General features: G+C 44.9%; 2 protein-coding genes and 1 pseudogene across 4 annotated transcripts; 1 reads left to right on the top strand and 2 right to left on the bottom strand.

Annotated features, from left to right (window-relative positions):
- Positions 1–30,400: 30,400 nt before the first annotated feature.
- On the top strand, positions 30,401–81,571 carry LOC148138502 (endogenous retrovirus group 3 member 1 Env polyprotein-like). 3 transcript variants are annotated; one of them, XM_087981774.1, is made up of 6 exons: positions 30,401–30,451; positions 35,218–35,324; positions 49,531–49,648; positions 53,438–53,631; positions 73,787–74,038; positions 79,107–81,571. In XM_087981774.1, exon 6 carries the CDS (start codon positions 79,399–79,401, stop codon positions 81,247–81,249), a length of 1,851 nt encoding a protein of 616 aa, XP_087837900.1. In that variant the 5' UTR covers positions 30,401–30,451; positions 35,218–35,324; positions 49,531–49,648; positions 53,438–53,631; positions 73,787–74,038; positions 79,107–79,398; the 3' UTR covers positions 81,250–81,571. The 3 variants fall into 3 exon arrangements, with proteins under 3 accessions (XP_087837900.1, XP_087837902.1, XP_087837901.1); XM_087981775.1 differs by lacking the exon at positions 30,401–30,451 and adding an exon at positions 32,066–32,171; XM_087981776.1 differs by lacking the exon at positions 73,787–74,038.
- A 16-nt stretch (positions 81,572–81,587) lies between these two features.
- LOC148138501 (uncharacterized) lies at positions 81,588–124,930 on the bottom strand. Its single transcript, XM_087981778.1, has 5 exons — positions 124,856–124,930; positions 121,337–121,419; positions 119,522–119,613; positions 114,681–114,785; positions 81,588–85,520 (listed from the first exon to the last, which is right to left on the bottom strand). Exons 1-5 carry the CDS (start codon positions 124,889–124,891, stop codon positions 85,513–85,515), a joined length of 324 nt encoding a protein of 107 aa, XP_087837904.1. The 5' UTR covers positions 124,892–124,930; the 3' UTR covers positions 81,588–85,512.
- Positions 124,931–136,284: 11,354 nt separating this feature from the next.
- LOC148138500 (cyclic AMP-responsive element-binding protein 1 pseudogene) lies at positions 136,285–137,179 on the bottom strand (annotated as a pseudogene).
- Between the last annotated feature and the right edge of the window lie 7,000 nt (positions 137,180–144,179).

Genomic DNA, 144,179 nt, shown 5'->3' with positions numbered 1-144,179 from the left:
GAGGCAAAGAGGGTTATTGAGAGGAGTTACAGGGAAGTAGTTACTCCTCAGGTTCTAGAAAAAGTAAATGGGTTACAGTCAGGGGACAGAAAGAGAACCAGTAGGCTGTGCAGGGATCCCCTGTGGCCATTCACCTCAACAATAAATATACCGTTTTGGATACTATGGGGGAGGACTTACCAGGGGAAAGCAGTGGGGTAGAGGGATCTGGCACAGCGTCTGTCCCTGCTGCTCAGAAGGGAAAGGAGAAGAGGATCAGAGCAGTTGTCATTGGGGACTCCGTAGTTAGGGGGACAGATAGGACGGTCTGCGGGGACGAGAGAGACTCACGGCTGGTGTGTTGCCTCCCAGGTGCCAGAGCTCGTGATGTCTCTGATCGTGTTTTTGGGATCCTTAAGGGGGAGGGGGAGCAGCCCCAAGTCGTGGCCCACATAGGCACCAACGACTTAGGTAGGAAGAGAGATGGGGATTAAAGGCAGAAATTCAGGGAGCAAGGATGGAACCTTAGAGCTAGGACGAACAGAGTTGTTGGCTCTGGTTTCTTGCCCATGCCACTTGCTAGTGAGGCAAGGAATAGGGAGAGAGAGTAGGTGAACGTGTGGCTACAGGGATGGTGCAGGAGGGAGGGTTTTGGGTTTTTGGATAATTGGGGCTCTTTCTGGGGTAGGTGGGACCTCTACAAGCAGGATGGGCTTCAACTGAACCAGAGGGGTACCAATATCCTGGAGGGGGGTGGAATTCGCTAAGGCTATTGGGGTGGGTGTAAACTAATCCAGCAGGGGGATGGGAACCAAAATTGTAGTTAGAGTATAGAAAGGGTTGAGAGTAGGGAGGTCCAAAATCAAGTTTTAGGGACGAAAGATGGCACCGGCAAGCAAGAGGTTGGTTTGAAGTGTGTCTACTTGAACGCCAGGAGCATCCGGAATAAGGTGGGTGAACTTGCAGCATGGATTGATACCTGGGACTTCAATGTTGTGGCCATTTTGGAGACATGGTTAGAGCAGGGAAATGAATAGTTGTTGCAGGTTCCAGGATTTAGATGTTTCAATAAGAACAGAGATGATGGTAAAAGAGGGGGAGGTATTACATTGTTGGTCAAGGACAGTATTGCAGTTGCAGAAAGGATTTTTCAGGACTCGTCAACTGCGGTAGTATGGGCTGAAGTTAGAAACAGAAAGGAGAGGTCATCCCGTTGGGAGTTTTCTGTAGGCCTCCGAATAGTTCTCGAGATGTAGAGGAAAGGATAGCAAAGATGATTCTCGATAGGAGTGACAGAGACAGGGTAGATGTAATGGGGAACTTCAACTTTTGAAATATTGAACGGGAACACTATAGTACGAGTACTATAGAGGGGTCAGATTTTGTCTAGTGTGTGCAGGAGGGCTTCCTGACTCAGTATATAGACAGGCCAACAAGGGAAGAAGCCACATTAGTTTTGATATTGGGTAATGAGCCTGGTCAGGTGTTAGACTTGGAAGTAGGTGAGCACTTTGGTGATAGCAATTCCAATTCTGTTATGTTTACTTTAGTGATAGATAGGGATAGGTGTATACCACTGGGCAAGAGTTACAGCTGGGGGAAAGGCAATTACGATACCGTTAGGCAAGATTTAAGAAGCATATGATGGGGAAGGAAATTGCAGGAAATGGTCACATTAGAAATGTGGAGCTTATTCAAGGAAAATTTAATGTGTGTCCTAGATATGTATGTCAGGCAGGGAGGAAGCTATAGAGTGCGGGAGCCGTGGTTTACGAATGAAGTGGAATCTCTGGTCAAGAGTAAGACGGCGACTTATGTTAGGATGGGATGTGAAGGCTCAGTTGGGGCGATTGAGGGTTACAAGGTAGCCAGGAAAGACCTAAAGCGAGAGCTTTGGAATGCTTTGCCTGCAACAGTAGTAGATTCGCCAACTTTAAGTCGTCATTGGACAAGCATATGGACGTACATGGAATAGTGTAAGTTAGATAGGCTTCAGATTGGTATGACAGGTCGGCGCAACATCGAGGACTGAAGGGCCTGTACTGCGCTGTAGTGTTCTATATTCTATGTTCCCCTACCTCCTCCGACTCCTGGCGCACGTTCCCTCCACTATCCTCATGAGCCCTACCCTCACTAAAGCCATCATCTTTTTCCTCGCAATAGTATAGAACATCTTAAGTTTTACCTTAATCCTACTCACCAAGTCTTTTTCATGCCCGCTTCTCGCTCTCCTGAGTTTATTCTTCACTTCGTTCCTGACTACCTTGTAACCTTCTAGAGCCTTGTCTGATCCTTGCCTACTTAATCCTAAGTCATTTTCCTCTATCCTCTTGAGATATTCTACATCCTTTGATACAATGGAGATATGGAGTTGCAAATGGATTGGAGCTGCACATCCTGTCACTTCCAGCATGGGCTGCAGATTTCCCCACGCTGTGCAGTGATCTAACACAGTGTTACTGAACAATGCACTGTGGCAGTTGTCACAGCTCTACATGCTGGGAGGATAACTGCTCCTGGTTTCCCGTTCAATGCACTGTGATGGTGTACACAGCTCTACATGGTGGTAGGGTAACAGCTCCTGGTTTACAGATCCATGCCCAGGGGTGGCGTACACTGCTCTACATGCTGGGATGGTAACAGCTCCTGGTTTACAGATCCATGCCCAGGGGTGGCGTACACTGCTCTACATGCTGGGATGGTAACTGCTCCTGGTTTTCAGATCCATGCCCTGCGGTGGCGTACACTGCTCTACATGCTGGGAGGGTAACTGCTCCTGGTTTACAGATCCATGCCCTGGTGTGGCGTACACTGCTGTACATGCTGGGGAAAAAATGCTCCTCCCTTATATAACAATTCACTGCTGTTCACTGCATAGCTCCCAGTGCTTGAGTGGTAGTTCATGGACTGGTGTGATCTGCACAGATTGCTGGGTTGTATTGAGCAGTACACTAGCCTGGTCTGAACACTACTACATTCTGCACAGATATATCATCTGGATTATGGTGCCTGATTCTGTGTCGTGGATTTCAGCTGATTTGTCAGCACATTTACTTTATATTCTTATTTTTGTTATTGGACCTAAGAAAATACTACTCATGAAGTTAATCCCATTTGTCTGAGAAGAGCCACGTTTACTGAACTTGTCAATCAAGTAATCATCCAATTATAACATGAATATCCGTCCTTCTGTCCCGTAACCTGGCCGGCGGTGCTCATATCCCTGGAATCCCGGGGAAATCATTATGAAGATCAGAAACTATGTGCAAAACATATGGCTCGTGGTCTCCTGTACGTCCCGGCTGTGGGTCCCATTTGGATCCCTAGTGTATCGAGAGCTGCCATTGTGAGGCTCAGAAACAATGAAATGGTGTGTGTCAGACTGCTGTTTACTGCCTGGTGTGTTCCATGTGGTGCTCCATAGACAGGGGTGCGTGTGCTGGGCTGTTGTTCACTTCCTGGTGTGTCTCATGTGGTACTCCGTGGACAGGGGTGAATGTGTTTGACTGTTGCTCACTTCCCAGTGTGTTCCATGTGGTAGTCCATAGACAGGGAGGTGTGTGCTGGGCTGTTGTTCACTTCCTGGTGTGTCTCATGTGTTATTCCGTGGACAGGGGTGAATGTGTTTGACTGTTGCTCACTTCCCAGTGTGTTCCATGTGGTAGTCCATAGACAGGGAGGTGTGTGCTGGGCTGTTGTTCACTTCCTGGTGTGTCTCATGTGGTACTCCGTGGACAGGGGTGAATGTGTTTGACTGTTGCTCACTGCCCAGTGTGTCCCATGCACTGCTCCATGGGCAGAGGGGGGGGGGGGGGGGGCGGGGTGTTTGGCTGCTGTTCACTTCCTGGTGTGCCCCATGTGGTGATCCATGGACAGGGGTGTGTGCGTGCTGGGCTGCTGTTCACTTACCGGTCTGCCCCATGTGGTGCTCCACGTTGGACAGAGGTTCAAACAGCTGTAGACACGCCTTTGAACCTTGGTCTGTGCGCGTCCACTGAATCCCTGTGCTTGTCCCGCTCAGAAGATTGTGTAGTCAGTAACACGAGGAAACCTCTCGAGTATAATTGTAAAAGCGCAGGCATCTAACTTGTAGCTGAGGGGCTTCTGACTGACTCCTGTTATTGAAAAGTTAGTGGAGGTGCTGGGGATGGTTTGTGAGATGTTGTGCGCTGACCCGCCTCAGACATTCAGGGAGACCTGAGGATTTGGTGACCCAACTCTGGATGGAGAATAGGGACTGTAGTTACAACACCTGCGTCTGTAAGATGAACAACAAATGGAGAGGAAGATCTGAAACCACGAAGTGAGTGTGCTTGGGGAAAGGGATCTGCTGTATCCACTCTCTCCCACCAGGGGGAGGACGTTGCTGCCAGGGTCACAGTTTCACTCAGCTTCTGTGATCCCGAACTTTCCAGGCAGGAGTGGGTGACAGATCCATCATCTCCCAGTATGCCGACGTCAGCATCACCATTTGGAGACCGAGGATATATATGGTGGTTGAGAGCAATGGGGTCCCTGGGAACATCAGGAAGATGGAGAACACTTCCCGTGTCTGATCGGGTCAGAATGAAACCTCTAGTACACACTGCATTACTAAGTCCTGTAGTATTTTTCCGTTTCAGTAACATACTACCTACCATTCTTCCTTAAGAAAATGACAGAATATATATTATCTTTAATCCCATTTGCTAAACTTTTATCCATTGACTTCACCTGTCCATATCCAATTACAGACTCTCCACCTTCCCTTGATAATTTAGTTTCCTGTTTATCTTAGTTTAATCGGCATACATAATTACAGTACATTTGTTCCACTTCTCCTGATCATTTATACAGATTGTAAGGAGCTGTGGACCCTGCATTGGTCAATGTGTGACTCCACCGGTGACATTCTGTCAAACTGACTAAGGCTGATTTATCCAGAGTGTCTGCTTCCTGTCTGATAACCAGCCCCCCCCCCCCCCCCCCCGCCCCCCCCCCCCCCCCCATTAATGTGTAACACATTCAAAGCGCTGAATAAGAACGAGGAGCATCAGTTCGGCAATCCAGCCGCTCAGGCCTGTTCTGCCATTGAATACAATCATAGCTGATGTCATTGCGGCCTCAGTTCCACGTGCCTGTCCGCTCTCCTGTCCGTGAGGTAAACATCTTCCTCCTTCCCGTAAGAAATCTTATAGTTTGCATCCTTCTCCAATTCCCGTGCAACAGGCTCGATGGGACTGAATGTCCTCCTGGTATCCCAGGGCACCAATCTCCAATCCCTGTGTGACTTCTTCCAGTTCCGATGTTACAGACTTGAGGAGGCTGAATAGACTGATACTATTGCTGCATAACAGGGTACTGTGCTGCATGGCCTACTCTGGGCCCAGTGTTATCGATTCGAGGAGCTGACTGGCCTCCCCCCATAACTGTATATCAGGCTCCAGGGGCTGAATAGTCTCTTCCTGCACTGGTGTAACACGGTCAATGTCCTTCGAGGCACTACCTCCTAATAAACGACAGAAGATGCTGAACGAGAGAGTGCCCGTACTCTGAAGCACTCTCGTCTCCATATCTGACTTGCAGAGACGAACCATTAATATAGTATTTTTTTCTGGATAAAGTCCTGAAGCTGAAAGTAACAAAAGAGGTCCCTCCCAGATACCTCATATTCCTGGCTCAGTTGCTCAAAATTCATCATGACCTCCCTGTCAAAAAATTCTCTCAAACAGGAAACTCATCTGGACTCCATGAGCCTAAAGCCAGAATCCATCAATCCCGGCTAGAATCCTATCAATCCTACAATGAGAGTGAAAGCCGAAGTTTTTTTTTGTAAAGTGCCCTCAACTTGTCCCATCATTCTCCATGCTTTCACTGTGTTAAGGACAATCGGTTTCTGCAACTCTCCATAACAGTCCTTAGCTTGTCCATGAACAAGAGATTAATGAGGGGACAATTTGCCGAGAAGGCCTCGATGTCCAGCCAAATTGACCCGGGTCCTGACAAGCCCAATCAGCCATACTGATAGAAAAGAACTTGGTTGGTATTTCTTAAAAGTATGAAAAATCGACACGCCCCCATTCACTGTGGAAGCTGCAGTTTGTCCAGGTTAATACGAGGCCATCTGTGACGCAAGATGAAAGATCAAAGCCAACTGTTAAGCCACCGTAGTGCCTTCCAGGGCAGCGTCAAAGGGAGAATTAGCATGGGGTATCATAAACAAGGAAGGACATTCATTTTAACCAGAGCTAACCCAAAGAGGATATTGGAAGATTTTGTCTTATCTTCTCTCGTAACTGCACGAAGTTAGCTTTATATAATTGATTGAAGGTTTGGATGATAAAAATACCTATAACTCCTTGTGGTCATCTGGAAGGGAATCAGATTCCACCCCAAGGTCGGGTACTCTAATAATCCCCCAACAGGGATGGACTCCAATTTCATAAAATTGATTTTAATACCCTGAGAAAGATCCAAATAAATTAATCATTCGTACTAAGCAAGACACAGATATCATTGGGTTAGTTACAAAGAGAGGAACGCCATCTGCTTAAAGGGTGGTCTTATGCCTTCCTGATCTTACCTCTTTAGCAGTGATTTTGGCGTCACTCCGGGTTGCTTCAGCCAACGGCTCAAACATTAATGTAAATGGTAACGGAGAAAGGGGGCAACTTTGTTGGCTGCCACTGTCAATAATAAAATTGTCAGACCTTATACCATTGGTGAAATCCGCTGCTTTTGGGTCACTATATAACACTGCCACCCACCTGGCGAAGACCCCTCCAAGACTAAACCATTCAAGGACATAAAAGGTGCACATCCACTCCATTTGGTCAAGTGCTTTCTCTGCATCCAGGGAGACTACCGAGCCTGGAATCGAACCTTGCTGGCACACTGGAACCATATTTCGCACTCTTCCAATATTATCAGAGGACCGACTGCCCCTAATAAAAATGGTGCTCTTTCACAATGGACATTCAAATCCAGCATTTTCGACAAAATTTTAAAGTCCACGTTTAATAATGAAATAGCACGTACAAATTACAATCCTCTGGGACTTTCCCTCTCAGAATAAGATAAATATTTCCTTCTCTCAGAGAGGATGGGAGGCAGTCCTGACTGTACAATAATTGTACATATCCAACACTGGCCCAGCAAGCATGTCTATGAACTGCTTCTAAATCTCACTCCGAAAATCCAACTGGGCCGGCGGCTTTACCACTCTGGGGCTGCCTCACTGTCTCCTGTATCTCTCGGATTATCAGAGTGCATTCTAAAGAGACGCCTCCTCTGAAAATACACCTGGGAGGTCCAAGGTCTTAATAAAGGACTCCATCGTCGCCAAGCAGTCCTCACAGCCCGCTGACTGGAACAACCCAGAGTAAAACTTCCTGAATGCTGCATTAATCTTTTTGGGATCTCGGGTGATAATAGCAGCAATCTTCTTTCTGGCCAAGTATGCCTAATATCTACCTGGTTATCACCATGTTTGAATACTTTTTGTCTCGCAAAGGAAATCTCTCTCTTTGCTCTCTGGGCGAATGCAGCATTCAGAGCCGTCCGGAGGGCTGTAATCTGCTGCAATTAAGTTATAGACAGTCTGATAAAATATGGTGTCTCAGCTCTCTTCAGCTGAGCCTCAAGCATACGCTGCTGTTCTCCCTTCTGCAACTTCTGAGTCACCGAGTAAGAAATAATCAAATCCCTTGTATAGGCTTTGACAATCTCCCAGAGCACCGTCGGATTACTGGTCGTGCACAAGTTCATGTTCCAAAAAAAATTAAATTCCCCCCAAAAATACTCAATGAATTTGCTATCCTTCGGGAGGAAAGAATCCTCATGCCAGTGCCGTGATCCTGTCCCATTGCCACCATCCTTGACCTCCATGCACAGTGCCACATGATCAGAAATGGTTCCCAATTCTAACGGACAGCATCGAATTTAAAAAGACTAATGGGCAAACAACACGTCAATCCTAGTATAGCATTTATGTGGGTTACAAAAAAAGGTGAAGTCCCTATCTTTAGCGTGAAGACATCTCACACATCTACCAACCCAGCCCCTGTTCAGGTCCACCAGCTGCTTGGGTGGCGGGGAAATACGTCCGATACCCCTCGACATCCTATCCACCTCCGGGTCCATACGTCAGTTAAAGTCTCCTGTACGATATGCCCCAAGGCTCAAGAAGCTTCCAGCACCTGTTTTTTTCTATCGTGCTGGAGTTGCACAAGGTCCGGACAGAGATGCTATTCCGATCCGGGCCTTGCACACTGCGACCCGGTGGGCCCGCTCGACCCACACCCAGTCTGCCCTGACTTCCAGTTTCAAACATTGTGTGAGCCATTGTTCCAAGAAGCTGACGAGCTGGCTTTCTTGTTCCCGTTCCGGCAGCCTGACCAAGCTGATGTTCTTCTGACGGCTCCAATTTTCGAGGTCCTCCACCTGCTCTACTAAGGTCTGTACCTACCATTCTAAGGCTTGGACCCGACCCGCCGAGGATACTGCCATGGTTTCCAAAGCCGCGGTCCACTCTTCCACCTCCACGACATGTGGCCCGAGACGCTGGATTTCGTAGTCATGCTTCTGCAGCTTGGCTGAGATCAGTTCCAGCTTGGTTCAGGTCTCCTCCATTGCTGAATAAACAGGGAAAAATTAGGATCCATTTCGAAACCAAGGGGGTAATCAGTATGTGAAACTGGGGAGCATTGATAGACTGTAACACGAGAGCTTCACATCTGTTTAGTTGGGAGAAGGAAGATGTAGGTACAGAATTCAAGAAGATGGACTGGGAAGCTCTCAAACAAATTAAAGAAGATGCAAGTTGGGATTGATGTTTTGGATAATGTAAAGTCCAGATGAGTTGTATCGCAGGATTCTGTTGGAGACAGGAGAGGAAATGTCCTGACCTAAATGTTTTAGTCGAATCTGACCACACAAGGGAGGTGGTAGAGGACTGGAGAACAGCTATGGCATGCCAAGATACTGGAAAGATGGTAGAGATAGACCAGTGTCAGGTGGTGGACCACATCGAGCAATGCAGTGTATCTAGTTATTGTGGTATTCATAAATGATATAAATGTGAATGTGGAAGGGGTGGTGGTGGGGGCTGGGGACTGAGTGTAATACGCAATTTGTGTTAGACACAAAGATTGGCCAGGTAGTTGGCAGCGAGGAGGAAGGCCTTATGTTGCAGGAAGATACAGGTGAAATAGTCAGATGGTCAGATCAATGGCAGATGGAATGGAACCCTAATAAATATGAGGTGATGCACTTTGTAAGAAGTAACCAGACAAGGGAGAATTCAATGAGCAGCAGAACACGATGGACGTTAGAGGGTGTTTCTCCACACATCCCTGAATGTGACTGGACAGTGTAATAGTCAGTTAAGAAATCACACGGTACTGTAAGCATAGTGCTTATTCATTGAGGAGACATAATATGAGGTAAACATGACATTGGTTAGGCCATAGATAGAATACTGTGTGCAGTTCTGGCAGCCACGATACAGGGAGGGTTTTGGTTTCTCAGGAAAATCAGAAACTATTGGGGTCTCCACAGAGTTGGAAGCTTCAGTGGAAGTCTCCTGGCTGCAACTCTCTCTAAATTTTCTCTAGATTTGTTTTCCCTCCTCGATTGGAGAACTGCATTTGAGAATCTGTGCCTGATCTTTCCTTTTTGCCAAGTACATGTTTATGGGATCTAACTGTACCAGAGCACTTAATTATTAATAGCGTCTAGGCCAACACCTTCAAATATTTTTAAGGAGCTCTGCTGTCGTCCATAACACGTGATTCCTTCTCTTCCTGTGTAATTGGGTGGAGGCACTAAATGGGCTATCTCTGCATTTCTCCAAAAAAATAATTAAGCTTAATGACTTCCTCATATTCCTGTGAAGCTAACGTGAGGAGCTGTATAATCTCCTCCTTTTAACTGTGGAAATGTGCGGTGTCCAGCGGCACTGTTACATGAATGTTACAGATACTTCCAACAGCACAAGCCCGAATGTTGTCTAGGTCTTGCTGCACATGGACACAGACTAGTTCAGGAGCTGAAGGGGGGCATTTTTCCTGAATAACGTGTGATCTTCAGTGAACACCCCCACTTCTAATCTTACGGTGTGGGTAAGACAGTTATGAAGCAGCTGGAGATGTTTGTGCTGAGGAAGCTACCTTGAGGATCTTTTGCGGACATGTCCAGAACTGCATGGATTTTGTACACAAACCACAATTATTGTGCTTTATGCTTTAAATCACTCTAACCAGGGAAGTTTACAACTCATTCCCATTAAGTGCAATCCTGCTCATGCTCCTTGAGACCAACATCAGTTAAATGATGCCTTGATGTCAGGGTCGGTCACTCTTCACTGAGCCCTTGTGTTCACGTCTTTTGCTCATATCAATAGGTCACAGTGTGGGGGCAGGGAGTGCTTTTTGACCAGGGCTGTGAAGAATTGGATATAAAAGAGGATATTAGACCTTATTGTGGGTGAAGCCATGCTTGCGGGGTGAGGGGTGGGCGGTGTGGATGAATGACATATACCAGTTTCTGGGGTTTTTAGATTAGAATACTTACAGTGTGGAAACAGGCCCTTCGGCCCAACAAGTCCACACCTCCCCGCAATCCACCCATGCCCCTACATTTATCCCTTACCTAACACTACGGGCAATTAAGCGTGGCCAATTCACCTGGCCTGCGGGAGGAAACCGGAACACGCGGAGGAAACCCACGGGGAGAATGTGCAAACTCCACACAGTCAGTCGCCTGAGACGGGAATTGAACCCTGGTCTCTGGCACTGTGAGGCAGCAGTGCTAACCACTGTGCCACCGTGCCGCCCACACGGGTTCTCACATTCTATTATTGGAAAGTAGAGGGTGTTATTTTCCTGGAAGGTCTGTTATTGAATGTTGCCAGATTGTTTTGACCATCTCTGGTTGAGGTATAGGGACTGTATTCACAGTGAAACTGGGTCTACAACATGACCAACAAATGAAGCGCAAGTTGCAGAGAGGGGAAGCTCTGTAAAGAGAGATGAGCGACCTCTTTCATACCCAGCCTGGGCTTTTCAATTACATTTTCCAAACCAGGTCAAATTGTGTGGGACAGTTTTGAGGGGCTGAATGTTCTCCTGTGTTTCTATGCACCAGGGTATCGCAGTAGGTAGCCTCTAACTGCTCCTGTCTAGCAGGTTTGAGGGACTGAATGGAACATAGAAACATGGGACTGAGTAGCAGGAGTGGGCCATTAGACACTTTGAGCCTTCTCCACCAGGCACTAAGATTGTGGCTGATCAGGTTATGATCACAGCCCCACTTCCCTGACTGTATCCCCTTATCCATGACTCACTTCTCTGTCAAATATTTAACTAACTCAGCTTTGAATCAATGTAAACAAAGAGGCATCTCAAACTTGCGGGGAAGAGAATTCCCACTTGAAATGCCTGTTTAGAATGTCTCCTCATCCCTCTTATAAAGTCATATAGCATGCAAACTTGTCTGTGCTGACCAGACATCCCAATATGATCGAGTCTGATTTGGCTCATATTCCTCTAAACCTCCTTATTCAGATACCCATCAAGATGCCAGACTCCACCACTTCCTCTGGCAGATAATCCCATATGCACACCTCCCTCTGTGTGAAAACATTGCCTCTAAGTTCCATTTAAAATATTTCCCCTTGCATTTTTATCCTATACCCTCTATTTTTGGAATCCCCTATTCTGGGAAATACACCTTATCTATTTACAAAGTCCATGCCCCTTATGATTTTATAAACCTCTATAAGGTCGGCCCTAAGCCCGTAATTCTGCAGGGAAAACCGCTTTAACCCATTCAGCCTCTGCTTATAGCTCAAACTCTCCACACCTGGGAACGTCGTGATAAATCTTTTCTGACCTCTTTCAAGTTTCACAGCAACCTTCGTACAGCAGGGAGACCAGAACTGCACACAGTATTCCAAAATGTGGCCTTACTGACATCCTGTACAGCTGTAACATGACATCCCAACTCCGAAACTCATCCCAACTCCGAAACTCAATGCTCTGACAAATGAAGGCAAACATGCCAAACACCTTGTTCGCTATCCTGTTCACTTTGAAGGAGCGTTGCATCTACATCTCTCTCTCGTTGCTCAGCAACATCCTTCAGTGAATTTCAATTCATTACCCCGATTTGCTTCCCAAAATGCAGCACTTCATATTTATCTGAATTAAATTCCATCTGCCACTCATCAGCCTATTGGTCCACCTGATCCAGGTCTCATTGCACTCTGAGATAATTTTCTTCATTACCCACAACACCAAAAAAATTGGTGCAATCTGCAAACTTGCTACCCTTACCACCTATGGTCACATCCACATCATTTATATAATTGACGAAAAGCAATGGGCTCAGCACTGATCCTTGTGGCACACTATCGTTCACAGGCCTTCAATTTCAAAAGCAATCCTCTACCAACCTCTGTCGCCTCGCTTCAACCTAATTTTCTTATTCAATTGGCTTGGGTGCGCTGGTTCCCATGTGTCCTAACCTTATTAACTTGCCTAATATGCAGAATCTTGCCGAAGAACTTGCTCCAGTCCAAATGGAAAGCATCTGCAACACTGCCTTCATCAATCTGCTTTGTCACCTCTTTAACATACTCAGTCTAATTAGTGTGACATGATTTCTCATGCAAAAAGTCATGGCGACTATCCCCAATCAAACCTTGCCTTTGAACATGCATGCAATTGGCTATCCATCAGAATCCCCTCCAACAACTTACCCACCACTGATGTCAGGCTCACCGGTCCAGAGTTTTCTGGGTTGTTGAGTAACTGTTTTCATTTCGACTGCCATTAGTCACAGTAAAGTATCGGTGTATCCAGTTTGGTGATATGGCCTTTGATATAGGTCTCACAATGGGTCAGGGTCGTCCTAAGAAGAAGTCATGTAGATTTCCTTCATCTGTTAAAATAACAAATTCATGACGGAAACAAAGTTCCTCAAGCTATGATGGAAAGATGATTGACAAACAGTATAGAAATTACAAAAATGTACATTGATATTTCCATTTCTAAAAGTGATGAAGAGGACAAACACGTGCAGACACACACAGAGATACATACACAGACAGGTACACATAGACACACTCAAAGACACACACAGACATACACACACAGACACACTCAAACACACACACACAGACACACTCAACCTCACAAAAACAAAGACATACAAAAACTCGTACACACAGACACACATGCACATGCAAATACACACTAACACAGACGAATGCACATACCATAGAGCGTACAAAATTAGAGCAGTAAAAAGGCCATTTAGCCCATCCAGTCTACTGAACTATTGTTCATGGCTGACATGTCTTTTAAGCCAGTTCTACTACCCTCTCACAACAAGCCTTGAGCCCATCTTTAATCATAACTTATCGAGTTATATCCTAAAGACACTATGATGTGTGAATGTGCGGCACGCGCATGCACGTGTGTGTCTGTGTGTGTGTGTCTGACAGTGTGTGTGTATTTTGGTGTGTTTGCGTTTCTTTGTGGGTCCGTGTGTGTTTGTGTGCATGTGTTGTCTGTGTGTGTGTGTGTCTGTGTATGTGTCTGTGTGTCTCTGTGTGTGTGTCTGGGTGCATGTGTATGTGTGAGTGTGTGTGTGTGTCGTGTAAGTGTCTGTGTATGCGTGCGTGTGTTTAACTAATCGCAGGAGACAGCATTATTGAGGAGGGGTGTTTTTCAAACTGGAGGCCTGTTGTTATGGACTAGACAAGGCCGCTCAAAATATTATTGAGCAGGCAGCGCAGACCATAACTTTGTAATTTGTTTCAGAAAGTGCACAGTGAAAATTATCAGGTTTTAAAATAGACAAAAAGAAAATTCACAAAACTACATAATGAAACACAAACAACACAATAAAGAAACCCTTAAGAACTCAATCTATTCAAGCTAGACTTAATTAGCTGTTCTGGAAGTACACAGCCATCCCAATAAGCAAACCCCCCTTAAAAACAGTACAAATGGAACAAATGCTTATAGGTTAAAGTTAGAAGGGCAGAAGGAGAGAGAGAGAGAGACAGAGAGAGAGGGGAGAGAGAGAAAGAGAGAGAGAGAGAGAGAGAGAGAGCCTGTCCACACAGCTAAACTACAAACTGGTTCAGGACTGAACTGCTCACCTCGAGAGCTGACCACTCCCCTTTCATTATACCTTTAATCACAAAACCGTTTAATTTCTGTACCAAACCAATCACCTTGGAGCCGGGAACTATTTATGACCCCTCTGGAAATAAAACATCAAGGAAACAGTATCTTTGAGAAAAGGAAGCTTTTAGAGAAAAGGGACCAGCTTTGTGACACTGTGCACGTGGTGTTCTACAGGACAATCCATTTTTGTTTGACATTTAGGCAAATGATTCAGATGATAATTGTAGAAGGCGTGGTTAGAAAGATTGTGGATAAAACCAAGTGTGGCTATATAGTGGACAATGAAGATTACACAGGGAACTAGATCAAATGACTTGATGAATCTTAAGAGTTGTACAGCACGGCAGCAAACACTTTTGACCAACTCGTCCATGCCAACCTGATTTCTGAAATTAATCGTGCCTTACTTGGGTTGGTGCAGTGGCTCAGTGATTAGCAACTACTGCCTCACAGTACCAACAAACCTGGGTTTGATTGCTGACTCAGGTGACAGACTTTGTGGAATTTGCATATTCTCGCTGTGTATGCGTGGGTTTCCTCCCACAGTCCAAAGTTGTGCTGGTTATGTGAATTGGCCATGCCAAATAACACATAATGTCAGGTGCATTAGTCAGGGGTAAATATAGTGAGATGCTTCTGGGTGGGTAACTCTTCAGAGGATTGGTGTGGACTTGTGCTATACTGTAGGGAATCTAATCTATTTGCCAGCTCTCTAAATCCTTCATATTAATATATCAATCTGGGTGCCTTTTAACTGTTGTAATTATACCAACCTCCAACACTTCTTCTGGCAGTTCATTATGTACACGCTCCACTTTCTGAGTGTAAAAGTTGTCCCGAGGTCACTTTAAAATCATTCCCCTCTCACATTAAATCTATGCCTTCTAATGTTGGACTTCCAATCATGGGGAAACGATCTTCACTACTCACTCCTATACATGCACTTCCTGAATTTATAAACCTCTAGAATGTGCAAATGTGCCTCCCACTCAGGGTCTGTGCTTTCAGTCATCTGGGGCTTAAGTTGTGAAATTCGATAATGACACCTCTTTCACCTAGATCAAACCACAATTTTAAAATCATTTTAGTCAACGCGTTCAGGCATATTATAAAGCACCCCGAGTAGGATTGGAATTTAGAGGGCCAGAGTTAAGGACAGTACCACATCTCCACAATAGCCCCATAAGTTGCAACATTATTCTCCTGTGTGTTTGTTCATCAGCCTTTCTTGTCATGCTGCACCTGAATCCAGACAATCTGGTCTCGAGCTAGGGACACTACCAGACAAGTTCAGGAATTGGAATAGAATACAGAGTTCTGCCTCAGAGGCAGGGATACTACCGACTACACAATATCTAAACCATGCCCAATTTTTTTAAACTTTAAATGCCAGCTTTCAGATCGGCATGGATCCATTGAAATCTGATTCACTTTACTGAATTACCCAGTTAAAATAACAACGTTGTTAAAAAATGCAAGATACTTGCCTCAACAGTAGGATGTCGAGTTTATGTGCTCTGCCTTCGAGGTAAACTATGAACATCTTTAAATACTTGGCTATTATTTCCAGATAAAATGGCTATTATCTGTAGTTTGCAAAATGAGGGAATGAAATCCTGCAGACCCACACTGCACTGTGAAGTAACTCGAATAGATATCAATACTGAACATCAGAGACAAAAACAGGGCATAATTTCTGGCCTGAAACGCCGATCACTGTTTCCCAGCTCTCACGTGTGACTGCCCTCTTCCTAAAACCATTAAATGGTACAAGGTAACTGATTACTTTCCAGCCTTCCTTCCCCAGTATTATCACTCACTGGGCTAAAGAATTGCAAATGGAGTTTAATGTTGATAAACGCAAGGTATTGTACTTTGGTAAAACAAACTAAAAGAAACACGTATACAATTAAATAGATTAGATTACATTACAGTGTGGAAACAGGCCCTTCGGCCCAACAAGTCCACACCGCCCCACCGAAGCGCAACCCACCCATAACATTACATTTACCCCTTACCTAACACTACGGGCAATTTAGCATGGCCAATTCACCTGGCCTGCACATCTTTGGACTGTGGGAGGAAACTGGAGCACCCGGAGGAAACCCACGCAGACACAGGGAGAATGTGCAAACTCCACACAGTCAGTCGCCTGAGGCGGGAATTGAGCCCGGGTCTCTGGCGCTGTGAGGCAGCAGTGCTAACCACCGCGCCACCGTGCCGCCCACGAATGCTGAGTCATTGGTAGTGTTGTAGAACTTGGCAACCTAGGGGTTCGGGCATAATTCATTGAAGTTTGCTTCATTCATAGACAGGGTGGTTATGAAGGTGTTTGACTTGATGCCCTTCATTATATAGACATAGAATCATAGAGATGTACCGCACGGAAACGTACTCTCTGGTACAACTTGTCCATGTCGACCAGATAGCCTAACCTAATCTTGTCAATTTTGCCAAAAATGGCCCATATCCCTCTGAATCCTTCCTATTTATATACTCATCAAGATGTCTTTTAAATACTTTAATTTGACCAGCCTCTGGCAACTCATTCCATACACATACCACCGTCTATGTATAAAAATTGCCACTGAGGTCCCTTTGAAATCTTTCCACTCTCATCTTAAACCTATGCCCTCTAGTTGTTGTCTCGCCAACCCCGGGGAAAAGACATTGTCTATTTACCCTATGCATGCCTCTCATGATTTTATAAACCTCTGTAATTCACCTTTCAGCCTCTAATGATTCAGGGAAAACAGCCCCAGCTTATTCCGGCTCTCCCTACAGCTCAAATCCTCCAGCTCTGGCAACATCTTTGTAAATCTTTTCTGAACCCTTCCAAGTTTCACAACATCTTTCCGATAGGAATGAGACCAGAATTGTACGCAATATTGCAAAAGTGGCCTAACCAATATCATGTCCAGCCGCAATGTAACCTCTCAACTCTCGTACTCAGTGGTTTGAACAATAATGGAAAGCATATTAAACACCTGCTTCACTATCCTATCTACCTGCAACTCTACTTTCGAGGAAATATGACCCTGTACTCCAAGATCTCTTTGTTCAGCAACACTCTCCAGGACTTTATAATTAAGTGTATAAGTCCTGCTCTGATTTCCTTTTCCAAAATGTAGCACCTCGCATTTATCTAAATATATGTTCTACTGCCACTCCTCAGTCCACTGGCCCATCTGAACAAGATTCCATTTGACTCTGTGGTAGCGTTCTTATCTGTTCACTGCACCTCTAATTTTCGTGTCTATCTGCAAATTTAAAAGCTATATCTCCTATGATCACATCCAAATCATTTACATAAATGACAAATAACAGTGGACAGTCCTTTGAGTACAGGAGTTGGGACGGTATGTTGACGTTGCACAGGATATTCGTAAGGCGTGTCCTGGAGGACTGTGTGCAGTTCTGGTCACCCTGTTATATCGAGACTATTATCAAGTTCGGGAGAGTTCAGAAGAGGTTTATCAGGATGTTGCTGGGAATGAAGTGTTTGAATTATAAGGACAGGCTCAACAGACTCGTACATTTTCTACTGGAGTGTAGGAGGCTGAGAGGTAGCCTTGCAGAGGTTTTTCCTCGAGTGAGGAATTGTTTTAAGATAAGTGGAGGAAGTTTCTTAAAGGACATAGCATCATAGAGCTTTATAGCATGGAAACAGACCCTTTGGTCCAACGTGTCCATGCTAAGCAGATAGCAAAAATTATTCTCCTCCCATTTTCTCGCATTTGGTCAATTTCCATCTAAACCTTTCCCATTCATCTGTCCATCCAGATGTATGTTAAATGTTGTAATTGTGCCACCCTCAATACCTTCCTGTGGCAGCTCATTACACATGGACCATCCTCTACATGAAGATGTTGCCGATTAGACCCCGTTTTTGTCTTTCCTATCCCACCTTAAATCTTTGCCATTTAGTTTTTGACTCCACTACCCTAGGGAAAAGAACTTGGCTATTCACGCTATCCGTTGCACCCATGATTTTACTAACATCTAATATCAACCCTCATCCTCTGATGCTCCAGCGAAAACAGGCTCAGCGTATTCAGTCTCTCCCTGTAACTCAAACCCTCCAACCATGGCAACCTCAGTGTAAGCCCTTCTTGAACCTTTTCAAGTTTGACAACATCCTTCCTACAGAGCAGGGAGATCAGAATTGCATTCAGTATTCCAAAAGTGGCCGAACCAATGTCCTGTACAGTCGCAATCCAGTCTCCTAACGCATATACACAATGCACTTAACCATTAACATATCAAGTACATTCTTCAGTGTCCTATCTACCTGCAAATCCATTTCAAGGAACTATAAACTTGTTCTGAGGTCATTCTGTTCAGCAACACTCCCCAGTATTTTACCAGTAAGTGTACAAGTCTTGCTCTGATTGCCTTTCCAATATGCAGCATCTCATATTTATCTAAATTAAACTCTTTCTGCCACTCCTCGGTCCATTGGCCCATCTGATTAAGATCCCGTCGTAATCTGAAGTAACCTTCTTTGCTGGCCACTATACCTCCAATTTTGATGTCATATGCAAACTTACTAACTCTCCTATGTTCATATCGAAATCATTTATATAAATGACGAAAAGGCGCGGACCCAGCAAAGATCCTTGTGATCCTCCACTGGTCACAGGCCTCCAGTCTGCAAAGCAAACCTCGAACACCACCCTCTGTCCTCTACCTTTGAGACAGTTCTATATCCAACTGGGTAATTCTCCCTGTATTCCATGTGATCTGATCTTGCTAACCAGTCTCCATGTGAAGCAAAATCGAATGCGGAACTGAAGTCCTTATCAGTCACATCCAGTGTTCTGCTATCATCAATCCTGTCCGTTACTTCTCAACAAAAACAAAATCAAATTAGTGAGACATGATTATCCACACAACTCTATTTCACTATCCAGATAAAGAGCTTTTGTCCATATCGTCGATTTTCCTGTTCGTCAGCTGCTGTCTGACCTGCTGTGCTTTTCCAGTACCACTTTCATCACGACTCTGATCTCCCGCATCTGCAATCCTCACTTGTGCCTATCCCTAAGCAGTCCTTGCCTTTCCAAATGCATGTAAATCAGGTAACTCATGATTCCCTCCAACACCATGCCCACCGCTGATGTCAGGCTCCCCAATCTATAGTTCTTGGATTTTTCTTTCCATTTTCTTTAATAGCAAAACTTTAGTCAAACTCATGACTTCCAGCATCTCACCTGTGTCTATTGATGAAAACAACATTTCAGCAAGGGACCCAACAATCACTTCCTTAGCTTCCTACAAGTTTATTGGTCCAACTGATCATTACCTGTGAGGAGATTCATTTTTTACACAGCATGTGGTTCTTGAAGGGAATGAAATTCCTGAGGAAGTGATAGATTGTGGGTAAAGTTATAGCATTTAAAACGCATTTGGTTAAGTACAAGAATTAAGCATTAAGTTCAAGAATAAGAAAACATTTGGACAAATCTGGGCCAAGCGCAGGCAGGTGGGACTGGTTTAGTTTGGGATTTGGTCAGCAGGGACTTTATGGGCCGATAGGCCTGTTTGCAAATACCCTGTATAACTCGATGACTCTATGTGTGTTTGCATGTCCAAGTCTATGTCTGCATATTTCTGTTCGTGTTGGTCTATTCCTGTGTTTCTATATATGTCTCTGTTAACCTCTGTGTGCATGTCTATCGCTCTGTGCTATTTACACGTGTTTCTGCATTACTGTGTGGATCATTGTCTGTGCATCTCTGGTCAATGGAAACTCTTCTTGTTTTTGGTGTGAATCACTGAAACTGGGTCAAAACCACTCTCCCTTCTTTTCCCTTTCCCACTTTTCTTTAAAGTGATACAATCCCACACTCTGTTGGTCTGGTTTAGGTCTTTCCCATCCTTTCTCACATGTAAGAGTAAAACATTAAAAATTCCAAGTTACTGGAAGTGCATTAAAATTAATCTCATTGCCTTGGAAAGTGGCTCACTCGGAATTGCTTGGATATAATTGCACTGGAAATATACTTTAATGTTTACACTGTGTGTTGTAAATACTACCCAGTGACAAACCATTTCCACATTGCAGAAGGAGCGCAGGCATTTGTGCACATGAACATGTTCCACTCTGAGGGCCTAAGTACAATGACAATCATCTCCAAACCAACCTAGTGTGTGCATGTGCATGTGCGTGTGTGTATGTTCACCCGCGTGTGTATGCGTGTGTGTCTGGGCTTGGCGCAATCAAAATTCAGGTTGGATTGTGCTGTGAGCTGCTGCCCTCCCTCTCTCCCTCCCAGACTGAATCCCTGATCGTGTACACATTTCAGCATCACGATTACAGTGGGATGGGGGATCGGGATGGGGGTACAACAGAGATTGACAACAACTGAAATCTCCGCAGCTCTAGAAGCAGCTTTGGACAAAAATGAAAGTTGACGTTTTGAATCGAGTGATCCTTACTCAGAACCCATATCGTGAGATATTACATCACTTTAAACATCACAGAGACTTCCAGACCTGCCCCACACAGATACACACACGAATACAGACACATAGAGGCACTCACTATACATTGACAGTAATACAGACATGGAGAGTGTGTCAATATTTCACTCGCTCTGCCTGGTGTGTGTCAGTATTTTTGGGTGGAGTGTGACTGTATGACAGTTTCAATATTTGCAGATACCAAACCTGAAAGAATTGTGAAGTTTGTTAAGGACGGTGTGGAACTCCAACAGTAAAGTTATATGTTGGTGTAGTGTTCAGGTGTATGGCAGATGAGGATCAATGTAGCGCAGTGTGAGGTGATGCTCTTTGGGAGGAAGGACATTGAAAGACAATATAAAACAGGTTGTACTGTTATAAAGGAGGTGCAGGAACAGAAGGCCCAGAGTGTATATCAGAACAGATTATTGAAGATGACAGGACAAGTGGGTATTGCAGTAAATCTCACAGGTTAGTTTCAGCATCTGAGCTGGTTACAGGCGGAGGTAAAGGAGGGAGCCTCGGTGCCCCTTGCCTGGGATGTGATGGAGACGATGTGATGTGAGCCCACCATCATGCCCAACAATACCGTGGGGATTCCATTTGTACCAGCTCGACACAAAAGGGAGTTGGCATCAGGGCCACGGCTTCTAAGTTGTGTTAGGGGGAAACGAATCTGCCAGTAGGTTTAAAGTGAGAATTGCCCGTCACTGCGGAGTGGCAGATAGGGTTTAATTAAGATAAATATGAGGTGCTGCATTTTAGAAAACCAAATCAGAGCAGGACTCACACTGAATTGTAAGGTCTTGGAGAGTCTTTCTGAACAAAGAGACCTTGGAGTGCATGTTCATAGTTCCTTGAAAGTAGAGTCACAGGTAGATAGGATAGTGAAGAAATTGTTTGGGATTCTTCCCTTCGTTGGTCAGAGCATTGAATAAAGGAGTTGTACAGGACATTGGTTGGGCCACTTTTGGAATTCTGGTCTCCCTCTTATCAGAAAGAGGCACTGAAACATGAAAGGTTTGAGAATTAATTTTTTAAGGATGTTGCCAGGTTTGGAGGATTTGAGTTGCAGGGAGAGGCATAATAGGATGGGGCCATTTTCCCTGCAGTGTCATAGGCTGAGGTGTGATGTTGAAGAGGTTTATAAAATCGTGAGGGGCATGGATAGCGTAAATAGACAAGGTGCTTACCCTGTGGTGGTGGAGCCCAGAACTAGAGGATATATATGTTTAGGGTGAGAGGGGAAAATTCAAAAGGAGCCTAAAGGGCAACCAAAATTGTAACATTTAAAAGTCATTTCAATAGGAAGGGTTCAGAGGGATGTCGGTCAAGTGCTGGCAAATGGGAATAGTTTAGGTTAGAATATCTGGTTTGCATTGATGGGTTGGACTGAAGAGTCTGTTTTTGTGCTAGACATCTCTGACTGTGGGATCATAAAAGTGAACACTGCTCTGATTCACCTCTGGGCTCCTTGATGTCCACTTGTTCATTATCTAGCTTCCTCAGTCTGACATGTGTATTTTTGCCATGTTTAGTATTTTACTCCTACGTTCACAGACCATTTTATAAATGGATTGTCCACTGTTGACCGACTCCTGACCGAATGCTGCTCCATTATCAGGTTATTTTTTTCCACAATATCTTTGACAGTCAAGAATTCTTTTTACCAATAGTGAGTGGATTTTTCTTCCATTTCTGAGAGTCAAATTCTGCACCGTTTTCACTCCCTATAATTCATATTGCACTCCCTGAAACATGATGTGTATTTCTCCTTCCACAGATACCAGTGATCAAGGCCAAAGTCGTGTTGCTTGTGGAGAGGGCGATGTTTGACTTCCTTGTACAGCTGCAGTTTGAATGGTGAAGGTGCTCCCACAACGTGGTTGGGTAGGAGACATTACAGATTATTCACTCAGCGATAGTGAAAAGTAGAAGATATCTGTACAAATAAATATGTTTTTAATATCACAAAAATATTGAGAACTTTTGACATAAGGCCACAGCAGGAGAATATTATGTCCAATGACCAAAACCATTGCCAAATAAGCATTTTTCCAGGAATGCCTTAAAGGAAGAAAGCAGATCTTCGAGGGTGGGAATTCCAGACCGTTTTGCCTTGGAATCTATAGAAGCAGTCACACAGCTGAACTCAAAAATAAACACATCATTGGGAGTCTAAACTAAAATGAGTTATGGAGATATGAAAGGGTGTGTGTTGCAGGAAGATAGGAATGATTACAGCCAGGAATTAAGTCAAGGATGTGAAAGTAAATTATTGTTGCTTATAAATGGGAGCCTTTTTGATGGATCAGCAAGTTCTGGTAAAAGTGAGCACTTGGGCGGTAGAGTTTTCAATATTCTGGAGATTATAGGGAGGGTAATTGTGGGATGCTGGCCAGGAGTGGGTTTAGATAATGAAATCTAGAGTTTACAAAATGAATGAATGAGAGTTTCAGTAAATGAGCTGAGACTGTGGTGAGGTCAGGTGATATCACTGAAGTCGAAATAGTGGTCACGGAGTGGGACTGGGCTATCACCCTCTCCTCACCTCTGGAATTCAGCTGTTTGTCAGCTTGTGAATTGATTCTGTAACAAGATCAGGAGCTGAATGGCCCTGGCAGAACCCAAACTTGGTGTCACAGAAGGTTATTGCTGAGCACCTGCGTGACAGTAGTGTTGATGACACCTTCCATCACTTCACTGCTGAGCGAGTGTCGACTGATGGAGGGAAATTGGCTGGATTGGCGCTGTCCTGCGTTTTTGTGTTCAACATCCCTGGGAAATGTTCCACAATGGCAGTAGGTGCCAGTGCTGGAGCAGTACTTGTCTGGTGGGCAGCAATTTCTGGAGCACAGCCATCAGTATTATTGCCATAATGTTGGCAGGGCCGACAGCCTTCACACTACTTCTCCATTTCTTGATCTGATTTGAAATAAGTTTTAAACCAATTCGATTCACATCTGTGATGTGAGGGACCAATGGAGAAGGCTCATCCAGTTGGCACTGCCAGCAGAAGATTGCTGCAAATGCTGTTGTCTTGTCTATTGCATGGGTTGTGAGACCCCTCCATCAGTAAGGTTGGGGATATCTGCGATGCTTCCTGCAGTGAGTTGTTTAATTTCCCATCACCATTCCTGACTAGGTGTGGCATAACTACAGAGCTCAGATCCGATCCATTGATTGTTGGATCATACAGTTCTAGTTGGTGTTGCTTGTGCTGTTTGGCATGCGGGTTGGGTAGCTTCACCAGGTTGGCACCACATTTTTAGGTATGCCTGGTATTGCTCCTGGCATGCGCTGTGGACCTCTCCATTGAACTAGGGTTGATCCCCTGGCTTGATGTTAATGGTTGAATGGGGGATATACCAAGCCATGAGATTTCAGATTGGGCTGGAGTACAGTTAGAACATAGAAAATAGAACAGTACAGCACAGAACAGGCCATTCAGCCCACGATGTGTGCCGACCACTGATCCTCATGTATGCACCCTTAAATTTCTGTGACCATATGCATGTCCAAGAGTCTCTTAAATGTCACCAATGACCCTGGCTCCACAACTGCTGCTGGCAACGCATTCCATGCTCTCACAACTCTCTGCGTAAAAAACCCACCTCTGACATCCCTCTATACTTTCCTCCAACTAGCTTAAAACTATGACCCCTCACATTAGTCATTACTGCCCTGGGAAATAGGCTTTGGCTGTCGACTCTATCTATGCCTCTCATTATCTTGTATACCTCAATTAGGTCCCCTCTTCTCCTCCTTTTCTCTAATGAAAAAAGTCCGAGCTCAGTCAACCTCTCCTCATAAGGTAAGCCCTCCAGTCCAGGCAGCATCCTGGTAAACCTCCTCTGAACCCTCTCCAAAGCATCCACATCTTTCTTATAATAGGGTGACCAGAAGTGGACGCAGTATTCCAAGTGAGGTCTAATCAAAGTTTTATAGAGCTGCAACAAGGTCTCACGTCTCTTAAACTCAATCCCCCTGTTAATGAAAGCCAAAACACCATATGCTTTCTTAACAACCCTGACCACTTGGGTGGCCATTTTAAGGGATCTATGTACCTGCAAACCATTATCCCTTTGTTCCTCCACGCTGCCAAGAATCCTATCCTTAATCCTGTACTCAGCTTTCAAATTCAACCTTTCAAAATGCATCACCTCGCATTTATCCATGTTGAACTCCATAAACAGCAGTTCTGCTGCTGTTGTTGGCCCACAGTGAGGCAGAAGTTGCAGGGTCAAGAGGGCTGATTGTGTTGTTGTATTTTCTGGTGCATTGGTAGATGTAATGTGGTTCATCCAGTTTCATTCCTTTGTTGAGACTGTGCGATGATTAATACAGTGAGTGATTGGGTGTGCCACTGTCAGGAATGCAAGTTTTTAAAAAGGATTTTGTGATTTACACATGAAAGAAGTGAAACTATCATGGTATTTGAACAGGTGAAAGACTCAGCAGACAATCAAGGTATTTTTTAATAGATAATTTCAGTTACATCACACTGTAAATTATTGCTATAAATTCCGTGCCTAAGAATTATGCCCTCCACAATCACCTGATGAAGGAACGGTGCTCCGAAAGCTCGTGTTCTTCCAATTAAACCTGTTGGACTATAATCTGGTGCTGTGTGATTCTTAATTTATAATATTACAGCACTACTAACAGGGCTGCATGTAAACAGGCTCAGTGCAGTTAATCAATACATTCGGAAGGATTTCCTCCAAGTTTGATGACGCAATATTAGTCAAAACCGTCAACTTCAACCTGCAATGTTGCTCTTAACAAAAACTTCAGGCTGACACAAAGCTCCCCACCCCATTGCAATGTGGTAACCGGGCCTGGCCCAGGAATTGGAACTGGGACATTTGTGGACTGTGATCTCAAAGGAAGAGAGCAAACACAATTCTGACAGGTCAGTCCTCAAAGATGAGTAGCAGGTTTGAGACAAGGCCCGTGATATGCCATCTTGCACTTAGCTTAATTTCATTTCTTATTTACAGTCGTGTTTTGCAAAGTATAAAGAACAGTGTGTTTGTTTTCCATGGTTGGGGAGTTTTATCCCAGTTGATCACAGTTGCTGCGGCTCGCTCCCCAAATCAAATCATATGATCGATAACAAAACAATAAACTGCAGGTGCTGGAGATCTGAACCCCAGAAACAAAGTGCTGGAGAATCTCAGCAGTTCTGAGGGCATCGGTGAAGAGAAAAACATGTTACATTTCAAGTTTACTGACTCTTCGTCTGAACGGACAAAAGGTCATGAGACTTTGAATTACAATGTTTTATTCCCCTCAGAGATGCTGCTGGAACTGCGGTTTTCCAGCACTGTGCTTTCGATATTGAGCTTTATTTACAAAGCACATCGGAAAAATATTGATCTTCAAATGTGAAAGGTTCAATGCAAACACGAGCATAGTTTCCACACTCGAGTTACACAAGCACGCCTCGGTTTAAAAACAAGATTTAACTCAAATTGACATTCCATCTCAAAATTAGCCGAGTTACACCAGTAATAAAGCTCATCCACCCAATGAGGCACTTCAGTACAACATCCTGCAGTGTTGCACACAGCCACCTTTACCAAAGAATGATCATATGTCACAAAATTGAAGGCCGAGAACATGTCTCTTTAAAGGAGCTGAAATCAAACTCTCAATTTTTGGAAGGATTTTTATTAAACCTGATTGAACATTTAAACCTCAGAGCATAATCTTTGCTTTTTTAAACAAAGTATGTGGGAAACATCCCACATCTTGCTAAAGGTTCAGTTCGGTCTGATACATAGAGCCAAAGGTCAAGCAAACATCACACTTTCCATTCACTTCTACAAAGGGCTGACATCACATTTCTTCAGGATTTAAAGTATTATATAAATTGTTTGTAAAATCATTGTCACGTTAAAGAACTGGACAATAAATATCATTGTATGCAATAGCAGTGAAGCCTGTGACAGCAGATTTAGCTTTGGAGGGCAGTGTGTGTGCTTTCTAAATTCTGGGAGCATTTTGGGACATTGCTCCCAGATGGTGATAGTGAGCATATCTGGGATGCACTGTTTAGATTTTGGAATCCTTGGGAGACTATCTGTGGTTTGAATAGTACTTGGGTTACGTTGTTGGTGTACAGTAAGCAATTCAAAACATTATTTATGTATTGTTTTTGACGACCTGAATGGTATTCAAATCTGCCAGGTTGCCTCAATAGTGTAAATGCATCTATTGTAAATATTTGGAATATTCCAGAACTGCCCAGTGCTTGGAAAATTCAGGGGGGACAAAAAATCACATTGAGTAATTCGAAAATTAAGAATGCAAGATGACTTAAATACTTCAATGATGAATTCAAATAGTTAAATGGAGTGCTCACATTTAAAATATCTCTTATCCATAGAAATGTATGGACCGACAAACAGGAACCAGATTCCTAGCTGGGGAGTGTGAAATGTATTTTGATAGTTTCACCTGCATTTAGCAACAATAATTTGGCAAGTTTGGAAATTTGACAAACAATACTAACTTCGGTGATGCTCCAGACAGGTCCCAAGCTCTATGAAAAAAAAACAATGTTCAGGTTTATTGCATACTCTCTGAATCACGTGTTTCTTCTAGAGATCCTGCAAGTTTCCCCAGTGAGCACAGTCCATCCGAATGATGTTTCCAACTTTGGCCAACTCATTTCTTTCTTAGCCTCGAAAGCCTGAAGATTGACCAGAAGCAATTAGTCCACAAATGTGGGAACATTACTGACTAGGATTTTTTCCTTCAGAATTGACTTCCATATATTCAGTGCTCAGAAAAGATAGAGCAATGATTCAATGGGAGTAAATCGCTAACCTTTTCTTGCTTAATAATCAAACTGCTTAAATTTTAAAGATGAACACTTCTTAATAGTTCACTAGATCTTAACGAAATATTTTGTACGAAATAAATCACATGATAGATAGTTATTCAGATAACAAAACAAGTTTGGTCATTGAAGAATCCAGAGGAAAAAGTAATGAAACAATGTGAGTTTGATATACCTCAATAACCATTTCAGGTGCATTTTATGCATAAATCCTTTTCCTCCTCGAAGTATTCAACTTCTTGAATAATTGAGAGAATGAAGTCACAATTGTACAACACACAATCAGACCCTTCAGTCCAACTTGCCAATGTAGACCAGTTATCCTAAATTAATCTAGTCCCATTTGCCAGCATTTGTTCCATATCCATCTTAACCCCTTTCTACTGAGTATCAGTTTATTTTACTTTATTAGCACTTAAAACACTGACGTTTTTTCTCCCAACATTGGTTAAAGAAATCGTAAGTTCATTCATCCAAGTTAATTTTGTAATCTTTCACAAAGAAACAAGTGAGAACAACAAATAGCTGAGTGCAAAACAAAATACTGCAGCTGTGCTATATCTGGAAACACTCTAAAGGTCAGGCAGTATTAATCTTTCTGGTCAATGATCTTGTACTCGCGAATTACAACATACAGGCAAAGCAGAAGGAAAGTAGAATTTGGAAAGGTGTGTAATGACCCAATTGGTACTGCCCCATGGCACAGCTTTGTGTAACCTAACAATAGTTGAATGGCATTACATGAAGTTTGAAAAGAACAACAAATCAACAGGAGGAGATGGGTAAGGTGGGTGCAAAAATGACTATTTCAGCGATCTGCATAATACAAGGTTACTGAATCACTGATACTGCACGAGTTTGTCAGTATGGTTTCAATTACTGACAATAATTTGCTAATGTCTTAGCCTTCACAGAATTAGGGTAAATGTGCGATATCTGAATTTCATGATTTGGTTCCTATTGCACTTTGATCAATAAAAATTATTCTTGGTTTAATCGACTCAAAGGAGAAAGTGACGACGCAGAAACTGGATTTCAGTGACGAAAAGTGTCATACTGCAAAAGCACTGCAAGCAAAGGCAGCATCTGAGAAGCAGGAGAGTCGATGTTTTGGGCATAAGCCCTTCATCAGGAATCATAGGCTTCAGAAAAATAACTGGCATAGACTTATGCCAATACATACGTAAAAGGGTCAGAGCATGTTACTATCAGATTAGAGACTAATCTCAGATTTGGTACCATTCAGTGCAACATTTCAGTATGGTAATTACATATGTACCTAAAAGAGAAGTTGTCAAAAATTACAAGCACGAGAATGACTGTAGCATTAAACCTGGATATAAAGTTGGTGAACAAGAATGGCAAAGTGACGTCCCAACAGTATCGCCTTGGGCAGTGTCAAGGTAAACATTTGAGAGCAGAGTTGCAACTTTGGTGTAATCTTCAATCTGGCCAAATTGCAGCAAACATCTGTTCAATTTTATCTGCAAACTACTGAATGCGAAATCCTCCTTGCACAATAATGAGGTAGCATTTTGGGATGTCATTTTTAAAATATATTGTTTTCAAAGTGACTCACAATTAAGAGTGCTCGCTTAGTGCTGTCTGCATAACACAGTATGAAAACGAATTAACAAAAAAAAATTATAACCCAAATTCAGAGTCACTAATTCATTGATATTGCATGGGTCCAGCATTTACAAGTGATCGATTTTTGAAAATATATACAGATACATTTACTAACTACATTGGAGTACAGTCAAGTTTCTTACAGAACAATGACAGGATTGGACAGAGTCCGCATGGACTTAAGAGAGGGGAATCATACTTAGCATAGACTGAGAATTGGTTAACCACACTGGTTGTTGCTGAGACCTCACTTGGAGTGCTGTATATACGATGCTAGCTCCCATATTTAATAAAGGATAAACCAACATTTGTGACCATTTAAAAAAGGATTCACTTAGCTGCTTCGAGGATGAAATGGTTGACCTACCAAGAATAGATAAGCAGGTTAGGACATTATTCAAGAGAATCTTGATAAATAAGGGGTGATCTTATGTAAAAAAAATAACATTGAGGCGCTTGACAGGGTAGATGTTGACTCGATCGTCTCGAACCAGTGAAATCTCAAACCAGGGGACATTACATAAAGGAACCTTTATTTTAAAAAAATGTAAAGAATTTTTTCCCTGTGAATGGCTATAATTTTCTAGCCCAAACAATTGTGAAAGTTAAATGTGGAAGGGGAATGGTTGAGTTACTCTTTGGAGCGTCAGTGTGGCTTGTTGGTCTGAAGGGCCTGTTTCCACACAGTAGGGAATCTATGATTCTATCTCAAATTATTTTAAAAGAGGGCAGATAGATTTTTGAAATATTGAGCAGTTGAGGGCTATGCGGATCAAGCATAAAAGAGGTGTTGAGGTCTGGGTTGGCCCAGCCATGATCTGATAGAATGGGGGAACAAGCTGAAGGGGATGAATGCTCTACTCCTGCTCCGATTCCTTGAGGCTTCATTTCATACTTTGTTGTCTCCAAAGAAGAGCGTGATATAATGTGTAAAGATCTCAGATGTTGTGAACGAGTAAAAATGGGGTGTTTATGTATCGATTCAGATGGCATTGATTCAACAATCACAACTATGCAGTCATGAGAAGGCAGACAATTCCCTCCATGAATAAAGGAAATCTACTGCAGAACTCACACAAAGGGAGTCCTTCCCCTCAGTAAACTCTCACATTACCCAACATATCAGCAAACGCAGGACGCACTGCGTATGCTCGAGCCAACAAAGGGACCCCGGGTGACTGATGTCACTGGACTAATGAAAGGACGGTGGGCGGAGCTGGAGGACCTGGCGGGAGGTTGGTCCAACCATTCAAAGTGAATGTAGGGCGGAACTAGACCGCGTGATCACCTTCGGGTGCGGCGCAGAGTCACTGTCATGAATGCTCAGGAAGTTATGGAGCGAAAGGATACGGTAAGGAAAGAAATAAACAGAGGAAAACGGGAGAAAAACCGTGTTGCTAAGAGCGGAGAGGTTTTACAAACAAAATGTGCACGTCGGAAAACACAAATTTGAACGTCCCAGGTTCGTGTTTGCAGTAAATGGGGAATTGCCTCAGCGCGGCTGCAAGCCTGCGTGCACGCCGCCATCTTTATTCGGGGCAACGACTCATTGGACACGTGCGTGGCCGCCACCTTTGTAGAGGGCAAGATGCAGCAAGCGCATGTGCAGCCTTTCCCTGGTACTGAGACATTGGGCAGGATTGGCTCAGAGCACATTGAAACTCAGAAAAATAGATGTTTATTTCTGGATTTGTGTCGTCATTCATTTAAATGATTTGGTATCGTAAATGAGTTTGCATATCATACAAAATTGGAGATATTGTGGATAGGGAAGTAGGTTACCTCAGATTACAATGAGATATTGATCAGATGGGGTTTAATTTAGATAAATGTGAGGTGCTGCATTTTGGAAAAGCAAATCAGGGCAGCACGTATACACTGAATGGCAAGGCCCTGGAGATGCTTGCCGATCAAAGAGACCTTGGACTGCAGGTTCATAGTCCTTGCAAGTCAAGTTGCAGGTACATAGGATGATGAAGAAGGTGTTTGGCAAGTTTTCCTTCATTGGTTAGAGCATTGAGCATGGGATGTGGGAGGTCATGTCGCTGTACAGGACATTCGTTAGGCCACTTTTGGAATATTGTGTGCAATTGTGGCCTGCCTCCTATCGGAAGGGTGCTGTGAAGTTTGAAAGGTTCAAAAAAGACTTAGAAGGATGTTGTTAGGGCTGGAGGATTTGAGCTGTAGGGTGAGGCATAAAAGGCTGAGACTGTTTTCCCTGGAGTACCACTGGCTGAGCAGTGATGTTATGGAGGTTTATGCAATCATGAGGGGCATGAGTAGAGTAAATGAACAAGGTGTTTTCCCTGATGTAGGAGTGTCCAGAAGTAGAGGGCATTGCTTTAGGGTGTTCGGCGAAAAATTTCAAAGTGGCCAAAAGGGCAACTCTTTCATCCAGTGGGTGGAATGAGCTGCCAGAGGAAGTGGTGGAGGCTAGTACAATTAAAATTTGTTAAAGGCATCTAAATAGACACATGATATGATTAGGAATCTTTTACAGGGACTTGGGCCAAGTGCTGGCAAATGGGAATAGATTAGGTTTGGATACCTGGTTGGCTTGGATGAGTTAGACTGTAGGGTCTGTGTCGGTGCTATACATCTCTATTACTGTGGGATCATAACAGCTTATACTGCTCTGCTTCATCTCTGGGCGCCCTCATGACCACTTTGTCAATATCTAGCTTCCTCAATCTTGAACAATGGGTGTATATTTAGACTGTTTAGTATTTTACGATTACTTTTACAGACATTTTTGTAAGTTATTTTTTTCTCTGCCGTTCAGCCCCTGACCATGTGCTGCTTTTTAATTTTTTTCTGGAAAATCTTTGACAGCCAAGAATTATTTTTTTCCAATAAGCAAGTGTATTTTCCTTCCATTTTAGACTTTCAAATTCTGCACCATTTTCATTTCCTGTAATTCGTTTTGCACTCCCTGAAACATCAACTGTGTTTCTCCTTCCACAGATACCAGTGATTAATGTCAAATCCCTGTTGCCTGGGGAGAGGGTGATGTTGGACTTTCTTGTACAGCTGCAGTTTGTGTGGCGAAGGTGCTCCCACAATGTGGTTGGGTAAGAGACATTACAGGGTATTCACTCAGCGACAGTGATGATTTGAAGATAATGTCCAAATCAAGAACAGTTTGTAATTTTATTATCCTGCTTGTAATTTCAGAAAAGTATTAGTGGGAACTTCAAACATGAGGCCAGAGAAGGATGATATTAGGTCAGGTGACCAAAAGCATTGCCAAATAAGCAGATTTTGAGGAATGTCTTAAAGAAGGAAATCAGACCTGAGAGGTTTTGCCTGAGATTTTCAGACCTTGTTGCTTTGGCAACTGTAAAAGCAGCCACACAGGTGAAGTAATGAATTAACAGGTCATTGGGAGTCTCGAACAGAATGGGTTATCGAGATCTGAAATGGTGTGTGTTGCAGCGAGCGCGGGATGATCACAACCAGGAATTTGAATCCAGGGTGAGAATTTTAAATTGAGGGATGTGGGACTGATGCTGGCAGGTGAGACTAGATTGGGTTGGGATATCTGGTCGGCATGGACGGGTTGGATTGAAGGGTCTGTTTCCATGCTGTACATCTCTGTGGCTCTATGTTGTTGATTATGAGTAGGAGCCTTTTGATGGATCAACAGGTTTTGGTACGAGGGAGTACTTCGGTAGCAGAGATTTAGATTTTCTTGAGATTACAGGGAGGTTGAATGTGGGAAGCTGGCCAGCAGTGTGTTTAGATAATGAAGTCTGGAGAAAACACAAGGTTGATTAGAGTATATGAGCTGAGACAAGGGTGGACACAGCTAGAAATATAGGTTTGGAGTGGGACTGGGCTATCACCCTCAACTTACTTCTGGGATTCAGCTGGTTGTCAGGTTGTGAATCAGGGCGGTAACACAATCGGAAGCTGAGTGATCCTGGTGGAGCCTAAAATGAGTGTCGCTGAGCTGGCTGTTGCTGAGCAGCTGCTGCTTGATAGCTCTGTTGATGATATCTTTTATCACTTTACTACTGATCAGTGTGGACTGATAGATGGAAATTGGCTGGGTTGGATTGCCCTGTGTTTTTGTGTTGAACATCCCTGGGCAATGTTCCACATTATCGGTAGGTGCCAGTGCTGGAGTGGTACTTGGTTTGTTGGGTGGCAAGTTCTGGAGCACAAGCCATCAGTATTATTGCCAGAATATTGGTAGGGCCCGTAGCCTTTGCACTAATTAACAATTTCTTGATGTTATTCAAACTGAATCAAACTGGCTTAAAACTCACATCTGTGATGTTGGAAACCACTGGAGAAGGCTGAGATGGATCATCCCACTTTGCACTTCCGGCTGCAGATTGCTGCAAATGCTGTTGTCTTATCTGGTGCATGGGTATGTGAGGCCCCTTCATCAGTAAGGATGGGGCTATCTGTGATGCTTCCTCCAGTGAGTTGTTTAATTGTCCATCACCGTTCACAACTGGGTGTGGCAGAACTGCAGAGGACACAGCTGCAGAATGGAGGCACGGTGGCACAATGGTTAGCACTGCTGCCTCACAGTTCCAGAATCCCGGGTTCTATTCCCGCATCAGGCAACTGGCTGTGAGGAGTTTGCACATTCTCCCCATGTCTGCGTGCGTTTCCTCCGGGTGCTCCGGTTTCCTCCCACAGTTCAAAAATGTGCGGGTTAGGTGAATTGGCCATACTAAATTGCCGTAGTGTTAGATGTAGCAGAATGGGTCTGGGTGGGTTGCTCTTTAGCCGGTTTGTCTAAGTAATCTAATCTAAAAAATATCCTCTTAAATATCATTCCTAACCGCCTCTGTAATCCTCAAAGATGTATCATAAAGTTGTTCTCTTTAGCCAACGTTTCCAGCATTCATAAAGGCACTTTAGGAGAATTGTCAGTGTGAAAGGCTCCATACAATACAGGAAGTTGTTGTTAATGTCTGACATTAGAAGAAACAGGAATTAACCCTCTCTCTTATACCTGATAAACAGCAGCAAAAGCAGGAAACACTGAGCATGCTCCAGCCCACAAAGGGCCTCTGGTGATTGATCTCAGTGCAGGACCAATAAGATGATGGGGATGGGTCTGGAAGACCAGGCAGTACCAGTTGGCTCTCCAACCAATCTGAGTGAATGAGGGGTGTGACTATACTCAACCACGTGATAAGCTTCACTGGCAGCACAGTGCTGATGTGACCAAGGCATTGGAAATGTGTGAAGGTGCAGGGCACGGTTAATGAAAGATCTATTGACCAGGAAGGGAAGCAAATTTTAATGTAATGGGCTGAGACATACAACAGAACTTAGTGTATATCGGAAAAGACAAATTTGAAAATCCCAGGCCCGTATTTGTGGCAAACTGGTAAATGCTTCAAATGGTGAATTACGTGAGTTAGTGCCGCCATGTTCATTGGGGGCAGGATCCGCGGGACATGTGTGTGGCCACCAACTTTGTGAGGGGCAAGCTGCTTGTGGGCGCATGCGCAGCCTTCCCTGACAGGGAGTGATAAGGCAGGATTTACACAGAGTGTCAGAGTCAGGATGTTTCCAATGTCAAAGAGTGTGATGCTGGAAAAGCACACCCGGTCAGTCAGCACCCGATCGGTGGGAAGAAAGATGGACATGTAGGACAGGTCAAGAGGGCAGTGCCAAGTTGAAAGGCTGGATCTGGGATAAGGTGGAGAGAGTGGAAATGAGGAAACTGGTGAAATCCACATTGATCCCATGTGGTTGGAGGATCCGAACACAGAAGATGAGGCGTTCTTCCTCCAGGCATCAGATGCCAGGGATTTGGCGGTGGAGGCGGCCCAGGACCTGTATGTCCTTGGTGTAGCGGGAAGGGGAGTTAAAGTCTTGGGATACAGGGTGGTTGGGTTGTTCAGTGTTTTACTGTTTCTTTCACAGACCTTTTGTAAGTTAATTTTCCTCTGCTGCCCAACCCCTGACAATGTGCTGCTCTCTAAAAGGACTGAATTTTCCACAATCACTTTGCCAGTGAATAATTCCTTTTTACAACAAAAAAGTGCATTTTCCTTCCATTTCTGACCATCAAATTCTGCAACATTTTCATTCCCTGTAATGCATTTTGCACTCCCTGAAATATCAACTGTGTTTCTCCCTCCACAGGTACCAGCGATCAATGCCAAAGCCCTGTTGCCTGTGGAGAAGGTGATATTTGACTTCCTTGTACAGCTGCAGTTTGTGTGGTGAAGGTGCTCCCACAATGTGGTTGGGTAAGAGATGTTACAGATTATTCACTCAGCGACAGTGAAACGTTGACAATGTGTGTGCAAATCAACAACCGTTTGTATTTTTATCATTTTATAATTTCACAGAAATACGTTGAATAATTTTTGTCATTAGGCAACAGATTGGGATATTAGGTCAGGTAATCAAACGATTTGCCAAATAAGCAGGCTTTTGGGAATACCTTAAAGGAGGAAAACAGATATGAAAGTGTTAGGATAGGAATTCCAGACGTTGTTGCCCTGGCAACAGTAGAAACAGCCAGTCCGGTGAAGCACTGAGTAAATGCATCGCTGGGATGTCTGAAAGCAAATGAGTTGTCCAGATCTCACAGGTTGTGTGGTGCAGGGAGACACGGATGTTCATGCCAGGAATTACATCAAGAGTGAGAATTTTAAGTTGCTTGTAAATGGGAGCCTTTTGATGGATCAACAAGTTTTCGAACAAGTGAGCAATTGGGCAGTAGAGTTTTAGATATTCTTGAGATTACATGTAATTTGAATATGGGAGGCTGGCCAGGATTGTGTTTGGATAATGAAGTCTGGAGATAATACAGGGATAGACAAGTATTTCAGTAAAGTAGCTGAGAATAGGGTGGGGTTGGGTGATCTCACTAATGTAGAAATAGCAATTTTGGAGTCAGGCTCCTCCTCCTCCTCCTCCTCCTCCTCCTCATCATCATCATCATCACTGCCCCTCACCAATTCACAGGTATTTTTCCTTGTTCTCTCTGTCTTTTCTGGTTATGTTCAGCTCAGCCATTCTGCTACTAACTAATATTTGACTTCAAGATTGTTGGGAAATCCTGCTCCATCTCCAGTCTCCCTTTCCTTTCTAAATTCCTTGTATTTGGTGTCCCTCAAGGATCAATCCTTGGCCCCTCCTGTATCTCACCTTGTTGTCCACTTCTCCAACGAATCCCTCTGTGTAAACTGTTTATATTCCTTTTGGAACTCTACTGTTCTGCCTTTTCGAGGAGATCTCCCCCATCATTCTTCTAAACCTTCCCTGGGAACACTGGGGAGTGGGAAGCATGCAGAGTTGCTGTCTTTTACGGGATACTCTATGGGATGACTGGGATGAGCTTGCTGCCCATTGGTCATAATGGAGACAACTTGTTCATCGAGCTGCATGAGCCTTTCACACCCCATGTCTTATTGATGAGGCACAGCGGCAACACGGAAGGAAAGAAGAAGAAGCAACTCCTGCTCTCCACATCTCACTAACACTGTCCCATGTGTCAAAATTCTGTCCCATGTGTCAAAGATCTGCCCTGTTTAGTCACATGAAGTCCCAAGGTGGAAACTCATAGAAACCCAGATAGATTTCCCCCTGAATTGACTGCTGGTCTCCACAAGGGGTAATGTGTACAGTCATCCTGGGACAAGAGGAGGGGATGGTGTGAGTTTCTAACCTGATCTGACAGTGGCGGACATTATAAACCTATATTACAGGTGGACATTCAGATGGTAACCTCAGTATTTGTAACACCAAACTCTGACAGAATTACTCAATTCATCGGGACCTGGATATTTGCATTTAGTTGTGAGTATTTTGTTCCAGCTCATTCCTATTTGATGCATAAAAGTTCTCCTTTGAATCAAACCAACCTGTCAATAGATCTCCCCCAAGTCTGCCATATATGTCTTGTCAACAGTTTCTGATGAGCTAATGAGTGAAAGGTTGATTATTATAATGTATAACTTCTGTAAACCCCTCTGTCACAGTGCAGCCACAATTTCCTCTGTTACAAGGTGAACAATCTGTTTCCCCAAACCCCTGATTCTGATTGCTCTCTATAAGGTACACATCAGGATTGTTTTGGAACGGTGTCCACTTGCCTGCATCGGTGCAGCCCCCAACAATATTAAAGAAAGTCAACATCCTCCAGGACAAAGCACTGTGCCTGAGTGGTGTTCCATCCACCACCTTCAGCATTCCCTCTCTCCACCCCCGAGGCACAGTGGCATCACAGTGTAAAAGTTAAAGTCAGCGTTGTCCTACCAGACCGTAGGGCTGCTCTCTCATTAGGGAGAAATGACTGGTGGTGGGTTTTACCTGAAGGTTACCCAGCCCACGCAAGTGGAGAGGTTGGAAAGGAGAGTCCATCTATTGTAGATGTATATTCTTGATATGTGCCATTATCACCCATGTCCCTGCAACTAAAATCCCCCATTCCTTGTACCATCCTAGTAAATCTCTTGTGCCTCCTCTCAGAGAACCTGACATCCGTCCCATTGTATGTGCGACCTCTGGTTTGCACAGACCCAGCAGCTCTGTGTTCCTGTGGGTGATGTCGTCATAGAGCAACAGTTGCAATAAACCTCACTGTCTGTAATGGTGGGAGACACATAAATCCCAGTGGCATTTAAGATGTATTTAGTGTGCACTTGCGATGTCGTGATAGATGGCACGTTTCCACAAGTACTGGAAAATAGATCAGGATAGTTCGGTGGTAGTTTTCTTTCTCACAGATGGATCACCAGAGTCTTTTTCTGTTCTGTAGACCGCTGAGATGTTTATTATAGGAATATGACAGGCTCTATTGGACATCAGGTCAGAAAAGGTGATACTAGAATAGATGACACTTGGTTGGTCGATGTTTTTGGGAGGAAAATGAGACGGAGAGTTTTAAGAGGAAATTCAGAAGCTCAGCTCAGGAATCAGAAAGGGCCATCATCAAGTGAGAAATAAATTTTGGGTGTCCTGAAGGCAGGAAATAAAGAAAGGCACATATAGCAAAGTTTTGAGAGAGGGGAGGGGAATAGAGATAGAGAGGATAATGAAGCTGGAGGACATGAAAGATGGAAAGGATTGTGAGGATGGAGGATATTACAGAGATAGATATTTGTAATAGAGGTTTTTGAGTTTTGAGGCTGGAGAGGAGTTATTGAGATATGGAAGAGTTGTAAGGCTGGATGAGGTGGCATTGACAGGGATAGTTCCGAGCATAGAGGAATTTTCAGAGGTAGCGAGCGTGAGAGTCAAAAGTTATACAGCATTGACACAGACCCTGTGGTCCAAACAGTCCATGTTGAACATAATTTTGAACTGAACTAATCAGTTTGAACTGACCAAGTGGAGGCCTCCAGAAGAGGCCTCCACTTGGTCCAAATCCATCCTAGCATTCCCTATTGATATATGGGTCCAAATGTTTTTTCCTCATGAGAATCCCATGCCCCTACCCTTTTACTCTACATTTACCCCTGACTATTTCACTAAACCTAATCATCCCTGAACACTATGGGCAATTTAGCACGGCCAGTTCACCTACCCTGTATATCTGTGGTTTGTGGGAAGAAGCGGGAGCACCTGGAGGAACACACGTTGACATGGGGAGGAATATCCAAACTCCACACGGACAGCCATCCAATGCAGGAATTGAACCTGTGTCCATGGTGCTGTGAGGCAGCCCTGCTAGCCAATGAGCCACTGTGCCATCCTGAAATTGTAATTGCATTCACAGCTAGAACTTCCTCTGCAAGTTTATTCCACACGTGAACCACTCTCTATGAAAAACAAAAAATAAAATCCCAAACTTCGTTTTAAAGCCTTCCGTCTCTCAGTTTAAAATATGTACCCACTCATGAATAGCGACCGCTCCTGGAAAGGGCACCGCTGTTCACATTACTGATAGTCTTCAGGACTTTGTAAATCTCTAATAAGGTCACCCCTCAGCCTCTTACGCTCCAGTGAAAGAAGAGCCAGCCTATCCAGACTGCTTAAAATTCAAACCATCCATTCCCATCAACCTCCTGGTAAAACTCTTCTGAACCCGCTCCTGTTTAATAATATCCTTCCCTTGATAGCACAACCAGAACTGGGCACAGTATTCCAGAAGAGGCCTCCCCAACATTCTGTACAACCTCAACATAACGCCCCAACTCCTATTCTCTGAGGTCTGAGCAATGAAGATAAATGTGCTAAACACCTTTTTAACCACCCTGTCTCCATGTGACACATACTTCAAAAATCTGAATACCGAGGTCTCTTTGTTCTATATCACTTCTCATGGCCTGACTTTTAATGAGTGTAAATCCTGCCTTTTTTATCAAAATGTAATATTTTGCATTTATTCCAATCCAAAACATCCTTCGAGTATAAAAGCAGTAGGAGAATACTGAAGAGGGAAATCAGGAGGGCAAAAAGGGGACAGGACACAGCTTTGGCCAATAGGGTTAAGGATAATCCAAAGGGTTTTTATAAATACATTAAGAACAAAAGGGTTACTAGAAAGAGAACAGGGCTCCTCAAAGATCAGCAAGGCGGCCTTTGTGTGGAGTTGCAGGCGATGCGGTTGGGAGTGTTGGAGGGCGAGAGACTAAACGAGTATTTGGCATCAGTGTTAACTGTGGAGAAGGACATGGGAGTTATAGAATGTCGGGAAATAGATGGTGACATCTTGAAAAATGTCCATATTACACAGAAGGTGGAACTGGATGTCTTGAAACGCATAAAGGTGGATGAATCCCCAGGATCTGTTAGGTGTACCCTAAAATTCTGTAAGAAGCTAGGGAAGTGATTGCTGGGCCCCTTTCTGAGATTTTTGTTTTATTGATAGTCAAAGCTGAGGTGCCAGAAGACTGGGGGTTGGTTAATATGGTGCTACTGTTTAAGGAAGGCGGTTTGGACAAGCCCGGGAACTACAGATGCCTGACCCTGACGTCGGTGCTAGACAAGTTGTTGGAATGAACCCTGAGGGATAGGATTTACATGAATTTCTAAAGCAAGGAAAGATCAAGATTTATGAAGTTGATGTGCTGGAAATTTTGGAAAACATTAAGATTGATAAGTTCCCATGGCCAGACCAGATTTATCCTAGGCTGCTCCAGGAAGAGAGAAAAGAGGTTGCTCAGCCGCTGCTAAGGATATTTGCCTCTTCACTCTCTACAGGAGTCATACCGGAGAATTAGAAGGAGGCAAATGTTCCTCTTTTCAAGAAGGGAAATAGGTGGCAATTACAGACCAGTCAGTCTGACATCTGTTGTCTGCAAAGTTGTGGAAATAATTCTGAGGGAAAGGATTAATGATAATTTGTCAAAGCATAGTGTGATTACTGAGTTCTTTGAGGAGGTGTCAAGATAGGTCGACGACCGTAGAGCAGTGGGTGTGGTATAAATGAATTTCATCAAGGCATTTGTTAGGGTTCCTGAAGAAGGACTTATGCCCGAAACGTCGATTCTCCTGTTCACTGGATGCTGCCTGACCTGCTTTGCTTCTCCAGCAACACATTTTCAGCTCTGATCTCCAGCATCTGCAGACCTCACTTTCTCCTCAAAGATTTGTTAGGGTTCCCCATGGTAGGCTCATCCATAAAGTCAGGAAGTATGGGATACAGGGAGATTTGTCTATCTGGATTCAGAATTGGCTGGCTGACAGAAGTGGTTGTAGATGAAAGCCTGAAGGACAGTTTGGAGTGTGGTCCCACAGAGCTCTGTTCTTGGGCCTCTGTAGTTTTTATAAATGACTTGGATGAGGAGGGTTATGGCTGGGTTAGTAAATTTGCCGATGACACAAAGATTGGAAGTGTTGTCGATAATATAAAGGGCTACTCCAGGCTGCAGAGCTGGGCTGAGAAATGGCAGAGGGGGGTAAACCTGAATAAATGCGAACTTGAATGCTGAATATAGGATTAAAGACAGGATTCTTGGCAGTGTGGAGGAACAGAGGGATCTGGGTGTGCAAGTACATAAATCCCTCAAAGTTGCCAACCAAGTGGATAGGGTTGTTAACAAAGCAAATGGTTTTTTTGGCTTTCATTAACATGGGAATAGAGTTTAAGGGCGCTCCAAGTCCCAGTGAGACCACACTTGGAATTTTGTGTCCAGTCCTCGTCTCAATACTATAGGAAATGTACAGAGGTTTATGAGAGGGTGCAAACAAGGTTTACTAGCATACTTCCTGGACTGGAGGACTTCCTGTATGAAGAAAGGTTTAATAAGCTCGGACATTTCTCTCTGGAGAGAAAGAGGAACAGACGAGACCTGATTGAGATGTACAAAATACTGACAGGAATAGATATAGTCAATAGCCAGAGACTTTTCCCCAGGGCAGGATTGACTTGCATGAGAAGTCATACGGTGAAGATATTAGGAGGAAGGTATAAAGGACGTGTCCGAGGTAGGTTTTTTTTACACAGAGTTGTCAATGCATGGAATCACAACTCTGTGTAAAACTCTGTGTAAAAAAACCTACCTCGGACACGTCCTTTATACCTTCGGTGGTGGTGGAAACGAAGTCATTGGGGACATTTATGCAACTGCAGGACATGCACATGGATAGCAGTGAGTTGAGTTGTGCGTAGGTTAAGTTTTACATTTGGATTAAATTTCGGTGCAACATCGTGGACGTAAGGGCCTGATCTGTGCTGTACTTGTCTATGTTGTATGATTAGGGATAGTCGACATGGTTTTGTGCGTGGGAAAGCATGTGTCACGTACTTGATTGAGCTGTTTTTGAATAAGTAACAAAGAGGATTGATGAGGGCAGAGCGGTAAATGTGATCTGTGTGGACTTCAGTAAGGTGTTCGACAAGGTTCCCCATGGGAGACTGATTAGCAAGGTTATGTCTCTCAAAATACAGGGAGAACTAGCCATTTGGATACAGAACTGGCTCAAAGTTAGAAGACAGAGGGTGGTGGTGGAAGCTTATTTTTTTAGACTGGAGGCCTGTGATCAGCGGAGTGCCACAAGAATCGGTGCTGTGACCTCTGTTTTTTGTCATTTCTATAAATGATTTGGATGTGAGCATAGGAGGTATAGTTAGTAAGTTGGCAGATGAAACCAAAATTGAAGGTGTAGCGGACAATGGAGAATGTTACCTCGGATTACAATGGGATCTTGATCAGATGGGCAAATGGGCTGAGGTGTGGCAGATGGAGTTTAATTTAGATAAATGTAAGGTGCTGCATTTTCGAAAAGCAAAGCTTAGCAGGACTGATACACATATTGGTCAGGTCCTGGGGAGTGTTGCTGAACAAAGAGACCTTGCAGTGCAGATTCACAATTCCTCGAAAGTAGAGGCGCTGGTAGATAGTGCACTTGAAGAAGTGTTTAGATGGTCACACCAAGCACTACTGATGCTGCCTGACCTGAACACAATGACCATTATGGATAAGATGAGGCATTGCTGGAAGTCAGAGTCTATACAATGTGGACCTGGGGAGGTGCAGGGGGTCAGGCAGTATCAGAGGAGCAGGACCCTTTGTCAGTCCTGATGAATAGTCCTGACCCAGAAAGTCAGCTTTCCAGCCCCATCGTATTCATGCTGGTCATCAAGCACCTATTTATTCACGTCCCACGTTCTGGCACTCAGCGTGTAAACGATATTGTAGTGCTTGGGGTGGTCATCTTAACACTTCTTCGAGGCTGCAATGTTTCCTGCATCTGTCACCATTTCAGGTGCTGCCAGACCTGCTGAGGATCTCCAGCGCTTTTTGTTTTTATTGTGGATTTCCACCATTTTTCTGAGGCACTTAGAGTCAGAGAGTCATCAAGCACGGAAATAGACCCTTCAGTCCAACTCGTCCATGTCGACCAGATATCCTAAACTGATCCAGCTCCATTTGGGAGAGTTGGCCTATATCACTCTGAACACTTTCTATTCATGTACCCATCCAGACGCCTTTTAAATTTAATTTGACCTGCATTCATCATTCCTATAGCATCTCATTCCATACGCTCACCAACCTCTGAGTGAACCGTTTGGCCCTCAGGTCCATTTGAAACGTTTCCCCTCTCACTTAAAACCCAATGCCCTGTAGTTTTGAACTCTCCGACACTGGGTGGAAACAAAGACCTTGGCTATTCACCCTGTCTGTGCTTCTGCGTAAGGTAACCCCTCAGTCTCTGACGCTCTAGGGAAAAACCACAGCTTATTCAGCCTTTCCCTCTAACTCCACAGTCCTAACAATAGCCTTGCAGATATTTTCTAAAACCCTCCTCAGGTTTTGTAAAACAGAGTCATAGAGATGTACAGAATGGAAACAGACCCTCTGTCCTAATCGTCCATGCCAACCAGCTCATTTATACATGTACCAAACAAGTTGTTCCTAGGATCCCCTTGAAGTCTTTCCCTTCTCACGTTAAACCTATGCCCTCTGCTTTTGGACTCCCCTATCCTGGGAATAAAGAAACTGACTAGTCACCTTATTGTTGCTCCTCACAACTTTATAAAGTTGTATAATTCCATCCCACAGCATCTCCTGCTCCAGGGAAAATAGCCTCAGCCCCTCCCTATTGTTCAAATGTTCCAATACTGGCAACACCCTTGTAAATTTTTGCTGAACTTGTTCAGGTTTTCCAACATCTTTCCTGTAGCAGGAAGATTAGAATTGAAAGCAGTCTGGGGATTCTAAAAGTGGCCAAGCTAATATTCTGTACAACCGAACCATGATCTCCCAATTCCTATACTCAATGCACTGCCCAATAACAGCTAGCATACCAAACACAACCTTCACCGACATGTCTACCTTCAACCCCACTTTCAAGGAACTATCAACCCACACTGCACAGTGTATTTGTTCGTGCACACTGCCCAGGAACTTGTCATTATGAGGTTGAGTCCTATTATGGTAACATTTTTCCGAAATCAGGGAGAATATAATTGAATGTAGTATTCTAAAACTGGCCTCACCAATGCCCAGTACAGCCACAACTGTAGCTAACTCCTATACTCAGTGACCAAATCCCCACAATCATGGCCCATGAGACTATGTCAACCATCTGAACTTGTATATTTCCGCTATGCATGCCCCTCATGATTTTATAAACCTCTACAAGGTCACCCATCAGCCTCTGACGCTCCAGGGAACACAGCCTATTCAACTTCTCCCGGTAGCTCAAATCTTCCTGTCCTGGCAATATCCTTGAAATTGTTTTCTGACCTCTTTCAATTTTCACAATATTGTTTTGATGGGAAGGAAACCAGAATTGTACAGATTATTCCAACAGTGGCCTAAGCAATGTCCCGTGCAGCCGCAATAGGATCTCCTAACGCTTGTACTCAATGCTGTGACCAATAAGGGAAATCATACCAAATGCTGCCTTCGCTATTCTATCTATCTGCGACTCCACCTTCAAGAAGCTATGAATCTGCACTCCGAGGTGTCTTGGTTCAGCAATGCTCCCGAGGACCTTATCATTAAGTGTATAAGTCCCAACTGCAGCACCTCACATTTTTCTAAATTAAACTCCATCTGCCACTCCTCAGCCCATTCACCCATCTGATCAAGTTCCCATTGTACTCTGAGGTAATCTTTTTCACTGTCCACTACACCTCCAATGTTAGTGTGATCTGCAAACTTACTAACCATTTCTCCTATGTTTGCATCCCAGTTATTTATATAAATGATGAAAAGTAGTGGATCAAGCAGCGATCGTTGTGACACTCCACTGGTCACAGGCCTCAAGTCTGCAAAGCAGCCCTCCACCACTCTGTCTTCTACCTTTGAATCAGTTCTGTATCCAAATGGCTGGTTTCCTCTGTATTCCATGAGATCTAACCTTGCTAACCAGTCGCCCATGAGGAGCCTTGCGGAACACCTTACTGAAGTCCACGTAGATCATGAACACCGCTCTGCCCTCATCAATCCTTTGTTACTTCTTCAAAAGACATTCTTCCCTTTGGAAAACCTAACAGTTACAGCACCAGAATAATCGGCCATGTCTGTGCGGATCATGATGCCATTCCAAATTAATTCCATCTGCCTGTACATGATCCATATTCCTGCCAACCTATACCTGCTTATGTGTCTGCCCAAATGCCTCAAAAACGTTGTGATTGTTTCTGCTTTTACCATCTCCCAGGAGAGTACATTCTAGTCACTTACCACCTTCTGCTTAAGAAACCTGCCTGACATATCTCCCTTTAAACTTGCACAGATATTGTTGGAAATGCCCAGCAGGTCATGCAGCATCTGTGAAGAAAAATCAGTTAATGTTTCAGTCCCGGTCACCCTTCCTCAGAAACATTAACTCTAATTTCTCTTCACAGATGCTGCTGGACCTGCTGAGGTGTTTCAGAAATTTCTGTTTCTCTTTCTGGTTTACAGCATCTGCGGTTGGTTTGGTTTTCATTTCCTTTAAACTGCCCCCTCACTTCTTAAATGTGTGGCTCTAGAATTTGTCACTTCCACCTTGGAAAAAAGATTCACATTATTCACTCTGTGCCTCTCAGGTTACCCCACAGCTACTGACAAAAAGCCAAGTTTTTCCAACCTCTCCCAATCCAGACAACATCCTGATAAACCTGTTTTCACCCTCTCCAAAGCCTCCAAATCTCCTTGATGTCTTTCCCCTCTCATGTTAAACCTATGCTCTCTACTCTTAGACTCCCCTACCCTGGGGAAGAAAAGAAACCATGACTCGTCTCCTATCGTTGCTCCTCATAATTTAAAAAAGTTCTACAATGCCACCTCAAGTATCCGGTGCTCCAGAGAAAATAGCCTCAGCCTATTAAGTCTCTCCCTATGGTTCAAATGTTCCAATACTGGCAACTCCCTTGTAAATCTTTTTCTGAACTCTTTCAAGTTTCCCAACATCCATCCTATAGCAGGGAGACTGGAATTGAAAGCAGTATGGAAATTCCAAAAGTGGCCGAGCCAATAAACTGTACAACCGAAACATGATCTCTCAACTTCTATCCTCAATGCACTGCCCAATAACAGCTAGCATACCGCACACCACCTTCACTGACCTGTCTACCTTCAACCCCACTTTCAAGGAACTATCAACCCACACTGCATGGTCTGTTTGTTCGTGCACACTTCCCAGGAACTTGTCATTGAGGTTGAGTCCTATTGTGGTAACATCTTTCTGAAATCAGGTAGACTAGAATCGAATGTAGTATTCTAAAATTGTCCTCACCAATGCTCTATACAGCCACAACGTGACCTCCTAACTCCTATACTCAGTGATAGAATCCCTACAGTGTGAAAACAGGCCATTCGGCCCATGAGACCATACCAATTAACGGAATAGCATCCCACCCTACCCATGTAACCTCTCATTTCCCACAGCAAATCCACCTTACCTGCAAATCTTTGGATTAAGGGAGGAAACCAGAGCGCCCAGAGGAAGCCCACGCAGGCACACACTGGGAGAATGTGCAAACACCACACAGACAGTGGTATTGAACCGAGTCCATTTATTAATCAGTGCCCTGACCAATAATGGTCACTATCCCAAATGATCTCCCTGAAACTCTACTTTGCAGCAACTATGCAGTTGTTCTGAGCCCTTCAGAGGGATTGAAGGGGATGGAGAGAAAACAGCAACAGGGTTGAATTTTGATATGTAAAAATTCTCTCCAACTTCCCCCTCTGTCTGTCTCCCTGTCTGTTTGCTCTCCCCTGTCTCCCCCTCTCTGTCTATCCCCATGTGTCTGTCTGCACCCCCACGCCTTTCGCCATCGCTTCCTCTATCCCCACTGTCTGTTCCCCATCTCTCTCTTCCCCCTTCTCTGTCCCCACCCGTCTCTGTGCCACCCCTCTCTATCCCGCCAGCCTCTCTGTCTCCCCACCCTCTGCCACCCCATCCCTGTCTACCCTCGTCTCCCTATTCCCTAGGTCTGTACTCACCCACCACTGGGTAAATACCTTGTCTGTTTAACCTATTCATGCCCGGCCTGATTTTATAAATTTCTATACGGTCACCCCTCAGTCTCCGACACTCCAGGTAAAACAGCCTATCCAACCACGGCAACATCCTTGTAATTCTTTTCTGACCTCTTTCAAATTTGAGAACATCCTTCTGATCGGAAGGACACGAGAATTGCATGGAATATTCCAAAAGTTGCCAAATCAATGTCCTGTACAGCCACAATATGACCTCCCAACCCCTATACTAAACTTTCTGTCCAATAAAGACAAGCAGACCAATTGCTGCCTTCACTATCCTATCTACCTGCAACTTTACTTTCAAGGAACTATGAACCTGCCCTCCAAGGTCTCTTTGTTTAGCAGCACTCCCCAGGAATTTACTATTAACTGAATACGTCCTGCTAAGGTTTGCTTTTCCAAAAGCAGCACCTCACATTTTTCGAAACTGAATTCCTCGGTCCATTTGCCCATGTGATCCAGATGCCTTGGACTTTTTCACTGTCCACTCCAACTCCAATTTTGGTGTCATCTGCAAACTTACAAACAATACCTCTTATGTTCACATCCAAGTCAATGATATAAATGAAAAGTAGTCGATCCAGCACCGATCCTTGTGACACTCCACTGGTCACAAGCCTCCAGCCTGAAAAGCACCCCTCAACCACCACCCTCTGTCTTCGACCTTTGAGCCAGTTCTGTATCCAAATGGCTAGTTCTCCCTGTATTCCATGTGATCTAACCTTGCTGACAAGTCTCCCATGGGGAACCTTGTCAAACGCCTGACTGAAGGCCATGCAGATCATGACTACTGCTCTGCCCTCATCAATCCTTTTTGTTACTTCTTCAAAAAAACCGACTCATGTTCATGAGATGTGATGTCTCACGCACAAAGCTGTTAATAATATCCAGGACTTAACTCTGTAACTCTGTAACACTTTAACTCGCCCAGTTAAGATGTTAATATTCTGTACAATGTTCACGTACACCAGCTTTGTGTTAGTGACTGTGTATTGAGTCTTGTTAATATCACCAACACAAGTGAGTTCCTTTTGAAAGGCAGTCCCTATATCCCTAACCCCCTCCCATCTGCTCTGTCTCCTCCATCCCCACCGTAGACAATAAGTGGGAGGAGCTCATGGGGTTTCCATACGAGTGAGATTGAGAACATCATCCCTTCTTTCTACTAGCCCACCAAGAAATGGTGGTAGTGTCCTTACCTCTGGACCAGGAGGATCGGGTTCACAGTTGAGTAACACCATCTTTGAAGAGGCTGTTTAGAAAACGTGCCCAAGCCTCCAGGCCATACTGTCATTCAGCTGTCCCTGCCTGAGCCTACAAACAGAACCTTCCTGTAGTTTCTCTCCTGTCAGACTCTCCCATTGCTCACGTTGTCCATGATCCCCTCCTGCTGCCCACTGCTCCTGTCCCTCACTGACCAGTCCATCCCCCAGTGTCCTCCACATTCATCCATTGTTTACAATTCCATTGTCCCAGTCCTCCAGCCCACCCCCTCCACTCTATTGGGCAGCAGTTGCTGTCAATCAGCCAGGCTCCTGTGTGATCTGGAGCATGTGCTGTAGGAGGGGAGACCAGTGCACGGGCGCAGTGCTGGCCAATTGTTGGCGGATGTGCAGTATGGGCCAGTTCCAGGGAGGCTGTGGGAGTGTGGGATTAATCTGTCATTGGCAGCTTCCTCCCTCTGAAAGCAGGACCCAGGGGAATAGACCCTCCCCTGGTATCCTGACGAGCGGTCAAAGTATCAATGGGGAAGCATTTTGGAGAAAGTTATCAGAACTCTTGCGAAGATTCAGGAATGTTATGGAGAGCGACAGGGGTGGGCCTGTAATTAGAGTTCTAATCTGTTTAATTTTAGTTCAACCAGATATGATTTCGCCAATGTGTGCAGGATGGTTCTCATCAGAGGTCGGAGTCAGGGAAATAAATAAGAGGTTCCAGATTGGGGAAAAAAAACAATGTGGGTCTGACCGGGAAGGAAACCCTGGGAGGTGGGAAGAGGATTCATCAACACCCCGGAGGCTCTGAGTCAGACTCATTGATTTGATTAGATTTCCTACAGTGTGGAAACACGCCCTTCGGCCCAACCAGTCCATACCGATCCTCCGAAGAGCAACCCACCCAGACTCATTTCCCTCTGACTAAAGCACCTAACACTATGGGAATTTAGCATGGCCAATTCACCTGACCAGCACTGTCAGTCTTTGGAAACTGGAGCACCTGGAGGAAACCCACGCAGACACGTAGAGAATGAACCCGAGGCTAGAATCGAATCTGGGACCCTAGTGCTGTGAGGCAGCAGTGCTAACTACTGTGCCGTCGTGCCGCCCCTTTGTTTGGTTCTTAGTCTGCAGGCAGGAGCGAGGAAACTGAATTCAAAGGGAGGAGAGAGTGTTAGAACTGGGTGTGGAAGGAAGGAGTGAGGAGATTGGTTTGGATTTCAGTTCACAGAAGAGAGAAATTGTGAGACTGAGATTTAAAGCTTTGGGGAAAACAAAGTAACTACAGTGTAATACTATAATTGTCTTATGAATTTCCATCCTGTGCTAACGGTGGTGACATGTTTTCTTTATTGTAGGGTTCTGAAAGGGCGGATTTGTGGATGAGAAATTGAAATTGAACTTCCTGTTCAGTTTTGATGGTTACTTGATCCGTGCCGATCTGAATATCATTGGTCTTTTCATGTGGAAGGAAAGGTGTGTATTCTGTCCATGGGCGAATATTTCAAATGTCAGTGTAACTGAAAACATTACTGAGACGCAGCCAAGTCCATGTTAGTGTGGTGACTGTGGAGAGAGAGTTCATTTGTTTTTAAAAGTCTGAAAAAACATGGCACATTTCCCAGGAACAATTAAGCTACAGAATTGTTTTGTATGAGGACAAGTTTTTAATTAATCATGCAACCAGAAAGACACCATGATACCTGCACCATATTAAAAAAAACTATGAAAGCGGGACTGTTGTAAAGGGCTTAATTATCGATCATGACTTTTAATCCATTGGCGTTGTCACGTCGGCTCCAGTGCCTTTGGGAAACACTGGAAATCTGATGAATGTAATGTAGGTTTCAATTATTAAACTGTAAAAAGTGCAGAAGAAATTTACAGGGATTTTTGCCAGGGCTCAGGGGTCTGAGTTATCGGGAGAGGTTGTGCAAGTGACGGTGTTTTTTTGTTTAGAGCAGAGGAAACAGGGGGGATATTTTCTGGAAGCGTATAAGAGGCTTGGACAAGGAGAATGCATTCAGTCTTTTTCCCAGGGAATCAAGGAGTGGAGGCATCAGTTTAAGGTTATAGGAGAAATTATGAAAGGGAAGCTGAGGGGCACCTGTTTTACACAGAGGGTGGTATGTATACGGACTGAGCTGCCAGTGGAAGTGGTTGAGGCGGGTCTGTTACCAACATGTAAAAGACATTTGGACAAATACATGGATAGAAACTTTCAGAAGCAGATGAGCCAAGTGCATGGAAATGGGGTTACCATGGATGGACATTCTGATCGGCATGGGCCAGTTTGGACCAAAGGGCCTGTCTCTGGTGTAGGACTCTATATCCAAGTATATTTACTATTTCTCCCGCTATCTCTGGTAGCACCCTGGGATGTATTCCATCAGGGCAAGAGACTTGTCTACCTTTAGCTCCATTTGCTTGTCCAACTCTAATGCTTTCGTGATAATGATTGTTTCTTGGTCCTCACCTTCCTCAGTCTCCTTATCAATTACTGGCATTTTCTTCGTATCCTCCACTGTGAAGACTGACTGCTGTGTACCCATATTCCTGAACCCTGCTGGATAGGAATAACTAGACACAGAACTCTGAGAGGTCTTCTTTGAGTCTTTATTGATGAGACATGGCAGTTCCCTGGATAGTGTACATGCAGAACACCTCCAGGCAGCATCAGGTAACTCCCCGCCTGTCCGATGTGCCGCTCCCATTCTTATAACTTTGTGGTTTCTGGTTTTGAATGGACGCTGTCTCTCAATATTATCTCCATGGCAACCGCAGTTAGAAAGTCGAGTTCGGCTCAACACTTTGTGGTTAAACCACATACCCGTCCCCCACGGCCCTGTGGCTCAGTCAGGTATCTGACAGGCGCTTCAGTTTCAGTGGGGCTGTCTGTCAGGATTATGAAGTGGAAGAGCCAGTGTTGGAGTGGGGTGGGCAAAGTTAAAACCACACATCACCAGGTTATAGTCCAACAGGTTTATTTGGAAGTAGAGGCTTTAGGAGTGTGCTGTGATTTGTAACGTGATCAGGATTATCTCTATGGTAACAGTTAAGTACTTCAACAATTACAGAGGCCATATGTTCCCAACACAATAGGTTCCCCTCCAGCAGTGTAAACTGCTATTCTGTCCCTGGGGATAGCTACTCATCACTTTTCTCCCCCAATCCCATCTAGCTTTCTGTTGATCTTTAAAGTTTTTCTCATCTCCTAGTTTCACCTTGGTCTCACCAATTTGTATGCTTTCTATTTCAATTTGATAGACTCCTTTATTTCCTTAGCCATCAATGGCAGATTACTCCTTTTCCTACAGTCCTTCCTTTTCACTGATATATACTTTTGCTGAGCAGTTTGAAAAATTCTTTGATATTCCTCCACTGTCCGTCAACTGTCCCACCGTAAAGTCTTTGCTTCCAGTCTACATTAGCCAACTCCTGTCTCATCTTATTGTAGTCTCCTTTGTTTAAGCACAGGATCTGGATTGGATTTAATCTTCCCGCTTTCCAACTGTATTCTAAATTTGACCATACTTATCACAAGTCTTTTTCAGATTACGAGGTGAGATGATGTTACCTGGGTGTTTTTGGTTTTCATTGTTAAAGCCCTTGGCTTTGTAATAAAGTACTGGATAGATATTCACAACAGAGTATTCTGGACGGTGTGAATTTACTACATAATCTAAAACCATAAATCACTGTCTCCCCTCAGTTTAAAATTGCAAAATCTATATCTCCTACACGCTTCCTCATCTTCTACGTTTGAAATGCTAATCCCCCTGACTATCCTACTTTTCCCGCAAATCTTTTTTGGCGATGGTGGTGATTTTTGGATTCAGCTTTCCAGTTATTAACGTAAGAAGATAAGCATTGAGCACAGGAGAGGGAATGCAGCCCTTCGAACCAGCTCCACCATTTAATACCATGATGACTGAGCTCACCTCGGTCTCAGCTGGATTTTCCCGCCTGCTCTCTCTCACCCTTCAACTCATTGCAAATTAAAAATCTGTATCTGGCATCCACCGCATTTTGAATAGGGAATTCCACAGATTCACAACACATTGAGATAAGTACATTCTCCTTCATGAGAATACAATAGAGTACCTATAGTGCAGAGTCCACACCAACCCTATGATGAGCCTTCAATTCAGACCAACCCATTCAGACCAACCCATTCCCTGTAACCCTGCATTTCCCGTGGCTAATTGCCTCAACAGAACATGCATGGAAACTGGGCAATTTAGCACGGGCAATTCAGCTAATCTGCACATATTTGGGCTATGGGAGGAAACTGGAGCACGGCTGGAAACTCGTACAGACATGGGGGGGAATGTGTAAACTCCACACAGTCGCCTAAGGCTGGAATCAAACCCAGATCACTGACGCTGTGAGGCAGCAGTGCTAACCACTCAGCTACCTCTGCTTAAAATCTGCTCCTCCTTATTAACCTCTCTATCACCCAATTTGCTGAATCTATATTCCTCACGTCAGAAATCAGGTCGTGGAAACGAATGTCTCAGTGAAACCCAATGACAGCCCATATGTCCTGTGTGTCTGAATGAGGATTTGATAGACAACACCCTCCAGCCCACACTTTTCATTCACTTTCCAGAGACAGGGCTCAAATAGCTTCCTGGGGACTACAACTCCAACAATCGCTGAGGCAGGGACCACACGTGAGTGGGGAAACCCGGCACTGTCCATGTGCAGAATGTGGGTGGGCTTTGGAGCATGTGCTTTGGGGTACCTAGTGGGAAGTACTTCACACTGTGATTGGCTGGAGGAGTAACATATCAGCTTTTAGTATTGATCTGCCGGGGAATTAAGGTGTCACCACACCCACGTGGGACCAAGTTCCATCCCCAATGCGTCATAATGCTGGGGATCGACCAATGGGAAACCAAGGAGGATCTAACCCATTCTCCCAGACTGAAGGTTCCTCTTCTGTCCAGGATCTGCCACCTCCCTTTCTGTTTCCTTTTGTTTCATTCTGCTGTTACATTATTGACTTGCAGCAACTGAAGGGAAAGGAAGTGAACCCAGAAAGGGTGCAGAGTCTAACCAGGGACGGGAAGTGGTGGCATGGATCTGTTTATCAGCAACTCCATGAGAATGGGGAGGGTGTACATTTGGAAGTAGCAGAGTCAGAATGGTGGGAAACAGTAAGTGGGTTACAGCTTTAGAGAAAGACAGGGAAAAAGATATTCCAGAGAAACTAAAATGATCTGTTCTGAATTTCTAACCTGTATATATTCCTTTATATAGGGTGCTAGATAGTGAAGATTCACAGACTGAAATCTCAAGATTATGTGATTAAGTTAACCAGCATTTGACGAACCAAAGACTGAGAGTCAATCGGCCAAATTCCTGCAACACTCTCCCTCACAGCATTGTCAGTCTATCAGCACCAAATGGACTGCGATTGGTTCGAGACAGCAGTTCACTACCATCTTCTCAAGGTAACTAGAGATGGGGAATAAATGCTGGCTGAGTCAGTGATGCCCATATACTGGGAATGGTTTCTAACTCTATTTACTGAAACCTGATTGTTACTGCAGGATGATGAGGGATGTTGAGTGCATGCTTCAGGAGGTAGAACCATCACATTACCCCTGCCCATACCCACACTGTAACTCAGCAACGGCACTGGAACAAAAGGCAATGAAGCTAAAGGAGGACTTAGATATAGTTCTTAAAGTTAAAGGCATTAAAGGGGATTGGAACACAGCAAGAACAGGAGACTGAGCTGGATGGTCAGCTGTTTCCCATTGAATGGTGGCGCAGGATTGAACAGCCGAAAGCCCCCCTCCTGCCCCTATCTCCCAGGTCTGTACGTAACCATGGTACCCGTGAAGGAATAAGTAGACAGGACAGGGACTCTCCAGGAGATTGAACTTCCACATCAGTTTTCAGTGAGGGATGGTTTGATGGACTTTGTTTAACATTTGTCTTTAATGCAAAGTTTGTAAATTTGGTTTTAAAACATGTAAGGGTTTATTCGACGATAAATGAAACGAAAAGAAAATAAACAAAACGATCTGAATATAACAGTTTTAAAATTTCAACGCCGTATAAAACAAAATCCCGACGACTCCCGGACACCATCACTTTCCAGTTACTCAAATTCCAGGGAGATATTCCCTCCCTGTTGGAACCTTTGGTTTGATTTAACTGCTTTTCAGTTCTCGTTCTGTGAGCTGTGGAGTTTTCTTTTTTCCCCATTTCTCCGACCCAGAAGTGTTATCACAGCAACCTTCCCACCATCAAAATCATCATTTCGCCATAAAAGCAGTAAACCACCTGAATAACAAATTGAATATTTATAAACAAGGCCCATTATGGGCAAAGCAAACCATTACAAGTGGCAGAGTGGGAAAGGACGAAATCAAAGCAGAGTTGGGGGGTGAGGGGACAGCGCTGGAGATAAAGGGGTGTCCACCTCTATCTAAAGGCATCAAGAGCATTGATACACAGCACATGCACCTTCTCCAAGGACACCCTGCTGTGTAGCCTTTATCCTCAATCATAGAGTAGAATCCCTACAGTGTGGAAGGAGAGCATTGGCCCATCAAATCCCACCAACCATCCGAAGAGCATCCCACCCAGAGCAATCCAGAGTAACACTGCATTTCCCATGGCTGATCCACTAGTCTACACAATCCACGACACTGTGGGCAATTTAGCATGACCGATCCACCTAACCTGCACATCTTTAGTCTGTGGAAGGAAACCAGAGCACCTGGAGGGGACCTACACTATCATGGGGAGAATATGGGAACTCCACACAGGCTGTTGGCCAAGGCTGTACTCCAACCTTGTACCTGATGTTGTGAAGCAGCAGTGCTACAATCACAATTTAAATCAAAATAGATGGCCCCTGCTCATTGTCACATTGCTGTTTGTGGAGACTCACTGCCCAGATAGACATCTCAAAGTTCAGAAAGTGGCAATATAAATTCAGTCAACTCCAGCCCAGTTAATGTGATTAACAACCACAACATCAATACTCCAACAGTGTCATCATGAACACGGTCCAGTCCTGACTCTGATGGACAGTAACATCAGAATCAGAGTCCTGCAGTGATGTGTGAACTCTATCCCACACGGAGCAGGTGGATGACCACTTCCCTGTGTCCACGCACTGAGCTGTCAGTCGTGTTGAAGACTCAGCAAATCCCTTGTCACGCAGAGAGGAAAATAATTCCTACCCAGTGTAAACCCGCTGGGGTCTCAGGGGGTGGGATGAATAACTGAATCCCCTCTCACACACTGACCATCTGAATGGCCTCTCCCCTGTGTGGGCTCACTGGGGTCTCAGGGGGGCAGGATGAATCACTGAATCCCCTCTCACACACTGAGCATCTGAATGGCCTCTCCCCTGTGTGGGCTCACTGGGGTCTCAGGTGGCGGGATGAATAACTGAATCCCCTCTTACACACTGACCATCTGAATGGCCTCTCCCCTGTGTGGGCTCACTGGGGTCTCAGGGGACAGGATGAATAACTGAATCCCTTCCCACACACTGAGCATCTGAATGGCCTCTCCCCTGTGTGGACTCACTGGGGTCTCAGGGGACAGGATGAATAACTGAATCCCTTCCCACACACTGAGCATCTGAATGGCCTCTCCCCTGTTGTGGGCTCGCTGGGGTCTCAGCAGATGGTGGATTTGAGTGAATCTCTCCCCACACACTGGGACCAAGTGAATGGCCTTTCCCCAGAGTGAGCTCGGTGTTTCAGCATTTCAGAGGACCTAGTGTATCCTTTCCCACACACTGAGCAGGTGAATGGCCTCTCCCCAGTGAATACACTGATATCTCTGCAGGTGAGAGATTTGAATGAATTATTTCTCACACATGGAGCAGGTGAAGGGTCTATATCCTCTATGCCCTCTCTTGTGCCTCAGCAGATTGTAAGATTGAGTAAATCCCTTCCCATACGTGGGGCAGGTGTATGGCCTCTCCCCAGTGTGAATGTGTCGGTGTATGTCCTGCTGGGAGGGGTAAGCGAATTCCTTCCCACAGTCCCCACATTTACATACCCTAGCCCTGGTCCCGTCCCATTGGTGCCTTCGCAAATCACATGACCGGTTAAATATTCAACTGCATGCAGAGCATAGGAATGATTTCTCTGGGCGAGGCTTGCTGCTTTCCCTTTCCATATTACCAATAAGGATCAGGACCTGTGGAATTGGACGACTCTGCAGTTGATGTGATGTTAAAGCTGAGTTTCCCATGTGGAACTTTCTCTCTGTAAAGAAAAAGTTTCTCCATATCATTACTACAACTCCCAATCCAGTAACATGCCACAGTGAATTGAATTCTAACAGCAGCATTGCCCTGGCAGGAGAGATTGCAGAGCATTAAACTGTCTTCTCTGGAGTATCTAAAATGAAATACTTGAAATGAACAAATTCTTAAAGAGCTCGATTTGATAAATACAGCAAGGATGTGCTCCCTGGAACAAATTCTTAAAGAGCTCGATTTGATAAATACAGCAAGGATGTGCTCCCTGGATAGTGTGTCTGGAATGAAATAAGTGCTAACTGTGGTATCTTTACCCAGCATCCCCTTCAGCTGCATAAATGTTTAAGATTTAGTTGCTGCTCTTATTCCACGCTCTTGATCCTTCCCGTTTGTAACTGCTGTAATGTTGGGGGCCGTGCAAATTGGTAACATTTGATTCAATCCATCCCAAAACCCCTCTGTGTCTGTGTCTCATTTTTGTTCACCAAAGCCCTCATTCAATCTGACCTCTTTGCAAACTCTGCTCTGATATTTCCTCAGAGGGCTCAGAATTAATTGTTCACAGGATTATTACTGTGCAATAAGGAATGAAGAAGGGCTCATGCCCGAAATGTCGATTCTCCCGCACCTTGGATGCTGCCTGACCTGCTGCACTTTTCCACCAACACATTTTCAGCTCTGATCTCCAGAATCTGCAGTCCTCACTTTTTCCAAAATTGGTTTTATTCTAATTGAGCATGCCCTCCTGTTTGCTCAGTTATTATTGACAATCTCATCCCTCTCGCACCAGAACCTGTTCCAGATAGTGTAACAGAAAAGGCAAAATATTCAGCTGCAGCTGGTCACCTGACCCCAAAGGTTCACTCTCCACAGATGCTACCAAATCTGCTGAATTTGTCCAGCAATTTCTGTTTTTGTTACTGATTTCCCAGCATTTGTGAACATTAGTTTTTCAATATTGATCTTGTCTGTGGCAGAGGAGTTTATTGATGAGTTTGGAGAGTTTTGAAAATTGCAAGTTAGGCCAGAAATCAGCCATGATCATCCTGAATGGCAGAGCAGGGTCGACGGGCTGAATGACCCCCTCCTGTTCCAATGAAATTTGCCCATCTGCAGCTTTCGGCAACATTTCCCCTCACTGCTCACTTCACCTCCATGTCTAACACACTGTTACTGACCGAACAAACCTCCTGTGTTTGAGCTAAACCTGCTCATGTTCAGTGGTCCCTCTCCTGCCACCCGGGTTTAACTCTCATCATGGAATGCTGTCTTGAATTACTACGGGAATGCCCACAAAGGGCTCAGCCTGGGGTCTGTATCCCCTGTAATCCACAAACTCGGTTTATTTCCTTCTTCCTCTTTCATTCTGGCTATTGAACTCTCGGTTTCAATCCATTCTCCTGTCATGCTCTTCAACATGTCCATGTGGGTGGACTAGAGGCAGCTGGGATTTAATGAAGGGAAGTGGGGATGAGGCGGAAGCATTAGGACAGGCGACAGCAAAGACAGTTCTCTTTGTAACGGCAGAGTTTCTCCATGACACAGTGAGTGGGGAGGCACCTGAGATTGTGGGGGAGGAGGATTCAATCAGGGATTTGGAAAAACACTCAGACACTGACTTGTCCATCTGATTGTTAACTCAGACAGATAGACAGAGAGAAAGATGCACATTTAGGTCGCAACTTTGATGACCTGGGGCAGTGAACCATTCTTCAGACCCAATGATTCCAACATCAAATCTCCGAACACAAAAACACAAAGCTTCCTACTTGTAAAAGGCTGTCTCCCAGCCTCCTCTTTTCTTGAGAACAGCGTTTTGAGCTGTTCAGCATTTCCTGGTGGTTATAACCTCTATGCTCCTGTAAGTTTCGTGACTGAACTTTTATTTTCCTGTTCCTTGTGAGTGACGGCAGCAGCAGAAACAGGTCCTGACCTGTGAGTGGTTTTGGTTGGAATATTTGTATTTACAAATTCATTCTCAGCCTCACCTACAGTGAGAAATTGATGTACACTGAAGGAAATGAGTGAGTGAGCACCCACAGAAACACAAAGGCAGCATGTGTACCTGAACTGAACGAACCGGGCATCAGGAAAATGTGATGACAATCATAACTCGTTCGAATCCCTGAGGTGCAGAAAGAGGTTACTCAGCTCATCGAGTCTGCAATGACCTGCTCTCCCACCCTATCCCCATAACCCCACATTTACCATGGCTAATCCAACCCACCTAACCTGCACACTATAGACCATGTTAGCACAGCCAATAGAGTAAACCTGCACATCTGTGGGAGAGTTACAGATTACATCAAAATGCTTGGAATTGTTGATGAATTCTCGCAAATACTTGACTGACGCAAATGCTGTGTTTTTGAATTTAAAATCTGGGGGAAACTGCAGCCAGAAAGATTTCCGATTATCTCTGGAGGAAGAGAATTCAAAACTCGTGTCATTGTCCCAAGGGGGCACAGTGAACGTTACAGAGGCCTGGGAACCATCAGAAATGTAACATGTTGTGAGGAAGGTGGAGGTAAGACAAAGACAAAATGACAGTCTGTCACACGGGGGAAGGCAGGAGAGATTAAATAGCAGAAATGGTAGTGCCTCAAGGCCACGGGGAATGGAGTTAGGGCTGGGAAACAATAAAAGGAAACAAGGTATGCAGCTGTCAATGAAAAAACAGATTATAACACAAAAGGCCGAATTCAGAGTCTGAAATTATTGCTCTCATTGGTGAGTATAGAATTCTGTAAAGCCTGGGTAGTTCTATTACAGCCAACACAGGCAAGGACTGATTAGGGATAGTCAACATGGCGTTGTGCATGGGAAATCATGTCTCACAAACTTGATTGAGTTTTTTGAAGAAGTAACAAAGAGGATTGATGAGAGCAGAGCAATAGATGTGATCTATATGGACTTCAGTAAGGCGTTCGATAAGGTTGCCCATGGGAGACTAATTAGCAAGGTTACATATCATGGAATACAGGGAGAACTAACCATTTGGATATAGAACTGGCTCAAAGGTAGAAGACAGAGAGTGGTGGTGGAGAGTTGATTTTCAGACTGGACGTCTCTGACCAGTGGAGTGCCACAGGAATCGGTGCTGAGTCCTCTACTTTTTGTTATTTACATCAATGATTTGGGTGCGAGCATAAGATGTACAATTAGTAAGTTTGCAGATAAGAGCAACATTGGAGGTGTAGTGGAGAGCGAAGAGGGTTACCTCAGATTACAGCAGGATATGGACCAGATGAGCCAAAGGGCTGAGAAGTGGTAATGGTGTTTAATTCAGATAAATGCGAGGTGCTGCATTTTGAGAAAGCAATTCTGAGCAGGACTTATTCACTTAATGATAAGGTCCTAGGGAGTTTGCTGAACAAAGGGACCTTGGAGTGCAGGTTCATAGCTCCTTGAAAGTGGAATCGCAGGTACATAGGATAGTGAAGAAGGCATTTGGTATGCTTTCCTTTCTTGGTCAGAGTATTGAGTACAGGAGTTGGGAAGGTCATATTGCGGCTGTACAGGACATTGGTTAGGCCACTGTTGGAATATTGTGTGCAATTCTAGTTGCCTTCCTATCGGAAAGATGTTGTGAAACTTGAAAGGGTTCAGAAAAGATTCACAAGGATGTTGCCAGGGTTGGAGGATTTGAGTTACAGAGAGAGGCTGAACAGGCTGGGTCTGTATTCCCTGGAGTGTCGGAGGCAGAGGTTGACCTTATAGAGGTTTACAAAATTATGAGGGGCTTGAATAGCATAAATAGGCAAAGTCTTTTCCCTGGAGTTGGGGAGTCCAGAACTAGAAGGCATAGGTTTAGAGTGAGAGGGGAAAGATATAAAAGAGACCTAAGGGGCAACTTTTTCATGCAGAGGGTAGTATGTGTATGGAATGAGCTGCCAGAGAAAGTGGTGGAGACTGGTACAATTGCAACATTTAAAATGCATTTGGATCTGTAAATGAATAGGAAAGGTTTGGTGGGACTCGATTGGGTTGGGATACCTGGTCAGCATAGACGAGTTGGACCCAAGGGTCTGTTTCCATGCTGGACATCTGTATGTCTCTATGACTGTATGTATAGAGAGAGGGACGGCATTGGGTGGGATGACCCACCACCCTGTAAAGTCCAGAAGGCTGTGTCTATGGCACCACCAGGCAACAAAACTCAAACTTGGACAGACAGGAGGGGGCAACAAATGGAACTGATATAAACCAAACCCAACCGTTTACCCGGCTGAATGACAGATGTTGGTGAATGAACACCCAGCCTGATAGAGAAATTGTTATAATGGGTCTTATTGGGAGAAGATTAATTAATTGAAGTACGCAATCTCACTGATGAGGATGTCAGGCCAAAACCTTTCTGACCAAGCTGCCCTGACGTGTACAGCAGAACCTGTCCCTGTAATGACAGGGTCGGGGTGCGAACCGGTTCCCCCAGTGCACAGCCGGTCAGTGGCTCCAGGCATTTACAGATATTATAGGGACACACCGGGGAGGGGACAGGCTGAATGGGCTAAAATAACTTTGGTGACTCTGGGATCCAAGGGTAATATCGAGGATCGTGCAGAGAGGAAGCTTGAGGTGTATAAGGACCACGGGGGATTACCAAACCTCAACCTGTGATGATGAAATTTGTTTGATGTATTTAAAAGATGACATGGGATCCCATGTAACTGTAATTATAAACATGGGACTCCCAGTGGGAGATAATTCTAAACAAATTCTGAATTGGGTCATGAGTGCTGAGGCAAACTCAGAAACACAAGAGAATAGCTGCATTACAAGGAGGGTAACCAGACTCGCAATATTGCAAGGGAAGCAGAAAAGTGCATATAGACAAGGAACGTAAGCAGAGAGAGGGAGATAGGTGTTCACATTGTGTGTGGCCCGTGTTCACGTGTGCACATGCATAGCCTATGAATACTTATTGACACGCCGTTAGGGCTCCAGCAACATATGATGTTAACACAGGAGCATCTATATCAGTTACCGATATGGATTTACCCCTCACTCTCTCAATTACTAAAATGAGAGCAGTCGGAGTGGGAACTGAGGAAGCTGGATGAAGCTGGAGGAATCTGTCCCGATGTAGGTCAGGAATATGACAAAATGCATTCAGATATGTGAGTGTGAAACTGAGGAAAGGACCATTCTGGGAGTTGCCATTTTAGAACAATTAGGAGCAACTATTGATGTAGAGACCTGGACTATAACATAGGGACCCTCCAGCCAGTAATGGGACAGGAAGAAAATAAAAGGCGACATCGCCAAAGTAGCTGAATTGCAGGGAGAGTGGGACAGTCAGGGAATCTTGGGAGTTTCAGCTAGGACCCACTCAGCGGTGTGGGTAACACAAACAGGAATGTGGGTTATTATCTGAAGATCCTGTAAAGATCGAGGCCCCTCTCACTCCCCATACAAACAGGATCCCATCAAAGCTGGGGCTGAGGAGGCAGTACTTGTGACAGTGACAGATTGAAAGAAGCAGAGAATCATCAGACTCAAAGTATTCCTTACTAATTGACAGAAGCCGGATAGCTGTCTGAGGAAACAGTTACCTCAGGGATCCCACAATATTCCAGCATATCCCACCGGTATATGGCTGATGGAGTTAGTCACATTGATCTTATCACCTCAGTCGGAGAGATAGAACATCTCTGGATATTAAACAGAGTATTGGGTCCGGTCATCCAGGCTGGGCTTAAAAGTAACTCACAGAGAGTGCAACTGGGAAGGTAGGTATATCATACTGGGGAGGTCAAATCATGAAGCGTGAGGGGACAGTCCAACAGAACCAAAAACTATGATATTAAGATTGTCCACCCACACACCGTGAAGGGCGTAAGGCAAAACTTAGGATTGTTTAACTACTGTGGGAATTTTGTAAGTAATATCCAGAATTGGGAGACCCATCTAAAGCCCTGAAAGAAGCACTGGCATTAGCCAGGGGACAGGGAGGAAACATGTACACAGCATGCCTTTGACATTGTTCATGACCATGTGTTGGCCTGGAGTCAGTGAGGGTACATCACCCTCTGGGGGCCACATAGAGCATGAGGAACAGGTCAGAGAGTTGGTGGAAACAGCTAAGTTTCCCAGTGAAGCAACAATGATGAAGATTAGAGCTCACAAAAGTAGAAACTCCACACCAGCAGAGCAGTGAGTATGTGGGTAAGGCAGGTAAAATACTGACTGAAACAGTGCAGACATTTGGGGAGTGACAGAAGCTACATAAGCGAGAAAGGAAAGTTTAAAGACATTCTTAGAAACAGTCACACAACTGGAGGAACAGGAACAGGAAAAGGGTGGGGCAATAATAGGACACGCCAGAGTCTGGATGATCCAGCAGTGCCACGACACTGTATAAGACAAACATTATTAAAAACATATCATGGGCTGAACCATATTGGGCAGGATACCATGCAATATCAGATGACCCACTACCGGGGTGACCTGGAACAGGGAGAGGTTTTGTCGAAGGTGTGTAGTCTGTACACTATGTGAGCCAGAGAAAGCAATCAGGGTAAAGTGGATCGAGCAGTGAGACCCAGAAGGACATGGTAATAATTAAGATGGATTTTACATACACCTCCATCCCAAGCCCAGGGAAGGAAATCCTGCTGGATCTTAATAAATAGGTTTATGCAGTGAGTGAAAGCATTCCCCTGCAGATTCTGACCAAGGGACACGAAGTTAAACACATCTGTGCCCTGTTTGATACTGAACAGAAATCCCATCCCCCACACCACCCCCAGTGCTCAGGTACAGCAGAAGGAATGAAGCAGGCACTGACAGCTAGTCTGACTAAGGCCTTTACAGAGACAGGCAGGGATGGGTTAGAGTACTCCCCATCATCCCAATGAAACTGAGGGCAATCCAAGCAAAGGAAACAGGACTGTTCACCTTTGAATTAGTGACTGTATGAACTATGCAGCTGCCAGAGAGTGTGGCAGTGGGAGGGCACGAGATGTGCAATGGTAAGGATAGGGTTAAACAATTTGTGAAAGAACTGGATAAGCAACTGCATGAGCTGAGAGGTGAAGTTGCAGAACGTAGAGAATCCGAAACTGGAAAAGGGAGCAGAGAAACCTCCAAGCTGACATCTCAACCCCAGGAGATTGTGTCGGGGGGGATATATTACCGGAACTTATTAAGGAAATGCAGCAAAATGCTGGACTTGACTGGGGGAGCCAGAGAGGGACCTTCCCATCATGCATTAGTAAGGAGCTCTGAATAAACATTGGTCATGCTGCACAGCACAGAACTGAAGGCTTCTCTTTAATATTTCTCCCTGCAACAGTTGTGCTGGGGCAAGTTGCTGGCTGGAGGTCTGTGGCTAGTGCTGTTCCACAAGGATCAGAACTGGGACATCTGTTGTTCGTAATATATAAATGATTAGTTTGAAAATGTAAACAATTTAATTAGCAAATTTGTAGATTGTACAAACTCACGAAGTTGTGAATCATGAAGAATGTTGTCAAAGGATACAGCAAGGAAGAGGTCAGTTGGAAGGTTATGTGGAGAAATTGCAGCTAGATTTTAATTCAGATAAGTGTGAGGTGATACATTTTGGGAGGCTCATTGTAAGAGGAATGTATGCACGAAACGGAAGGGCCCTGAGCATCATTGGGATACAGCGGGATCTTCAGGTGCAGGTTCATGGCTCCCTGAATGTGGTGAAGGAGGTGGCTGGCAGGCTTGCCTTCTCCGGGATTAGTGGTGCTGGAAGAGCACAGCAGTTCAGGCAGCATCCGAGGAGCAGTAAGATCGACGTTTCGGGCAAAAGCCCTTCATCCGGAATAAAGCTTTTTTTCTGTGAGGGGAGTGAATATAAAACTGTCATTAGGCCACCTTTGGAGCACCTGTGAAGAGAAATCAGAGTTAACGTTTCTGTTGAAGGGTGACCAGAACCGAAACATTAACTGAGTTTTCTTCACAGATGCTGCATGACCTGCTGAGCATTTCCAACAACATCTTTGCAAGTTTAAAGGAAGCTGTGTCAGAGAAATTTCTTGAGCAGAAGGTGGTGAGTGACTAGAATGTACTCTCCTGGGAGTTGGTAATAGCAGAAACAATCACAACGTTCAAGAGGCATTTGAACAGACACATAAGCGGGCATGGGTTGTCAGGGATGCGGATCATATACAGGAAGTTTGAATTAGTTTGGAATAGCATCATGATCAGCACAGACATGACGGGCCGATTATTCCTGTGCTGTGCTGTTCTGTTTTCCAGGGGGTAGAATGTGTGGAGCGAGAGAATACTTTGAATGGAATATGTTTCTTCTTTAGAACATACAGTAAGTTGATGCATTTTGAGAGAAGCAATGTAGAAAGGGAATATATAATTTGAATGGCACAGACGCAGAGAGCAGGACAGCAGGAATGGGGAACAAAGTGTATAAATCATTAACGGAGAGAGAACATAAATTGTTTTGAGGAAAAAAATGGGATGCTCAGTTTCATTAATACGGGGAATGATAACAAACTCACGGAAAAGTTGTGATTTGGAGATGCCGGTGTTGGGACTGGGGTGTCCAAAGTTAAAGCTTTGTCAAGGGTTAGCATCTTTTCCGTGTACAAAGTTAAAAATCACACACCACCAGGTTATAGTCCAACAGGTTTAATTGGAAGCACACTAGCTTTCGGAGTGACGGTCCTTCATCAGGTGATTGTGGAGAGTCGCTCCGAAAACTAGTGTGCTTCCAATTAAACCTGTTGGACTATAACCTGGTGTTTTGTGATTTGTAACTTTGTACACGGAAAAGATGCTAACCCTTGACAAAGCTCTAGTTAGGTCACAGTCAATCATTGCATCCAATTCTGGTCAACAGATTCCTGATCAGAATGAGGAAGTTAAAATACCACAGAGGGGCCAGTTCCATAATTTGCTTCTCTTTCAGGACATGTGGATTCCACCATATCCCCAGACAGACGAATTTGCCCTTGCCAGACAAGACTGAGAGTCCTGGGCACAAGCCTCTTAAACTGCCTCCCGGTCCCATTATCTTACCTCCCCTCCATATGAGGATAGGTAAGTGAATCCCCCATTAACTGAAGGAAGAACCCTTCTGCCGTAATCTCTTCCCATCAACACATAAACATGAACAATACGATAATCAGTTTCTGTAATCCATCACACGTTATCACAGGACATCGTCATTCATCAAGCTTTGTAAGGTCATAATTACCTACTTTAAACTATCTATTGACAATCGCCCATGTGACTGATGTGCCTTTGTCTAATTCCTATTAAATATATTGTCTCTGTGGGTAAGGCAGAGATTCAGGAAGAACAGCCTCTGCAAGTAGACACTCAGCTACTTTAGAGACGCTTTGAAGCTCTCGCCGGCTGTCCAATAATAAAGCTACTGCTGTTGTGCAGAAAACTTGCGTCGTCTGGATTTGTGGAACAAAATAGACATCAACAATGAAGGATATGAGTGATCTTCAGAGTATAGAGTACAGACTTACTGGAGTGGTTCACTGATGAAGAAAATGCTGTCACTGGATTGATTTGAATAAATTGCTATTTTCTTTGAAGTGAAGATGTAGAATATATTTTTGATAGAGCTGTATAAGATTACAACAGACCTAGATATAGCAGACAAAAATATCTGTATTCGATAGGTGATGGCATAAGAATTAAGATCAGATGTAAGGTTTTGAGACAGCGGGAGTTGAAAAATGTGGTACTGGAAAAACACAGCAGGCCAGGCAGCATCCGAGGAGCAGGAGAATCGACGTTTTGGGCATAAGCCCTTCTGCAGGAATGATACTAGTGCGCCAAGCGGGCTGAGATAAAAGGTAGGGGTGAGGGAATATGGGGAGGGGTGCTGGGAATACGATAGGTGGAAGGAGGTGAGGGTGACGGTGATAGGCCGGAGAGGGGGTGGGGGCGGATAGGTCGGGAAGAAGATTGCAGGTCAAGAAGGCGGTGCTGAATCCGAGGGTTGGGACTGAGATAAGGTGGGGGGAGGGGAAATGAGGAAGCTGGAGAAATCTACATTCATCCCTCGTGGTTGGAGGATGCCTAGGCGGAAGATGAGGTGCTCTTCCTCCAGGCGTCGTGTGGCCAGGATGTGACGATGGAGGAGGCCAAGGATCTGCATGTCATTGGCGGAGTGGAAGGGGGAGTTAAAGTGTTCCGCCACGGGGCGGTTGGGTTGGTTGGTGTGGGTGTCCCAGAGGTGTTCCCTGAAACGTTCCGCAAGTAGGCGGCCTGTCTCCCCAATGTAGAGGAGACCATATCGGGTGCAGCGGATACAGTAAATGATGTGTGTGGAGGTGCAGGTGAATTTGCGACAGATATAGAAGGATCCATTGGGACCATGGAGGGAGGTGAGGGGGGAGGTGTGGGCGCAGGTTTTGCACTTCTTGTGGTTGCAGGGGAAGGTGCCAGGAGTGGAGGTTGGGTTAGTGGGGTGTGTGGATCTGACGAGGGAGTCGCGGAGGGAGTGGTCTCTCCTGAACGCTGATAGGAGTGGAGAGGGAAATATATCCCTGGTGGTGGGGTCTGTCTGGAAGTGGCAGAAATGACGAAGAGTGATACGATGTATCCGGAGGTTGGTGGGATGGAAGGTGAGGACCAGTGGGGTTCTGTCCTGGTGACGATTGGAGGGGTGGGGTTCAAGGGCGGAGGAGCGGGAAGTGGAGGAGACGCAATGGAGAGCATCGTCGACCACATCGGAGGAGAAATTGCGGTCCTTGAAGAAGGAGGCAATTTGAGTTGTTCGGTATTCGAAATAGTCCTCCTGGGAGCAGATGCAGTGGAGACGAAGGAATTGGAAATATGTGATGGCGTTTTTACAGGGGACAGGGTGGGAGGGGATGTAATCTAGTTGGGAGTCCGTCGGTTTATAGTAAATGTCCGTGTTGAGTCAGTCGTCCAAGATAGAAATGGAGAGGTCTAGGAAGGGGAGGGAGGAGTCTGAGACAGTGGAGGTGAATTGAGGTCGGGGTGGAAGGTGTTAGTAAAGTGGATGAACTGTTCAACCTCCTCGTGGGAGCACGAGGTAGCGCCAATACAATCATCGATGTAGCAGAGGAAAAGGTGGGGGATGGTGCCAGTGTAGCTGCGGAAGATGGACTGTTCCACATATCCGACAAAGAGGCAGGCAAAGCTGGGGCCCGTGCGGGTGCCCATGGCTACTCCTTTGGTTTGGAGGAAGTGGGAGGATTGGAAGGAGAAGTTGTTAAGAGTGAGGACCAGTTCAATCAGTCGAAGGAGGGTATCAGTGGAACGGTACTGGTTGGGTCGGTGAGAAAGGAAGAAGTGGAGGGCTTCAAGGCCTTCGTGATGGGGGATGGAGGTGTATAACAACTGAATATCCATGGTGAAGATAAGGCGTTGGGGGCCGGAGAAGCAAAAATCATGGAGGAGGTGGAGGGCTTGGGTGGTGTCCCAAATGTAGGTGGGGAGTTCTTGGACTAAGGGGGACAGGACCGTGTCGAGGTATGCAGAGATGAGTTCGGTGGGGCAGGAGCAGGCTGAGACAATGGGTCGGCTGGGGCAGTCATGTTTGTGGATTTTGGGCAGGAGGTAGAAACGGGCGGTGCGGGGTTGTGGGACTATGAGGTTGGAGGCGGTGGATGGGAGATATCCTGAGGTGATGAGGTTATGGATGGTCTGGGAGATGATGGTTTGGTGGTGGGAGGTGGTGGGGTCATGGTCAAGGCGGCAGTAGGAGGAGGTGTCCGTGAGCTGGCGTTTAGCCTCAGCGGTGTAAAGATCAGTGCGCCAAAGTACCACTGCGCCTCCCCAATCTCACCATCAAACCAACAAAAACCTCCACCCCCATCCGCTCTAACACCAAACTCACCATCAAACTGGCAAAAACGCCACCCCCACTTTGAGACAGTGGGAGATGAGCCATTGTTTCTGCTGTCTGTATTGGCTGGAAATATGCAGAACATACTGCCTATTATGGTGGTGCAGGCAGAGGAGAAGATGAATAATTGATAAAAACAATTAGATCAGATCTGAGGGAAGTAAACTTGCAGAGTTTGGGGGAAGTATAGGGAATGAGAATATGGGATTCTGCTACAGAGAGCCAGTTTGGATTTGATGGGCTTTTTTCTGTGCTATAATGCATTTTATTTGGACTTGCTTAACTTGCTCTTGGCACCGATTAAATTGTCATTTAGATAAATCTGCTCAGTGTTCCTACTCAGACTAATACAGTCTGCCCTTCCACAGCAAGAGATAATGTTTACTGCTTTATACTGGGTTCTGGGGTGTGGGAAGGGAGGGGGGGGGGGGAGGGGGTGTAACAGTGTGTATAACAGTCTGCCAGCATTTATCTGAAATGGCAAAACACCAGTGCTGCCACACTAGGGACCGACTCTGGAAATGTGGGGAATGCCAGAAGGGAATTCTTTACCCATCCCACCTGGAAACTGGCCAAACCAGTCAGACTGGGGAGAAGCTGTTCACCTTCTCTGTGTGTGGGTGTGTGTGTATGTGTGTGGGAGGGGGGCGGGGGGGGGGTGGGGGGGGGTGGGAAGGGATTCACTCAGGCATCCATCCTGCTGAGACACCAGTCAATTTACTCATAACCACAAGTTGAAGGATTTTTTTTCTCTTGTTCACACCAAGTAATGAACAATGGTTTTGGCAGTTCATAAAGTTTTGCATATAGAGAATTTAGTTTTGGAAATGTTCACAACATCGTTGAACATGCAGATTCACACTGGGTAGAGACTTTCATTTTCCTTTATTCATTGCAAGAGTTGGATGTTGATGGGCTATTGACATCCATCTCTCAACCATGTATTCTGGGGTTTGTTTCTGATGCCTTGTTATCTATTGTTGATAAAAACAGTTTCAATTAACTTTCTGTTAAATGTATGGCAATCAAGTCAATCCCATAACTCTCAGGCAGATTAGTTTCTTTTGAAGGGCTCTCCATCTCCCCAACCTCCTCCATCTCACCCCCAACAGTACAATAATCTCACAGAGTCTCTTTGTGACTCTGAATGAGACAATCTGATCAGCTGCTTCTTTCCATACTCCTATGTCGGGTTGGATCTTAAACTCCCCTTGCTGCAGTTGTGATCCTGCATCATTGTACAGTGTTGCTCGTATTTCATGTCTTGGCCTTTCAGTGTTCATGATACTGCATGTAGCTTCTTGGGTATGGGGCCGACAGTGTAAGAGTTTAGCTCTTTCCTTCCACCAACAGCAGTAAAATTATACTCCAACAAAATTTACAGTAAAAGCAGCATGAATACCTAAAAATGAAGTGTCAACCTGATGAAGTTCTCAAAGAGGACTACTTGTGTTCCAAACAGCATAAGCAGCAAGTGATAGACAGAGTGAAGCAATCCGGGAAACAACAGAACAGATCTAAGATCTGCAGTCCAGCCACATCCAGTTGTGAATGAAGTCAGAGCACAGCTGGAGTTCTGAGGACAGTTCTCTTCAAGATATTAACCAACAAGAATGTCAGACTGGATTAATTATCATAAAACTTAAGTCCTTTTGATATTCATATATTTACAATCAGTGTTCAATTCACCAAATGTAGCTGAAGGTAAAGATAATCTTCAAGTGATTGTAACAGTGGAGACATCTGAATACTTGATCAGCAAATTAAAGCCTGTTGTGTTTAGATAGTAATAATTTTAAAGAAATTTTTAACAAGTAAGGTGACTTGAGTATAATGGAAGAAGTTGACTGGTGGGTAGCTGATAATCTTGTTTTAATCTGAAGTTAATTTAGGATGAGTTAACAAATAAACACATGGTAGGGAATTCCAGCCCCATGAAGTGCACATCCAGTTCCATGTGGGAAATCCAAGACACTTCTTGTCTGAGCGACAACCACAAGAACACGGAGGTGACACGGGAAATGTCAGGAACACTCGTTTGACCACAGCTAAAGTACTGCACACATTTCTGATCCCCACATTCCAGGGTTGATGTGATCACACCAGAGAGGGTACAGAGGAGATTGATCAGAATGTTTCTCCGATTGGAAATTTCTGCTCTGAGGAAAAGTTGGATAGGCTGGGGATGATTTCCGAGGAGGATGAGCTGAGATTTAATTTAAGTGATAAAATGCTGAAGAATCCAGATCGAGTGGATAGGGAGGAGCTATTCATTAACAGAGAGGTCAGAAACTGAAGGTTTTAGATTGAAACTAATTCTCAGAAAGAAGGGGAGGGGAGACTTCATTTCACTCGGAGATGGTGAGTCACTGATGGGGTGGCAGAGGCTGTAACCAGCATCATATTAGGACAAAAGGTTATGGATGTAACTGAGATGCTGGAACATGCAGGGCTGCGAACTAAAGTCTGCAGAATGGGATCAATGTGATTTATTTGACATTTCTCCAGCATATTAAACTCAAGTCGAATTTGAGAATTTATGAGCATCATTAGTCTTGATATCCAAATGTCGGAATAAATTTATCAGAAAGTTGCAGCACAGATCGCGGCCACTTGGCCCATCCTGTATGTGTTGGCTGTAATAGAACTATCCAGGCTTTACAGCATTCTGTATTCACCATTGACAGCAACAATTTCAGACTGCGAACTCTGCCCTCTATGTTCTTATTATCTGTTTTTCAATGTATTTCTTTGACAGCTGCACACCTTGTTTCCGAGTTTCAATCCCAGCCCGAACTCTATTCCCTGTGGCCTTGAGGGACTACCATTTCTGCTGTTTAATCTCTCCTGCCTTCCCCCGTGTGACAGACTGTCTGTTTGTCCTTGTCTCACCCCCACCTTGCTCACAAACTGTTACATTTCTGATGGTTCCCAGACCTCTGTGACTTCACTGTGTTCCCTGGGTCAATGGCACGAGTTTTGAATTCTCTTCCTCCAGAGATAATTGGAAATCTTTCTGGTTGCAGTTTCCCCCAGATTTTAATTTTAAAATCAGAGTCAAATACTCGTGAGGCTCCATCCACAATTCCGAGCATTTGGATGTAATCTGTGACCCTCCCACAGATGTGCACGTTTGCTCTATTGGCTGTGCTAACATGGCCTGTAGTGTGCAGGTTTAGCGGGTTGGGTTAGCCATGGTAAATGAGAGGTTATGGAGGGAGGGTGGGAGAGCAGTTCATTGCAGGCTTAATGGACTGAATAGCCTCTTTCTGCACCTACGAGATTCTGTGATTCAAACTAGTTGTGATTGTCGTCATGTTTTCCTCATGCCAGGTTCATTCAGTTCAGGTACACACGCTGCCTTTGTGTTTCTGTGGGTTCTCACTCAATCCTTTCCTTCTGTTTTACAGCAATTTCACACTGTACATGAGGGTGAGAATGAATTTTTAAATACAAATACTCCAATCGAAACCTGCACAGGTCAGGAACTGTTTCTGCTGCTGGCATCACTCACAAGGAACAGGAAAATAAAGGTTCAGTCACAAATCTTATAGGAACATAGAGGTTATAATCACCAGGAAAGTCTTAACAGCTTAAAACTCTTTTCTCAAGAGGAGGCTGAGAGACAACCTGGTACAAGTAGGAAGCTTTGTGCCTGTGTTTTCAGAGATTTGTGGTTGAAATCATTGGGATGGAAGCATGTTTTATTGCCCCAGGTCATCAAAGGTGCTATCTAAATGTGCATCTTTCTTTCTGTCTGAGTTAACAATCAGATGGGTTGGTCAGTGTCTGAGTGTTTTCCCTCTTCATGTCACTGGGTCTCGGAAACTGTGTTAATTCTGACCTTGACCAGCCTACATGTGAATCCAGACCCTGAATAATGGGGTTGACCCTGGACCATCTTCTTGGCAGTCAGAATGAATGACAAATGCTGCCCCAGCAAGTGATGCCGTGATCTCATGAACAAACAAAATAAATCCAATCGCTGTGGTTACTTGTGAACTCGCCGGTGTTTCATCAAGCTGGATATCTGAGTGAACTGCTTCCCACACTCAGAGCAGGTGAATGGTCTCTCCCCAGTGTATATTTGCTGGAGTACAGTGAGGCTGGATGGTGTCCTGAACCCAGCCCCACAGTGAAAGCAACTGAATGGTCTCGCACTGGTCTCCTGTGACCGGGAGAGATGATATTCACCATCCCGAGGGATACTGGGTAAAGATACCTCCAAAAGGGATCTATTGAGAGTAGACCAGGAGAAACTGCTCTCTTTCATGAAAGAATCAATAATGAGGAGGCACCGATGTCAAGGGATTGACAAAAGAAGCACATGTAACACGATACAAAGTATTTTCATGCAGAGAAAGTTTATGGTCAGGAATGCACTGCCAAAGAGTACAATGGGAGCCAGGTATAATGAAGAGAATAGAATTGAACAGAACAGTTATTGGAAGAGGACGAATGGAAAGGTTTATGGGGTAAAGGTAGAAGAATAGCATTCGGTGAGGTGATCCTTTGGAGAGCTGATGAGCCAATCAGCCTCCTTTTGTGCAGTAACAATTCTGTGGACATTTAATTTCTGAGCCCTCTAGGAAAATATCAGGGCAGGGTTTGTAAAGAGGTCAGATTGAATGAGGGTCTTGGTGAACAAAAGCGAGACACAGATACAGAGAGGTTTCAGGATAGATTGAATCAAATGTTACCAATTTGCACGGCAACCAACATTACAGCAGTTACAAATGGGATTCAATAAGAGAATGGAATTAGCGCAGCAAATAAATCATGAACATTTATGCAGCTAAAAGGGATGCTGTGTAAAGACACCGCAGTTAGTGCTTATTTCATTCAAGACGTATCAGCCAGGGTGCACATCATCCTATATCTATCCTATTGAGCTCTTGAAGAATTTTGTTCATTTCAAGTGTTTCATATTTCAGTCCTCCAGAGAAGACAGCTTCATGATCCTCAATCTCTCCTGACAGGACAAAGCTGCTGTGAGAGGTAATTTCGGTTTAAACTTTAAGATGTGCCTGGACCACAGACTGATCTATAATAAAAGACAAAACTTTTGTTTCTTTTCTAGAACATTTTATATACTCAAAAGTAGAATAGTTTAAATTGTGCAGAATGCTGACAATTTGTGAGCAGAGTAAAAACAAACAGGCCCTTGATTGATGAAACCATTAACACAGGCAGGGAAGGATGAGTCCTTGACTGATAAGACTCCAGGATAGGGAAACGACTCGAGAGACATCTGTTACAGATTGCACAGACGAGAGAAGAATAAGTCTTTGACTGATAAGACTACAGGGTGAGAAAAACAACAACTTTAGAGACTCTGGAGACATTTGTTGCAGAATTTGTGATAAGAATAATGATGTTTTTAAGAATGTGAACCTCATGGCTTGTTAGAGCCAAGGAGAGGAGGGACTTGTACTGTATATAATGGGAGACTTTGTAAGCCTCAGCGCGCCTTTTCTTCAAGGGTGCCCAATTCTGCAGACTTGACTTGTTAATAAAACTTTGTTTTCCTGAATTTGTCTAGAGCGATTATTGAGAAGCGATTTTCGTTTCTAACAACTTGGGGGCTCGTCATCCGGGATCAACACTCCGGCCGCAAGGGGAGTTGAGGAAGGATATCGGAGAAGGTGCACCCTGCCGAGTTCGGCAGTCCCTGATTCCTTGCTTGTCGCCCCGCGCGGCTTGAGCGAGTGATATCCGGGAGGCTCAGGAAAACAAAGGAGGGGTGTACCCGAGGCAGTGGGGACGGTTAACGATCGAGTAATTTCGAACCCAGGTAAGAAAAAACTTGCGGGGACCGTGTTTCCGGAGGACTGGGGACCTACGGGGTGCCTGTGGATTTTTTTTCTACAGAGACGTGGGACTCAGGAATCTAGAGACTGGGGCTCGCCTGTGAGGGATTTTGCAGAGACCGTGTTTGAGGAGGAACGTGTACATACGGGGTGCCTGTGATTTGTGTCACAGAGACGTAGGACACAGGAATCCAAAGACCGGGGGTGCCTGCAAAGGAACCTGGGCGATCACGGGACTGAAGGTCCGGGAATTGGCTACATTGTGATAGATTATCACGGGAAAAATACGAAGTCCTCGGAAATGGGAAATAAGGGATCTAAGGCGATTAAGGGAAAGGTAGGCTTAAACAGGGACAATGACACATACCCCGGGGTACCTGACGATAGTCCGTTAGGGAGAATGCTAAATAATTGGGATCAGGGTGGAAGAAAGGGAAAATCTAAAAGGAAGATGGTAAAATACTGTCAAAAGTGGTCCCAGAAACCTATTCAGGGCGACTCAGTGTGGTGGCCTAGATTCGGTACTGACGAAGGCTGGGTCCGGCAAGCCCTCATTTTATATGTCAATTCAAAACCTGATGTTAATCTGGAAGAAAGTGATTATGCCCTTTGTTGGCTACCGGTTACGATATCTTGCCAAATGCAGGTAACTAATAAAGACTCGAAAGGGCAGAAAGAATGGGACCCTTTAGATCACTTACCGCCGCCCTACGTGACCCCGTCTGCCCCACAAAATGTTCCTTCGGGTGACGACGATTCAGGGGAAGGGGAAGAAAATGGGGAGGAATCACAAACTACCTCAGGGGTACAGACCAGATCTCAAGCTGGAAAGGGTCACAGACAAAACCCTGTCTCGATTGCAAGAATGAATCCACTCCGGGAAGTGCCCATGGGGGGCGAGGAGGGAAGGACGGGATATGTGAACGTTCCCTTGACGAGTACTGAAGTACGGAATTTCAGGAGGGAGATGAAGGGTCTACTAGAGGACCCCATGGGACTTGCTGAACAATTGGATCAGTTCCTGGGTCCGAATACTTACACGTGGGAAGAGATGTGCTCCATCATGAAAACATTGTTCTCTAGCCAGGAGCGTCAGATGATACGACAAGCTGCGCTCTTGGTCTGGGAGAGAGAGGGGGGAGAAGGAGGGGAGCAGAAGTTTCCCCTCACCGACCCCGAGTGGGATAAGAACACGGAGGGAGGACGGCGCAACATGAGAGACATGCGGGAATATTGGATAAAAGGAATAAGACACGCAGCCCCGAAGGGGCACAATTTTACCAAGGCCTTTGGTAATCATCAAAACCCGGAGGAAACCCCTACGGACTTCCTAGACAGGATTAGGAAGAATTTGCAGCAGTTTGCTGGGGTGGACCCTGAGACGGACGTGGGGCAACAACTCATACGGGTAGAGTTTGTATCAAAAGCCTGGCCGGACATACGAAAGAAGTTAGAGAAAATGGATGATTGGGATAGTAAATCTTTAAGTGAACTACTACGGGAGGCGCAAAAGGTGTTTGTGAGAAGGGACGATGAGAAGCAAAGGAAGGCGACAAAGATAATGATGCAAACGGTGCAACAAATGACAGCTGGAAGAAAGGAAAAGGGAGAGCCGTGGCAGAAACAGGAAAGGGAAGAGTCGTGGCAAGAGCAGAGGAAAAGAGAACCATGGCCGGAAAAAGGAAGAGTGGAGGAACGCGAGACCGCGACAGGGAAACGAAGAGGACACTCAGATGTTACTATTGTAATGAAGAGGGACATTTTAAACGGGAGTGCTCCCGCTATAAGCGGGAGGTGAGGTCGTACGCCCTGATGGAGGAAGATTAGGGAGGTCGGGGGTTCCTACCCTTGGGGCAAAAGGACTATCGACAGGAACCCCTGGTAAACTTGAAAGTAGGGCCCCAAGGATCGGAGATCACATTTATGGTGGACTCGGGAGCCGAAAGATCAAGTATAATCCAAATACCCCCCGGCACCCGAGCAGGAGGAAAAGTTATGGGGGTATCTGGAATCGGAGGACAGAAATTACAAGTCCCAGTGGTGGAGGACGTGGAAATTGGGTTTGAAAACAGAACTACTAAACGAGACCTCCTTCTACTGCCATCAGCGGGGTTTAATTTGTTAGGAAGAGACTTGCAGGTCAAACTAGGGATCGGAACGGTACCAAATAACGGGGAAATGGTGGTAAGGTTGTTCGCCCTCACTGAAGAAGATGATCAACAAATAGACCCGGAAGTATGGTACCGAGAGGGGAACAGAGGGGGTCTAAACATCAAACCTCTCCAAATCACCATGTTACCAGGAAGAGGCCCGGTAAGAAGGAAACAATACCCGATTGCTATGGAAGGACGGGAGGGGTTACAACCTGTGAGAGAAAGATTAATCACAGATGGACTACTGGAGGAATGCATGTCCCCTTTCAATACTCCAATACTCCCTGTGAGGAAGCCGGACGGGACATATAGGCTGGTGCAAGACTTGCGGGGGTTGAATGAAGTAGTCCAGGCTAGATACCCGGTGGTACCTAATCCCTACACGTTAATGAGTAAAATTCCCCCTGAACATGAATGGTTCAGCGTAATAGATCTGAAGGATGCTTTCTGTAGTTGCCCCCTTGACGAAGAAAGTCGGAACCTTTTTGCCTTTGAATGGGAGAATCCCTTCACAGGACGAAAACGACAGTTAAGATGGACGGTCTTGCCGCAGGGATTCACGGAGTCACCCAATTTGTTTGGACAAATACTGGAGCAGATCTTAGGAGGATTTCGGTGTAACGCGGAGAATCAATTGCTCCAATATGTCGATGATCTCTTACTCTCAAGACCAAGAGAAGAGGAGGTACGAGCAGACACCGTTGCCCTGCTGAACTTCCTGGGGAAACAGGGTCTACGCGTCTCCAGGACAAAACTCCAGTTTGTGGAGCGAGAAGTAAGATATCTGGGCCATCAAGTCAGTAAGGGGCACCGCCGTATCACGCCAGAATGAATATCAGGAATTACGGGTATGCCAATACCCAGGACGAAGAAGGAAGTCAGACAATTCCTGGGACTAGTAGGGTATTGCCGGATATGGATTGAAAGTTACACCACTTTAGTAAAATTTTTGTACGACAAACTGGGACAAGAAGGACAAAAGGTGGACTGGTCAGATGAGGAGGAGCAGCGATTTAATATTATTAAAAATAAACTAATTCGAGCTCCGGTATTGGCTTTACCCACCCTGAAGGAACCGTTCCAGTTATATGTCAATAGCGCCGGCGGAATTGCCCAGGGTGTGCTTACTCAGCTGCGGGCAGGGAAACATCAGCCGGTTGCATTTTTGTCAAAAATGTTAGACCCTGTGTCATGTGGATGGCCGACCTGTATACAGGCAGTGGCAGCTACGGCAATGTTAGTAGAAGAGGCCCGAAAACTTACCTTTGGAGGAAGGATCACAGTATACTCCCCACATTCGGTTAGTACCATACTGGCTCAAAAGGCTCACCGCTGGTTAACAGACTCTCGCATCCTGAAGTATGAGACGATTTTGATGACCGGGAACGATCTCAATTTTGCAAAAGATCTCAGTTGCAACCCAGCCCAGTTTCTGTACGGACGTCCTGCAGATGGGGAACAGGAGCATGATTGTGTGGAATTTGTGGACTTGCAGACCAAGAGCCGAGAGGACCTGCAAGAAGCCCCGCTGGGTGAGGGACAGGAACTGTATATCGACGGGTCCTCCCGGTGCATCAGTGGAGTACGATACAGTGGCTATGCTGTCATAGATGGTGCAACGAAATGGGCGATTGAGTCCGGACGACTGCCCGGGAAGTGGTCAGCCCAATCCTGTGAGTTGTACGCCCTCCAGAGGGCCCTGAAGTTGTTGGAAGGGAAAGTGGGAACCATATATACTGACTCAAAGTATGCATACGGAGTCGTTCATACTTTCGGGAAAATCTGGAAAGAGCGAGGATTGATAACTTCCCGGGGAAAAGAATTAGCTCACGAACAAATGATCAGCCTAACGTTGGAAGCCCTGGCGTTACCTACGGAACTTGCAGTAGTCCATGTACCCGGTCACCAGAAGGGGTCGACACCGGAAGCGGTGGGAAACCGGCTGGCAGACGAGGAAGCCAAGCGGGCAGCGGTCGAAAAATCCGTCCAATTGTTAACGTTAATACCGTTGAGGGAAGGGCTCGCGAAACAACCCGTCTTCACCCAGGGGGTGATTGATAAAATGGATCAATTGGGTGCCTGGCTAGATACTAACGGGAAGTGGACGGTTCCTGATGGGAGACAAGTACTGAACAAACAGATCACCCGGGGTATTCTGCACCGATTACACCATCAGACCCACTGGGGGGTGCAAGCCATGTGTGACACAATCCTGAGAGACTATGTATGCAGGGGGATATACACATTAGCCCAACAAGAGGTAGTCGGATGCCCCACTTGCCGGCGTATTAATCAGAAGGCCATGCGTTCTATGCCAGCCGGTGGTCAGCCCCTCGCGATTAGGCCATTTCAGAGGATCAAAGTCGACTTTACAGAATTACCCCCAGTACAGAGATGGAAATATCTGCTAGTAATAGTAGGGACCATTTCACTCACTGGGTAGAGGCTTTCCCAACTGCCAAAGATGATGCACCAACCGTGGCCCGACTGTTGTTAGAGAACATAATCCCGAGATATGGCATAATGGAATCTATCGACTCCGACTGCGGGACGCATTTTATTTCTAAGCTACACCATTTGATCTGTACTGCCCTGGGTATCCAATGGAAATTCCACGCACCCTGGCATCCTCAGAGTTCGGGTCGAGTTGAGAGAATTAATGGCACGCTCAAGACCCAATTGACTAAGCTGATGTTAGAAACTAAGTTACCCTGGCCAAAGTGCCTGCCCATTGCCCTATTGAGGATACGTACGGCACCTCGCCGAGATGTCAGGGTTTCCCCCTATGAAATGCTGTTCGGATTACCGTATTGGAGTAAGGTTGATGGATGTCCCACTCTACAAGGGGGGGATGTATTTATCCGAACCTATTTACTGGCCTTATCCCATTCTTTTGCAGAACTCCGGAGGAAAGGTCTCCTGGCTCAGACTCCGCCGCTCGACTTCCTCCTGCATAAGGTGGAGCCCGGAGATTGGATACTTGTTAAGACCTGGAAGGCCGAAAAGCTCCAGCCGCGGTGGGAAGGACCGTTCCTGGTTCTATTAACAACTGAAGCAGCTGTTCGGACGAAAGAAAAAGGGTGGGTCCACACATCAAGGATAAAGGGGCCTGTTCCGCCTGAAGAAGAAAGCACCTGGACGTGCGAGCAAGGGGACAAGCCGTTGTCGGTAAAACTGAAAAGACAGCAATAATGAACTCTACTTGGACTGTATTGGTGGGGATATTGATCAGTTTACTCCTGTATGTGGGGGAGGGTGAGGGGAGATGTGACAAATGTCGAACTACAGTAAGACTTGGGATTCGAATCTATTCGGGATCATTTGTGTCCCATTCCTATGTGGACGATAGGTGTTACGATGTGAGTGCACGCCATGAATGTTGGGAGGATGGGAGACCCTATTATCAGATATATAATAAAGGATACGGTGGCAAAATCCATGGATGCCCTATAAATGACCGCTGGGTGTGTATTAGCAAAACTGGGAGGTGGGACCTATCCTCCGTGTTGCTCAGGGAGCAGGTTGACAGAGTCAAGGAGACCAAGATACAGATCACTGATCGGGGGTTGGGGAAAGAGCAAGACCGTCAGGGAACGGTCGTGCTCCCTAAAGTGCCATCTGTATACGCAGAGGTAGAAGGAAAGATTGAACTCCCTGATGTTACACAAAACCTGTTTATTGATCTCACCTCTAGAATAGCCACTGTTTTAAATGTTAGCAATTGCTGGGTCTGTGGGGGGCCGCATATGTCGGAACAATGGCCGTGGACTGGTCAAAGCTTAGACATAGGGGAATTGCTGCAAACCACTTGGACTCATGACAACGACAGAAAAAGCCAGGGGTGGAGACTGACAAACAGCCCTGAGGGCCAGTTCTGTATTGAAGGCAAGGGGACCGTGAAGGTAGGGATTAGCCCCTGTCAGAATATATTGGATGCAACCACGCGAGTATGGTGGCCTGAGAATATTGCTTGGTACATTGCACACCGAGATCATCAAAATTGCATTCGGTTACGTTCTGATTCCTCCTCTTACGAGCTAAGTGCGGACCCTTCCGATGGCATGAAAAGAGTGTGGAGCGGTGGTTGTCAGGGGAATCAATGCTGGAATAATCCTGTCCAGACTCTGCCACGGGGTCAACAATCCGAATACTGGAATTGCAGTGGTCCTGGTCCTTATGAGGGCGTCCCTGGGGTAAAGGAGTTGTGGGATGACGTTGTGAGGCAGGGAGGGCCTGCTCCAGATGGCCTATTTTGGATATGCGGTAATCAGGCATATTCCAAACTGCCCATGGGATGGGCTGGAGTATGCTTCCTGGGTCTAATAAGACCTGAATTCTTCCTATTACCCCGGGAGGAAGGCGATGATTTGGGAGTTAAACTCTTTGACTCCCTGCGTAGGTCGCCAAGGGATATCCAAGTCGGTGATTGGGGGGATGAGTGGCCACCGGCCCGGATTATTGAATACTACGGGCCGGCTACGTGGGCACAGGACGGATCATGGGGATATCGTACTCCTATCTATATGTTAAATCGAATTATCAGGCTCCAAGCAGTCGTAGAGGTCATTACTAACCGGACTGCCCTGGCCCTAGAGTTGTTGGCTCAGCAGCAAGATCAGATGAGGGCTGCTATATATCAAAACCGACTTGCCTTGGATTATCTGTTGGCCTCGGAGGGGGGTGTGCGCGGGAAATTTAACCTGACAAACTGCTGTCTAGAAATTGACGATAATGGTAAAGCGGTTTTGAAAATTTCCGATGAAATTCGGAAATTGGCCCATGTGCCAGTACAATCTTGGCGTCCTCTTAGTGGCATCGGATGGTGGGATGGTCTCCTAGGTGGTAGCTGGTGGCGCACGGCATTGCTGGTGGTTGGGGGAGGCATGATTCTTCTTCTCGTATTACCCTGCCTAACTCCCTGTATTCAGTTTTTAATTCAGAAAAATATTTCCCGACTCCAGGCAGTGGTGGTTCCACAACATGGGACGCGGGAACTTAAAGTGATGTTGCTGCGAAAGACCAAGGATTTCCCGGGCCCTTGAGGGAGGGGGGGCTTATCTTGGTCAGGCACATCTTAAAGAAAGAAAAGGGTGGAATTGTGAGAGGTAATTTCGGTTTAAACTTTAAGATGTGCCTGGACCACAGACTGATCTATAATAAAAGACAAAACTTTTGTTTCTTTTCTAGAACATTTTATATACTCAAAAGTAGAATAGTTTAAATTGTGCAGAATGCTGACAATTTGTGAGCAGAGTAAAAACAAACAGGCCCTTGATTGATGAAACCATTAACACAGGCAGGGAAGGATGAGTCCTTGACTGATAAGACTCCAGGATAGGGAAACGACTCGAGAGACATCTGTTACAGATTGCACAGACAGAGAAGAATAAGTCTTTGACTAATAAGACTACAGGGTGAGAAAAACAACAACTTTAGAGACTCTGGAGACATTTGTTGCAGACTTTGTGATAAGAATAATGATGTTTTTAAGAATGTGAACCTCATGGCTTGTTAGAGCCAAGGAGAGGATGGACTTGTACTGTATATAATGGGAGACTTTGTAAGCCTCAGCGCGCCTTTTCTTCAAGGGTGCCCAACTCTGCAGACTTGACTTGTTAATCCGGGCCGGTGGCCACTCATCCCCCCAATCACCGACTTGGATATCCCTTGGCGACCTACGCAGGGAGTCAAAGAGTTTAACTCCCAAATCATCGCCTTCCTCCCGGGGTAATAGGAAGAATTCAGGTCTTATTAGACCCAGGAAGCATACTCCAGCCCATCCCATGGGCAGTTTGGAATATGCCTGATTACCGCATATCCAAAATAGGCCATCTGGAGCAGGCCCTCCCTGCCTCACAACGTCATCCCACAACTCCTTTACCCCAGGGACGCCCTCATAAGGACCAGGACCACTGCAATTCCAGTATTCGGATTGTTGACCCCGTGGCAGAGTCTGGACAGGATTATTCCAGCATTGATTCCCCTGACAACCACCGCTCCACAACTTTGTTTTCCTGAATTTGTCTAGAGCGATTATTGAGAAGCGATTTTCGTTTCTAACAGCTGCTAATAGAATTCAATTCACTGGGGAATGTTACTGACTGCTTCATGGATTGGAATTGGCAATTAAGACGGTAAGGTTATTATATAAACTATCTTCAATTGTATTGCCAGATTGCCGGACACATATGGGACTTTAAGAAAAATAACTTAACTTACGGGCATTGAGTGTCAGAGCGCCCACTGTTGTGTGGGCATCCTGTTCAGATACAATCTATTGATAATTGTTAGAATCAACTTATACAGACTCCATAGAAGTGGTCAGAGCATTATAACGGTCATCGAAGCTGGTAACACATTTCCCATGGGTTAAAGGTCGTATATGATAGAGTAGGAACGAGTTTGGCTAGTAAAGTCCAGTTATTCAAAATCATCCTAATTTACTTTCAGAAACAAGTGAGAGAAAGCCACATTATTGCATTAGTCCAAATTTAGAATTTCAGGAGAACTAAAGGGAGAGTTGGTGTTGGGAGCTGTAGTAATGAAGGAGATAAATTTGTTTTACAGAGAGAGTTCACAGATGGGAAACTCAGCTTTAACATCACATTTAACACACCCAATTCCGCAGGTCCTGAACATTATACATAATACGGAAGGGGAAAGCAGCATTCCCAGCCCAGAGAAACCATTCGTGTTGTGCATGTGGTTGAGGATTTAACTGGTCATGTGATTTGGGAAGACACCTATGTGATAGGACCAGGGCAAGGTTGTGTAAATGTGGGGATTGTGGGAAGGAATTCACTTACCCCTCCCAGCGGGACACTCACTGACACAGTCACACTGGGAAGAGGCTGGTCACCTGCCCCATGTATGGGAAGGGATTTACTCACTCTTGCAATCTGCTGAGGCACCAGAGAGGGCACAGAGGATTTAGACTCTTCACCTGCTCCATGTGTTAGAAAGGATTCATTCAAATCTCTCTCCTGCAGAGACATCAGTGCGTTCCCACCGGGGAGAGGCCATTCACCTGCTCCATGTGTTAGAAAGGATTCATTCAAATCTCTCTCCTGCAGAGACATCAGTGCGTTCCCACCGGGGAGAGGCCATTCACCTGCTCCATGTGTTAGAAAGGATTCATTCAAATCTCTCTCCTGCAGAGACATCAGTGCGTTCCCACCGGGGAGAGGCCATTCACCTGCTCCATGTGTGGGAAAGGATTCACCCAGTCTTCTGATCTGCTGAGACCCCAGTGAGCCCAATCTGGGGAAAGGCCATTCAGATGCTCAGTGTGAGAAAAGGGTTTCAGTGATTCATCCCTCCTGCTGATACACCAGAGGGTTCACACTGGGTAGGAGTTGTTTACCTCTCAGTGTGACAAGGGATTTGCTGCATCTTCAACATGACAGAGACCAGTGAGTGCACACAGGGAAGGGGTCATCCCTCTGCTCCGTGTGGGGTAGAGTACACACATCACTGCAGGACTCTGATTCTGCAGTTACTCTTAATCAGAATCAGGAGTGGACCTTGTACATGATGACAATGTTGGAGTATTGATGTTGTTGTTGGGGTTAACCACAATAACTGGGCTGGAGTTGACTGAATTTATATTGCCACTTTCTGAACCTCAGGATGTCTCTCTGAGCACAAGGCTACACCAACAGCAATGTGACAATGAGCAGGGATCATCTGTTTTGATTTATATTGGGATTGAAGCACCTCTGCTTCAAAGCACCAGGTACAAGGTCAGAGGCCAGCCTTGGTCAACGGCCTGTGTGGAGTTTCCACATTCTCCCCACGATAGTGTGGGTCCTCTGGTTTCCTCCCACAGTCAAAAGATGTGCAGGTTATGTGGATCAGTTGTGCTACATTGCCCATGGTGTCCAGGAATGTGCAGACTAGGTGGATCAGCCATGCGAAATGCAGTGTTACAGGGATGGAGTGCAGTGGGTGGGATGTTCTTCAGATGGTCGGTGGGATTTGATGGGCCAATGCTCTCCTTCCACACTGTTGGGATTCTGTTCTATGATTGAGGATAAACGCTACACAGCAGGGTGTCCCTGGAGAAGGAGCATGTGGTGTGTATCAATGCTCTCAATGCCTTTAGATAGAGGTGGGCAGCGCAGGGGATATGTGCTATATCTCTGTCGCTGCCCCCTCCCTACAACTCTGCCTTGATTTAGTCCCTTCTCACTTTGTCACTTGTAATGGTTTGCTTTGCCTGTAAGGGGTCTTGTTTGGAAATATTCAATTGGTTACACGGGTGGCTTCCTGCTGGTAACAAAAAGCAAAATGGAGTAATGATGATGTTGATGGTGGGAAGGTTGCACAGCTGTGAGAGATAACATTTCTGGGTCAGAGAAATGGGGGGAAAAAGAACGCTTCACAGCTCACAGAACGAGAACAGAAATGCAGTTAAATCAAACCAAAGGTTCTGACAGGGAGGGAATATTTCCTTGGAGTTTGAGCAACTGGGAAGTGATGGTGTCCGGGAATAGACAGGATTTTGTTTTACAGGGCGTTTGAAATTTTAAAAACTTATATTCAGATCGTTTCGATTCTTTTACTTTTATTCTGGGATAAACTTGAACACAAGGTTTGCAAATTTATTTTTTTTAAATGTAAAAGACAAATATTAAATAAAATCCATCAAACCCTCTCTCACTGAAAACTGATGTGGAGGTGCAATCTCCAGGAGAATCCCTGCCCTGCCTACTTCTTCCTACTCGGGCTCCATGGCTATATACATACCTCGGAGATAGCAGGAAGCAGCTATTCGGCTTTTCAATCCTGCTCCACCAACCAATGGGAAACAGCTGACCATCCATCACCTGTTCCTGCTGTGTCCCAATCCCCTTAGATATAGTTCTTCGAGGTAAATTCATCGAAGTCCTCCTTTGGCTTCACCACCTTTTGTTCCAGTGGCGTTGCGGTGTTACTGTGTGGGTATAGGCAGGGGTATTGTGATGGTGCTGCCTCCTGGAGGATGCACTCAGCATCCCTCATCATCCTGCAGTAACATCAACCGCGTTTCAGCAACTAGAGATAGAAACCATTTCCAGGATATGGGCATCACTGGCTCAGCCAGCATTTAAACCCCATCTCTAGTTACCCTTGAGAAGATGGTAGTGAGCTGCTGTCTTGAACCATTCACAGTCCATTTGGTGCAGATAGACCGACAATGCTGGGAGGGAGAGTGTTGCAGGATTTTGGCCGAGTGAGTCTCAGTCTTTGGTTCTTCAAATGCTGGTTAACTTAATCACGATCTGCACATAATTTTGAGATTTCAGTCTGCAAATCTTCACCATCTAGCACCCTGTATAAAGGAATATGTACAGATTAGAAATTCAGAACAGACAATTCTAATTTCTCTGGAATATTTTTCCCCTTTCTTCCCCCAAAGCTGTAACCCTCCAGCCCACTTACGCTCTCCCTCCATTCTGACTCTGCTACCCCCTAATGTACACCCTCCCCATTCTCATGGAGTTGTTGATAAACAGATCCATGCCACCCCTTTCCGTCCCTGGTTAGACTCTGCATCCTTTCTGGGTTCACTTCCTTTCCCTTCAGTTGCTGCAAGTCAGTAATGTAACAGCAGAATGAAACAAAAGGAAACAGAAAGGGAGGTGGCAGATCGTGGACAGAAGAGGAACCTTCAGGCTGGGAGAATGGGTCAGATCCTTCCTCGTTTCTCATAGGTCGATTCCCAGCATTACAACGAGTTGGGGATGGAACTTAGTTCCACGTGGGTGTGATGGCACATTGACCCCTCCTTCCCCCCCCTCCCCCCCCACAACTAATCAATACTATAAGTAGATGCGTCCCTTCTCCAGCCAGTCGGTGTGAAATGCTTTCTGCTAGTTACCCAAAACAAATGCTCCAAAACACGCCCACATTCCATACATGTACAATGCCGGGTTTCCCCACACGTGTGGTCCCTGCCTCAGGGATTGTGGGAGTTGTTGTCCCCATGAAGTCTCTGGAAAGTGAATGAAAATTGTGGGCTGGAGGATGTTGGATCCCCATTCAGACACACAGGACATGTGGGCTGTCACTGGGTTTTACTGAGACATCTGCTTAGACAACCCGAGTTCTGACGGAAGGAATATACATTCAGTCAATTGCGGGGTGGGCAGGTTAATAAGGGGCAGCAAATTTTAAGAGAGGTGGCTCAGTGGCTAGCACTGCTGCCTCACAGCGTCAGAGAGCCGGGTTTGATTCCAGCCTTCGGCGACTGTGTGGAGTTTACACATTCTCCCTCTGGCTGCGTGGGTTTCCTCTGGGTGCTCCGCTGTCTTTCCACAGTCCAAAGATGTGCAGGTTTGATGGATTGGCCATGCTAAATTGCCCACAGGGTCCATGCATGTGCCAGTTAGACAATTAACAACAGGAAATGCAGGGTTACAGGGAATGGATGGGTCTAAATGGGATGCTGACTATAGGGTTGGTGTGGACTCGATGGATGAACACCCTGTTTCTGCACTATAGGGATTCTATTCTATTCTCATGAAGAAGAATGTACCTATCTCAATGTGTTCTGAATCTGTGGAATTCCCTATTCAAAATGCAGTGGATGCCAGGGCAATGAGCAAACTTAATGAAAAGATACAGATGTTTCATTTGCAATGAGTTGAAGGGTGAGAGAGCGCAGGCGGGAAAATCCAGCTGAGAGCGAGGTGAGCTCAATCATCATTGTATTAAATGGTGGAGCTGGTTCGAAGGGCTGCATTGCCTCTCCTGTGCCCAGTGCTTATCTTCTTACGGTAATAACTGGAAAGCTGAATCCAAAAATCACCACCTTCACAAAATGCAGGATACTCAGGTGGATTAGCGTTCCAAACTTAGGTAGTGAGGAAGCGAGTAGGAGATAATGATTTTGCAATTTTAAACTGAGGGGACACAGTGATTTATGGTGTTCGACTGTGTAGGACATTCACAGCGTCCAGAATACTCTGTTGTGAATATCTATCCTATACTTTACTACAAAGCCATGGTCTCTGACAATGAAACCCAAAACACCGCCTCCCCACGTAATCTGATAAAAGACCTGAGAAGTCTGGTTGAATTTAGAACACAAAATGGAAAGCGGGAAGATTAAATCCAATCCAGATCCTGTGCTTAAACAAAGGAGACTACAATATGATGAAGCAGGAGTTGGCTAATGTAGACTGGAAGCAAAGACTTTAGGGTGGGACAGTTGACGGACAGTTGAGGAATATCAAAGCAATTTTTCAAAGTGCTCAGTAAAAACATATATCAGTGAAAAGGAAGGACTGTCGGAAAAGGAGTAATCTGCCATGGGTGTCTAAGGAAATAATGGAGTCTGTCAAATTGAAATTGAAGGCATACAAATTGATAAAGACCAAGGAGAAACCAGGAGATTAGAAAAACTTCAAAGATTAACAGAAATCTTTACTTCAGCAGATATGTCATACTTTAAAAACTTAAATACTCCGCAGGTATCACTGAGAAATTGGCTGTTCCCATTCGGACCACGTGAATTACTGAATGGCCTGAACGAAACTTGAGTTTCAGCTTCACCTTCTCCCAGTCTCACCTCACTCTGTTTACACCCAACTCCAAAACACTCTCATTGAGCCAAGCAGCACTCTCAGTACAGCCCTGTCATTTTCAATGTCTGCTCATACCTACACTGCCCTCAGCCTCCTGTACTGTTCTAATGCATCTCAATGGGAGCTCAGCAACAGCATCTCATCTTTCAGTTCAGCCCTTTGTAACCCCAGAGTCAACATGGACTTCAGCAGTTTCTGGATGAACAGACAGTTGTCAGAATCTGGAATGTTCCACCTGAAATGGTGCTGGAATTTGAGTCCACAAGGAAATTCAATGAGAAGCTTGCAGGGAATTGGAAGTAGGGAGTTTACAGGTTAACATCATGAAGTGGGTGACTGGGACTAAATCTGACATTTGGATAAATCTGTGCTCTCTCTCAGGACACTACCTCCTTCCACAGCTGCAGGGCCAAGAATTGAACACATACCCAAAGGGTAATCTGACCATGAACTTGAACATCTTTCTGCTTTTTGCTTGACAAAACTATTGGTGATATTTTCCCAGACTGAACAAACCTTTCTCGTTCCACAGTTAAATGCCAATGATATTCAGATCCTGATGACTCCGCTGACTGTAGAAACTTGTTTTTGAGATCCCAGTCTCAATTATTCTCAATTAATATCCGAGAAAATGAATTCGCAAAACAAAGCTCACAATCAGTGCAAGGTGAATAGTGAAGGCGAACACTTCGCTTGGTATGTGTTTGATGTGTAAACACTCCTCTTGAAATCACCCCGCCCCCCCCCCCCCCCCAAAAGAGGACATGTGCATGCACCTTGCTGTACCTTGCCCCAAATATAGATGGCGGCCATAACCCAGGATCTCTCATTGCCTGAGGCCCACAGCTGTTGTCCCCTTTGCTGCAAATGTGGGACCAGGATTTTCTAATTCAGATTAACGACCTGCACAGAGTGTAACTAAACCCTCCCAGTCTACACTGATACATCTCATCCGGTTTCTGCTGCCACTCTCCCCTTTCCGCCTCCTGCAAACACCAAGGGTCATCACGGGTTCTGTGACCCTTCATCAGAACCGAAAACAGCTGGGAAAAGTAGAATCCCTATAGCGTGGAAACGGGCTCTTCGGCCCAACAATTACACACCCACCTTCCGAAGTTCATCTCACCCAGACCCACTCCCCTCCCTATTACTCTCCATTTCCCCGGATTAATGCACATCCCTGAACACTACGGGAAATTTAGCTGGGCCAATTCACTGAACCTGCACATCTTTGGACTACAGGAGATAGGGGTTAAAGAGTAAATAATAGGTGGGGACAGAGTGCAAAGAGAGACAGGAACATTTGGAAAGACAAAGGAGTGAATAACGATCTGGTGGGAGGGTGGAAAGCTGTTAGTGGAGGAGACAGGAACCTGGTAGCATCTGAGTGGCGGTGGTGGAAATGGTGACTGATGAGTTACATTGTGGCTGCAAAAAGGTCCCGGAGCTTCAAGTTGCCTGTCACTTTAACACACAAGACTGTTCCCTGTCCAACATCTCTGTCTCATGCTTACTGCGGTGTTCCAGTGAAGCTTGATACAAGCTGGCAGAACACTCCAGAACATACCAAATGGTCTCCTATTTCAAGGACTGCAATTTCCCCTCCCATGTGGTCAACAATGCCCTCCAGTGTATCTCCTCCGCTTCTCACACCACTGCCTTTGAACCCCACCCTTCCAACCCCAACAAGGATGGGATCCCCCCACTCCTCACCTTCCACCCAGATACAACACATCATCCTCTGCCATTTCCACCACCTACAATCAGACCCCAATAGAGATATGTTTCCCTCCCCTCCCCTTTCAGCATTCCACAGAGACCATTCCCTCTGTGACTTCCTCGTTAGGTCCACGCTCCCCACCAACCCATCCTCCACTCCCAGCACCTTCGCTTGCCACTGCAAGTAGTGTAAAACCTGTGCCCACACCTCCATCCAAGGCACCAAAGGATCCTCCCACATCCAGCAGAAATTTCCCTGCCCACCCAAACACCTCAACTATTGTGTCCTTTGCTCTCAATGTGGACTCCTCTTCACTGGGGAGTCAGGACGCCAACTTGTGGAATATTTCAGGGAATATTTCTGGGGCACATGCACCAACCAACCCCACCACCTTGTGGCCGACCACTTCAGCTACATCCCCTCCGCCGCCACGCTGCCAAGGACATGCAAGTCCTGGGTGTCCTCCACCCCCAAATCCAAGCCACCCCACGCCTGGAGGAAGAACACCTCATCCTCGACCTTGGAACCTTTCAACCACACGGCATCAAGGTTTCCTCATCTCCTCTCCCCCACCTTATCACAGATTCAACCCTCCAACTCAGCACTGGCCTCCTGAACTGTCCCACCTCTCCATCTTCCTTCCCAATTATCCATTCCACCCTCTCACCACTACCCCATCTACATCTACCTAGTCTCTTCGTAGTTCCCTTCCCCCAAACCCCAAACACCCCTCCCTATTTATCTCACAGCCCTCTTCCCCCAACTCCCACATTTCTGATGAAGTGCTTACATGCCCAATATGTCAATTCTCCTGCTCCTTGGATGCTGCCTGACCTGCTGTGCTTTTTCAGCGCCACACTTTAACACAAGCTGGAAGAATAACGCCTCATCTCCCAGTCGGGGACCCTACAATCCTCTGGCTTCAACATCAAATTCAATAATTTTAGGTCCTGAACTCTCCCACGTCCTAGTGTCTTTGCCCCTTACCCCACACACCAGGCCTTGTTATTACATAGCCTGGCATTACACACTACCTATGGTTAGCCACTAACAGTCCCCATAAACAGCTATTCACCCTCCCCCTCAGATCGTTATCCACTCCTTTGTCCAACTGCTCCTATCTCTCTCTTTGGACTCTATCCCCCCGATCATTTACTCCTTAACCCCTACCTTCTGCATAAAAACCAACATTTTTTTCTCAGTAGCATCAGTTCCTGAGGATGTCACCGAATCCAAAATGCGAACCGATTTCACTTCACAGATGCTGCCAGATCTGCTGAGCTTTTCCAGTACTTTCAGTTGTTGTGTGTGATTTACAGCATCCACAGTTCTTTCAATTTACCCGGAGTATCTAATTCAGCTCTAGCAGACTGAAACAGTGTTTATCAACCCTCCCAGTCCACACCAACTCCATCTCTCTCCCAGTCTCTGCATTCTCTCCCACTCCCTTCACATTCAGAGTCCTCCCTCACAGTGACACTGCGCCTGCAAAGCTGATGGTCATGTGTTGGCCTGCTGGACGCACCCCTCATTCACTCCCATTGGCTGGAGGATCATGCCAACTCTCCGATTGGTCTGAAGCTGTGTCAATCAGCCAGGCCCCATTGTGACCTGAGTGGTGGGATCCTCCCAGATGCATCAGAGGCTGAGGGGTGACCTCATAAAGGTTTATAAAATCATGAGGGGTATGGGTAGGATAAATAGACAAGGTTGTTTCCCTGGGGTGGGGGAGTCCAGAATGAGAGAGCATAGGTTTAACATGAGAGGGGAAGAATTTAAAATGGATCAGAGGGGCAATTTTTTTTCCCACCGAGGTTGGTGCGTGTATGGAATCTTCTGTCGGGAAGTGGAGGATGTTGGTACAATTATACCATTTGGCATCTGGATGGGTATATGAATAGGAAGGGTGCAGAGTGATATGTGCCAAGTGTTGGCAAATGGGACTTAGATTAGGTTGGGATATCTGGTCAGCATGGACCAGTTTAACCAAAGGGTGTATTTTCATGCTGTACATCTCTACAGCTCTGCCCTGTGATGAGCTTCATCATTCGCAGTGAATGAGGCAGTATCACAGAGCACAGGGGCTGGGAGCTATTCAGCCCATTGGGGCTGTACTCTCTCCCTCTGGAGATGGTACCAGTCAGTTCCAACTCACCTCCCATTTGGACATAGCCTTCCAAATCCTTCCTTAAAAAGTTAAATTTCAAATTTGTTTTGACAATAGCTACTGAATCTGCATTCAGCTGTCTTTCAAACTGTTCCACATGCTCAGAACTTTGAGTAAAATAATCTTCACATTTTTAACCTGCATAATTTGTCAGTTACCTGAAAGTAGTTACTAAAAATTGTGACGTTAAAAATTTCTCACTCTGTCTCTCTATAAATGAAATATCCTGGAAACAAATCAACTACTGGTCGAAATCACTGCTTATCCTTCTCAGCTCCAAGGAGAATTGTCTGACCTTCTGCTAACTCTCCATAAAAGAGAAACCTATCTTAATTTTAATTTATTAGTGTCGTAGAGATGTACAACACAGAAACAAACCCTTCAGTCCAAATTGTCCATGCCGACCAGATATCCTAAATTAATCTCGTCCCATATGCCAGCACTTGGCACATAGCCTTCTAAACCTTTCCCAATCACATATCCAATGAGATGCGTTTTAAATGTTGTAACTATACCAGCGTCCACACTTTCTCTGGCAGCTTATTCCATACACGTATCACGTTCAGCTTGAAACTTTGCCCCTAATATCCCTTTTCAATCTTTTCCCTCACACCTGTGCTTTCTAGTTTTGGACTCACCTAAACATGAATAAGACCCTAGCTGTTTGCCTTATCCATGCCCCTCACGATTTTATCAACCTCTATGGTCACCCCTCAGCATCCGATTCTCCAGTGAAAACAGCTTCAGCCTATTCAGCCTCTCCCTTTAGCTCAATCCCTCAACCCTGGAAACATCTTTGCACATCTTTTCTGAATCCTTTCAAGTTTCACAATATCATTCCGATAGTGGGGAGACCAGGACTGAAAGCAGAATTCCAGATGTGACTGAATCAATGTCCTGCACAGCCGCAAAATGACGTCACAACTCCTGTACTCAATGCACTGACCGATAAAGGCAAGAATACTAAACACCTTCTTCACTACCCTGCCTATCTATGATTCCACTTTCAAGGAACTATGAACCTGCACTCCAAGATCTCTTAGTTCAGCAACACTGCCCAGGACCTTCCCATTAAGTGTAGAAGTCCGGCCCTGATTTGCTTTTCCAAAATGCAGAACCTCACATTTATCAAAATTAAACTTCATCTGCCACTCCTCAGCCCATTTGATCGGAGTCTCATTGTACTCTGAAGTAACTTTACTGTCCACTGCACCTCACATTTTGGTGTCTACTGTAAACTTACTAACCATAGCTCCTATATTCACATGGAAATCATTGATATAAATGACAAAAAGCAGTGGACCCAGCACCCAGCCTGACAGCATTTTGCTCACCACAGGCTTCCAGTCCTAAAAGCACCCTCCACCAAGACACTGACTGCTCAGCAAGGTTAGAGCTCATGGAATACAGGGAGAACTAGCCAATTGGGATCCAGAACTGGCTCAAAGGCAGAAGACAGAGGGTGGTGGTGGAGGGTTGTTTTTCAGACTGGAGGCCTGTGACCAGTGGAGTGCCACAAGGGTCGGTGCTGGATCCACTACTTTTCGTCATTTATATGAATGACTTGGATGTGAACATAGCAGGCATAGTTAGTGAGATGACACCAAAGTTGGAGGTGTAGTGGACAGTGAAAACAATTACCTCAGAGTACAACGGGATCCTGATCAGATGAGTGAATGGGCTGAGGAGTGGCATTTGGGGAAATCAAATCTTAGCAGGACTTATACACTTAATGGTAAGGTCCTGAGGAGTGTTACTGAACAAAGAGACCTTGGAGTGCGGGTTCATAGCTCCTTGAAAGTGTAGCCACAGGTAGATAGGATAGTGAAGGCGGCATATGGTTAGAACATTCAGTACAGGAGTTGGGAGGTCATGTTGTGGCTGTACAGGGCATTGGTGAGGCCACTATTGGAATATTGCGTACAAATCTGGTCTCCTTCCTATCGGAAGGATGTTGTGAAACTTGAAAGGGTTCAGAAAAGATTTACAAGAAAGTTACCAGGATTGGAGGATTTGCGCTCAGCTGGGGGTTGAATAGATTTTGAATAGACTGGGGCTATTTTCCCTGGAGCGTCGGAAGCTGAGAGGTGAGCTTATAGAGGTATATAAAATCATGAGGGGCATGAATAGGATAAATAGACAAAGTCTCTTCCCTGGGGTGGTGGATCCCAACACTAGAGGGCATAGGTTTAGGGTGAGAGGGGAAAGACTTTAAAGAGACTTGTGGGACAACGTTTTCACAGAGGGTGGTACGTGTATGGAATGAGTTGCCAGAGGAAGTGGTGGAGGTTGGACGAATGCAACATTTATAAGGCATCTTGATGGGTATATGAATAGGAAGGATATGGGCCGGGTGCAGGCAGGTGGGACTACATTGCGTTGGGATATCTGGTCAGCATGTACTGGTTGGACCGAAGGGTCTCTGCTTCTGTGTTGTACATCTATGACTCTTTGATCTTCCAAACAATTTTGTATCCAAATAGCTAGTTCCGCCTGTATTCTATGGTGTTGAACTTGCTAACCAGTCTGTTATGTGGAACCTTGTGTCTTTCTCAAGTCCAAGTTGATGACTTCCATGCACAAAGCCATGCTGACTATCCCTAATCTTTTCTTGCCTTTCCAATGACATGTAAATCCTGTCCCTGATAATCCCTTCCAACAACTTGCCTGCCACTGACTTCAGGCTCACCGGTCTATAGTTTCCTGGCTTTTCCTTACTACCTTTCTCAAATAATGATTTGGAGATGCCAGTGTTGGACTGGGATGTACAAAGTTAGAAATCACACAACACCAGGTTATAGCCCAAACGGTTTAATTGGAAGCACACTTCCAAATAAACCTGTTTGACTATAACCTGGTGTGTGATTTTTAACTTTCTCAAATAATGGCACCCATCTTCCATCACCTTGTCTGTGGCAATCGATGATACAAATATCTCAGCGAGGGGCCCAGCAATCACTTCCCTGGCTTCCCACAAAGTTCTGGGATACACCTGCTCAGATTCCTGGGATTTATCCACCTTTCTGCTTTTTAAGACATCCAGTAGCTCCTCCACTGTAATATGAACAATTGCCAAATTATCACTATTTATTTCTCCAAACTCTCTAGCTTGCATATCATTTTTCAGTAAAAACTGATGTGAAATACTTACAGAATCTCTCCCACCGCCTGCGGTTCCATAGACAGCCTTACTGATTTTTGAGGGTTGCTATTCTCTGCCTGGTTACTCTTTTGTCCAGCCATCCCTTTCCCTGGAAAAAACCTCCCGCAAACAAATTTTGCAAGTTCTTACCTTGTGCCATCGAAATTGTCCAATTTAGAAGGCTACCTATTAGATCTGGTCTATTATTTTCTGTAACTATTTTAAAGCTAGTAGAATTATCAGAGAATCCAGATAGCGTGGAAGCGGGCCATTCAGCCCATCACATCCACACTGAACATCAGAGCCTTCTACCCTACCGCTATAATGTTGCAATTCCAATGAGCAATCCACCTGGCCAGCACATCCCTGAACACTATGGGCAATTCAGCCTGGATAACCCACCCATCCTACACATCTTTGGACTGTGGGAGGAAACCAGAGCAACCAGACGAAACCCAAGCAGACAACCACAACAAGGTGATCATCCCTTTCTTATTTCCCAATTCTATCCAAGTAACTTCACTGGAAATATTCCCAATATCCTTCCTGAGCACAACCATAAAGGTATCCCTAATCCAAAACGCCATTCTGCCTCCTCTCGTCCCCCTTTCTATCCTTTCCATTGCACCCTACAACATTAAGCTGCCAGTCCTATCCATCACTGAGCCACGTTTCTGTAATATCCATGATATCCCAGTCCCATGTTCAAAACCATATCCTCAGCTCATCTGCCTTCCCTGACGGGCCTCTTGCACTGAAATAAATGCAGTGAAACTGCTCTGTCCCACCTCGTTCTGTGCCTTGCCCTTGCCTGCCTTGACTGTCTAACTTCTCAACTGTACCAGGCTCAGACATACCTCTTCTCTCACTATCTCTTTAGGTTTACCCCCCACTCCCTCACTGGTTTAATGCCTCCTGAGTCGCATGCGGCACAAAGAGTAATCCAGATATTACTACCCACGAAGACCTACTTTTTATCCTCCAGGATAATTTGCTATATTCTCTCGTCAGAACCTCATCCTTTCCTCTTCCGATGTCATTGGTACTAATGTATAATGAGCTCCCACTGATCATACTCCCTTTTGAGAATACTCTGCTCCCTCTCCGAGACATCCTTGTCCCTGGCACCAGGGAGGTACCCCCCATTCTGATGTCTCACTGTCAGCTGCAGAAACGGCAGTCTGTGCCCTATACCAGAGAATCTCCTATCACCATCGATCACCAGGAACCTCATATACCTCACATTACATTGGAGCCAGTCTCTGTACCAGTACCTTGCTTGTCAGTGCGATATGCCCCTGAGAGGGTGACCTCCGACGCTTTCCGAAACAGTGTACTTGTTTGAGATCAATCAGCCGGGCCCCATTGTGAGGTAAGTGGTGGGATCCTCTCTCTCTCTGCCCTGGGATGAGCTTCATCATTCACAGTGAATGGGGCAGTATCACAGAGCACAGGGGCTGGGGCTATTCAGCCCATTGGGACTGTACTCTCTCCCTCTGGAGATGCTGCAAATCTGTCCCAACTCCCCTCTCACTTGCCCAAAGCCCACTAAGTCCTTCCTTAAAAAGTAAAATTATAAATCTGTTTGAGAACACCTGCTGAATCTGTGTCCAGCTGCCGTTCAGCCTATTCCAGGTGCGCAGAACTTACTGAATGAAATAATGTTCCCATTTTCACTCTGCATTATTTGCCAGTTACCTGAAAGTAGTTACGAAAAATTGTGATCGTGCTAACAATTCCTCTCTCTCTGCAAATTAATTGTTTGGAAACAAATCTGCACCTGATCCAAATCACCGCTTAACCGTCTCAGCTCCAAGGACAATTATCTGTGCTTCTGCTAGCTCTCCACAAAAGAGGAACGCATCTTAATTTATTAGTGTCATAGAGATGGACAGCACAGAAACAGACCTTCGGTCCAATTCGTTCATGCCGACTCGGAATCCTAAACTACTGGAGTCCCATTTGCCAGCTATTGGGCCCTATCCCTCAAAACCCATCCCATTCATGGATGCCTTTCAAATGTTGTAATTGTATCAGCCTCCACTACTTCATCTGGCAGCTCATTCCACACACACACCACACTCAGCTTGAAAACGTTGCCCCTTAGATCCCTTTTAAATCTTTGCCCTAGCAACTTAAGCCCATGTGATCTTGTTTTGGACCCACCTCACCTGGGGGGGGGCGGGGGGGGAGGGGGGGGGAAGACCCTGGCTGTTCACCGTATCCATGCCCCTCATGATTTATAAATCTCCATAAAGTCACCTCTGTCTTTGACTCTCCAGGGAAATTACCCCCAGCCTCTCCCTGTAGCCCAAATCCTCCAACCCTGGCAAAGTCTTTGTCAATCTTGGTCTGAACTCTTTCAAGATTCAGAACATCCTTCCCAGAACAGGGGATTTTGAATGTAAAACAGAATTCCTGAAATGGCTTAATCAATGTCCTGTCCAGCCACAATATGATGTCCCAGCTTCTGTATTCAATGCATCGACCAATAAATATAAGCATACCAAACACCACCTTCACTAGTCTGCCTATCTGCGACTCTACTTTCAACGAACAATGAATCTGAACTCCATGGTCTCTTTGTTCAGCAACACTGCGAAGGACTTTACCATTAAGTGTAGAAGTCCTGCCCTGATTTGCCTTTCCAAAATACAATAGCTCACATTTATCTAAATTGAACTCAGTCTGCCATTTTTCGTTCCAATGGCCCATCTGATCAAGATCTGTTGTATTCTGAACTAACTTTCTACACTGCCCACCAATTTTAGTGCCTTCTGACTATATCTCATATATTCACATCCAAGTCATTTATTGAAGGCCCCAATATCCATTGCTGCAGCACACTGCTACTCACAGGCCTCCAGTCCACAAAACAACCCTACATCACCACTCTCTGTCTCTTACCTTCAAGCCAGTTTTGTATCCAAATGGCTCATTCTCCCAGCATTCCATGTTATCTAACCTTGCTAACCAGTCTGCTTTGTGGAACCTTGTTCAATGCCCATGGAGACAACGTTCACAGGCTGCCTTCATCAATCATCTTTCTCACACCTTCAAGAAAAAAACACACTCAAGTTAGTGAGACACGATTTTGCACAAACAAAGCCACTTTAACTCTCCCTAATCATTTCCAAATAGACGTATATCCTGTCCTTTAGAATCCCTTCCAACAACTTGCCTGCCACTGACTTCAGGCTCACTGTTCTCTTGTTCCATGGCCTCTCCTTCCCACCTTTTTAAAAATAATGGCACCTCACCTGTCGCTATCAATGATACAAATACCTCAGGAGAGGCCCAACAATCTTAATGGAGGACAGAGGGGGTTAGGGAGGATATTCTAGAGGTTTGTGTCCTTGGCAGCTCCAATCGTGGAGTGATGTAGGTGGGGAATAGCTGTTAACTGAGACAATTAGTGGTTAATCGTGGGTAGTGTGTAATGGCAGGCAATGTGATAACAATGTGTGTGAGTTAAGGGTTGGAGGGGTGGGGTTCAAGGGCAGTGGTGTCGCAAGTGGAGGAGATACACTGGAGGGCATTGGGGTTGACCACATGAGAGCGGAAATTGCAGTCCTTGAAATATGGTCCATTTGGTATGTTCTGGAGTGTTCTGCCAGCTTGCATCAAGCTTCACTGGAACACTGCACCTAAGCATGAGACAGATGTTGGCCAGGGAACACGCTCGCGTGTTAAAGGGGCAGGCAACCGGGAGCTCAGGGTCTTTTTTGGCCTGAGAGGGAGCACAGAATGATCCAAATTGCACTTCATTTCTTTGTAGGAACTGTCAGATTTAGTCCCAATCACCCAATTCATAATGTTAACCTGTAAACTCCTTATGGACTCAAATCCTAGCACCTTTTTCAGGTGGAATGTTCCAGATTCTGATAACTCTGTTCATTGAGAAAAATGATCCCTTTTAAATCTTTTCCCTCTCATCTTAAGCCTGTGTCCTCTAGTTCTGAACCCACAGAACCCAGGAAAAAGTCCCTGACTGCTCACCTTATCCAGGTCCATCATGATTTTATAAACATTTATAAGGTCACCTCTCAGTCTCTAACTCTCCAGGGAAAATAGTCCCAGCCTATTCAGCATTTCCCAATAGCTCAACCCGTCCAACCCTGGCAAAGTCCTTGCCAACCTTTTCTGAAACCTTTGAAGTTTCACAACATCATTCCGAGAACAGGGAGATTGGAACTGAAAACAGAATCCCAGAAGAGCATTAATCAATGTCCTGTACAACCACAATATGACGTCACAACAGCTGCATTCAATGCATTGACCAATAACGGGGAGTGTACCAAACACTGCATTCACTACCCCGCCTACCTGTGACTCGACTTTCAAGGAACTATGAACCTGGACTCCAAGGTCTCTTTATTCAGCAACACTCCCCAGGACTTTACCATTAAGTGTACAGGTCCTGCCCTGATTTGCCTTTCCGAAATCCAACAGCTCACATTTGTCTAAATTGAACTCCATCTGCCATTCCTTGCGTCATTGGCCCATCTGATCAAGATCCTGTTGAATTCTGAAGTAACCTTCTTCACTGTCCACTATACCTCCAATTTTGGTGTCTTCTGTAAACCTACTGACCATACCTTACACATTCACATCCAAGTCAATTATTTAAGGACCCAATATCGATCCTTGCAACACACTGCTGCTCACAGGCCTCCAGTCCGCAAAGCAACCCTCCATCACCACCCTCTGTATCCTACCTTCAAGCCAGTTTTGTATCCAAATGGCTTGCTCTCCCTGCATGCCATGTTACCTAACCCTGCTAACCAGTCTGCTTTGTGGAACCTTGTTGAATGTCCATATAAACAACATTCACCGCCTGGCTTCATCAATTTTCTTTGTCACTTCAAAACATTCAGTCCAGTTAGTGAGACATGATTGTGCACGTACAAAGCCACATCGACACTCCCTAATCATTCCTTATGTTTCCAAATAGATGGATATCCTGTCCCTCAGAAATCCTTCCAACAACTTGCCTGCCACTGACTTCAGGCTCACTGTTCTCTTGTTCCATGGCCTCTCCTTACCACCTTTTTAAAATAATGGCACCTCACCTGTCGCTATCAACGATACAAATACCTCAGGAGAGGCCCAACAATCACTTCTAGATTTCCAGAAAGTTTTGGGTTACACCTGATCAGGTTCCAGGGCTTTATCAACCTTGATGTGATTTAAGACATCCAGTACCACCTCCTCTGTAACATGGACACTTTTCAAGTTATCTCTGTTTATTTCTCCAAACTCCCGAACTTCCATATCCTTCTCCAGTAAAAGATGGCAAGAAATAGTTGCATATCTTTCCCACTCCCTGTGGTTCCATAGACAGCCTTGTTGATCTTTAAGGGGTCCTATTCTCTGGTCGAGTTAATCTTTTGTCTGTGATATATTTGTTTAATCTCTTTGGATTCTACTAAAAACAGTGCCTGAAGTTATTCATGTCTTCTTTTTGCTCTCCTGATTTCCTTCAAGTATAAAAGCGTGATCCTGTACTCCCAATTCCTCTGCCTCTGCGATATCTGCTCACAGGAGGAGCAATTCCACCCCAGGACATCCCAGAAAGACCTCCGACTTCAAGGACCACAATTTCCCTCTCACTTGATCAACAATGCCCTCCAATGCATACCCTCCACTTCCTGCACCTCCACCTTTATCCCACCACTTCAACCACAATAAGATTATAACCTTGCAGTCTTCACCTTCCACTCCACTAATCTCCAGATACAGTGCATTAACCTCTGTTATTTCTGCTATCTGAAGTCGGATCCCACCACCACAGACATATTTCCCTCTCCATCCCTATCTGTGTTCCACGGAGACCATTCCCTCGGCAACACCCTTGTTAGGTCCACCCCCTCCCACCAACCCATGCTCCACACCCTTGACCCTCCCTTGCCGCCACGGGATATGTAAAACATGCGGCCACACCTCCTTCTGACCTCTGTCCAAGACACGAAAAGGATCTTTTCACATCAGGCAGAGATTTCTCCGCACATCCCAAAACCGCATCTACTGCATCTGGACACTATGGGAAATTTAACATGGTTCATCCAACTAACCTACACATCTTTGGACTGTGGGAGCAAACTGGAACACCCGAAGGAAACCCTCACAGACACTGGGGAGAACGTGCCAACTCCAACACAGAGTCGCCAGAGGCTGGAATCAAACCCAGGTCCCTGGTGCTGAGGAAGCAGCGCTAACCACTAAGCCACAATACTGTGGGATCTTTGGTGATGATGTGCTGCCCCACTGATACCTCGGTCACTCACCCTGCCTCATTTCCTAAGAGGCAGCGATGACGGAGTGAAATTATCGCTAGAAAATTAATCCAGAGACCCAGATAATGTTCTGGGGACCTGGGTTTGAATCCCATCACAGCAGATTTTGGAACGTGAATTCAATAAATATCTGGAAAAATTAATTTTGTGACGACAATGAATCCATTGTCAATTGTTGGGAAATCCCATCTGGTTCACTCATGACCTTAGGGGAAGGAAAATGCCATCCTTACCTGGTCTGGTCTGCATGTGACTCCAGACCTATAGCAACGTGGTTGATTCTTAACTGCCCTCTGGTTAAACAAAGCAATAAATGCTGGCCGAGCCAGTGACAGCCTCATCCTGTGAATGAATAAAGAAAACAGGTCAGGTTTTGTTCCTTCTCTAGTAGGTACATCCTACAAACTGAATCTGAAACGTTCTCGTACACACTGAACAAATACCTTTCCATCCAAACCCTTAACACTACAGCACTCCAAGTCTATGTTGGTAAAGTTAAAACCCCTTATCATTGCATCCATAATATTCTTACAGATAACTGAGGTCTCCTGGTAAAATTGTGTCTCAATTCCCCGCTGACTATTGGGAGAGAGTCTATAATACAATCCCATTAAGATGGTCATCCCTTTCTTATTTCTCAGTACCACCCAAATAACTTGCCTGGATGTACTCCCAGGAATATCCTCCCGAAGCCCAGCTGTAATGTTATCCCTAATCAAAGATGCCACTCCCCCTGTACTGTTGCCCCCTTTCTATCGCATCTACACCCTGGAACATTAAGCTGCTAGTCCTATCCATCCCTGAGTGATGCCTCTGTAATTGCTGTAATATCCCAGTGCCATGTTCAAAACCATACCCTGAGCCCACCTGCCTGACCTGTCAGGCCTCTTGCACTGAAATAAATGCAGTGTAACTGGTCCGTCCCACTTTATTCTGTGGCTTGCTCTTGCCTGCCTTGACAGTCTAATCTGAACAGTACCAGCCTTGGACATACCTCTTTTCTCACTATCTCTTTAGGTTTACCCCAACTCCCTCACTGGTTTAATACCTCCCGAGTGGAACTAGCAATTCTCCCTGCTCATCAGGACCCCATGCTTTCCCCTTCCTATGCCATTGGTACCAATGTACAATGTCCTCCCACTGGCTATTCTCCCCTTTGAGAATATTCTGCACCCTCTCCAAGGCATCCTTGACCCTAGCATCAGGGAGGCACCACCCCATTCTGATGTCTCACTGTCAGCTGCAGAAATGGCAGACTGTGCCCTTGACTAGAGTGTCCCCTATCACCATCGTTTGCGTGGAACTGGGTATACCTTACATTATGTTAGAGCCAGTCTCAGTCGCAGTAACTTGGCAGTCAGTGCTATATTCCCCTGAAAGTCTATTACCCCCTACATTTTCCAAAACAGTACACTTGTTTGAGCTGGGGATAACCACTGGATATTCCTGCAGTACTTGCCTACCCCTCCTAGCTTTCCTGGAGGTAACCCACCTACCTGACTGTATCTGCAGTATCCTGCAATCCTGAGACTGCCACCTCTCACACCCCTGACCCCTGTCAATTCCTCACTGCCTTTAATCACTCCTTCACCAATCCATGTGATTTGATAGGATTTGCAAAGACACTTCCTGCAGACACAATCATCAGGATCATTGAAACTCTCTCTAGACTCCAACATCCGACAGGAACAGCACACCACTCTACAACAGGCCATCTCTCCGCCTTAACAATCTACAGACCAAGACAAAGGCACAGTCTTACTGCTCGAAAAATACTGCCTGAGAATAACTTAATGCTTACGCTTTATATTTTAAACATTTTAACAACAGACCGAAAGACATGAAAAAGAAACCCTCACCTTTCTCACTATTAATATAATAAAACCGTCTAAAATTGATGTTTCAAGAGACTGAAACCCACTGAGCTGATCCCGGCTGTGAGCAGCTCACAGAGCGAGGTCTCTCTGAGGACAGCTGTGAAATGTCACTGTTTCTTTCTCTTTTCTCCAAGCTGCATTTCCGAGCGGTTTATACCTTCACAAGAAGTCAGCTGGGAGAGGTCACTGCTCAGTTTTATTCACTGGAGGTTGCCTTTGCTGCCCAGACCAGAATTTATTGGCCACCTTTATGTGTCTTGGAGAAATGGTGGTGAACGGCCTCCCTGAAATGCTGCAGTCCATATACACCACAGTGATGTTTGGACAACAATCCCCCACTAGACCCACATCCCCCCCTGTCTCTGTAATCCCCCTCCAGCTTCAGAAATTGCATGTGTGTAATTTTACCTCAAATTGTACACGGAGAATGATGGAGCTTTTTTTAAAAAATACATTGCTAAAAAGGGAGGCAATGGCCAGATGATATTCTTGCTAGACGAGTAATATGAGCAATGTTCCGAGGATTAGGGTTAGATGGTAGCATCATGGCTGATGGTGGCATCAGATATCAGTAAATTCTCGAATGAAAAGGCTCATGATGACCATGAAACTATTGTCGACTGTTAGGAAAAAACCCATCTGGTTCACTAATGCCCTTTAGGGAAGGAAACTGTCATCCTCACCCGGTCTGGCCAACATGTGACTCCAGACCCACAGCAATGTGGTTAACTCTCAACTGCCCTCAGGGTAAACATCCACATCTGAGTGAATAAACAAAAAAAGATTTATATTTAAATCGCAGAGGAAAGCTTTTTTAAAAACAAAATTGTGTTTTCAAACTTTAAAAAAAAATCACCTTGGTCGGATGGCACTATAGACGCTGCAATAATCAGGGAGAATATAAGGAACAAATATACAGAGAGATCTCCGATATACAGTCACAACAATAAGGTTATAGTAGTAGGTGATTACGATAGTGTGAAAGGTTTGGTTGGTAAAGAATGTGTTAAATGAGTTCAAGAAATGTTCTTTATCAATATTTAAATGTTCCTATCAGGAAGCAAGCAACACCTGACCTTTTCTTGTCTGATCAGACAGGGCAAGTGACTGAAGTGATAGGACGGGAACAGTTTGGGTGAGAGGAAATTGTGGGCACCATGGAGAAATAGTTGTATAATCGATAACTACAGGTGAGCTGCCTGATGACTGGAGAGTGGCTAATGTTGTACCTTTGTTAATGAAGGGGTATAAGGAGCAGCCCAGGAACTATAGACCTCAGTGGTGGGTAAGCCGTTGGAGGCGATTCAGAAGGATAGGATTTGCATGTATTTGGAGAGTTAAGGAATGATTAGGGACACTCAACATGGTTACTTAACAGGGTGTCTCACAGACTTGATTGAGATTTTTAAGGTAGTCACCAAGAAGATCGATGAGGGCAGAGTGGCAGACATTGTTTATTTGGACTTTAGTAAAGTCTTTAAAAAGGTTGTGCAGGGGAGACGAAGTTGTAAAGTTCGATCCCATGGGATTCAGCAAGAGCTTGCCAACTGGATACAAAATTAGCTTAACAATAGGAGACAGTAATAGTGGAGGGTTGTTTTTCACACTGGAGGCCCGTGACCAGCAGTGTTCTCCAGGAATCGGTGCTGGGTCCATTTTTGTTTGTCATGTATGTAGATGGTTTGAATTAGAATACACAAAGCATGGTTTGTTTGTGGGTGACATCAAAAACTGTTAAGGTAGACAGTAACAAAAGGTTATCCACGAATACAGAGGGATCCTGATCAATTGGGTGAATGGGCTGAAATGTGGCAGATGGAATTTAATTTGAATAAATGTAAGATATTATATTTTATAAAACAAAATCTCCTTTAGCCTCATTAATTAATTACACTAATTAAAAGTAAGGCCTTGAGTAGTGATGTGGAACAAAGAAACCGAGGGGTTCAGGTCTTTGCAGTTTGTGTCACATGTAGACAGGGTGGTTAAGTGGGTGTTTAGCACGCTTACCTTCATTGCTCAGACCTTTAGGTATAGGAGTTGGGACACTATCATGAGGTTATACATGATGTTGGTGAGGCCTCTTCACTGTGTTCAGTTCTGGTCCCCCTGTTAGAGGAAGGATGTCATTAAATTGGAAAAGGTTCAGAAGATGTTTCCCAGGATGTTGCCATGAACGGAGGGATTGTTTTAGAAGGAGAGGATGGATAGGCTGGGATGTCTGTCACCGGAGAGCAGGAGGTTGAGGGGTGACCTTATTAGAGGTTTATAAAATCATGGAGTGTGTGGACAAGATGAATGGCTGCATGGGAGGGGGATTCAAACTGCATACAGTTTGAGAAGAGATGACAAAGATTTTAAAAAGACATGAGTTTTTCTATTTTTGCACTTATGGGTTGAACTCCCAGAGGAAGTGGTAGCTGTGAACACAATTACAATACTTAAAAGATATTTGGATAAGTACATAAATAGGAAATATTTGGAGGGATATATGCCAAGCAGAGGCAGGTGTGATTAGTTTAGGTGGAATTATAGTCGACATGGATTGGTTAAACCACAGGGTCTGTTTCCATGATATATACCTTTGAAACTCTAACTCTCGGTGTCTTCATGCTCACAACTTTCCCTATCACTGTCACCTCATGAAGCTTCACAACTCTTCCTTATCTCTGCTATCATAAGCATCTCTGTAACATCCTCCAATCACACAATCCTCCCTATCTCTGTAATCTCGATCCCCACAAATCTCTCTGCTAAGTGCCTTTCTGTAATTCCAGCCTTGAGGATAGCCCATTTTTAACTCAGATTCCTGCACCCTGAGCTCCAGCATTTCCTACTAAACCTCTCTGCTCATTTGCCTCCCCAAAACATTAACCAATCATCTATCATCTATTCTAATATCAAAAAGGTATGAGATGATCGCAGCGGGTCTGTGTGCTTGATGACCAATATGGAGAAGATGGGGGCATTGTGTTCAACAGTTTTATACCAGAGACTCTGACCCCATTTTATTCCGTGTTTCTCAGTGATTCCCTCTTTTTGAAGCAGACATGAGTGAGAAGCAGTGGAGAATGTAAATGATACACGGTCTGCATAGTGAGAGGATTCCACCACCACTGGCTGTTTACCCTCCAGCTCCACAATGTCCAATAACCTATCCATGCTATCGCGGATCCTGGCACCAGGGAGGTAACATACTATCCTCGATTCATGTCTGTGGCCACAGAAGTGCCTGTCTGTACCCCTGACTATTGAATCCCCGTTACTCTCTTTCCTCCGTTCGGTGCAGAATCCGAAGCGGGATACAGTATCTGTTTGATAATGGGATGATCACTGGGAACTCCTGCATTTCCTTCCTGAGCCTTTTACTTGATCTGATAGTCATCCATTCCCTTTCCTAACTCACTGAACGTGCTGTCCATAACATCCTCAGTATTGCAGATGAGCTACAGTGAGTCCACTCACAGCTTCAGATCTGAAAAGCAGTTTCCCAGTAACTGCAGATGGGCACACTTCCTGCACATATTGTCGCCAGGGACACTGGAAGCATCCCTTATTTCCCACATTGTGCAAGAGGAGAACACCGCGGATCTGAGGTCTCCTGTAACAATGTCTCTCTAGATTCAGCTAGTTCTCCCATCGCGAGAACTTAAATGAGCTAGCAACCTTTCTTCACTTCAAGCATGTCCATTATAATCTAAATCCCCGACCTTTACTTAAGCTGACATGTTATACTTTAAAACCTGTTACAAAATATTCAGCAGGTATCTCATAAAAATTGGCTATTCCCATTGGGAGCATATGAATTCCTGAATGGCCTGAACTAAACCTGAGTTTCAGCATCACCTTCTCCCTGTCTCACCTCACTGTTTTCACCCAATTCCAAAACACACTCACTGAGCCCAGCAGCACTCTTAGTGCAGCCCTGTCATTTTCAGTTGTCAGAATCTGGAACATTCCACCTGAAAAGATGCTGGAATTTTAGTTCATAAGGAATTTGAGTCCATAAGGAATTTTAGTGGGTAGTTTGTAGAGAACTGAAAATAAGGAGTTTACAGGTTAACATTACGAAGTGGGTGATTGGGGACTAAATCTGACAGTTCCTGCAAAGAGATGAGGTGCAATTTGGATAAATCTGTGCTCCCTCTCAGGGCAATATCTCCTTCCTCAGCTGCAGGGCCCAGAACAGAGCACACACCCAAAGGGTGATCCAGCCACAAATTTGTCCATCTCTCTGATTTTTGCTTGACAAAAGTATTGAAGATATTTTCTCACAGACAGAACAGACAAACCTTTCTGTTTCCACAGTTAAATGCCAATTATATTCAGGTCCTGATGTCTCTGCTGACTGTAAAAACCTGTTTCTGAGATCCCAGTCTCAATTAATATCCCATAAAATGAATTCACACAACAAAACTCACAGTCAGTGCAGGATGAATAGTAAAGACAAATATTTATTTTGCACCTAACCTACACGTCTCTGAAAACTATGGGCAATTTAGCTCCCAGTGCAATGGCAAAGGAGATAGGGGTTAAAGAGTGAATAATAGGTGGGGACAGAGCCCGAAGGAACATTTGGAAAGAAAAGGACTGGATAGCGATCTGGCTGGGAGAGTGCATAGCTGTTAATGGAGGGAACAGGAAGCGGTATCTGGCAGCATCTCAGTGGATGGGATGGAAATGGTGGCTGATGTACGTTCTGCCGCAAAAAAGACCCTGAGCTTCCAGTTGCCTGCCACTTCAACACACGAGCCTGTTCCCTGGGCAACATCCCTGTCTCATACTTACTGCAATGTTCCAGTGAAGCTTGATACAAACTGGCAGAACACTCCAGAACATACCAAATGGCTCCGTATTTCAATTACAGCAATTTCCCCTCCCATGTGGTCAACAATACCCTCCACCGTATCTCCTCTACTTCCCACACCTCCGCCCTTGAACCCAACTCCTTCAACTGCAACAAGGATAGAATCCCCCAAGTCCTCACATTCCACCCAGGTACAACACATCATCCTCCACCATTTCCACCACCTACAATCAGACCCCATCAGAGATATATTTCCCTCCCCAGCCCTTCCAGCATTCCTCAGAGACCATTCTCTCTGTGACTACCTTGTTAGATCCACGCTCCCCACCAACCCATCCTCTACTCCCAGCACCTTTGCTCGCCATTGCAAGAGGTGGAAAACCTGTGGCCACACCTTCCCCTCACCTCCATCCAAGGCACCACAGGATCCTTCCACATTCAGCAGAGATAGTTCTTACATTCAAACATTTCACCTATTGAGTCCTTTGCTCTCGATGTGGTCTCCTCTACAGTGGGGAGACCGGACGCCAACTTGCGGAATATTTCAGGGAACATTTCTGGGACACGTACCAACCAACCACACTGCCCTGTGGCCGACATATTCAACGGACCCTCCCACTCCGCCAAGGACATGCAGGTTCTGGGCTGCCTCCATTGCCAAATCGAGCCATCCGAAGCCTGGAGGAATAACACCTCATCGTCCGCCTTGGGACCCTTCAACCACACAGCATCAATGTTTCCGCATCTCCCCTCACCCCACATTATCCTAGCTCCAACCCTCCAACTCGGCACTGGCCTCTTGAACTGACCCACCTGTCCATCTTCCTTCCCCATTATCGACTCCACCCTCTCACCATTACCTCCCATCTGCATCTACCTATTGCCTTCCTAGCTCCTCTCCCCCAACCCTTCCCCCCCCCCCCCCGTCCTATTTATCTCTCAGCACTCTTTCCCACACCGCACATTCCTGATGAAGGGCATATACCTAAAACGTCGATTCTCCAGCTACTTGGATGCTGCCTGACCTGCTGTGCGTTTCCAGTGCCACATGTTAATGAAGCTGGAAGAACAAAACCGCATCATCCACTCGGGTACCCTTCAGCCTTTTGGCCTCAATATCAAATTCAATAATTTCAGATGCTGAACTCTCCCACGTCCTAGCCCCCTACCCCACACACTAGGCCTTGTTATTACATAGCCTGCTATTACACACTATCTGTGATTAGCCACTAACAGTCCCCATAAACAGCTATTCACCCTCCCCCAGCCAGATCGATATACACTCCTTTGCCCAATTTCTCCTATCTCTCTCTTTGGGCTCTATTCTCAATCATTTACTCTTTAACCTATACCTTCTGCATATAAACCAACATTTTTTTTCTCAGTCACATCAGTTCTGAGGAAGGTTCATAGGATCAGAAATGTTAACTCTGACTTGTCTTCACAGATGCTGCCAGACCTGCTGAGCTTTTCCAGCACATTCTGGTTGTTGTTCATCATTTCCATCATCCACAGTGTTTTCTGGTTTTTATTTAGCGGGAGCTTGTAATTCATGTCAAGCAGCCTACACCGTGTGTTTATAAACCGCCCCAGTACCCACAAACTCCATTTTTCTCCCAGTCTATGCCACTCCCATCACACTCACTGAGTCCCCCCTCACAGTGACACTGCGCCTGCACAGCTCATGGTCACGTGCTGGCCTGCTGGCCACACCCCTCATTCACTTCTATTGGCTGGAGGATCACGCCAACTCTCCTATTGGTCTGCAGCTGCTGTCAATCACCTGGGCCCCATTGTGTCATGTTGGTGGGATCCTCCCATAAGTGTTGGAGGCTGAAGGGTGACCTCATTGAGTTTTATAAAATCATGAGGGGCATGAATGGGATAAATAGACAGGTCCAGAACGAGAGGTTTAAGTTGACAGGGAAAATATTTAAAAGGGACCTAAGGGGCTTCTGTCAATCAGAGGTTGCGACATGCATTGAATTTTCGGTCAGGACACGTGGTGGAGCCTGGTACAATTACCCCATCTGAATGGGTATATGAATAGAAAGGATATAGAGGGATATATGCCAAGTGCTGGCAAATAGGACTTGATTAGGTTAAGACATCTGGTCAGCATGGACGAGTTTGACCGAAGGGTCTGTTTCTGTGCAGTACATCTCTATGGCTCGATGGCTCTGCGGAGGGAGGAGCTTCATCATTCACAGCGAATGGGGCATTATCACAGAGCATAGGGGCTGGGGGCTAGTCAGCCCATTGGGGCTGTACTCTCTCCCTCTGCAGATGCTGCAAATCTGTCCCAACTCCCCTCCCAACTGTCCATAGCCTTCCAAATCTTTCCTTAAAAAGTTGAATTCCACATTTGTTTTGACACTAACTGTTGAATCTGCATTCAGCTCTTGTTCAAACTGTTCCAGATGCTCAGAACTGACTCAGTAAAATAATCTTCACATTTTTACCTTGCATTATTTGCCAGTTACATGAATGCAGTTACTAAAAATTGTGACAAACTTTCTACTTTCCCTCTCTGTCAACTAAATATCCTGGAGACAAATCTGCTCCTGGTCGAAATCACAACAGGGGGAGGTTGAATAGGCTGGGGCTGTTTTCCCTGGCGTGTCGGAGACTGAGGAGTGACCTCACAGAGAAACATAAAATCATGAGCGGCATGGACAGGATAAATAAGATAAATAGACAAAGTCTCCTCCCTGGAGTGGGGGCTTCCAGAACTAGAGGGCATAGGTTTAGGGTGGAGGGGAAAGATATAAAAGAGACCTGAGGGGCAACGTTTACACACAGAGGGTGGTACGTGTGTGGAATGAGTGGCCAGAGGAAGTGGTGGAGGCGAGTACAATTGTAACATTCATAGGTATATGAATAGGAAAGATTTGGGGGGATATGGGCCAGGTGCTGGCAGGTGGGACTAGATTGGGCTGGAATATCTGGTTGGCATGGATGGGTTGGACCGAATGGTCTGTTTCTGTGCTGTATGTCTCTGTGATGAATTTTATCCAAATAGCTAGTTCTCCTCGTATTCTATCATGTTGAACTTGCTAACCAGTCTGTTGTTATGTGGAACATTGTGTCTTCCTGAAGTCCGAGTTAACGATGTCCATGCACAAAGCCATGCTGATTCTCCCCAATTATTTGCCTTTCCAATTACATGCAAATCCTGTCCCTTAGAATCCCTTCCAACAACTTGCCTGCCACTGACTACAGGCTCACCGGTCTATAGTTCCCTGGCTTTTCCTTACCACCTTTCTCAAATAATGGCACACATCTTCCAGCACCTCACCTGTGGTTATTGATGACACAAATATCTCAGGGAGGGGCCCAACAATCACTTCCCTAGCTTCTCACAAATTTCTGGGATACATCTGATCAGGTCCCAGGGATTTATCCACCTTTATCCATTTTAAGACATTCAGGGTATCCTCCTCTGTAACATGGACACTTGCCAAGTTATCACTATTTATTTGTGCAAATTCTCTAGCTTCCACATCGTTTTTCAGTAAAAACCAATGTGTAATATTCATATAGAATCTTTCCAAACTCCTGCGGTTCCATAGTCAGTCTTGTTGGTCTTTGAGGGTCCCTATTCTCTGCCTGGTCACTCTTTGTCCTTAGTGTATTTCTAGAATCTATTTGGATTCTCCTTAAACCTATTTCCCAAAGCCATCGCTTGTCCCCTTTTTGCCCTCCTGGTTTCCCTCAAGTATTCTCCTACTGTCTCTATACTCCTCCAGGGATCCACTCAAACCCAGCTGTCTGTACCTGCCATATCCCTCCTTCATTTTCTTGACCAGAGCCTCAATTTCTCTCGACAGGCAGCATTCTCTACGCCTCCCAGCCTTGCCCTTAACAGGAATATACTGTCTGTGTACTCTCATTGTCTCATTTTTACAGGCCTATGGAGGCAATGGCAGATGTGGACAGAGAATCAATCATTCTCAGTAAAGAGGAAGTGTTGGGAAAGGTAACAGCCTAAAGGTAAAAGGGGCGCCTGGCCGTGATGGAATGCATCCCAGGGGCAAAAAGAGATGGCTGGGAAAATAGCAAATGTGTTCATGATAATTCGCGAAAATTTGCTGGACTCTGGGACGTATCTGACAGATTGGAAAGCTGCAAATGTGATGCCACTATTTAAAAAAAAAACACCCATTAGTTTAACTTCTGTAGTGGGGAAAATGCTTGAACCTCTCAAGGAAGTAGTAGCGAGTTATCTGGGTAGAAACTATCCCATTGAGCAGACACAGCATGGATTCATGAAAGGCAGCTCATGTTTAATGGATTTACTTGAACTATTTGAGGACATCACAAATGCGTTGGACAAGGGGGACCCAGTGGATGTGGTGTATCTGAATTTCCAGAAAGTAATCGACAAGTTGCCACATGAAAGGCTGCTGTATAAGATAAAGGCTGCACGGCATTATGGGTAATGTATTAGCATGGATACAGGATGGGTTGACCAACAAAAAGTAAAGAATGGGGATAAATGGGCGTTTGGATTAGTGTTGGCACTACAACTGTTTACAATTTACACAAATGTTTTGGAGTTGAGGACCAAGTGTACGGTGTCAGAGTTCACATTTGATACAAAGATGAGGTAGAGCAATGTGTGCAGGGGCCACCGTACGTCTGCACAGGGATACAGATAGGTTACGCGAGTGGGTAAGGATCTGGCAGATGGAGGACAATGTTGGGAAATGTGGGGTCATCCATTTTGGTCGAACTAACAGCAAACTGGATGATGAAATGGTGAAAACTTGCAGCATGCTGCTGTGCAGAGGGAGCTGGGTGTCCTTGTGCATGAATCACAGGAAGTTGGTTTGCAGGTGCAGCAGGTAATTAAGGCAGTGAACGGAATATTGTGCTTCCTTGCTAGAGGGATGGTTATGCTGCAGCTGTACAGGCCACACCTGGAGTACTGTGTACAGGTTTGATCTCCTTACTTCAGCAAGGATGTACTAGCACTGGAGGGGGTGCAGAGGAGGGTCACTAGTTTGGGCCTGGAGTTGAGAGGGTTGGTGTATGTGGAGAGATTGAGAAATCTGGTTCTATACTCATTGTAATTTAGAAGAATGGGAGGTTGGATGGGGAAAAAAAACAAAATTATGAAGGGAGTAAGTAAGATAGAAGCAGGGAGTTTATTTTCACCAGGGATAGGTGAAACTAGAGAACATAGCATCAAAATAAGGTGGAGCAGATTTAGGACTGAGTTCAGGAGTAACTTCTTCAGTTAAAGGGTTGTGAATCTGTGGAATTCCCTGCTGAGTGAAGCAGTTGAGCTATCAATTTTATTTGCCTTTAAGGCAAAAGGTAGATTTGTGAACAAGAAAGGAATTAAGGGTTATGGTGAGAGAGCAGGAATGTGGAGCTGAGGCCATGAAAAGATCAGCCCTGATCTTATTGAATGGCAGAGCAGGTTTGAGGGGTCAGATGAAGGTTTTTGCCTTGTGCCATCAAAATTGACCCTTGAAAAGTTAAGTTTCTAAATTGGACAATCTGGTCTATTATTTTCTGTAACTATTTTAAAACTAATAGAATTATCAGAGAATCCCAGAATCCCAACAGTGTGGAATGAGACCATTTGGCCCATCATATCGATACTGACGCTCAGAGCCTCCTAACCTCCCCCTGTAACGTTGCATTTTCCAGGGCCACCCAACCTACACATCCCTGAGCACTACGGGCAATTCAGCCTGGATAATCCAATCTACCCTGCACATCTTTGGACTGTGGGAGGAAACCAGAGAACCCGGATGAAATCCACGCAGACAACCCCAATAAGGTGATCATCTCTTTCTTATTTCCCAGTTCCACCCAAATAACTTCACTGGGCGGACTCCCATGAATATCCTCCCTAAGCACAAACATAATGCTATCCCTAATCAAAAACACTACTTCCCCTCCTCTCTTGGCCCCGTTTCTATTCTTCCTATAGCGTCTATACTCTGAAACATTAAGCTGCCAGTCCTATCCATCCCTGAGCCACGTTTCTGTAATACCCATGATATCCCAGTGCCATGTTCAAAACCATACCCTAAGCCCATCTGCCTTCCCTGTCAGGCCTCTTGCATTGAAATAAATGCAGTGTAACTGCTCAGTCTGACCTCATTCTCTGCTTTGCCCTTGCCTGCCTTGACTATTTGACCTCAGAACTGTACCAGCCTCAGACATACCTCTTTTCTCACTATCTATTTGCAATCACACCCACTCCCTCACTGGTTTAATGCCTCCTGAGTAGCATTAACAAATCTCCCTGCCCAGATATTAGACACCTTCCAAATCAGGTACAATCCATCCTTCTTATGCAGGTCAACTCGACTCCAGAGGAGATCACAATGATGCAAAAATGTGAATCATTTTCCCCTGCACCAGCTCCTTCCAGCACCTCCTCCTCCTCTGTAATATGGACATTTTTCAAGATATCACCATTTATTTCACCACATTCTATATCTCCCATGTACTTCTTCACAGTAAACACTGATGCAAAGTACTTGTTTCCCTATCTCGCCCATCGCCTGAAGCCCCACACAAAGACTGCCTTGCTGATCTCTATTTTCTCCTAGTTAGCCTTTTGTTCTTAATGTATTTACAAAAGCCCTTTGGATTATCCTTAACCCTATTCGCCAAAGCTATCTCACGTCCCCTTTTTGTCTCCTGATTTCCCTCTTAATTATACTCCTACTGCCTTATACTTGAAAATGTTTTGGATTGGAATAAATGCAAAATATTACATCTTGATAAAACAAACCAGGGTAGGACTGACACTCAATAAAAGTAGGACCTTGAGTAGTGATATGGGAACAAAGAGACAGAGGGCTTCACGTCTTTGAAGTTTGTGTCACATGTAGACAGGGTGGTTAAGAAGGTGCTTAGCACACTTACCGTCATTGTTCAGACCTTTGAATACAGGAGTTGGGACGTTATGTTGAGGATGTACAGGATGTTGGAGAGGCCTTTTCTGGAATACTCTGTCCAGTTCTGGTTGTGCTGTTATAGGAAGGATATTATTAAATTGGAGCAGGTTCAGAAGAGATTTACCAGCATGTTGCCATGAATGGAGGGATTGTGTTCTAAGGAGAGGCTGGATAGGCTGGGAATGTTTTCCACTGCAGTGCATGAGGTTGAGGGGTGACCTTAGTAGAGGTTTATAAAATCAGAAAAAGAGTGCAGATAAGGTGAATAGCCGGGGGAGAGGGGGATTCAAAACTCGGGTGCATTCATTTTGAGAAGAAATGAGAAAGGTTTGAGAAAAGACATAAGGGTTTTAAAAAAAAAACATACGTGTGGAATGAATTTCCAGAGGAAGTGGTAGCTGTGAATACAATTACAATATTTAAAATACATTCAGATAAGTACATAAATAGGAAATATTTGGATGGATGTGGACCAAGCGGAGGCACGTACACTTAGTTCAGTTTGGAATTATGGTTGGCATGGACTGGTTGCACCACAGGGCCTGTTTCCTTGCTGTATAACATTATGACTCTAATCCTCACTAACTCTAAATTCCTCCATCCTCAACTCTCCTGATCACTGTCACCTCATCCAGCCTCACAACTCTTCCTTATTTATATAAATCCTCACCAGCCACAGAACGCTGCCTATCTCATGTCCTCCAGTTTCTCAGATCTCTGCTACATGTGCCTTTCTTTAGTTCCAGCCTTGAGGATGCCCTCATTCACTCCGATTGGTTGGAAGACAAACTGGTACGACCTGGTCCTCTAGTACTGCCCTCTGCCCCCTATTGGCCTGCGCTGACATCAATCACACGAGACCCATTGTGAGGTGAGTGGTGGGATCCTCCCTCTCTCTGCCCTGGGATGAGCTTCATCATTCACAGTGAATGGGGCAGTATCTCAGAGCACAGGGCCTGGGGGCTATTCAGCCCATTGGGACTGTACTCTCTCCCTCTGGAGATGCTGCACATCTGTCCCAATTCCCTTCCCATTTGCCCATAGCCCCCCAAATCTTCCCCTAAAAAGTAAAATTCCAAATCTGTTTATGAATAACTGCTGAGTCTGTGTCCAGCTGCCAATCAGACAGTTCCAGATGCTCAGACTTTACTGAATAAAATAATGTTCACATGTTCACATATTATTTGCCAATTACCTGAAAATAGTTACTAAAATTGTGGCATTGTTCACAATTCCCTTCTCTCTGCAAATTAAATATCCAAGACACAAATTTGCAACTGGTCAAACTCACTGCTTAACCGTCTCAGCTCCAAGGACAATTATCTGTGCTTCTGCTAGCTCTCCACAAAAGAGGAACACATCTTATTTTCATTTATTCGTGTCATAGAGATGTACAGCACAGAATCAGACCTTTGGTCCAATTTGTCCATGCCAACTAGGAATCCTAATCTAATGGAATCCTATTCCCAGCTATTGATCCGTATCCCTTGAAACCCTTCCTATTCATTACCCAATCAGATGCCTTTCAAATGTTGTAATTGTATCAGCCTCCACTACTTCATCTGGCAGCTCATCCAATACACACACCACACACAGCTTGAAAACTTTGCTTCTCAGATCCCTTTTAAATCTTTGCTCTCTTGACTTAAGCCCATGTGATCTTGTTTTGGAACCACCTAACCTGGGGGGGAAAGACCCTGGCTGTTCACCTTATCCATGCCCCTCATGATTTTACAAATCTACATGAAGTCACCTCTCAATCTTTGACTCTCCAGGGAAATTACCCCCAGCCTCTCCGTAGCCCAAATCCTCCAACCCTGGCAAAGTCTTTGTCAATCTTGTCTGAACTCTTTCAAGATTAAGAACATCCTTCCCAGAACAGGGGATTTTGAACTTAAAACAGAATTCATGAAATGGCTTAATCAATTTCCTGTCCAGCCACAATATGACATCCCAGCTTCTGTATTCAATGCATCGACCAATAAATATAAGCATACTATACACCACCTTCACTAGTCTGCCTATCTGCGACTCTACTTGCAACGAACAATGAATCTGAACTCCATGGTCTCTTTGTTCAGCAACACTCCGAAGGACTTTACCATTAAGTGTATAAGTCCTGCCCTGATTTGCCTTTCCAAAATGCAGCACCTCGCATTTGTCTAAATTGAACTCAGTCTGCCATTTTTCGTTCCAATGGCCCATCTGATCAAGATCCTGTTGTATTCTGAACTAACCTTCTTCGCTGTCCACTACACCTCCAATTTTGGTGTCTTCTGTAAAACCACTGACTATATCTCATATATTCACATCCAAGTCATTTATTTGAGGACCGAATATCCATTCCTGCAGGACAATGCTGCTCATACGCCTCCAGTCGCAAAGCAACCCTCCATCACCACCCTCTGCCTCCTACCTTCAAGCCAGTTTTGTATCCAAATGGCTAGTTCTCCCAACATTCCATGTTATCTAACCTTGCTAACCAGTCTGCTTTGTGGAACATCGTTCAGTGCCCATATAGACAACGTCCACAGTCTGCCTTCATCAATCATCTTTGTCACATCTTCAAAAAAACTCAATCAAGTTAGAAAGAGAGAATTACTCACACAAAGTCATGTTGACTATCCTTAATCTTTCCTGGTCTTTCCAAATACATATAAATCCTATCCCTCAGAATCCCTTCCAACAATTTGCCTACCACTGACTTCAGGCTGCCTGTTCTCTTGTTCCCTGGCCTTTCCTTACCACCTTTTTAAAATAACAACACCTGTCTTCCAGCACCTCACCTGTCACAAACGATGATATAAATACCTCAGGGAGGGGCACTGCTTTCCTAGCTTTCCACAAATTTCTGGGATACACCTGATCAGGACCCAGGGATTTATCCACCTTGATGCCATTTAAGACATCCAGTATCACATCCTCTGTAACATGGACACTTTTCAAGTTATCACTGTTGTTAACTATCAAGTTCTCCAAACTCTTCAGAAAAGAGTAGCATAGTATCTCTCCCACCTCCTGTTGTTCCACAGATGGCCTTCTTGATCTTTAAGAAGTTGTATTCTTTGTCTGTTTTTTCTTTTATCCTTGATATATTTGTAGAATCGCTTTGGATTCTACTTAAACCATTTCCTTGAGATATTTCATGTTCCCTTTTTGCTCATCTGATTTCCCTTGAGTATATTCCTGTAAAAACATGAACCTGTACTCCCAATTCCTCCGCCTCTGCCATATCTGCTCACAGTAGAAGCAATTCTACTCCAGGACATCCCAGAAAGGATTCCTATTTCAAGGACTGCATTTCCCTCCCACGTGATCAAAAATTCCCTCCAATGCATATCCTCCACTTCCCGTACCTCCACCTTCCCCCCACCCCTCCAACCACAATAAGAATATAATCCACCGGTCCTCACCTGCCACCCCACGAATCTCCAGATACAGCGCATTAACCTCTGCAATTTCCGCTACCTACAGTCAGACACCACCACCAGGGATATATTTCCCTCCCCAGCCCTTTCTATGTTCCACAGAGACCATGGGATATTTGGTGCTGATGTGCTGCCCCACTGATACCTCAGTCACTCACCCTGCCCAATGGTCTAGTGATACTATCGCTAGATGGATAATCCAGACAACCAGATAACGTTCTGGGGCCTCGAGTTTGGATCCTGTCACAGCAGACAGTGGAATGTGAATTCAATAAAAGTGTGGAAGTTAGAATTTATTAAAGACCATGAATCCATTGTTGATTGTTGCAAAAAAAAAAACCCATGAGATTCACTAATATCCTTCAGGGAAGGAATCTGCCATCCTTACCTGGTCTGACCTACATGTGACTCCAGACCAACAGCAACGTGGTTGAATCTTAACTGCCCTTGAGGCCCAGCCAGTGACACCCTCATCCTGTGAGTGAAGTTAAAAAGGTCAAGTCTTGTATACAATCATACTATTCTTACAGATAAGTGATCTGTTCGTAAATTTACTTCTCAATTCCCGGCTGACTATTTATTTCTCAGTTCCACCTGCACAACTTGCCTGGATGTACTTCCAGGAATATCCTCCTGAAGCCCAGCCATAATGTTATCCCTCATCAAAACCATCTCACCCCCCTGCTCTGTTGCCCCCTTTCTATCCTTGCTATAGCATCTATACCTTGGAACATTAAGCTGCTGGTCCTAACCATTCCTAAGTCATACCTCTGTAATTGCTGTAATATCCCAGTGCCATGTTCAAAACCATACCCTGAGCTCCTCTGCCCGACCTATCGGGCCTCCTGCATTGAAATAAATGCAGTGTAACTGCTCAGTCCGACCTCATTCTGTGCCTTGCCCTTGCCTGCCTTGACTGTTTGACGCCTGAACTGTACCAGCCTCAGACTTGGCTCTTTCCTCACTCTCTCTTTGAGTATACCTCCATTCCTTCACTGGTTTAATGCCTCCTGAATAGCACTAGCAACTCTTCCCTTTCAGTGCAGGTACAATCCATCCTTCTGATGGAGGTCAATTCTACCCCACAAGAGATTCGAATGATCCAACAATGTGAACTCTTCTATTCCTATGTCATTGATACCATTAAACAACAGCCTCCCCTCAAAATGGTTATTCTCCCCTTTAAGAATATTCTGCTCCCTCTCTGTGACATCCTTGTACAAAAATTACACATCCGAATAATAAACCTTACACTCATCAGGTCATCATAAAAGGATTACATGACACATTGAAGGTTTGGGGAGACCTTTTGAGAGAATGTGATGATTCAAAGGAGAATTTTTAAGCAGCAAAAGGGATTGATCTGGAACGCAATACTCACAATGCGAATATCCAGGTCCTGATGTACTGAGTAATTCAGAGTTTGGCAGAACATTTACTGAGATTACCATCTGAATGTCCACCTGTAATATCCTGTAATACAAGTTTATAAAATCTGTCACTCTCCGTTCAAGTTAGAAACCCACACCATCCCCTCCTCCTGGCGCAGGATTACTGTACATAGTTACAACAGGTCATCAGGAAGGGGAATGGAGTGTTTTGTTCAGAGGGTTTTCAGTATGAGAGTTTGGAGTATATACCCGAGAGTAACGTGAGGAAGTGGTGGTGAGACCACCATATCTGGAGTAAAGTGAGCAGTTTTGGTCCCTTTAGATAAGGAAATGTGTCACTTTATTGGAGGCATTTCAGGGAAGATTCACTCGTAGAAAGTGCGGACTGCAGATGCTGGAGATCAGAGCTGAAAAATGTGTTGCTGGAAAAGCGCAGCAGGTCAGGCAGCATCCAAGCAGAAGGAGAATCAACGTTTTGGGCATAAGCTGAAGGGCTTATGCCCGAAACATTGATTCTCCTGCTCCTTGGATGCTGCCTGACCTGCTGTGCTTTTCCAGCAACACATTTTTCAGCAGGGAAGATTCACTGGGATGATCCCTGGTTTGGAGAGATTATCTTTTAAATAAAGGCTGAACAGGTTGGGACTCTACTCATTGGATTTTGGAGAAAGAGAGGTGATCTCATTGAGACAGATGGGATTCTTAAGGGGTTTGACAGGTTAAATACTGAGTGGATGTTTCCGAGTGTTAATACTGAAAAGGGAGTCTGGAACCAGATTCTGGGTCAGTCGCGGAATCAAGGGTTCTGCTTCAGATTCGTCAAGTTTAAGGCGACACAGAGGTGGGTAAGGGGTTTCAGTAGCAATGGAGCTGGGGTGAGGTGGAGACAGACAATGTTTAAGAGATTGGAATTCCCTGGTGTTTGGGATTGTGCAGATGTCTGATCAGAAGGTCACCTTAGGGTCAAATATAACAGCAATATTGTGAAGAACGTATTTCTGCCTCAGACAGTTACCAGGGAGAGGGAGAGGCTCAGCAGTAAGAGAAAGGAGTTTGGAATAACAACTGAAGGCAATGGGTTTAACCGTTACAATGTTTCATTGGAGGAAACTGCAGCTAATCAAGTAGTGGGAATGTGATAAGCAGTTTGGTAACTGAGTAACAGTGGAACAATGGAGAGGGATGGTGGGGAGGGAGAGCTGGACAGTGTCAGTGTACATGTGAAACCTAACATGGTGCTTTTTCACAATGTCAACTCCTGGCAGTATGTAGGTGAGATACAGGAGAGAGCAAGGATAGATACTGGAGGGACACCAAATGCAAGGAATTCAGAAAGGAAAGAGAGAGTGGAAATGGAGCAGGATTTTCCAAAAACCATGAGGTCAAAAGGAAGTTTTTCAAAGAAGGGGAGAGAAGGGCATAACCAGAAAAGACAGACAGCCAGAACAAGGAACAATATCTGTGAATCGGTGAGGAGGAGGAGGAGACAGAGTGTTGGAAAGTCTGTGGTTTAGCAAGCTTTGGGTAAATTGTAAAGATGAGCTCTGATAAGGCTTAACAAGAGACTGGAGAAAGATGTAGGTTTAGGACAAAAACCAGGAACACCACGTGAGGCAGTTTGGCTCGGTGGGCTAGTGGGAGGGAGGGAAGCAGCAGATCGGATTATCTCAGTCATGGTGACAGAGAAACTCCATGTGCTCCTCACTCATGTTATTGGAGGGGAGGATAGAGGAGACAGGATGATGGACAGTGTTTTACAAAGAAACAAAACCAGGGTTAGTGATATTTAAAATGAGTGAACAAACCTGATGTGTTTAGCTTTTATCCAGAATATTAAAACAAACGACTGAAGTCCTGGTTCGAATCCCATCTTTATAGATGGTGGAATCTGAATTCACGAAAAAATAACTGGAATTAGGAATCTCCTGATTTCCATGAAACCATTGTCAATGGTAAAAAAAAAATCCTGCCAACCTGACAGCGGCCCAGCCAGCTACTCACTGTACTAATTACTGCAAAGTCTCAACACAGGAATGAAACTGGATGGACCATGTGGCATCTAACAAGGCACCAGAAATTACAACCACAGAATCAGCCCTCTCGATGGTGCAACGTCCTCCTCACTAACATATGGTTTTTGGTGCCAAAATGTGGAGAGCTGTACCTCAGACTAGTCAAGAAGCAGCCTGACATAGTCATATTCACGGAATCATCCCTTACAGACAATGACCAGACACCACCATCACCATCCCTCGATATCGAGAGTGTGGTGCTGGAAAAGCACAACAGTCAGGCAGCATCAGAGGAGCAGGAGAATCGACGTTTTGAGCCTCAGCCCTTCATCAGTCTGATCTGGTGTGCTTTTCCAGCACCACACTATCGACTCTGACCTCCAGCATCTGCAGTCTTCAATTTCTCCTAAAATCTCTGGATATGTCCTGTCCCACCGGCAGCACAGACCAGACAGAGGTGGTGGCACAGTGGTGTACAGACAGGGAGGATTCGCCCTGGGAGTCTCATGGCTCCTGCTGATTACCATGTACCGTCCTCCCTTGGCTGATGGATCAGTTCTCCTTCATGTTGAACAACATTTGGAGGAAGCACTGAGGCAACAAAATGGTGTCAAACATACTCTGGGTACAGGATTTCAATGTCCACAATCGAGACTGGCTCTGCAACAGAATTACTGACTGAGCTGGCCAGGTCCTAAAGGACATAGCTGCTCAACTGAGTCTGCAGTGGGTGGTGAGGGAACCAACAAGAAGGAAAAAAACATACTTGATCTCATTGTTATGAATTGACAAGCTGCAGATATGTCTGGCCATGACAGTTATCGGTAAGAACGACCATCACATGTTCCTTTTGGAGACAATGCCTTGCCTTAAAGTTGAGAAAACCTCCGCTGTGTTGAGTGGCACTATCACCATTCTAAATGGGACAGACTTCAAAGAGATGTAGAATCTCAAATAGGGTATCTATAAGGTACTGTGGGACATCAACAGCAGCAGAACTGTACTCCAGCACAATCTGTAATCTCATGGGTTTGTAAATCCTGCTCTCACCCATCACAATGGACAGTAAAGGAGGGCTTGCCAAGAGCAGCACCAGGCATACCTAAAAATGAAGTGCTAATCTGGTGAAGCTATCAAACAGAATTACCTGCATATCAAACAGCATCAGCAGCAAGCAACAGAGCTAAGTGTTCCAACATCCAATGCAACAGATCGGAGCTCTGCAGTTCTGCCACATCCAGTTGTGAACGGTGATGGACAATTAAACAACTCACTGGGGGAAGCATCACAGAAATCCCCACCCTTACTGATGGAGGGGTCTCACATACCCATGTACCAGATAAGATGACAGCATTTGCAGCAATCTGCAGCCAGAAGTGCAAAGTGGGATGATCCATCTCAGCCTTCTCCAGTGGTTTCCAACATCACAGATGTGAGTTTTAAACCAGTTCGATTCAGTTTGAATCGCATCAAGAAATGGTTAAGTAGTTAAAGGCTACTGGCCCTGCTAATATTCTGGCAATCATACTGATGGCTTGTGCTCTAGAACTTGCCACCCACCGAGCCACGTACCGCTCCAGCACTGGCATCTGCCGACAATGTGGAACATTGCCCAGGGATGTTCAACACAAAAGCACAGAACAATCCAACCCAGGCAATTTCCATCTATCAGTCTACACTCGATCAGCAGTAAAGTGATGGAAGATGTCATCACCAGGGCTACCAAGCAACAGCTGCTCTGCAACTTTAGGCTCCACCAGGGCCAATAAGCTCACGATTGTGTCACCGCCTGATTCACAAACTGACAACCAGTTGAATCCCAGAGGTGAGGTGAGGGTGATAGCTCAGCCCCACTCCAAGATCACTATTTCGAGCTGATTTCACCCTTGTCTCAACACAATGTGATGAAAGTATATGAGCTATCTCTAGACTTCATTATCCAAACTCACTCCCTGGCCAGCTTCCCATATTCAACCTCCCTGTAATCTCAAGAACATCTAAATATCTGCTTGTTGATTCATCAAAAGTCTCCTATTCATAAGCAACAACATAGAGTCATAGAGATGTACAGCATGGAAACAGACCCTTCGGTCCAACCCATCCATGCCAAACAGATATCCCAACCCAATCTAGTCTCACCTGCCAGCATGTGGCCAATATCCCTCAATTTAAATTTCTCACACTTGATTTAATTCCTGGCTGTGATAATCCCTAGCTCCCTGCACCACACACACTTTGAGACCTCGACAACTCATTTTCTTTGAGACTCCCAACAATTTGTTAATTCATTACTTCATCTGTTTGGCTGTTTCTACAGTTGCTGAAGCAGCATGGTCTGAAATTTGCAACCAAAATCTCACAGGTCTGTTTTCCACCTTTAAGACATCCCTCAAAACCTACTTTTGGTCACCTGACCTAATATCTCCATCTCTGGCCTTATGTCTAAAGTTCTCAATAGTATTTTTGTGAAATTATAAGCATGATAATAAAAATACAAACTGTTGTTGATTTGACATTATTTTCAAATCATCACTGTTGCTGTAATGAATAATCTATAATGTCTCTGACCCAACCATATTGTAAGAGCACCTTCACCACACAAACTGCAGCTGTACAAGAAAGTCAAACATCACCCTCTCCACAAGCAACAGGGCTTTGGCATTAATCACTGGTATCTGTGGAAGGAGAAACACAGTTGATGTTTCATGGAGTGCAAAATGGATTACAGGGAATGAAAATGGTGCAGAATTTGATAGCCAGAAATGGAAGGAAAATACACTTGCTTTTTGGAAAAAAGAATTCTTGACTGTCAAAAATATTCAAGATAAAAGTAATCTGATAATCTCGCAGCACATGGTCAGGGACTGGGCCGCAGTGAAAAACTCATTTGCAAAGGTCTATAAAAGTAATAATACAGTAGTAAACAGACCAAAAATACACCCATGGTTCGAGACTGAGGAAGCCAGATATTGACAAAGTGGTAATGAGGGAGCCCAGAGGTGAATCAGAGCTGTATTGGCTGCTATGATCCCAATGACTCTAAACGAGAGAAAGGCTGCACATGCGCCTGGCTGCACCTTGCCCCCTACAAAGATGGCGGCGGTGCACGTGTCCAGTGAATCGTTGTCCCGAATAAAGATGGCGGCGCTCACTCAGGCCTGCAGCCGCGCTGAGGCAATTCCCCATTTACTGCAAACACGGGACTGGGACGTTCAAATTTGTGTTTTCCGACGTGCACAATTTGTTTGTAAAACCTCTCCGCTCATAGCAACACAGTTTTTCTCCAGTTTCCCTATTTATTTTTTTCCTTACCGTATCCTTTCTTTCCATAACTTCCCGAGCATTCATTACAGCGACTCTGCGCCGCGCGCGAGTGATCACATGGTTTAGTTTAGCTCCGCCCGACATTCACTTTGATTGGTTGGAGGACCAACATCCCGCTAGGTCATCCAGCTCCGCCCACCGTCCTTTCATTGGTCCGGTGCTGACATCAATCACCCGGAGTCCCTTTGTTGGCGAGAACATGCGCAGTGTGTCCTCCTTCAGCTGATATGTTGGGTAATGTGATGGGAGAGTTTACTGAGGGTAAGAATTCCCTTTGTGTGAGCTCTGCAGTAGATTTCCTCTATTCATGGAGGGGATTGCCTCCCTACTCATGACTGTATAGCTGTGATTGATGAATCAATGCCTTCTGAATCAGTACATAAACACCCCATTTTCACTCCTTTACACAACATCTGAGATCTTAAGCACATTGTATCACGCTCTTCTTTGGAAACAAAAAAAAACATGAAATAGAGCCTCAAGGAATCGGTGCAGGAGTAGGGCATTCATCGCCTTCAGCTTGTTCCCCCATTCTATCAGATCATGGCTTGGCCAACCCAGACCTCAATACCTCTTTTATGCTTGATCCGCATAGCCCTCAACTGCTCAATATTTCAAAAATCTATTTGCCCTTTTTTAAAATAATTTGAGATAGAATCATAGATTCCCTATTATGTGGAAACAGGTCCTTCAGCCCAACAAGCCAGAACAACCCTCCGAAGAGTCAGCCAACCATTCCCCTCCCACACTTAACTTTCACAATTGTTTGGGTGCGGAAATTCTAGCCATTCACAGAGAAAAAGTTCTTTACTTTTTCTAAAATGAATGTTCCCTTATGTAATGTCCCTTGGTTTGAGACTTCACTGGTGCTAGAAAATCTAGTCAACATCTACTCTGTCAAGCTCCTCAGAATCTTGTTTCCATAAGATCACTCCTGCTTATCTATTCTTGATAGGTCAACACTTTCGTCCTCGAAACATCTAATTGAATCTTTTTTGAATGGTCTCCGATGTTGGTTTATCCTTTATTAAATATGGGAGCTAACATTGTATACAACACTGCAAGTGAGGACTCACCAACAGCCAGTGTGGTAAACCAATCGTCAATCCATGCTAATACATTACGCCGATACCATGAGCTCCTAAATTGAGCAATTGACTTTTATGTAGCACCTTATCATTTGCATTTTTAAAATCCAAATACAGATCATTGGATTGCCCTTTATCAGCCCTGCTTGTTATCTCCTCAATGAACTGTCGCAAATTTGTCAAAGATAATTTCTCTTTCACAAAACCCAGTCTACCATGTTTAATGATAAGCTTTTCTAAATGTCCTGCAATTTCTTACTTTAATATTTGACTCTGTAGATTCTTTCGGTAGCTTTGTTAAGTATGATTCCCCTCTCTTAAATCCACGCGGACTCTGTCCAATCCTGTCACTGTTCAGTAAGAAACTTGACTGTATCCCAATGTAGTTAGTAAATGTATCTATATTTATTTTTAAAAATCGATTACTTATCAATGCTGGACCCATGCAATATCAATAAATTAGTGACTCTGAATTTGGGTAATAATATTTTTTCTGTTAATTCCTTTACGTACTGTGTTATGCAGACAGCGCCAAGCTGTTACTCTCAATTGTGAGTAACTTTGAAAATAATATATTTTAAAAATGACATCCCAAAATACTGCCTCATTATTGGGCAAGGAGGATTTTGCATTCAATAGTTTGCAGATAAAATTGAACAGCTTTTTGCTGCAATTTGGCCAGACTGCAGGTTACTCCAAAGTGGCAACTCTGCTCTCAAATTCTTCCTTGACACTGCCCAAGGCGATACTGGTGGGACTTCACTTTGCCATTCTTGTTCACCAGCTTTATTTCCAGGTTTAATCCTATAATCATTCTAGAGCTTGTAATTTTAACCAAACTTATCTTTTGGGTACATATGTAAATATCATACTGAAATGTTGCACTGAATGGTAACAAATCTGAAATTAGTCTCTAATCCGATAGTAACGTGCTTCGACCTTTCTACGTATGTGTTGCCTTAAGTCTATGCCAGTTATTTTTCTGAAGCCTGTGATTGCTGATGAAGGGCTTATGCCTGAACCATCAACTCTCCTGCTTCTCGGATGCTGCCTGACTTGTTGTTCTTTTCCAGCATGACACTTTTTGACTCTGATGTCCAGCTTCTTTGGTCGTCACTTTCTCCTTTGAGTAGATTAAACCAAGAATATTTTTTGTTGATCAAAGTGCAATAGGAACCAATTCATGAAATTCAGATATCTCACATTTACCTTAACTATGTGAAGGCTAAGGCATTAATAAATTATTGTCAGTAATTGAAACCGTGCTGACAAACTTGTGCAGTATCAGTGCCTCAGCTTTAGAGTGTTCCCAGATATCGCACAGCTGCAGTATTTTGTTTTGCACTCGGCTATATTTTGTTCTCAATTGTTTCTTTGTGAAAGATTACAAAATTAACTTAGATGAATGAACTTATGATTTCTTTAACCAATGTTAGAGAAAACAACGTCAGTATTTCAAGTGCTGATAAAGTAAAATAAAATGATAATCAGTAGAAAGGGTTTAAGATGGATATGGAACAAATGCTGGGATTAGATTAATTTAGGATATCTGGTCAGCATGGGCAAGTTGGACTGAAAGGTCTGATTGTGTGTTGTACAACTGTGACTTCATTCTCTCAAGTATTCAAGAATTTGAATACTTCGAGGAGGAAAAGGAGAATTTATGCAGAGAATGCACTTGAAATGATAATTGAGGTGTATCAAACTCACATTGTTTCATGACCTTTTCCTCTGGGTTCTTCAATGAACAAACTTGTTTTATTATCTGAATAACTATGTACCATGTGATTTGTTTTGCACAAAATATTTCGTTAGGATCTCGTGAACTATTAAGAAGTGTTCATGTTTAAAATTTAGGCAGCGTGATTATTAAGCAAGAAAAGGTGAGTGTTTTACTCCCACTGAATCATTGCTCTATAAAAGGTGACAAGCTTTTTATCTTTTCTGGGCACTGAATATATGGAAATCAATTCTGAAGGAAAAAATCCTCGACGGTGATTTTTTTTTCGATTACTTACAGTGTGGAAACAGGCCCTTCGGCCCAACAAGTAACACCGACCCGCCGAAGCGCAACCCATCCAGACCCATTCCCCTATACCTAACACAATTTAGCATGTCCAATTTACCTGACCTGCACATTTTTGGACTGTTGGAGGAAACCGGAGTACCTGGAGGAAACCCACGCAGACACGGGGAGAATGTGCAATCTCCACACAGTCAGTCACCTGAGACGGGAATTGAACCCGGGTCTCTGGTGCTCTCTGGTGCTGTGAGGCAACAGTGCTAACCACTGTGCCACCCCAATTACTCCCCATATGTTCCCACATATGGGGAGTAATTGCTTCTGGTCACTCTTCAGGCTATAGAGGCTCGGAAAGAAATGAGTTGGCAAAAGTTTGTCCATCCAAATGATGTTGCTATGCTCAACTTGCAAGATCTATTGAAGAAACACGTGTTTCAGAGTGTATGCAATAAACCTGAACATTGTTATTTTTTCACAGAGCTTGGGACCCGACTGGAGCAGCAATGAAGCTCGTATTGTTTTTTTAAATTTCCGAGCTTGCCAAATTATTGTTGGTAAATGCAGGTGACTTTATCAAAGCACATTTCACACTCCCCAGCTAGGAATTTGGTCCCAATTCTGTCAGTCCATCCATTCCTTTGGATCACAGGTATTTTAGATGTGAGCATTCCATTTAACTATTTGAATTGAATATTTCAGTGGTTAAATCCTCTTGCATTCTTAATTTCAAATTACTCAATGTGATTTTTTTGTCCCCCCTGAATTTGCCAAGCACTGGGCAGTTCTGGAATATTCAAAATATTTACAATAGATGCATTCACACTATTGAAGGCAACCTGGCAGATTTGAATACCATTCAGGTAGTCAACAACAATACATAAGTAACTTTATGAATTGCTTACTGTACACCAACAACGCAAACCAAGTATCAGTGAAACCACAGACTGTTTCCCAAGGATTCCCAAATCTAAACAGTGCATTCCAGATATGCTCACTATCACCATCTGGGAGCAGTCTCCAAAAGTGCTCCCAGAATTTAGAAAGTGCATTCACTGCCCTCCAAAGCTCAATCTGCTGTCACAGGCTTCACTCTTATTGTATACAATGGTAGTTATTGTCCAGTTCTTTAACGTGACAAATGATTTTTCAAACAATTTATAAAATACTTTAAATCCTGAAGAAATGTGATGTCAGCCCTTTGTAGAAGTGAAAGAAAGTGTGACGTTTGTTTGACCTTTGGCTCTATGTATCAGACTGAACTGAACCTTTAGCAAGATGTGGGATGTTTCCCACACACTTTGTTTAAAAAAAAGCAAAGATTTTGCTCTGAGATTTAAATGTTCAATCAGGTTTAATAAAAATCTTTCCAAAAATTGAGAGTTTGACTTCAGCTCCTGTAAAGAGACACGCTCTTTGCCTTCAATTTTGTGACATGTGATCATTCTTCGGTAAAGGTGGCTGTGTGCAACACTGCAGGATGTTGTCTGAAGTGCCTCATTGGGTGGATGAGCTTTATTACTGGTGTAACTCGGCTAATTTTGAAATGGAATGTTACTTTGAGTTAAATCTTGTTTTTAAACTGAGATGTGCTTGTGTAACTCAAGTGTGGAAACTATGCTCATGTTTGCAATGAACCTTTCACTTTTGCAGATTAGTATTTTTCCGATCTGTTTTGTAAATAAAGTTGAATATCGAAAGCACAGTGATGGAGAACTGCAGGCCCAGCAGCATCTCCGAGGGGAATTAAACATTGTAAGTTCCAAGTCCAATGACCCTTTGTCCATTCAGACAAAAACTTGAAATGTAACATTTTTTTTTCTCTTCACCAATGCCCTCAGAACTGCTGAGTTTCTCCAGCACTTTGTTTCTGGGTTTAGATCACCAGCACCTGCAGTTTATTGTTTAGATCCTATGATTTGACTTGTGGAGCGAGAGGCAGCAACTGTGATCAACGAGGATAAAACTCCCCAACCACAGAAAACAAACTGGTTCTTTATACTTTTCAAAACACTACTGTAAATAAGAAATGCAATTAAGCTGAATGCAAGATGGTATACCACCGGCCTTGTCTCAAACCTGCTACTCATCTTTGAGAACTCATCTCTCAGAATTGTGTTTGCTCGCTTCCTTTGAGATCACGGTCCACAAATGTCCCAGTTCCAATTCTTGGGCCAGGCCCGGTTACCACATTGCTGTGGGGTGGGGAGCTTTATGTCAGCCTGAAGTTTTTGTTAATAACAACATTGCAGGTTGAAGTTGACGGTTTTGACGAATATTGCGTCGTTAAACTTGGAGGCAATCCTTCCGAATGTATTGACTAACTGGACTGAGCCTGTTTACATGCAGCCCTGTTAGTAGTGCTGTAATATTCTAAGTTAAGAATCACACAACACCGGTTATAGTCCATCAGGTTTAATTGGAAGCAAACTAGCTTTCGGAGCACCGCTCCTTCATCAGGTGAGTGTGGAGGGCACAATTCTAAGGCACAGCATTTATAGCAAAAATTTATAGTGTGACGTAACTGAAATTGTCCATTGAAAAATACCTTGGTTGTATGTTGAGTCTTTCATCTGTTCGAATACCATGATAGTTTCACTTCTTTCATGTATAAATCACAAAACCTTTCTTCAAAAGTTGCATTTCTGACAGTGGCCCATCAAATCACTCATTGTATTAGTCACTGCACAGTCTCAACAAAGGAATGAAACTGGATGGACCACATTACATCTACCAATGCACTGGAAAATACAACAACACAATCAGCCCTCTTGACCCTACAACCTCTGTCTCACTGTGGGCCAACAGCAGTACCAGAACTGTACCCCAGCCCAATTTTGTAATCTAATGGCCTGGTATATCCCCCACTCAACCATTAACATCAAGCCAGGGGAATCAACACTACTTCAATGGAGAGTTCCGCAGGGCATGCCACGAGCAATACCAAACATACCTGAAAATGTGGCGCCAACCTGGTGAAGGTACAGTGCAAGCAACACCAAATAGAACTATGTGATCCAACAACCAGTGGATCAGATCTGAGCTCTGCAATTTTGTCACACCTAGTCAGGAATGGTGATGGGCAATTAAACAACTCACTGCAGGAAGCATCACAGATATCCCCACCCTTAATGATGGAGGGGCCTCACACATTCATACAACAGATAAGACGACAGCATTTTCAGCAATTTTCAGCCAGCAGTGCCAAGTGGATGAGGCTTCTCCATTTGTCCATGACATCACAGATGTGAATCGAATTGGTTGAAAACCCATTTCAAATCAGATCAAGAAATGGACAAGTAGTGTAAAGGCTATGGGCCCTGCTAGCATTGTGGCAATATATACTGATAGCTGTGCTCCAGAACTTGCTGAAAATGTGTTGCTGGAAAAGCGCAGGCAGGTCAGGCAGCATCCAAGGGGCAGAAGAATTGACGTTTCGGGCATGAGCCTTTCTTCAGGAATGAGTTTCTGAATGCTGCCTGACCTGCTGCGTTTTTCCAGCTACACATTTTCAGCTCTGATCTCCAGCATCTGCAGTCCTCACTTTCTCCTCCAGAACTTGCTGCCCACCAAGACAAATAGTGCTCCAGCACTGGCATCTACCGATATTGGGAAATGTTTCCCAGTGTTGTTCAACACAAAAACGCAGGACACATCCAACCCAGCCAATTTCCCTCCATCAGTCCACACTAGCTCAGCAGTGAAGTGATAGACATTGTCATCGATAGTGCTGTCAAGCACATGCTCACAATAACCTGCTCAGTGACGCCCAGTTTGGGTTCTTGCAGGGCCAATCAGCTTCTGAGCTTGTTACAGACTTGATTCACAAACTGACAAACAGCTGAAGGTAACAGCCCGTCCCACTCCAAGACCACTATTTCGACTTCAGTGATATCATCTGACCTCACCACAGTCTCAGCTAATTTAATGAAATTTTCATTCATTCATTTTATGAACTCTAGATTTCATTATCTAAACCAACTCCTGGCCAGCATCCCACAATCACCCTCCCTATAATCTCCAGAATATTGAAAACTCTACTGCCCAAGTGTTCACTTGTACCAGAACTTGCTGATCCATCAAAAGGCTCCCATTTATAAGCAACAGCAATTTACTTTCACACCCTTGACTTAATTCCTGGCTGTAATCATTCCTATCTCCATGCATCAGACACACTTTCACATCTCAATAACTCATTTCAGTTTAGACTCCCAATGATATGTTTATTTTTGAGTTCAGCTGTGTGACTGTTTCTACAGATTCCAAGGCAACACGGTCTGGAATTCCCACCCTCTAAGATCTGCTTTCTTCCTTTAAGTCATTCCTGAAAAATTGCTTATTTCGCAAAGGTTTGGTCACTGGACATAATATCTGTCTGTAGCCTTACGTCAAAAGTTCTCAATATTTTGTGAAATTAAAAATGTGTTGATTTATACAGATATCTTCTACTCTTCACTATCTCTGAGTGCATAATCTGTAATGTCTCCTACCCAACCACGTTGTGGGAGCACCTTCACCATACCAACTGCAGCAGTACAAGGAAGTCAAACATCACCTTCTCAACAGGCAACAGAGCTTTGGCCTTGATCACTGGTATCTGTGGAAGGAGAAATACACATCATGTTTCAGGGAGTGCAATATGATTTATGGGGGAATGAAAATGGTGCAGAATTTGACTGTCAGAAATGGAAGGAAATTCCACTCACTTATTGGAAAAAAAAAGAACTCTTGACCGTCAAAGATATTGTGGAAAAAATAACCTGATAATAGAGTATATGGTCAGGAGCCAGGCAGCAGTGGACAATTCATTTACAAAGAGGACTGTGAACGTAATAGTAAAATACTACACAGAGCAAAAATACACACGAGAGACTGAGAAAGCTAGATAACAAACAAGTGGACATCAAGGAGCCCAGAGATGAATCAGAGCAATGTTCACTTTTATGATCCCACAGTCAGATGTCTAGCACAGAAATAGACTTTTTGGTCCAACCCATCTTTGCCAACCAGATATTCTAACCTAATGTATTCCCATTTTCCAGCACTTGGCCAACATCCCTCTGAACCCTTCCTATTCAAATGCCTTTGAAATGTTACAATTTTAGTTGCCCTTTAGGCTCCTTTTGAATTTCCCACCCCACCCTAAACCTATATCCTCTAGTTCTGGGATCTACCAACCCTTGTCTACTTACGCTATCAATGTCCCTCACGATTTTTATAAGCCTCTATAACATCACACCTCAGTCTATGACACTGCAGGGAAAATGGCCCCAGCCTATTATGCCTCTCCCCGCAACTCATATCCTCCAACACTGGCAACATCCTTGAAAATCTATTCTCAAACCTTTCAAGTTTCAGTGCCTCCTTCTGATGGGAGGGAGACCAGAACTACACACAATATTCCAAAAGTGACCTAACCAATGACCTGTCCAGCTCCTTTACCCAATGCTCTGACCAATAAGGGGAAGCATACCAAATGCCTTCTTCACTGTCGTATCTACCTGCAACTCTACTTTCAAGGAAATATGAACCTACATTCCAAGGTCTCTTTGTTCACAAGATTTTCCAAGATCTTACAATTCAGTGTGTGAGTCCTGCTCTGATTTGCTTTTCTAAAATGCAGCACCTCACATTTATCTAAATTAAACCCTATCTGCCACTCCCCAGCCCATTGTTCCATTCAATCAATATCCCATTGTACTTTGAGATACCCTTTATCACTGTCCACAATACCTCCAATTTTGGTGTCACCTGCAAACTTACTAACTGTACCGCCTCTATTCACATCCAAATCATTTAAATGAATGAAAAAACAAATCCAGAAAAAAAAATCCATTTCTCTGGGTGCGAATATGCTCTGTGCAAATCCTGCCCTGTGACTCCCTACCAGAGAGGGCTGCACATGCGTCCCGCTGAACTTTGCCCCCAACAAAGCTGGCGGCTGCACGGGTCCAGTGAATCGTTGCCCCGAATAAAGATGGTGGTGCTTACTCGAATCAATCGCTGGATGAGGCATTTTCCCGTTTACTGCAAAAACGGGACTGAGTTTCAAATTTGTATTTTCGATGTGCACCAAATGTCTGTAAACCCTCTCAACCCATACCGACACCATTTCCCTCCCGCTTCCTGCTGTTTATTTCTATCTTTACCAACAGCTCTCCATCCACACATCCCGAACAGACCGCGAGGATGATCAAGTGGTCTAGTCTAGTCCCGCCCCTCATTCACCCTGATTGGTCGGAGGACCAACTGTGCGCCAGGTCCTCCAGCTCTGTCCCTGCCTTTCCATTGGTCCGCCGCTGACATCAATCACCCGGGGCGCATTGTTGGCTGGAGCATGCGGATTGCTTCGTGGCTTTTGTTGCTGTTCATGAGTTACAAAAATGACAACAGCATCTCAAAACCCCCTGATGAAGAAGCAGCAAACCTAGTGCTTCCATATAATCCTGTTGACCAATAGCCTGGTGTTCTGTGAATTTTACTTTTGTCCATCCCAATCCAACACCAACACCTCCAAGTCACGAATGAGGGGGGGATGTATAACCTAAGATCTAGGAACAGTAGAAGGCCGTCCTGCCCTTCGAGCCTGCTCTGCCATTCAATAAGATCATGGCTGATCATTTCGTGGACACAGAACCATTTACCCACGTTCTCGCCGTGTTCATTAATTAATTACATTTTTAAAAATCTAACCTAGTTTTAAAAACGTTTTCTGAACGAGCACCAACTACTTCCCTGGGCAGTGAATTGCATAGAGGTCAAGAAGTTCCTTGTCAATTCAGTCTTAAATTTGCTGCCTCTAGTCTTGCGGTGATGCCCTCTTGTCCTAGCTTCACCTGCCAATGGAAACAGCTCTCTACTTCTATTTTATCCATTCCATTCATTATTTTATATGTTTTCATTGTTCTGAATTCCAATGAATATAATCCCAATCTACTCAGTCTCTGTTAAGCTGAACCTGTCAACTCTGGAATCAACCTAGTTAACCTCCTCTGCACCCCATCTTTTCTCAAGTAAGGAGACAAAAACTACATGCAGTACGCCAACACCCAAATACAGCTGAAACAAAACCTCTGCTTTTAAACACAATCCCTTCAGCAATGAAGGACAAAATTCCATTTGCTTTCTGAACTGATTATTGTATCTGGTGACCAACCTTCATGTAGAAGGATGCTTAGGTCACTCTGCAGAGCAAATAATGCAACTTTTTAACATTCAAGTGATTTTTTTTAATGTTACTACAACCAAAGAGTATAAACTTTATATTTACAAACATTCTATTTCATTTTACAGACCATTACCCACTCACTCCATGTTGAAATGTTCCTCTGCAAAGTTTCACAGTCCTCCGCTCACTTTGTTCCGCTAATCATCTTAGTGTCACATGCAAACGTTGACACCCTACGTGTGGTTCCAACTCCAAATCATCTGTATCAGTTGTAAATAATTGCAGTCACAACACCGATCCCTGAGGCACACTAATTGTCAATGATTGCCTGCCAGAATAATGCTCATTTATCCCCACACTTTGCTTCCTATTAGTCAACCAATCTTCTATCCATGCTAATACTCTGCCGGTAACGCCATGCACCATTATATTATGCAACAGCCTCTTGCACAGCACCTTGTTGATGGTCTTTTGGCAATCCAGGTACACCGCATCCACTGAGTCCCCGTTGTCTACCTTGCTTGAAAAGTCTTCATAGAATTCAAAAAGATTGGTCAAGCATGACCTGTCCCTCATGCTGTGTCTGTACAATGGGACAATTTCTATCGAGATTCTCTATTATTTCTTCCTTGATAATAGACCCAAGCATCTTTTCCACTACAGAGAATAAAGTAACTGGTACATAATTCCCCACTTTTTGTCTACCTCCTTTTAAAAACATTGGTGTCACTTTTGCTGTTTTGCAGTCTGCTGGGACTGCCACAGGCTTCAGTGAATTTTGGAAAATTACTGCCAGTGAATTTGCTATTTTTCCTAGCATCTCTTTTAGTACCCTGGAATGCATTCCATCAAGGTGAGGAGACTATTCTATCGTTAGCTCAATTACCTCAAAACAGTCTAAAGCTAGCTGTTCTGGAATAATGATAGTTTCCAAATCCTCACCTACCTTTGTCTCTTTGCTAGTTACTGGAAAGATATTAGTATCCTCCACTGTGATATCCCATAACTAAATGCCTCTTCTCATTTTCCAAAGGACCAACATTTACTATAGCCATTCTTTTCTCGTTATATATATTTATATAAACTTTTCCTTTCTGTCTTTGTGCTAGTTTATTTTTCTCATGTTCTATATTACTTGTCTTTATAGCTCCTGTGGCTTTCGGTTGACCTTTAACATTTTCCCAGTTCTAGTTTCATGCTGTTTTTGGCCACTTTGTCCAACTTCTCTTTCAACTTGATTTTCCAGAACAGCAACCCAATTCTCCAAGCATTTCACATACTATTTCTTCTTGCGATGGTACTCTCGAGCTGCTTCCCTGTTTCTCATGAGGCGGACCTCACGTTTACGAGTGGTTTCTTCAGCATTCTGGGGCTGGCTTTGCAGGACTGGTGAAGATGCCATAACCATTCCCTGGTCAGCAGTGGAGTTAGGAGTTCTACAGATCTGATAGGTTTGGACATCTCCAGCAGCACCTTGATCAAGCATTTGGCTGCCTGGCACAAAGATTTGCGGTCCATCAGGGCTCTGTGCATACTGTATAATGGCTGCTCCAACCTTGGCTGTCGCTGTATTGGTCATTGTTCATGTGTGGAGTCCTTGCATTTAATCTGTACCATTGTTGGCCAGCTGAATTGCTTCCCCCTGTGTCATAGCAATGTATTGTCCACTGCTAATCTGATAGATGGGTGTCTGCATCATCGTTGTAGTAATGGTTGAGACAGTCTCTTCTTCTGATTTCTCCTCATCGATTTCTTGGCACACTGGGGGGATCAGAAGAAAGTTCATTCAGGATTTTCCTGTATGAAGGCCGTCTCGATAGAATTTCTCTACGTTTCTGAGAGTCAGTCGTGCTATCCACAGATTCCTGGGAGTCTTCATTTTAAAGTATAGTAGAAATCTGAGCAGTCTGAACTTGAGGGGACTGCGTGACTGAGGACTGAGCTGCTTGGATAACGACTTGGACTTGAAGAGTCTGCCCATTCGGCAATTGCACTAAAGTTACTGCTGGACTTGTTGTTGATTGGATCCCAGGCATGGTTACCTGCATGGTCACATGATATATTAATGATCGGGATGAAGTGATGGGGGCATTCCAACGAAGTTTGCTGATGATACGAAGTTAGGTGGACAGGCAAGTAGTACTAAGGAAGTGGGGAGGCTGCAGAAGGATCTATACAGTTTGGGAGAGTGGTCCAGGAAATGGCTGATGGAATTCAACGTGAGCAAATGCGAGGTCTTGCACTTTGGAAAAATGAATACAAACATGGACTGCTTTCTAAACGGTGAGAAAATTCATAAAGCCAAAGTACAAAGGGATCTGGGAGTGCTAGTCGAGGATTCTCTCAAGGTAAACGTGCAGGTTGAATCCGTGATTAAGAAAGCGAATGCGATGTTGTCATTTATCTCAAGAGGGTTGGAATATAAAAACAGCGATGTGCTACTGGGACTTTAAAAAGCTCTGGTTAGGACCCATTTGGAGTACTGTGTCCAGTTTTGATCCCCACACCTCAGGAAGGGCATACTGGCACTAGAGTGTGTCCAGCGGAGATTCACACGGATGATCCCTGGTATGGTAGGTCTAACATATGAGGAATAGCTGAGGATCCTGGGATTGTATTCATTGGAGTTTAGAAGGTTAAGGGAGATCTAATAGAAACTTACAAGATAATACATGGCTTGGAAAGGGTGGACACTCAGAAATTGTTTCCGTTAGGTGAGGAGACTAGGACCGGTGGGCACTGCCTTAGAATTAGAGGGGATAAATTCAGAACAGAAATGCGGAAACATTTCTTCAGCCAGAGCGTGGGGCCTGTGGAATTCATTGCCATGGAGTGCAGTGGAGGCTGGGATGCTAAATGTCTTCAAGGCAGAGATTGATAAATTCTTGATGTCACAAGGAATTAAGAGCTACGGGGAGAATGTGGGTAAGTGAAGTTGAAATGCCCATCAGCCATAATTAAATGGCGGAGTTGACTTGATGGGCCGAATGGCCTTACTTCCACTCCTATGTCTTATGGTCTAATTTGATCACTTTCCTCAGATACCCATTGCTGAGTATGCCTTTTCATACAGTCCTTCCGTTTCACTGGAATAGACCTTTGTAAAATGTCTTTGAAACTCTTCCACTGCTCATCAACTTCCCACCATAAAATTTTTGTTTCCAGTCTACTTTATCCAGATTCTCTCTTATTCCCTTGTCCCTTAATGTTTCTGTTGCTTAGCTGCTGAGTCGCGCCACAATCAACACTGCAATTGGGAGGAAGGGGCGGAACTGGAGGACAGAGCAGCGTCCGGTCCTCCAAACAGAGTGAGTGAGGAGCGGGACCAATGCATTCTCGGGAGTGAACGCTTCAGCATTGGTCCGAAAGTAAACTGTTTTGCAGGATTGATCATTCTCACGACATAGTGGAGTATTATCCCCTCTCATAAAACAATGTGAGGTTTTAAAGAAATCGTTAAGATGTAAATCTGACAACATAGTTAAGATGTAAATCTGACAATGTACATATTTCTAATCGATTTACACAACTCGAGTAACAAACTTATTTTCAAATTCCCAGAATGATTGGAAATTTACATACCTGGCCGGTATGATTAAGTTGGATGGAAAAATCTATTTGGATATGAACCATCTCAATGACTGTAACTCGACAGAGCAATTGCTAATGTCTAATATTTCTCCCGTGATTCTATGCAGTTATGAATATTCTCTATAAACTCACTGATAATCTTCGACGCACGCGCAGTTTGGTTTCTATGAAGGGCATGCGCAGTGTCACATTAACCAGGACACGGCGAGACATAGAGCAGCTTTCTCCGGGTGCGGCTACGATCGGCTTCAGAGAGTGGCGTGTGGGAGACTCACTGGGAGAAAGGAGCGGAGAGAATTCACAAGACGCCGATATAGGTGAAAAAACCCGAAAAAGACCCTCCAGGCCCTGATAAGGAGATGGTGGTCTCTGTCGGGAAAGCGGCCCAGGGTGACGGCCGCCATTTGTTTGAGGGAAGAGGGAGTGCGGGCCTCAGAGCCGCCATCTTGAGAAGGTCAATGTGCAGGTGGGCGGGTCTATTGGGGTCGAGGACAATTGGAGAAAAGACCCACCTTAGATTACTTCACTAAAGACATGAATGCACCCGGTGGATTTTTCTTAACATCAGCAATTGTTTAATACTCACTCACAGGTTTTTAGTTACATCTTTTTTGAAGCATTTAATTCACATTCAATCATTTGCAATTGTGGGATTTGAACCTGTGTCCAGAGCACACTTGCTGAGTTTCTGGATAAATTGTTCCACAATAATGCCAATAGGCCATCACTTCGCCTGCTCACAAGTTGCGCATCCCAGTGCAACAAGAATCAAAACCCTTTCTTCCTGCACAATTGTTTGATCTTGCACTCTGGTGATATTACTTAGTAACTCTCCATGTGGTATCCCTCACTGTGTGGGTCGAATTGTTGCCTCTGTCAGTGTCCCTCGCTCTTGCAGCTACTCCAGATCCTGAGCAAACAGAATTCTCCACTCCAGATAGACGATGGAGACTGGGGTGTTCCAGATTTCTGTCGGACTCAGTGCCATTTGACATGTGTAGCCATCACTGCATCATTCTAATTTCCAATTCTGTTTATCTGTCTGTAGGTACTCAGGAAGGTCCTGACCTAATAGACTTCCCAGCTGCTGGGTGTCTAATCCATCCCTCATTGAAGATGGTTTGTCAGCCAGAGAGACACAGGGCAGGGAGATCTGGAGCCTTCAATAAATCCTGCAGTGAGGTAAGATCACTCACAGTGCAGAGAGCAATGAGAGGGCTCCAAACATCAGTTAACAGGACATGACATAGCTATATGCTGGAAGGGGAGCACAATACAGACACACCCCAGGTTCGGTCACCGCCTTTACTGCAAGTTTTGTTGCACTAAGACAACATCGGGAGTGTCACAGTTATCAATCCAAGCCTGTGCTGTCTTAGTGAGCATCAGTACAAAAGAGGGGAAAGCAGGCCTTCCACGAGAGGGTGGGAATGCTGTCTGGGAATGTTCCATTCTGTGTTCCCTCTCCCACACTGTATCTATGTGGATCAGTCATTCTAATGCTAAAAACAGTTCCTATCTCTGTACTTTCCTCCCCTCTCACCAATCACTTCATACGTTTGAACCTGCTCCAGTCCAGACGACCATCCATATCTCTGTAACTTACTTCAGTCTCGACAACATGCCTTGTCACGAGAGTCCACTCCCTCAATAACGCAAGACTTAGGGTCTGTTTCTGTGCTGCATGACTCTCTGGCCGAAGTCACCAATGCTGGCCAGGTTTCCTGAACTGAATGAGTTGCATTTCCCTGCGTTTGGCCCATGGCCCTTCAAACTTTCTCCCCTCCATGTTCCTGCCCAAATGTCTTTTCCATGTTGTAATTGTTCTTGTTTCTCCCATGTGCCACTGGCAGTCCATTCTGTATATGAACCGTCCTCTGTGGAAAATGTTGCCCCTCAGCTCCCTAAGTAAATCTTTGCTCTCGGTCACTCCTCAGGCCTTACCCATTCTGCTGTGGGACACAAACCCTCCCGGTACAGACTTCCCTCGGACATTTGTGGGTGGCATGGTGGCACAGTGGTTAGCACAGCTGCCTCACAGCGACAGAGACCCGGGTTCAATTCCCGCCTCAGGCGACTGACGGTGTGGAGTTTGCACGTTCTCCCCGTGTCTGTGTGGGTTTCCTGCGGGTGCTCCGCTTTCCTCCCACAGTCCAAAGATGTGCAGGTCAGGTGAATTGGCCATGCTAAATTGCCCGTAGTGTTAGGTAAGGGGTAAATGTAGGGGTATGGGTGGGTTGCGCTTCGGCGGGTCGGTGTGGACTTGTTGGGCCGAAGGGCCTGTTTCCACACTGTAATGTAATCTAATCTAATTACCCATCCTGCTGTGGGACACAATCCCTCACCGGTACAGATGGCCCTCGGGCCTTACCCATTCTGCTGTGGGACTGAACTCCTCCGCGGTACAGACTCCCTTCGGGCCTTACCCATTCTGCTGTGGGACACAACACCTCCCTGGTACAGACTCCCCTTAGGCTTTACCCATCCTGCTGTGGGACTGAACTCCTCCCTGGTAAAGTCTAATCTTGAGCCTTGCCCACCCTGCTGTTGGACACAACCCCACTTGGGTACAGTTTTCCCTCTGGCCTTACCCATTCTGCTGTGCAACACATTCCATCCCCAGTACAGACTGTCCTCAGGCCTTTCACATCTTGCTGTGGGACCGAACTCCTCCCTGGTACAGTCTACCCTTGAGGCTTACCCATCCTAATTTGGGACGCATACCCTCCCCAGTACAGATTACTCTCTGGCCTTAACCGTCTTGCTGTGGGATACAACCCCTCTGAGGAACAGACTCCCCTCGAGCCTTACCCATCCTGCTGTGAGACACAACCTCTCCCTGGTGCAGACTCTCCTCGGGCCTTAACAGTCTGGCTGTGGGACACAACCCCTCCCCAGTACAGTCTACCCTTGAGCCTTACCTGTCCTGCTTTGGGTCGCATACCTTCCCTGGTACAGAGTACCCTCGGGCCTCACACTTCCTGCCGTGGGACACAACCGCTCCCCAGTATACTCTTGACTGGCCTTAACCATCCTGCTGTGGGACACTACCCCTCCCCAGTTCAGACTCCCCTCGAGCCTTATCCATCCTGCTGTGGGACACAACCCCTCCCCAGTTCAGACTCCCCTCGAGCCTTATCCATCCTGCTGTGGGACACAACCCCTCCCCAGTTCAGACTCCCCTCGAGCCTTATCCATCCTGCTGTGGGACACTACCCCTCCCCAGTTCAGACTCCCCTCGAGCCTTATCCATCCTGCTGTGGGCACAACCCCTCCCCAGTTCAGACTCCCCTCGAGCCTTATCCATCCTGCTGTGGAACACAACCCCTTCCGGGGACAGACTCCCCTCGGGCCTTCCCCATCCTGCTATGGAACACAACCCCTCCCCAGGTCAGACTCCCCTCGAGCCTTCCCCATCCAGCTGTGGCTCACAACCCCTCCCCAGTTCAGACTCCCCTCGAGCCTTCCCCATCCAGCTGTGGGACACAACCCCTTCCCAGTTCAGACTCCCCTCGAGCCTTCCCCATCCAGCTGTGGCTCACAACCCCTCCCCAGTTCAGACTCCCCTCGAGCCTTCCCCATCCAGCTGTGGGACACAACCCCTTCCCAGTACAGACCCCCCTCGAGCCTTCCCCATCCAGCTGTGGGACACAACCCCTTCCCGGTACAGACCCCCCTCTGGCCTTACCCATCCTGCTGTGGGACACAACCCCTCCCCAGTTCAGACTCCCCTCGGGCCTTTCCCATCCTGCTGTGGGACACAACCCCTCCCCAGTTCAGACTCCCCTCGAGCCTTACCCATCCTGCTGTGGGACAGGTTGATAATTATATTGAATAGTATCCCTCCAGTGTGGAAACAGGCCCTTAGTCCAGCAAGTCCACACCGACCCGCGATAGATACCCTGCTCAAAATAGCTTCAAAATACATAGAAACAGTGATCACTGAATTGGGTAAAACTCCACAGTTACATTGGGCAGTTTAAAAGTCTCGCTGTATTGTTGATATGTTCCTTTTCTTCAAACAGGTAACATTTTTATTAAAGCAGCAGATGTTCATTGTGAGAGTGTCTCTGTTAAACTAGAATCTGTTCTGTTCTCTGTGTAACAGGCTGTTGTTGTGTGCGATGGACTGTCACTAACAGTGTAATTAACCTGTGAGTCCTTGATCAGGTTTCCTTTGTCTGTAAATCTAATAATCAGTGAACTATGCATCTGCTCTTCTTAGCGAAAACAAAGAATAATTTCTCAACGAACAAACGGCACATCACAAAGCTATTTCATGGATTTCTGGCACACACCACCTACCAATGTATCTGGTAAGTCTGTTTCCTGAATAATTCTGAACTCTATCTGTAACTCTGAAAGTATCTGTATTGCTTGTCAGTTGATTGAGAATTCAGCCTCTTTGTTCTGAGCTGTTGTGATGCAGGCGGTGGCTTCATTCTGTCTCTGCCAAGTTTGTTTTCTCCTTCTGCTGTGATTCTGGGAGATTCCTTTCTGCAGGTGAGAATATTCAGTGACTGAACATTGAATGATTTTGACTCTAACAGAGCAGTGGCCTTGTTTTCAGCTCATTATTCACTTTCCATTTCCTGGTTGTGTTGAATGTTACAGAAACAGACTCTGAGCAATGTTTCCATTCACTTGTATTAGATTCATTGACAGCCACGTGGTCAGTCAGTTTCAGGCCGATGGATCAGTTTCTCTGTCCTATTAGATGGTGGCCACTTGCACAGTTTCCGATGGTTCACCTCAGTGTCAGGCCGTCAGCTGCTGAAACCCTCCATCCAGCATTTGTTCTCTCTCACCATGACTACTCCAATACAGTCCCAGCTCGTTTCCCACATTCTACCTCCATATACTCACGATCACCTCAGATTCTACTGTCAGTATCCTTACAGCAAGTCACGTAAGTCATCCACCTCCATTTCACCCTGCTCTACATTACATTCAGTCCAAATATAATTTCAGAATTCCATTCATTGCGTTTAAAAACACCCATGATCTTGTCCTGTCCAAGCATCCAGGTTCCATCAGGTAGGTGGGTGTCCGCGTGGTTGGGTTGGAGCAAGAGCAGGAAACTGAGGATCGTACAGGGGACAAAGATGGGGTTGGATGCGGGATGTTTAAGGAGAGAGAGCTGGTGTATTGTTGGGGATAGCTTCTCAGGGGAGTAGCACAGCGGTAGCCAGGTCTATAATACTCAATGGCCTGAGTTATCGGAAGAGGTTGGACAAGCTGGGACATTTTTCTTCAGAGGACAGGAGACATAAGGGAGATCTTATAGAAATGTATATGATCATGAGAGGCATGGATAGGGTGAATGCATTCAGTCTTTTTCCCAGGGTTGAAGAATTGAGGACTAGAGGGCATCAGTTTAACGTTAGAGGGGAAAGAATAAAAGGGAACGTTAGCAGCAACTTTTTTACACAGATGCTGATTCTC

The sequence above is a fragment of the Chiloscyllium plagiosum genome, unplaced genomic scaffold (assembly GCF_037043375.1).
Source record: "Chiloscyllium plagiosum isolate Xiang-an unplaced genomic scaffold, Cpla_swu_hap1 HiC_scaffold_40, whole genome shotgun sequence".
NCBI classification, from domain to species: domain Eukaryota; kingdom Metazoa; phylum Chordata; class Chondrichthyes; order Orectolobiformes; family Hemiscylliidae; genus Chiloscyllium; species Chiloscyllium plagiosum.
Note: the sequence above shows the minus strand (reverse complement) of the source record. Positions and strands in the feature narration are given on the sequence as shown.

Coding starts and splice junctions, on each gene's coding strand:
- LOC148138502 (XM_087981776.1), top strand. CDS start 79,399: ATGAACTCTACTTGGACTGTATTGGTGGGGATATTGATCAGTTTACTC.
- LOC148138501 (XM_087981778.1), bottom strand. CDS start 124,891: ATGAATGCTCGGGAAGTTATGGAAAGAAAGGATACG. Junction 121,420..124,855: donor TTATGGAAAGAAAGGATACG/GTAAGGAAAAAA, acceptor TCGTGAATTCAG/ATTCCACCATCTATAAAGAT. Junction 114,786..119,521: donor AGGACCTGGATATTCGCATT/GTGAGTATTGCG, acceptor TTCCTATAACAG/CACAACCAGAACTGGACAGA.